The 113604-nt window shown below is 40.3% G+C and overlaps 1 protein-coding gene and 1 pseudogene across 1 annotated transcript; one reads left to right on the top strand and one right to left on the bottom strand.

Annotated features, from left to right (window-relative positions):
* Positions 1-10762: 10762 nt before the first annotated feature.
* On the bottom strand, positions 10763-96725 carry ACER3 (alkaline ceramidase 3). Its single transcript, XM_006109640.3, is given in 12 exon segments — positions 10763-14162; positions 14670-14715; positions 19381-19485; positions 20902-21003; positions 24335-24393; positions 30794-30829; positions 33389-33470; positions 36591-36643; positions 40021-40073; positions 52331-52441; positions 96581-96643; positions 96646-96725. Coding segments are annotated over 12 exon segments (801 nt in total). The 5' UTR covers positions 96683-96725; the 3' UTR covers positions 10763-14108.
* A 9165-nt stretch (positions 96726-105890) lies between these two features.
* On the top strand, positions 105891-107354 carry LOC102431161 (annotated as a pseudogene).
* The last annotated feature ends 6250 nt before the right edge of the window (positions 107355-113604 follow it).

Here is a 113604-nt window from a genome sequence, read left to right as displayed (position 1 = left end):
GACATCGTCAAGTCCCCTAAAAACTCACCTGTTCTCCTTAGCAGAGAGGCTTTTGAGAGTTTTAGGGATGAACTGAAGTGGGAAGAAAGTTAATGGGATAAGTTTATTGGAGTAAAACGAACAGATGTTAGGACAGACAGCTATGACCTCTCTAGGAAGGTTCTGGAATGGCCAGGGAGGAACTTAGTGAGATGAATGTAGTGGGGGTGTGGCAGGGTGGCGTTAGAAAGGTATGAAGCGCTGAGGGACCCAGGCAAGTGAGTCTAACTCCTTTTCACCTCACAGGAAGGTCCTCTTCGGAACACCCATTCTAAGGAGATTCACGCTGTGCCAGGTGCTCACCCCGAACACAAGCCTACATTTTGCTGATGTAGAATTCAACATTTACAGCGAAGTGACTTGGCCACTATCCCAGTGTTTCAGTGGAGAACCAGCACCCTACGCCAGGTCTGTAGACACCAACAAGGACTTAAGGAAGGCAGCACCGGTTAGGACTCTCGCCAATGGGCTCCAGCGAGGAGCCTGCTGCCTCAGTGCAGTGTTGGGTCAGGTGACTGCCCTCCACTCCCCAGGCCACCTGAAGGGCCCTGCCAACAGCCACAGCCTGTCCAGCCCATCGCTGGCTTCCACTGGCTCCACAGGCCTAGTGCTTCTCCTTGGTGGGAGGTGCCCTTGCCCTTCAACATTCCTCTACTTAACTAGGACTCAGTCAGAGACCCTCTTATTCCCTCTCACGCACTCCCATGGCTTCCACTATTATGTTTACTTTGATTCTCAAATTTGTATCTTCAGCCCGATCTCTCAGCTGAGCTCCAGATCCAGAGTTTTATTATCCTTAAGCTCTCCGCCAGGACACAGCAAGTCCTCACTGAACAAAGGGTTCTTAGAAACTGCAAACTTATGTGAAGCAATGTATAATGAAACCAATGTCGCCACAGGCTGGTTGATAGAAACAAGAGTTAAGTTCCTACGGCCTATTTCTGGTCACAAAAACATCACCAAGCTTCTAAGTAAAGGCCCCAAACACTTCTAATATGAAAGTTGAAATAAATGTGAGCTATACATACATTTAAGAAAGATGAATAAAAATAAGAAAGATCATTCTTTCCCGACCAGCTTATTCCAGTTCAGGGTTATGGTGCCTGGAGCCTCTCCTTCCATCACAAGGCCACCCCTCCCACCCCCACCCCCACCTCCACCCCCACTCAGACCCGCACAACACAGACACGCTAGTTCATCTCCCGAGCTCGTCTTTGGGATGTGGGTGTGCACAGGTGTAGATGGGAACAAAACCAACTCTACCTCTGTGTCCTGGATTTCAATTCATTTCTGTTTCATGCTGTGACCTTTGACCAACCTCACTGTCCTTAGAAAGCACATCAAAGCCTTCCAGTCGATGATCTGTGTTCCTTAAATATTTTTGTTAGTAACTAATGCCTGAATGGCATGAAACCAAGATACATATCAACCTGGTGATAGTATTAATTGTAAGCAGTCGGCTCTCACAAGACCACCAGGAGGCATGACCCGAGTTACACTATAAAAAGTGTTATAGCTGGGCCCTGGGGCGGAGAATAATCCGGCAGAACTGCTGGGTGTGCGTCCTCTCTGACCCTACATTCCGTAAGGAAATCGCCTTAGAGCACATCTGCTGTAGTCTGTGGAATTGCTCTTCCTTTGCTGGTCTGCAGACACCTCGTCACTGTGGCCACTACCCCTTTGCCTCGCCGTCAGAAGGGAGGAGAGCAGAGACGGGAGGATGCCCACACAGACGTGCTGAGAGGTGTATTCCACACAGTGGCCCAGACTGGCAATCATGTTTTTCTCTCTCATCAAACTTACAACAAAACAACATTGAACAAAATGATGTTATTTGAGGACCTTCTGTATATAACTCAGACTTCAAACTCAACAAATTCCAAAATTAATAACTCACCCCAAATCTGCTTCTTCCATATAAGTCATATATTTCTCAGTGTCATGCTCCACCATGACCTCTCCTTGGACCACTGCATTCTCCTTCCAGCTGGTATCCCTCCAGCCACACTAGCTCCCTTTAACCCACTCTCCACCCTTTCAACAGCTTTCCAAATCCAAGTTCTCACAGCGGCTTTCAAAGCCCTGTGGGAGCTACTCCCGCCCATGTCTCCAGACACGCGCCTCCTGCTCCCTCTGCTGCAATCAGCCTTTTTCCTTTCCCCAACTCGTCTCATTCTCCAGGTCTTCGAGTCATGTTCACCTTAAGGGAAGTCTTCCCTCCTCCAGTTCCCAGAGCGCATGATACCCTTCCTCCGTGACACTCATCCCAAATGTGAGACCTGGACTGTGAGTGTCACCGGGGAGGGTGTCTCTCCCATTTGCCACTATACTCGGGGCACCTAACCTGACACCGCATCTAACGTTTGTTGAATGGGTGGCATGGTGCCAGATAGTCCCCACATAGTAGGGCTCAAGAAATGAACCCTTCCTCTTTTTATGCTTTCTCCACATTTTCCTTTGAGAATCAAGTCCTGTTTGGGGACTTGGCCACCCTACTGAGAGAGGTCCTTTTCTCTCTCTCCCCTAGGTAGAACCAGTCTACATTCCAGTCCAGGGCAGAAGCAAGAGGAAAAGGTGAAAACAAACAAACAAAAAAACCTCAGAGCCACGCCCAGAGTGAAGAACAAAAAAACCTCAGAGCCACGCCCAGAGTGAAGAACAATAAAATTCACTGCACCCAATAATGCCCGCCTGTGTAGGGAGTGTGTGGGAGAACGCTTTTACAAAGGCGTGTCCGGTTCACAGGTGGAAGTAAAGCAATCCTAACTCCTCTGCGGTCATCCCATTTACAAAGCACAATTCCAAATGCTTTGCAAATTCACTTGTGTTCTCTGTCAGGCAAGGGTTGATCCAGGCAAGGCTGCCCCTCTCTGAATCACCAAGGAGGGACTAGTTGAAGAATCTACCATATGGTCAGCAGTGATGGAGACTACCCATTCCAGCAGGCTTGGCTAGAACTCATATTTAAAAGCTGTGGTTTGGGCCTGGCCAGTGTGACTCAGTGTTTGAGCATTGACCTATGAACCAGGAGGTCAGTTTGGGTTGCGGGTTGATCCCCAGTGTGGGGCATGCAGGAGGCAGCCAATCAATGATTCTTATTATCAATGTTTCTATCACTCTCAAACCAATAAAAATGTATTTTAAAAAAATAAATAAAAGCTGTGGTTTGGGTAAAGAGGGGATGCTCCACCCAGAAAGATGGCATCTGTGGTGTGACTCAGCACAGGGGTCCTGGCGGCTGTCCCTTCAGCTCTCTCCCCACAGCCACAAACTCCAGTCTCTCCTCACATGACTCTAGTCTGCTCCGCCCACACCGCCCTCCCTCCCTCCCTGGGAGCTCAAGGTGCACATGGGTGCACATGGTGAGGCTAAATCGCCTTCCTTTTCTTAATCACAGATCAACATCTAGAGGACCTGTGGATAAACACCCAGTGGAGACAAATGTATCTGTTCAGTTTTGCTGGGCTGATCAGAGAAGAGAATAAAAGGACAATCAGTTCTCTATAAGAAGCTGCCATGGCACAACCATACACAAGGCTACAGAGGCTCAGAGGAGAGTGACTGGATGACCATCTCCCAGGAAATTGGCCAAGTTGCCAGCAGCCGCTGGCTCCATCCAAAGCAGCCAGAAGCACAGACCAAGGGACAGGTCTTAAGGTTGCCGCTCCAAGAACCCTGGGCCACAGCTTGAAAGATACAGCTTTGCACTGGCAAATAATCATTCTCTCGGCTCTTGCAAAGTGAAAATTCTCTAGACGTACATTGATTTGCTCAGTGACATCTTTCCTCCCATCCCAAGACTACAGTCCTTTCACAGCAGCACTGCAGTAACCCTCTCTAACTGGGACAACTCCTCCGGACTTTAGATACTCTGAACTGGAGATCTTTTTATTCTTGTCTGATTTTATCTCTTGCCTTCTATCCCAGATTGTCTCTTGCCAATAGACTCAATGAACCACCTGTCCTTTTGTTTTAATTTGGCTTCTCCGCAGGAACCTGCCCAAGCTCCCTCTTGGACCTACAGATTTCACATTGAGGGCAAACAGTGAATGGAAGCTTCTATTGCACACACAGTGCCTTTCTCCTGGGACAATGCGTCAGACAAGAACCACCAGCAGTTTCTCACCTGGACTTCTGACTGCTCCAGACCTGGGAATGAACCACACCCATGCCTCCGGTGCCGCTGGAGGAAAGCCGCCACCACATTTCCACTATGAAGCTTGTGTGCTGAAGGTCTAAAGAAGGGAGGCAAACTCCCAGGACCAGAGAGTGAACCTCTGAGGCTTTGCAGGTCATATCCATCTCTTGCACATTCTTCTTCTTCTTTCTGTTAACCTTGTAAATTTCCCAGGCATGGGGTCCACAGGTACCCCTGTATAGTTTAAGAAGAATGACAAAAAATCCTAGCATAATGGCTAAACATCCTTTCCCATGCACAGGACCACTGCAGGCCTGTATGGCTCCCTTCCCTTGGAAATTGGAATAAGGTGTGTCCTGTGATATAACCCTACCAAGGCGCTTACCTTGACCAGCTGAGCAGAGGCTAGATTTCAGCCTCCATGACCTCCCGCCCCCAACAGAGCGCCTTTGTGCAGTACACAAACTGTGCAACTAACCATGGTGGCCCTGCCTTTGTAGAAATGTATAGATATATTACATATAAACCAGGGGTAAAACATTACCAGAAGTTTTATTCAAAACAGTATCACTTATACTGTCACCCATAGAAGGGTAATTTAATGCCGAAATATAGCCTAGATTATAGCAGATTAGATAAATATACATAATTCCACTATCTTCTAGAAAAATTATTGTGGATTGGCAAATCAAATGGAAAAAGTGAATAAGCAGATCCAAGATCACCTGAAAATGGTTAGTTTCTTATAGAGATTCAGTACAACCTATGTTTATTAAATAATTGCTAGCAGACTACACCAAAATGAAACTAGGAAACCATATATTAACTTGAATAGTTTATCAGTTGGTCACATTGATAAATGACTTATATTAAAAGTATGGTAATGCTTGACAGTAAACAATGCCCAATCAGTACATTAAACAGAAATTGATGATAATATCTATTTCTTAAAATAGTCTCATGTATTAATTGGTGTTAAACAATTTAGCACTACAAAGAAGAACCAAAAAGAAACAAGGACTAATTGTGGAAAGGACTTTGAACTTTTCCTTTTGAAAAAAAAAAAGTGTACATGACTACGATATAGCTTATTAGTTCCTTTCTCATTTTATATCGCATGAGAAAAAAGATGATCTAAAGATCTCAACTTTCTGGAAGTCAACTCAAAAGATGAATGAAACTAGTATTTTTGGACTTTATAGTATGGAACAGAACTCCCTTTATAATAAAAACAAAATCATAATTTTTTCAAAGGTTCAGGCACTTTGCAGCAAACTGCTGCCATTCTAGAAAAACTGATATGAAGAAATAATTTTATAGTGTAAATATTTAAACACAAATCTTATAATTACACTCAACAAAGAAGTGAGAGGTGTCTTACATGTATAAAATATTTCATTCTGACAAACGCACACTGAATCACCTTGCAGAGAAGGCAGTCAGAAGGGCTGCGGGGCTTCCACGACGGGGCTCATTGGTTGGTCTCCCAGAGCCAGAGCGGGAAACTTGGAGGCTTCGCAGGTCTTTTCTCTTTGCACTGTTACCATGTAAAAGCCATTCTTACTTTGCAGCCCATACAACCTGGCTTTGGCTTTGGGCTGTAGTGTTTATTTTTGTTTGGTTTTTTGTTTGTTTGTTTTTAAATATATTTTTAATGATTTCAGAGAGGGAAGGAGAGATACAAACATCAATGATGAGGGAGAACCATTTATCAGCTGCCTCCTGCACGCCCCCCTTTTGGGGATTGAGCCCACAACCCAGTCATGTGCCCTTGACTGGAATCGAACTGAGGACCTTTCAGTCTGCAGGCTGACGCTCAATCCACTGAGCCAAACCAACTAGGGCAGAGCTGTAGTTTTGCCTACCCCTGATCTACAGCCATTTGATATCATACAACATTTTGTAAATCATTTTCTTTTAGGTGCAGATGATCTCAGAATGAGTATCTGTAGGGACTCATATATGTGCTTAAAGACTTCTGTAATAAACGTGCCCTGCCACAACCTTAGAGTTACCTCTGCAAACTCCGTTTAAAAGTGATGACCTGCAGATCTGACACGACAGAAGTTTGAGAAGCTTTATGACAACTCCGTGACTATTTGAATTACCAATGACTGAATCTAGATTATTGTGCTCTTTAAAGCAATGAAGAGGTCTTGTTAATGAGGGTTGAAAGGAACCATGAGCAGAGCAAACTGTGATCTGTGGGTGGTATTGGAATATTGCTAGCTGCTGAGCTAACCAGAGTGGGGCGATTGTAGGTCACTCACATGCCTGTAATTGAATTTCTTGAGTCAGATTTTAGGGTTTTTCTAGTAGGAGATATTCCTGTGATAATTTTTCACACCAGTTACCAATCAAAACAGGTAGTACTTTGAAGGTCTTGTGAAAAAATACTAGGTATTTGAAGTGTATTAGAATGGAAGTCAGTATTGCTTCTCCAAATGGCTGTGTGCACCAACAGCAGAAATTCTGTTTAAATTCTTTAGTGATCTGCCTTCTCCTTAGCTGCTCCGACTGCCTACGAGATAAAAGCTGATGTTTGATGAAACCTGTTACCCCTTATGTTATCCACTTTCCCGCAATGATGTCAAGGTTTCATTCCCCAAAGTGAAAGTTTATGGTCCAAAGCAGATGAAAGCCCTCAGGACAGAGGACCCAGTGCATGCTCTTTCTCTCTCCTGAGCGCGCCCTGGCCTTCCCCACCCCGTTCTTTCCCCAGGGGGCTCCCTCTCTCTGGAGCAGCAGTCGCCAACCTTTCGGACCTCATGGACCACTGGTGGTCCGCTGCTCTGGTGCACACCCTAGCCTTTCTCTCTCTTTTTCCTCCAGGCATATTTTCTCTGCCTTTCTTTTTCTCAAGCTCCAACGGCCCTTCTTTTGCTTCTATAACTTGTTTCCTGAACCATGCAGGGCAGATGGCTCACTTCTTCTACCTCTGTGACTTTCTAAATAAACTTTTGCTTATATTTGAGTCTTGGCCCTGAGCTTTTTCTTAGCCAGAAATGAAGTTTGGCCACTAATGCTATAAAGAAACTGAGGTGCTGTATTAATAAATGTACTGGTCTACTCAGAGTGCTGATCTGTGCCAGTTTACAATTATCTACCTCTTCATTTTTGCTGGAAATTAAGGTTACTAAGGGTTAAGAATTCTACTCAATGTAAGTAAATTAAAATACTAGAAACAATAAAGAGGGGCAGCAATCTTGAAAGGTCTGAAAGGAATGAAAGACATGCTTTTGTTAAAGAAAAAAGGAGAGTGATTTTGTCCCAAAGTAGCTGCTTAGAGGCTGTTTAAAGGTCGCTCCAGATGAGAAAGGGGACATTGAAGACAAAAACTTGGATGGCTACACAAAGTGGTAAAGGGTCTGTAAGGTGGGGAAGGGGGCCGAAGGGGTGGAGAGAGGGGAGAATATCTTATTCATGTGGTCAGGCTGGCTAAGATTGAATGCATTTACATATTTTTTATTTATTTAAATGAGCTCAATAGTGTATGGATGCAAAACTAGAAGTTGAAATTCTCGATTAAAAGAACAAAGTTGCTTTTGGTCTGTTGGTCTGTTCTTAATAAGAAACTATAATTATTGTCATTTTGGTTACATGGGTAAAAAAGCATTGTTTCACAGTGACCTGTGACCTTATTTAATTAAGAGTTCAAATCTTTTGACAACTTCCCCAAATCAAATTATAAATGAGTCATTTTTGACTTCTGACTGAGATTTCCCAGAGTCCCTGAAAAATCTCCAAAAATCTGTTCTTTTATGTGTAAAAAGAGCAATGCTAAAATAATTAGGTTTATTTGATATGTTAAATTACATAGCAAGGACTGTCAAGTGATGCTTAACCTTCCTTAGCCTATATTTGTATGGGTATATATTATTAATATAAGTTGTTCAGAAATTGTATGAAATTTCTAGAACCTTTTCATTGTCATAGCCCCAGTTATCTTAAAATGCTGAATGTCAGGGAAACAACCAAATTTCTTGGTCAAGCCAGGCCAGCTGGCTCAACCAAATTTCTTGGTCAAGCCAGGCCAGCTGGCTCACTGGTTGAGCAACGACCCATGAACCAAGAGGTCAAAGTTCAGTCCCCAGTAGGGGGCATGCAGGAATCAGCCAATCAATGATTCTCTCTCATCATTGATGTTTCTAACTCTCTCTCCCTTCCTCTCTCTGAAATCAATAAATTAAATTAAAAAAAAACCTTTTCTTGTCAATTATGTTATAATGAACTCTCATCAGATCTATAACTATGGTCATTTTAAACCTTTTGTCATTCACAGATATTATTTTACTCAGATATTTTTCTGAAAACTTACAATCAGCTATAGGCTTCATCTTCAACAAAAAAAGTTCAGACTATAGCAGGTATGCTGGGGTACAGGCTTCTGATGTCATTGCTCGTGTAACTTTGAGATCACACCGCTAGCCTGAATAATGATTTCTAGAACTAATGGAGAAGCTCATGGGTTCATAAATCTGCTAACCCCAAATTAAGAAAGACCTGGATTTATCACATGAGACTGAGTAGACTGATAAAGAATACTTATGATTTCTTCTATGACTTTTGCTGGGAGTGCTGCTGGTTCTTTAATGTCCTATTTTCCAGATTTAAAGAACCCCTTTACTCTTAAGCTACCTTAGCTTACAGAATTTAGATATCTTTGTAAACAAAAATGAAACATTTATTTTTTCTCCTTGTCTGATTCCCTCCAAAATTTGGAAACTTTTATTGAATATTCTTATTTTTATGGCAATATAGTTATTTGAATATGTTCAGTAAGAATTGATTCTCCTTGTAACAGGACACAATCGGAAACACTGGTGATATTGCCAAGGCTTTGACTAGAATATCATATTTGAGAAGATGTGCAGAGAAGAGGCTATAACTAGTTTTAAGGAACTAAGGTTGCTTTCAAAGCTCTCCTCGAAAACTGGTCTGGCACCCTTACAGGGCTCCCACCCTTACAAGTGAGTAAGGAAGGCCACTTCATGTCCGGCCCAGGAAGCTCAGAATATTTTGGGGACCCTGAGAAAGAGGAATTAATCTAAATCTGCAGGTACTTGCATGTGAAGTGTGATGGTGAGTTCTTGGCTTGGCTTCCTAGTCTTGAGGCTTTAAAAATTCCAATCTGAGATTCCCAATAAAAATTCCAGCAAAACAAACTTTAAAAGGCTTATTTCATCAATTATTATTCTTGTTGCACTTAAATAAACAATCAGGCCAAGTTTGGTGAGACTAGACTTGTTTTGCAAACAAAAACAGTCTTACCCTGATTATCTCTGATAAAAATGAGGGTGATCATAGAGAGAAACTGTGTTTCAGTGGGACGCTAGATTCTAGCCCTGTTCATTCTCTTTGAGTTGTTTCCACCGGTCTGTGAGCTGGATCTTACCATCTTGCGCATTTTGTCAGTAATTAACATTTCTAATTTTCTTCTTGACTTGGCATTACTAACAACTAAAATTGCCTTTTTCCTGAAGCCCTGCAAGCTGAAGCTGGACGACTTGCTATAACTTTAAAGGATTTATGACTGCAAAGGTCCACACCACTCAGGACGTTCACCAGGACGTGGTTCTGTGAGCTCCAGGAAATGACCATGTGAGACGGCCACTACCATGTTACCCCACCATCTAAAGACACTTCAAGACCAACATCTAGAAATCCTTTGGACTGCCCCTCTGGACTCAAAAACTGAGTTTATAATCTGCTCCAACTACTAATTTTTGTTTTTCCTTTTGTTTCTCTATAAATCTATGTCTTTTCCTTTGCAGATCTCTAACCTCCCAACCTCTAACACAGATCGCTCCACAGCCACCAACTCAGCTTCTGGTCTGTTAAACTTCTTGGGAGGTTTTAGACGGGAAGAGAAGGGGTGCAGACTACACCACTGTGGCATAGGAATTATTTTGAGCTGAAGGCATTTGGGAATCAGTAGATGTAGGAAGAAGTCCTTTTTTCGGATGTTCCTTCATCAAACTATAACCAGAACCTTCTAAAAGAACTCAACTGTCATAAATCCTCTCATTTCGTACCACGCCTGAACAGACATTGCCACAAAACTATCTTGACTCCATCTATTCTCCTAAGGGCCCATTATCTTTCCTAAAAGTTATTTGTTTTCCTGTAAGTGCCGTTTCTCCCCCTCCCCTTTCCTTATTAAGTCCCAAATTCTGCCTGGAGTCACATTTTTCTCTTAACTCCTGTAGGTATGTGAACAAGAGCCTGCCTTTCCCCTCTCCAGCAGGAGGAACTGAGACCAGTGGCCTGCTCACATAACTTCAGCACTACTGGCAACTTATTCCCATCCAGCAACCACAGTTAAACATTAAAATTAACGTTTCCTTCTTGAAGAAAGTGTAACAATTTAAAAAGCAGCATTGAATTTTTCCAGTTAGATAGTTCATAACCATTCTTTTTTTCTTTCTTCTTTCTTTTTCTTCTCCATTTTATAACTCCTCCCCTTCCCCCACCCCATGGGCTTAACTACTTTTAGCCAAATTGTGGTCATTATTTCCAAATGTTTACAGCATAGTGAACAAGCTGTAATTTTAGACACTCAAAACAAAAACAAAAAAACCAAGACAAAGTGATCAAACTAATTATATTATGGCACTGATATGATGTAAGATGTAAGACAGAGGTAGATCTGCAAATCGCCATATAGCTGCAAATTCCAATATAACTGGTTCTCCTCGAAACTTCAGTTTTACACAAATGTTTATCCAGTGGCACATCATAATCCATGGGTTAAAGGAGTTTCTTCAGTCATGTAAATGTGGAATTGAGAGCTAAATCTGCACACTTAGCAACCAGTAATTTTTTTTCAAGAGCAAAGTAATATGGAACCCATAAAACTCATAAGAAAACCTTAAAGTAAATTATTAGACACTTTTAGGGGCACTGGCTAAATTCAGAAGGTGTTTGCATTAAAATAGAACTTCGTTTCTGCAGGCATTTAAAGACTTTCATGTATGTACTATATACCTGAAATTTGGGTCTTTTGATTTTCATTGACTCACACCTCTTCTTCTTAGTATTACTAAGAAAAACCTTTTAGTGTAGGGAAAGGCCAGATTAACAGTCCTGGAAATTTTGCAGGAAGGTTTTTTTTATAGAATTCTGCTAAACCAAATACCACTGTTTGGGGTCCTCATTTGTAGATTATTCACACAAGTGTTTTTCCAGTTAATGATCAATTTATATAATATCACAAAGATTAAAGAGATCACTTCAGGTGGTGGCAATGTTTCATGAAAGTACCAAGGTGGGGAGGAGTAGGCAGAATGACCAATCTGATGAACACAACCACCTTTCACCTAGTTTTCCCTTAAAAAAAAAAAGTCTAATTGCTTTCAATTTTCTGAAGTGAAAATGGCAGCATAAGAAAAATATTAAAATGTGCAAGCAAACTGCCTCTTTCACATCCTCATAAAATATTGTTTTCTAAAATATAATGTGCTGTAGGGCTCACAGATGAGCACCTTTCGCATCAGGTGATATGCAAACAAACCATTATTTGCTCAGTAGGAAACAGGTTTGTTTTTGTTGCTTTTTGTACACTCTAGTTAACAGGAAGTCTTCTAAGAAAATAAAGGGAAGGGAGCAGGGTAGTAAGCCAACCCTGTAATGCCCACCCAGAATCCTAGAAGGAAAAAAGCCATTGACATAAAGACGATTTAGCAAATATCCTGAAGGTCAGCAGTATTTCCAAATACTATCTGTGGCACAGATACAATGCCTTGGGTGTGCTAATAGTTAGGCTGCTAAAAAGAGAGCCATGTGGGGCAAAAACTAACTTGGAAAATGAAAGAGACTGGATTTAGTCCCCTTTTGCTAAACACATGTGAAATATTTCACAGCTATCTTCACAACAGAAACAAAGGTCTTTGAAAAATTGGCCATAATGTCACAAGTCGCCCACTGATGTGCTTCTCCAATGAGGTGCTAGACAACTTTAGTCAACAACTGATGGTTGAAATGCTCATTCAACAAACTGCTCTGAAGGGCCCCTCTCAGGGTGTGCTCCCGATAATCTTAATCTGACTTTAATACTGCAGCACCTCCATCTCCCAGTGTTTAGCAGCATCATCATTAAGAATGTGCCTCTGTTTCTATATAGATTCTGTATGCAGAAGTATATCTTGAAGGAAAAGTACAAAAGGCAATGGTGTGGAACAAATGGAAGTCATTAAAAAATGTAAGATGGCTGACAGCCTAGGTAGCTGCACATGAAATGTAGCCAGAAGTCAGAATCTTGTGGGAAAAGAAATAACAGTCTATGGGCTGTGTGTTGGAACTGTTGAGTTTCATGTTTTCCTAAGGCACGACCACAGTTGTGTTACATTTATGTTTTGGCAAGTGTTTTTCTAGCTAGAGGGTCATAAAAGTAGGTGGAATCATCTGCCTAATGGCATGATAAGGATGATAGCATTTGGACTAAAACTAAGGCCAGTAGGTGAAGAAAAAGGATAAAATTTGCATTGGTTTTAAATTTGTACTAAGGCTACTTACTGAATACTGGAAAAATGACAGAAGTGTTTAATACCTTTGCATAAGAAAATGTTTCCTTTTGAAGCTGTAGCTCAGGATTTCATCTGGGATAATGAAACCATGTGGTAAAAAACACTCTGGAATTTATAATAATGAATAAGCAAGAAGAAGTCATAAAAATGCTAAATGGTGTAGACTACAAATATGGTGATATATGAATAAAGGGGATCAAATAGAATTTTAAAATCCAGACAGGTGTTATGTTTGTGAAAAGTGATACAATTTGTTATAATTCAAATCTAAATTAGAACTGGCTGCTTTACAATGAGATTTCACTGCTGTTTTTCAGCAATTTAACTTTAGGGAGTTCTGTTACAAGTTCAAGTAAGTTAGAGCTGTTCTCAAACCTGAAATGAAGGAGCAGGTATTCTAATAAGCTTTATGTAAATAGGATCCTGGTCGTTTGGCTCTAGGTAACCCAACACATTTCTCTGGGCGTAACCATGACCTCTCTGAAAACTGGAAAATATTGCATAATCTAAAAAGTCAGAGTATAATGACATTCACTGGTAACTTCACATAAATTATGCTAGGAGGATGGAATACGGGTAGACCAGACCACCAATCATGTTTGCCTAGCCATAAAAACAGTAACAAACTTAAAGATCTGCAAAGATCAAAGGAAACTGAACAACCACCTTTAACTGTCTGGGGATACAACATTGTATAGGTGTCCTCAGAGCCTTCATAAAGGTTGCAAGATGACCCTCCTACTCTGACTGACTGTGGCTAAACACAGACAAGCCAGAGCTGGGATGTGATAACCCAATGGCAGGTCTGAGCTTGCTCATGACACACTCTGAGTAGCACAGAGGCAGCAGTGAAAAACTACCAGAATCCCACTGATAGCTCTTTTTCTTCCTTTTTTTAACCTTGGAAAACCATCCATGAGGCTACTTTGACAAAAATATAAATCAAGGCTGACACAGCTAAGGGCTGGCTTATAGCTGGCCATCTGGACATGGGGTTTGCCAGTCTAGCTGCTTTCATTATTTAACCAAATATTATGAAAAGTATAGTTCACATGCAACCCTTGTCAAAAAAGAGGAAATGGTAAATTTCCTGTTATAAGCACAAACTGTTAACCTGTTATGAAAATCCCAATTTTTCTGGCATTCAAGTATATATAGATATATCGTGTATGTTTCTTTTTAAACATCTTAGGGTGAGGAGGAGGACGAATGAGATAATGACATAAGCTAAACATCCAACAAGCCCCATTCCTCATTCTCTGTGTGGCTGACAGTGTTAGTCAGAAAGCCACTTATTTGCCGTGATAGTCCTGATATATTTGAACATGTAGATCTTTAAGGATTTCCTTATTCATTTGGCTGGGCCTATGGTAGGTGCTTTTTTGTTTTCTTGGTGGAATAATTCATCAGTGCTTTCTGAGAGGCTCAAACAGGATCACTGGCCAGATTCCGAAGAGAAACTGTTTGGAAACAAGTTGGAACAAAATGAAAGAAGATAAAAGTGTTCCATATATATCATCCCTGAAAAATGAGAAAGAACCCGTGGGCTGTGACTGCAGTGCTTGGTAGGTTTGCTCGTTATTGTCCTGGTAGTAGTACCTAAGCACAGCATACATTTTCCAGGCTTGCAACAGATCTCAGAAACTATGTTCTTTTAATGTATTTAAATGTATTAAACATCTACTTTGTCAAGCATGGAGCTGGGCATTAAAATCATCTCAGATCCTTAAAACAACTTGGCAATGTAGCTATTAACAGGTCCATTTTATTGTTGAAGAACTAAGTCTTTTAAAGGGAAGAATCTTGCCCAAGGTCACAGAGCAGTAAGTGGGAGAGTTAAAATTTAAGAGCATCTGGTTCCAAAACCTGTACTCACTCCATGACCTCTCCATCCCACCCACTTCCTCCATCCCATCTTCTCAATATCCCCCCTCTCCCAACACACTCACGCTATGAAGTAGACTTACCTTCACTTTTGGCCTATATCTCAGGTAAAGTGTTCTTGTATATATACTGAAAGAAAAGGGGAGGGAGAAAGCTCTTCAGACTGATTTTTAATCCATGCAAACTGGCATACTGACAAATTTAACCATAGTGCCTATGTATATATAAAGAACAAGCAACATTGGTATATTTTTTTGTTCTCTTAGCAACCATTTTTTTGAGCACCTACTCTGTGCAGAGCACTTGGCAAGATGCTAGGAGGGGAAACAGAGAAATGATCAGCTCTCAGACTGTGACTGTAGAATGTTTGCAGTTTAATAGGGAGCATTTCATTCATGCTTTATAGGATTCATATCACAATTGCCAGTGTCATCTTTGAAGATATATGGTAGTAAGTGTTAAAGTAGAGTATTCTTTTTTTGTTGTTTTGTTCATTCTTACCTGAGGATATTTTTTCCATTGATTTTTAGAGAGAGTGGAAGGGATGGAAGGAGGGGGAGAGAGAGAGAGAGAGAGAGAAACATTGATGTAAGGGAGACACATTGATTGGTTGCCTCCTGCACCCACCCCAACCAGGGCCAGGGATTGAACCTGCAACCCAGGTACATGCCCTTGACTGGGAATCGAACCCTAGACCCTTTGGTGGGCAGGTCGACATGCTAACCACTGAGCAAACTGGCCAGGGCTAACGTAGAGTATTCTTATAATATTTTGAAAATGGTTATATCCGCTCTACAGGTTTCCAATACAGGTATAAAATAAACAGGAAGGCAATGGAGCCCTTTTCATAGTATCCTTTAAAATGAGTCACCTCTGAAGATATCAGAGTCTAAAATCAGTAAATACAGCAAAGGTAAAGTTAAATTTACCCCTAAAAATTTCATTGAACTTTCCATAACATACAGCATACATAGTTTTTTGTATAGTACACTATTTAAATGTATTTCAATAGTAATATACAGACTATTATGTGTGCATATGCAAGCCATAATTTTATAGTATGAAAAATTTTATCTTTTAAACAAGGGAAAAGGTAAAAGAGCATGTATAGTTGAATTTGTGTAATTTAATGTGGCTATAGTGTCACTGTACCCCAAGCTAGAACTGTAAAGAGGAACATCAAATATTATGAAGAATACTCTACTGTCTTAAAATATAAAACCTCGGACAGTTTTTCGGATGTTAATCTCTAAAAGAAAGCTGCCACCTTTTCCCTTTTCTTTAGGAAAGAGTCCTGGACTGAGGCAGAGAAGCCCTGAATTCCAACCCTTGCTCTTACCTCACCACTGCCAACTTTTAAGTAGCTACACTAGTGGGGCAAGCACTGGACCCAGAGCTTTCTACACATTTCATCTTTAAACAACCTACTAGGTGGGCATTATTATTCCTGTTTTGCATATGAGAAATGATCTCAGAAAGGTCAAATATTCCTTTCAATGTGCCACAGCTAGTAAATGCTAGAAATGGGACTTGAATTCAGGTTCTGTCTAACCATTAGCCAATATATTATATTCTAACTGGCCAGTGACCTTGACCTTGAGCAAATGACCTTGCTGCCTCAGTATGCTTCACCATCAAATGAAGAAGTTAAATTAGATGCTTTCCAAGGTTTCCTAGGTTGTTTTGTGGAGACAAAAACTCTGGGCTCAAATCCAGGCAATGACACTAAGATCATGTGTGAAGTACTTGACTTTTCTGAGCTTGTCTTTCCTCAAGTATAAAATAATACGTGTCTTATAGCACTGTCATAAGGATTAAAGGAAGTAATATACACCAAGTGCCTAGCCCAGATGAGGTTCTGAGCTTAAAATTCAAACTTTTTATTATGGAAAATTTAAACCATAAACAAAAGTACCTATTACATTAAGTTGTTAAAAAATCTTATCTTCTCATATTTGCAGCATCTGTAATGATGTTTCCTTTTATACTCCTGATACTGGTTATTTATGGTTTTCCTCTTTTCTTCTTGTTGAATCTTACCAGCTATATCACTTATTAAGTTATTATACCTCAGCTCCAAATCCACCCTTCTATATTCTGTTTGTGATTCAGGAGCTGAGACTACAAACCGTACTTCTGCATTGACAACTGTTCCCTCATAGGCTCTGCTAAAAGAGGGCATTCAAGAGAGATTGCAAAGCCGGAGGAGAAAGAAGGGACTTCTTCCATCCTGTTTTATTTTGATGAGGGGCTGTTGACTTGTGGTTCCTGTGAACAGCATCCCAACAACACTTCCTCACTGTGGCAGCAGGACTTTGTAGCAGCAGTCCCTTCTTCAGAGGCCTGGGGTCCAGCCTGGGGTCTCTCCTCTGAGCTCAGAAACCAGCACCAGCTGAGAAGTGTCTCCTCTTCAGACTTGAGTTTGGAGACCCGAAATTGTTCAATACTCCTCCCCTCAAGAGATAGGATCTATGTCCCTCCTATTTAAATCTGTGACTTTGACCAGCAGAGTAGGGTGGAAATGAGACCATATGAACTCTGAGACTAGGTTATGAAAGGCCCTGCTACTTTTGTCTGATTCTCTTGAGATGTTCCCTCTGGGAGAAGTCTTCTGCCAGGTATGAAGGCTGATTACACTGAGGATGAAGTCGCCTGCCCATGAGGGCAGCTCTAGTTTATAGCCACAGCTCCAAGGTAACAGCCAATATCAAATGACACCCCAATATAAGTGAGCCCTCTTGTACTTCTATTCCAGCGGGAGCCTTCAGATGTCTGCAGCCTGAACTGACATCTGACACCAACCCTATGAGAGACTCCACGTGAGGACTGCCTAGCTGAGCCCTTCCAAGTTCAAGACCCAAATTCAAGACAATTGTGAGCAAAATACACTGGTTTATTTTAAACTGGTAAGTTTGGGGTTGTTGTGTAACATTAGTAACTGAAATATGCTGCTCCCCCTCCCTACTTTTTTTTTCTGGAACTCCAATTAAACATATGTTAGACCCTCTCACTTCATCTTCCATTTCTCTTAACCTCAATTCCATATTTTTTGTCTCTGCTGGATTTAAGTAATTTTTTCCTGATCTGTTTTCCATTTTACTAATTCTTTCTTCAATTGAGTTTAATCTGTTATTAGTTCTGTACAGTGAGTTTAGCATTTTGGTTAGTATAGTTTTCATTTCTAGAGATTCTATTTGGTTCTTTAAAAATTTGTTTGAAAAAGTTTCTTTTTCCTTGAACTTATTTTTAAGTTTGATTTATTTCTTCAAGCATAGAAATTGCATTATTTTTATAATCATTGATAATTCTAATTTGTGATATTTTTACTGGTCTCTTAAAAATTTTTTTTAAATCTTTACCCAAGGATATGTTTATTGATTTTGAGAGAGAGAGAGAGAGAGAGAGAGAGAGAGAGAGAGAGAGAGATATGAAGAGAATGCAACCTAGGAAGGTACCCTGGTTTGGAATTAAACCCACAACCTTTTGGTGCATGGGACAATGCCCAACCAAATGAGCCACCTTGGGATTTCTTGTGCAGTGTTAAGGTGCTAGTTTTTCAATTATTGGGTTCACTTTATAGTTATTCTTGTTTTTCCTTTTCTATCACGTCAATTTCCCCAAGCATTTTCTTCCATATCCCTTCCCTTTTAAATTAGATAGTTCCCATGTGCTATGGACTAAGAATCCAAATAACCAATGCAGTAAGAAGTTGCAAAAAGTAAAATAAACATACTTGGAGACAGAGTTTAAAGAGCTCTTCCATGATTAAGCTCTTCACAGCATGAATTCAACGTTCCTATTTAGCTACTCAGAAGTCTTTTTTTAAAATATATAATTCTCAGGTAGTTAAATTTTAGATAATTCAGGTTATCTAAACAAGCTGACCTCCAGATAGGTGAAATGCAAATGTTATTTTGAAGAGATATTCTAAAAGTTTCACTTAAGTAAATTTTCACATTGGTTTAAAGAAAAAATTTCTTCCCCTGCCTACAAATATTTCAGCTCTCTCAATTCTTGAGAAGAATTTGAAATTAAACATAGCCTGATCCACTGGTAAAGAGACCAATATATACATAATCATTAATTAAAGCAATTAACAATATATACTATGTGACAGGCATCATTCTATCCATTTAGGAGAGTTGCAGTGAATAAGATAAAGTTCCAGCTGCTCTCAAATAATTAACAGTCTAGTTGGGGGAGGTAAACAACTAAATAAACATATAACTGGTTATAAATACTTTAAAGGTTATAAACACAACCCGATAAGGGGACAGAGAGTGATATGGAAGTATTATTTGGATAGGGTGATCAGAGAGAATTCTGATGCCATTGTTGTTGTTAATGGCTGACCTCCGATAGACTCTTTATTAGGGGAGCAGGGAAAGCAAAGTGGCAACCAATTTATTTAAGCAGGGGACTTCAGGTACTCACTTTTCCAGTCCCCTACTCAAGGGATCTGAGTGCTTTTCTTTCAAAGTTTATTTTTTAATGCTGATCAGTAAGAAATTGAAATATTTATACACTACTAGTACTAAAAAAAGTTTATATCCTACTTGCATTAAAATGTAAATCATGCATCTGAGGTTAGTTAATACAACTGTCTTACTTTAAGGATGAGAAAACTGAGCTTTAGAAGGGAAGGGACTTGCTTAAGGTCACCCACCCAGTGGGAGAGGCAAAGCTGGAACAAAAGTTCCTGATTCTGTCTCCAACATTTTATATATACACCATCATATTTAAAGAATACAGAAAAAACACTCCAAAACTAGGTTTTAAAAGTCTATTTCCTACCTGAAAAGGATGTGAAGATAAGAACCAAGGCCAGTTAAAATATGCCACCATGCATGAAACTGTGTGGTAACACCTACGATAGGTGGTACCTTCTTTCGAAAGTTCCTGTGAGGAGAGGGGGGGAAAATCACCATGTTAATTTTTTAAAATATTTAGCAACTAATGCTGACAGTTTTAGAGCATTTTGAAATGCCATTCTCAAAAATGGCAGTTACTTAATTTCCTCAAGTCTGCTGCAGTCTGCCATACTATTTTGCAAAGTGTATTTTCAGGAATAGTATTCCTTGCAAAAGTTCTGAAGAAATGACTCTGTGGTCAAAACAAAAGTGGGAAATAGTACATAGTTTATTGTTCTGTTAGAGATCTATGATGCATATTAACAGATTAAAAACTTTGAAAAGTCCTACCCTAACTTATAGAGTTCACCTTCATTTTTTTTTTCAGGTAACCTACTTACCCCTGGAACCCTTTATTTAGGTATTATCTTATTAATACCTTATAGGACAAATGTTTCTCGGAGCATACTTTGGGAAACACAGGTCTACCTAGCATGCACTTAAGGAACTAGATACATGCTTTTCCTATGTCCTGCATACAACCATCACCTTAGAAGTGTACCACACAGTCTATAAAGTCCTTTGGTATCTATTATTTCACTTCATAGTAAGTCTCTGAGGTAGCTATTATTAGCTTTGCTTTACAGATTAGGAAACTAAAATTCAAAGAGATTTCTTCCCTTTTTTATTGAATTTATTGGGGTGACATTGGTTAATAAAATTACATAGGTTTCCGGTATACAATTCTATCATATATCATCTATACTGTATTATGTGTTCACACCCCAAGTCAAGTCTCCTTCCATCAGAGATATTAATTGAATTGCCCAAGTCACTCTGCTAGTGAGTGGCATAGCCAAGTCTAAAATTCTAGATTTAAAAAAATATATATATATCTTTTTATTGATTTCAAAGAGGAAAGGAGAGGGAGAGAGAGAGAAAAAAACATCAATGATGAGAGAAAATCATTGATTGGCTGCCTCCTGCATGCCCCCTACACCCCACCCCCCTCCCCACAACCGGGGCATGTGCCCTGACCGAGAATCGAACGGAATCAAACTGTGACCTTCTGGTTCATAGGTCTATGTTCAACCACTGAGCCTCGCTGGTCGGGCTAAAATTCTAGATCTTTTGATTAGATATATTAATATTCTCATTTATTAGAGGGAAAAAATAAACATGAAACATCAAATTATTTTTCTAGATATCCTATGAATTTTTGAGACAATTACCATCTAATTTTGAGACAATTACCAGCTCTAATTGGGTTTCTGATGGGTATTACTGACTCAGAACTACTCAATTAGATCTTAGTTTTCAAAGCAAGGTGTATTACTTGTTTGCTTCTGTACATTAAAGTCTACATTTACTTATTTAACTTTTTATTATGAGGAATTTCAAATGTGCAAAAATAGGCAAAATAATAATGTACCCATTGACCTCAGAGACTGAAAATGTATCTTACCTCAGTGAATCACAAAAGATGTTATCTACATTCCATAATAAAAATCCCAATAAAAATACACCCAAAGATGTATAACCCAGTCCTCTAAGCCATGGATAAACCCTGTGGAAAAATTAAAAAGCACAATGAAATTTTGCTGCGTCATGTCATGATCAGAGCTTGAAGTAATCACTTTCATGAGAAGGAAAGGTTTTTGTTAGTATTAAAAGCAAACCTATCTATTAAATTATCTAATACATTTGCCTATTACATTTAGTCATTAAAAGGTACTGAGAGAGAATGTGCTTCTAAGACTTGGCTAGGTATGGTGTATCAAGAAGATAATGTAAAAGCCCCCAGTAACTTTATCAGTCCCATGGAAGTGCAAGGGGAGTGGTGGAACATAATTAACATTTAGTCACCTGCTCTGTGTCAGGCACTATACTAAATTAGATACACACTACACACACACACACACAAATTAAATCTTCAAATAAACCCCATGAAGCAGGCATTATTCTTTTTACTTCACCAATAAAAAAACTGAAGCTTGGTGATTTACTCAAAATAGCAGCTTATATGTATACTAGAGGTCCAGTGCACAAAAATTTGTGCACTCGGGGGGGATGGGGGGGTCCCTCAGCCCGGCCTGTGCCCTCTCGCAGTCTGGGACCCCTCAGGGGATGACCACCTGCTGGCTTAGGCCCGTTCCCCAGGGGGATTGGGCCTAAGATGGCAATCAGACATCCCTCTGGCAGCCCGGCAGCCATCGGGGGATGTCCACTTGCCAGCGGGGAGCAGGCCTAAACTGCATTCGGACATCCTTAGCGCTGCTGAGGAGGCAGGAGAGGCTCCCACCACCACCACTGTACTAGCAGCCATCAGCCTGGCTTGTGGCTGAGCAGAGCTCCTCCCATGTGAGAGTGCACTGACCACCAGAGGACAGCTCCTGCATTGAGCGTCTGCCCCCTGGTGGGCAGTGTGTGTCATAGTGACCAGTGATTCCCAGTCGTTCTGCTATTAGGGTCAGTTTGCATATTACCCTGTTACTATATAGGATAGAGACCTGGTGCATGGGTGGGGGCCGGCTGGTTTGCCCTGAAGGGTGTCCCGGATCAGAGTGGGGGTCCCGCTTTGGTGCCTGGCCAGCCTGGATGAGGGGCTGATGGCTGTTTGCAGCTGGTCACACCCCCTTCAGGGTGGGGGTCCCCACTGGGGTGCCTGGCCAGTCTGGGTGAGGGGCTGAGGGCCGTTTTCAGGTTGGCGGGTGACTGAAGCTCCCAAACTCTCCTTTTTTTCTTTTTAATTCTGGGATTTATTTACCTTCTATGGCTGTCACTGGAGCTGAGAGCTGGCTTTAGCTCTGAGGCTCGGCTCCAGCTCTGAGACCTCAGTTGCTGAAAGCAGGTATCTGGGCTTTGTTTAGCTTCTATAATTGAAACACTGTTGCAACTCCAGCTCTGAGGCCCGGCTGACTGAAAGCAGATTTCTGGGGATTGTTTAGCTTCTATAATTGCAACATAGTTGCTTAGAGTGCAGCTCAGAGGCCGGCAGTGGCAGGCGGGGAACCTTGGCTTCCTCCATCACTGGAGCAAGCAAGCCTCCTGTTCACTTCAGCTGCCTGGCTGCCGGCTGCCATCTTGGTTGGCAGTTAATTTGCATATCGCCCTGATTAGCCAATGGGAAGCGTGTCGGAGGTATGGTTAATTACCATGTTTGTCTATTATTAGATAGGATTTTGTAGCTGCAATGAGGTTTCATTGACGTACATTAAAATGAATATATTTAAAGTGTACATTTGATGAATATGTTTATATGTATCCATGAAACCAACAACACACAAAATAATAAATATATCCATCACCTCTAAAAGCTGAGTCTGCATTTTTTATAATGTTGTATAAATGGAATAATACAGCATATCTGCTGTATTGTATGTGCTTTTTCCACTTGGCATAACTATTTTGAAATTCTTCCATGTAGTTATGTGTATCAATACTTCAGTTACTTTTATTCCTAAGTAGTATTCCACTATATAGATATACCACATTTTGTTTATCAGTCCAAATATTGGTGGCTATTTGTGTTTTCAGTTTTCTTTGCCATAACAAAGCAGCTACTACCATTCATAAGTAAGTCTTTTTATGGACATATGCTTTCATTTCTCTTGGGTAAAAAGTAAGGAGAGGAATGGCAGGTGAATGCTAAACTTTCTAAGACTCCACTAAACTGCTTTCCTAAGTGATTGTCTGTTTTCCCAAGTGATTTTACATTCCCATCAGCAGTGTATGAGTGTTTTTTGTTCTATATCCTCACCAACACTTGATATGACATCAGTCTTTTTAGTTGTTCTAGTAGGTGTACTAGTATAGTGGTATCTCATGGTGGTTTTAATTTGCATTTCTTTAATGGCTAATGTCATTGAGCATCCTTTCACATGTGTATCTGCCATCCATCTAACTTCTTTGATAGTTTGTTGAATCTTTGCCCATTTAAAAAATTGTTGTTTGCTTTATTATTGCATTGTAAGAGTTCTTTATATATCCTAAATGTAAATCTTTTGTTGGATATATATTTTGCATATACTTTCTCCAACTCTGACTTGCCCTTAATTTTCTTAAGTGTCTTTTGAAGAACAAAAGTTTGTTATTTTGATGAAGCTAAATTTATCAATATTTTCATTATAGTTTACACTTTTTGTGTCCTATTTAATAACTCTTTGCTTAAGCAAGCCTGAAAAAACTTCTGCTCTATTTTCTTCTAGAAGTGTTTTAATTTTAACTTTTACATTTAGGAATTTGATTTACTTCTAGTAAATTTTTGTAATGGTGTGAGTTTAAGTTAATTTTTAAAATAAGACTATCAAACTGTTGAGCACAATTTGAAAAGATTACCTTTTCCTCACAGAATTACTGTAGATGCTTATTCAAAATCAGGGCAGTATGGATTCGTAGGTCTATTTCAGAATGGGTCTATTTTTGGATGTTCCATTGATTTATATTTCATTCTTACCAGTAATACCACAATGTCTTAGTGTGGCACAGAGCAAAACAAGTAGTATAAGTCCTCTAATTTTACTGTTCTTTTCAAAAATGTTTTGGCTATTCTAGATCCTTTGCCTTCCTATGTAAATTTCAGAATCAGTTTCTCATTTTTTACTCTAGAATTTTTAAAAGGCTTTAATATACTTGTACATTATAAACAAAAGGTGGTCATCATATATAGCTTTCCTCAAATTTCTTTAATTTTGAAACTCTTGTCTTCACATGGTGCCTATTAACAACTTGCTTAACGAACTAGTATTCCTTGTAATTATACCATAATGAATGTTGGGTTATATAGTTTTCAATCAATAAGCCTGTTGGAATTGGGTTTTATGTATTATTTCAATTTAGGCTATAGATTTATTGCCTGAATGTACTCTAATCATAGTGTGATGATACAAACTACTTACCATGTAACAATATAAATTGATCGAAGTACTAATGTGAAGACCAACATTCCATACATGACCTAAATAAGAAAGGAAAAAATGTTACTAAAATCATTATTCTTTGGCGAAGAAAGTATATTTTGCCTACAAAAGTAGCCCTCCCAATTAAATGTAAACATTTATTATCTTTGATTACATTTTAAAGAACAGAATTTTTAAGAATATGTAATTATATTTTTAAGAGTCATGCTAAGCTTTGAGGAAAACTTATGAGCCTGTTTGTGAATAACCAGCATCAGAAGTTCTGTGTCCATTTTAATTCTTATGTTATGTGAAATATTAAATATCTGCCGAAACCTGAACAGATACTATAATTTTGCCTCACACTCCCTAGATCCTTCCCTTCTCTTTAGCTTCACTTTCAGCAACTGATTCTATTTCCCAGGTTGCAGGCTGAATCTCCAGTAGGAGGCACACAGGAGGCAGTCGATTGACGTTTCTCTCACATCAGTTTTTCTCTCTCTCCCCCTCGCATTCTCTCTCTCTAAAATCAATAAAAACATATTAAAAAAATTGGTCAGATTATGTAAACTTTCTAACTCTGCTATCTCGCCTACAAAATGAAGATGATAATGTCTATACAGTTTGTTGTTATTTTTATGATAATAGGTAAGTCAGTCCATATAAACTACAAAAGATACACAATACTTAGTACATAAGAGATATTAAAAAATGTCAGCTTCTTTTGCTTCTTTTCTAAGTGTGCTTACACAGTAGTTTCTTCACATCTCTAATCTGTAATTAAGTGGCATAAGTAGAATATAATAAAATTTAAATAAATCTGCCTAAGTTCCTGTCTAGAACCAATCCATGGGAGACATCCACTTTGGCAAGAAGAGTTTAGGTAATAGTACTCTCTGAGACATTAGATGAGATCTCACTGTGATACTCAAGTACTGATTTGTTAATTAGCTGCTTAAAGAGGGTTAACTAACTTCTTAAATGTTCTCTTAATCTATTCTCATAGACATTTTTTACTTATTTCCTTATATAAGATATATTGATGTATATACTGAATGTGGTGGCTATGTAATTTGTGTATTTTACACTTTGCAAGGCTATCAAATTAAATAAAAGCATTTGGCTCTCTTTTGGAGATGTTTGGATCACCTTACATTTAATACAGTAAAGTAGAACTGGTATCAGGATTTCTCTCTGGGAAGCTAATCTGATTAGCAAGACAATCATCCTGGTTATGGTAGATCCTTTTAAAATGTTTATTAGCTCCTTCTCTCTAATAGTATGTCACTATTTATCTCTCTAGGCCCAACTCAAACATCTCCTTTCAGAAGCTTTCTGTGATTATTACAGGCAAAATTTTATGCATGTCATCTTATATCTCAACTAGAAGCCCGTTGCACGAAGATTCGAGCAATAGGCCTTCCTTCCCCTGGCTGCTGGCACCAGTTTTCCTCTGGCACCCAGGACCCAGGCCTTTGGTCCAGCTGCAGCGAAGCTTGGCTTCTCCGCTGCGGCCGCAGCGAGGCGTGGAGAAGCCAAGCCTCTTCAGTCTTCAGTCCAGCTGGGGCCTTCAGTCTTTGCTCCATGCCTTTGTATGCAAATTAACCGCCATCTTTGTTGCGTTAATTTGCATAGTCACTGATTGGCTGGTGGGCGTAGCAGTGACACCAATTTGCATGTTTCTCTTTTATTAGTGTAGATATGTACTTTTAGTATCACACTGTATTGTTTATTGCCTTATGCTTTTTAACTTATATTAATTATTTTATTTTTAAATATATTTTATTGATTTTTTACAGAGAGGAAGGGAGAGGGATAGAGAGTTAGAAACACTGAGAGAGAAACATCGATCAGCTGCCTCCTGCACACCCCCCACTGGGGATATGCCCGCAACCAAGGTACATGCCCTGACCGGAATCGAACCTGGGACCCTTCAGTCCGCAGGCCGACGCTCTATCCACTGAGCCAAACCGGTTCGGGCAATATATTAATTATTTTATATTATCCTTGTGAAGTAATACTTCTTTTTCTGAACATTTTACAGATAAAAAAATTGAAGAATAGGCACATCAGAAATTTGTCCATGGATAATAAAGTGGCAAGAAATCAAAGTGGTAAGAAATCAAGATTCCAAACTCTCAAGCCAAAGCTCCTTTAAATTGGACAACGTTGCTTTTCCCTCCTTTTCTATTATATTTAAGATCTTGAAAGTTACTGTAAATCTTGTCACAAACTCCAAAACAATTTTCTACTTAAAAATTCCAAAACAACCCAGCCAGCATGACTCAGTGGTTGAGGGTCAACCTATGAACCAGGAGGTCTCAGTTTGATTCCCAGTCAGGGCACATTCACTGGGATGCGGGCTCGATCCCTAGTAAGGGGTGTGAAGGAGGCAGCCGATCAATGATTCTCTCTTGTCATTGATGTTTCCATCTCTCTTCCTCTTCCTTCCCCTATCCTATCTAATAAAAGAGTAATATGTAAATTAACCATCACTCTGTGACAAAGATGGCTGCGCCAATAGTGGCCAGGGAGGGATGCTGGCGGCGTCACCCTGGCAATGCGAGCCCAGCGTCTGTGCCCTGGCCACGTGGAGGGAGGGCTCGAGAGGGAGGGGAGGGGCCTCTGGCCAGAGGCCAGGGCGAGGGATGCTGGTGTTGTTGCAGGCCGGACTAAGGGACCCCTCCCCCCCGTGCATGAAATTGAAATCAATAAAAAAAATAATGCGGCCTCTGAGTTGGGAGCAGTGAGAGAGACACAGAAGCCACATGAATTATTTGTAAATGTTGTTTTAATAAAAGCAGAGCTTTATCTTAAAAAAACAACAACACAAAAAACCAAACACATCAACAGTTATATGAAAGAATAAAAACAATACTCCAAACTCAAATCTTAGAAAAGTTTTCTTTTACTAATGATACCCAGAAAATAAATAGGGATAAATGTTTTTAGGCCATAATTACAGATAGTTTTGATTATAATTACTTAACAGATCAGCACAGGATATTCTAGATTAGATATTTGAGGCAGAGGCCACTTTAAAAAAGCTTTACAACAGCAATAGTGGGTCATTTTCCCTAACCTGTTTTTTAATACTGGAGTAAGTAATAATTTAGCTACATGCAGTAGAAGCACTTTTGTTTGTTTGTTAATCCTCACCAAGGATATTTCTTTCCATTGATTTTCAGAGAGAGTGGAAGGAAGGGAGGGTAAGAGAGAACGACACATCAACTGGAAAGGGAATCCTGCAACCCAGGTACATGCCTTTATAAGACATATATGTTACAAATATTTTTTTACAAGTCTATTTTCCTGACCAGACAGTGAGCACCTTGAGACCAGCAGCCATATCTTATTTGCCTTGGTATAATAATATTACTTAATGCTTACTGAGTGCTTACTATGTGCTAAGGGTTTTTTATAGGCATTATCTCATTTAATCCTCAGACAACTTTAGGAGATTATTATACCAATTTTAGGAGGCATAATAAACTCCTTAAGAGCAGGGACCTCTTTATTTCATTTATTAATATATCTCTTGTGACTAGTACAGCACCTGGCACTTAAAAAGCACAAAGAAGTTAAGTAACTTGTCCAAGGTATACAGCTAGTAAGTGGAGAGACTAGATTTTTAATCTCTAAGCCTAGGATATAAGCCATAGCTATAAGCTTTCATTCTGTCTCCCTTCCGATCAGCAAACATTACCACTCTACACAGAGAAGAAAATATTTATTACTGGAAAAACATGTGGAAATTACAGCATGAGATATTATATGAATACTAGAGGCCTGGTGCACAACATTCGTGCACTGGGGGTGGTGGTGGGGGTGGGTGGGTCCCTCAGCCCGGCCTGCGTCCTTTTGCAGTCTGGGTGAGCCTCAGGGGATGTCCTACTGATGGCTAGTGGGCCTAAGCTGTAGTTGGACATCCTTAGTCAGCCCGGCTTGTGGCTGAGTGGATCTCCCCTGTGGGAGCGCAATGACCACCAGGGGGCATCTCCTGCTTTAAGTGTCTGCCCCCTGGTGGTCAGTGCGCATCATAGCAACCAGTTGTTCCACTGTTTGATCGATTTGCATATTACCCTTTTATTATATAGGACTAGTGCCCTGGTGCACGGATTCATGCACATTGAAAGGAAATTAATTAGAAGGTGGCTGATGGGGTGGGACTGGGTGAGATGGGCTGGACACGCTTGTGAGTCAACCTCCCATGGTCCCTCCCTGGCCGGTTGCACCTGGGGCGGCACCGTGGCTCAAAGTAAGCGGGGTCCCTCTGGGAGGTGGGGTCCCTCGGCCTGGCCTGTGGGGATCAGGCCGAAACTGACTGACTTCCCCTGAGGGGTCCCAGATTGTGAAAGGGTGGTTCTCGGGTTACGCACCCCGGAATCGAGCTCCCTCCTCTTTAGTTCTGGGGTACATCATCCAAGAACTGTAGCTGCTAAGTCACCACAGCTCCGCAGCTCCTGCATTGAGCATCTGCCCCCTGGTGGTCAGTGCATGTCATAGCTACCAGTTGGAGCGTCTGTCCCTTGGTGGTCATTGCACGTCATAGCTACTGGCTAGACTGTCAGACGGTGGCTTAGCCTTTTATATAGATAGTTACTTTTTAAAAAATATATGTTTTATTGATTTTTTACAGAGAGGAAGAGAGAGGGATAGAGAGTTAGAAACATCAATGAGAGAGAAACATCGATCAGCTGCCTCCTGCACACTCCCCACTGGGGATGTGCCCGCAACCAAGGTACATGCCCTTGACCGGAATCGAACCCGGGACTCTTGAGTCCGCAGGCTGACGCTCTATCTGCTGAGCCAAACCAGTTAGGGCAGATTTTGTTACTTTTATTACATAAACATAATGTCAAATAGATCTAAAATATAAAATGGAAAACTGGTCATAAACTTACAAAAATTAACCTCAAATTTCCAAATTTTGTTTTTTTGTGGTTGATTTTTCTTTCTTGTAAAGGCAAACAAAAATGTTATAAAAATGGAACTATTTTTAATATAAATTTTCTACAGTGTCAATAAATCTTTCTAAACAATGACATCACTTTAAGCTATAATAAACAGGGAAGTGAGTTGAGGGTGTCCTCTCCTGTAACATCTACTATGTCTATTTTCAGCTGGTCTGTAGAAAAGCAAGGCAGAATAATGTGGTTTTGGAATTTATTTAAAAAACAGATTTTGGCCCTGGCCTGGCAGCCTCAGTTGGTTGGAGTGTCGTCTCAATACTCCAGTTGCAGGTTTGATCCCTGGTCAGGGTACATTTAAAAATCAACCAATGCATAAATAAGTGGAACAACAAATTGATCTCTTCCATCCCTCCCTCCTTCTCTGTTTACACATAAATAAATAAATGTATATAATCCAATATCTCTGTTTAAATAAATAAATAAAGCCGAAACCAGTTTGGCTCAGTGGATAGAGCGTTGGCCTGCAGACTGAAAGGTCCCGGGTTCGATTCTGGTCAAGGGCATGTACCTGGGTTGCGGGCACATCCCCAGTAGGAGATGTGCAGGAGGCAGCTGATCGATGTTTCTCTCTCATCGATGTTTCTAACTCTCTATCTCTCTTTCTTCCTCTCTGTAAAAATCAATAAAATATATTTTTAAAAAAATAAAAAATAAATAACAATAAATAAAAAACAGATTTCAGTTAGATAATTATTGTCTAGCTCCAGTTTAAAATGTTATAGGTATATTTACTTATTATATAAGCACAAAATAATCTAAAACTACAAAGCTTCTGACACTCCTGAAATATGTGCTTATTGATTTATTTTTATTTGTTAGTTTGTTAAAAGAATGGTGACAGGAGTCAAACAAATCTAGATTACAATCCTGGCTCTGCCTCTTAATAACTATGTAACCCGGGGGCAAATTACTTAATATTTGTGAGCTCATTTTCCTTCTAATGTGGATAATAAGCCCTAATTTGTAGGACTGCTGGGGAGATTAGTCTGTGTATCAATGAGCATAGTGCCAGGCACATGGTGGCACTCAATAAACAATAGCTCTCTTTAGTTAGGGTCTGCTACTTTATTTCATTCTGGTTTCATTATAAATCATTATTTCGTCCAGCAGTTTCCTGTGTTTGCTTCCCTCAATTTAAATAACTTTCTACCTCAAAAAACTTACAATATATTTTAGGAGGAAAATATTCAAGGACTTTTCACTCTACCTTTTCTAGAAAATAATGTCATAAAAAGATTTTATATATGTATGTGCAGAAGGCTTCCTTTTTTTTTCTCCTTATATGAGCAATGTTGCACCTGCATTACTGACTACCAACAGCCAGGTGGACCTGGGCATTGACTGTTCCAGGTAGATTCCTGTTACCTACAGCTGGCTCCTGTAGGCACTTGAGTTTGCAACCTCTGTATCTGCATATTATTTATCAGAAAAGGAAAACACAAAGCAGGCAAGTATTGTCAAATGTGTAATAATTTTTAAGAATTACCTGATGGAATACAGGCTCCTTTACCTTAAGGTAAACCTGCAAAATATTGAAACACATGTGAATGAAATGCATGATGAAGGGGAAAAGAAAACTTATTATAACAATTCTGAAAATTCCAAACCTCTCCTGCTTCCCTAGTCCTGCTACTCAGATCTGACTCCAGCCACATAAAACCAATCAGATTAAGTGGCAATGCCATAGGAGGGCTCATCCCTACAGGTGGGTCTTTCCCAGTGCTAGCTTTACCATGGTCAACTACATGTTTCAAAATTGTTGTGGATGCCTCTGGTCTCTTGGCCTCTGCATCAGCATCAAGGAGGGGCAAAGATGCATGGATACTTATGACAGCTGAAGAGGCTATGCCTACAACCCTGTAGCAGACATGTTCTACAGTATAGAGAGGTAGAGACACAAATTGAATTTCAGACTCTGCCACTTACTTGCTGCAGGCTTTGAGTAAGTGGCATCACAACCAAAAGACTAATTTTTCCTTATCTTGATAATGGGAATAATATTGGTGACAAATAAGCTAAAATACATGAAAGGGCCCTGGCCGGTGTGGCATCATCCCATGCACCAAAGGGTTGCTGGTTCAATCCCTCATAGGGGGCATGCAAGGGCAGCCTATCAATATCCTGCTCTCACATTGAAGTTTCTCTTTCCCTCTCTAAGAACCAATAAAATATCTTTTTAAAAGGGCATAAAAGTGTCTAGCATAGTAGGTGCTCAAAAAGTGAAAACATGAAAAAAAAAATCTCTGCCCCAGCCAGTTTTGCTCAGTGGATAGAGCATCAGCCCATGGACTGAAGGGTCCTGGGTTTGATTCTGAACAAGGGCATATACTTTGGTTGCAGGCTTGATCCCCAATCCTGGTAAGGATGCATGCGGGAGGCAACCAATCCATGTGTCTCTCTCACTTCGATGTTTCTCTCTGTCCCCCCCTCCCCCGCCCCCTTTCTTCTACTTTATAAAAATTAATGGAAAAATATCCTTGGGTGAGGATTAATAAAACAAATTTCTTGTGTTTCTGCTTCCCAAAACTTCTAAGTCACTTGCCCAGATGTCTTCCCAGTTACACAAACTCTAGTTTTAGGCTCCACTGTCATATGGGTGGTTAAATTCAATGCCTATTCAAGATTTAGCTTGCACTTGCTGTATTATAGGAGCACTCCTTTAAAATGACATGGTAGAGAGAATCAAAATTTAAATAGTAACCTTGAAATGACTTCCATCACTTACAAGATAATCAATGAGAGAGAAACATTTGGATACATTTGGATACATGATGAAGGGGAAAAGAAAACTTATTATAACAATTCTGAAAATTCCAAACCTCTCCTGCTTCCCTAGTCCTGCTACTCAGATCTGACTCCAGCCACATAAAACCAATCAGATTAAGTGGCAATGCCCAGATGTCTTCCCAGTTACACAAACTCTAGTTTTAGGCTCCATTGTCATATGGGTAGTTAAATTCAATGCCTATTCAAGATTTAGCTTGCACTTGCTGTATTATATTCAAAGCCTTCCATGATCTCACCCCTGACTTTCTGATTGGCTTCAGTGCTTTCCTCTTGTCTCTTTTTTATTCTAGGCTCCAGAAAGTACAGTGTTTCCCCAAATATGCTGGTTTCTTGCTTCTGTATCTTTAAACATGGCTGCTCTTCACTTTGTTCAGAAATCCTCCCCTGCTGGCAAACACTCATCAGTTCAAACTATACCTCTTTCTTGAAGCCTTTTCTGATCCTTTCTCTGTTCAGCAACCACTCACCTTCCTCTGTACCCTCACAGTCCATGTACACATGGTTCTATGCCTATGGACAGTGTAATAGTCTATTAGAAATGCTTCACCACACTCTTGCCCAAAAGCCTGGTGAACTCCTACTCATCAGTTAAAACTCAGCCTAAATGCCTTTTCTATGGCGCTTTCCTTGACCCACTCTAGAAATCTTCATCTTCATTGATACTCCTTCATCTCATCCTTATATGACTAGTTTTTACCTCTGTTATTGCAATTATTATCTTTTGAAGCAATTCTTCATTTACACGTTTGACTTCTGTATTAGAATGTACTCCTCAAGCAAAGCAACTGCTCGCAGTCATCTTTATATTTTCTACTGCCTGATATGATAGGTTTGCAATAAAAGTTTGTTGAAATTAGTATCTAAATTCAATTCACTTGAGGAAAAAAGACACTTAGGTAGGCTCAGAAGTGACCAGCTATCTCAACTTATTAGGAAAAGGTTTAAAAATAGTCATATTAGACTCAACAGAGCAGAGCAAATCTCTCTCTCTCTTTTTTTTAACAAAAAGGAGACAATATATCCATCCATAAAAAGAAGTTCGCTTCCCCCATTTCTACTAAATATTAACCTTTTGATTTTTCCCCATTTTTTAAAACCAGAGTTTTAAAAAGTTGTTTCAACTTTTTGTTGAGAAATAACACCTAAATGGGAAACAAAGAAGCAGTAACTGTGAGTTTTCTCTAGAAACATTTCAATTTGAACAGCATGAACCAAACACTGGAAGCAAAATGTGCCAAACTCCATAAAAGGTTAGTTCACATGCTTAATCTGTTAGAAACAAAATATGACTTACGGTGGTTACTATTAAACTGAATAGAACTAAGATAAAAAGCAGATGGTAGTTTACTGAGTTCTTGGTCTTGAAACATTCAAACCTTAAAAACAGAGAGAAAAAGAAAATTGCTTTAGAGTATATAACTAGAAAAAGAAATAGAATGCTGTTGGACCACTTACACACAATCTCTGGGTCTAGTGATGCCCATCATTTCTTCCCATCCATACTCTCATCTCAGAGAACTTGGACTGTCTACAGCCTCCAAGAGGTTGGGGGAACAGGAGTAGGCACCTTATTTAAACTGGACCAATGAGAGGCTCACCCCTGAAAATTTGGTGTTTAGAAGCTGGAGACCGAATCAGTCAAGTGTGGAGAGTCAAAGTATAAAGCCATAGGGATTCCAAGTCTGATGTAGACAACAGGGCAGCCAAACTGAATGAACAAGCAGACGATGAGCAGAGAAGTGGTCTGCAGGGAGGGGGAAATAAAGCAGACATAAAGACTTGAAGCCATGTGGAGAGGAAGGAATGGAGAAAAGAGGGAGGGAGAGAGAGAAGCTGTCCTTCCAGTTTAATGAGGCTCTACCTCCTGATGTTGGGTCCCACATAATTTCCTCATGTCCTTACAATAAATAAATCCCTCTTAACTCAAACTAGCTTGAGTATATCTTTCAACTAATGATCCAGGAACAACATAGTATTATAGAAAATATCACTATATTATAATCATCTTTTTACTTATCTGTCTCCCAACCAGACTGTGAATTCCTTGAGTGCTGGGATAAAACCTTTTTTCCATATATCTAGTCACTAGGATAGTATCTGACAGAGGAAATATTCAGTAAGTAAGGAAATATAAACAAATATACGGCCATCAGTTAAGTATCCAACCTTTGAACCCATGTTTTAATACAAACAGCAGGAGACTTCTCTCAGTTCACTAATCAATTGGCTGTGGGAATTGGACTCAACTCCTATTTCCTTCTCTGCAAAGAAAGGTGGTGGCCCAGATGACTTATAAGATCTCTTTTGTCTTTAAATTCTGGAACTTGATGACTTAGTAAAAAGAGCTCATCTGAAAGTATTTTTCTAGATCAGGGCAATTTCTCAGCCTAAGCCTGTTTGTTTTTTTTTGTTGTTGTTTTTTGTAAATAAAATTTTACTGGAACATAATCACATCCATTTGTTTACATATCTTCCATGCTGCAACAGCAAAGTTGAAGGGGTGCAACAGACTACAGGCACACAAAGCCAAAAATAGTTACTGTCTAGCCCTTTACAGAAAAAAATTTCAGAACTTTTAAAATAATATGTTTTTAAATTGTTCTGAATTTTGCATACCTTTAGAAGATATTCTTAAGCTAGCAATGATGACCATATTGAGAAGAATCAGCCAACCATCACATAAAGGGCTCAGGGGCTCAGAGACATGTTAAGTATTAGTGCTGGGGAACAGAACATATATTTAGAAGGTAAGGTTGAAACAGGCTATAAAGCCAGGATGAGTGGAATAGGAAACTGAGATAGTTAAACAGCAGTTTGCAGCCATTTAGAAAATCTACATGCCAAGCAGTTTGTAGCCACCTAGTAAATCCCATATTCCCTAAATCAAGGACATTTAAAAGCAAATGGTTTGAACTTCTCCTTCCCAACCAGAGAGTAAATAGCTTAAATCAGCAGTTGCCAACCTTTCGGACCTCACGGACCACCAGTGGTTGGCGACCGCTGGCTTAAATCACCCTACTCAGGGAGACAGCAGAATTCCAATTAGTGCCATTTGCTAACCACACCCAAGGACAGATGAAATTAAGAAAATAAATCTCATTTTGGTACATCAGCATAAAGCTGATGACTATCCTACTGAGATCCCCCCATTCACCCAGCCTTTAAAATCCCTCAAAACCAAGGTCCCAGCACATGCTCTTCCTCCCAGGAACATGCCCATGCCTCCCCCATCCCTTCTTTCCCCACAAGCATGCATCTCCTAAGTTGTAAGGGAACCCACAAGGCTTGCAACCAGGGCAACACTGGGCAGTGGCAGTTCATCCTGGGCAAATCCCTTGAACACGACACCCAGGCCCCCTTTTTCTGACTTCTTAGTGAGCCAAAGCAGACCAGCCTTGGCTCATTTCACCAGCCCTTTCTTGTCTCACTGTCCCGTTTTAGTAAATGTCCTCTAAAATTCACCTGGACTCGTGTTGTGAAATTTTTCCTGCACGAAGTCAAGAACCCACACACTACTGGTGAGCCCTAGGCAGACCTGCTCAGGGACAGGTCCCCTTTCCAGTAACAAGGTTACTAAACTTGTAGTTCAATTTCTAACTCTGACACTTACTAACTACATGACCTTAGGTAAGTCACCTAAGCATAAATTCTGCTTTCTATCTGTGGACTAACAGGGGGCTCTATGGAAAGTACCTTCCCAGATGATTTGATCATAAACTCCTAAGTGGTCAGGTCATGGTGGATAGTAACGCCCCAGGCATATAACTTTTTAGTAAAGGTTTTTTCTTTGCCTTAAGCCCTGTCCATTGTTTCTGTGCATCTAGGTTAACACACCTTTGAAATAAGCCTAACCACTTTTAAGAAAGCACATCATCTTAACTATCCAATTCCTGCCTTGCTTTCTCCCACTTTCCTGTAATCTTCTTTAGTTCCCTCCTTAATTCCAAATGCATAAAAGAAACTGCAAAACTATCATTCTCTATAGCATTTGAGATCTTGCTTCCCAGCAACTGTCCTCAGTTTTGGCTCAAACTCTTATAAAAACTTTCTACAGACTTGGACAAACATAGGGACAATACGCATTTATCTTGCACAACTGTGATAATTAGAGATGACTGATGATCTGGTATCTCTAGAACAATTACAAATACAAAATAGATAAAAATTATTTTTATGGCACAATATATAAAATCTTTACCTAAACATGTATACATTTATAACTCAAGGAAAGGCAAATTATGTAAGTTATGTCAAATTTAAGTAATAGTCTACCTAAATTGGCTATAGGGTATTGATATCACAAAAATTAATAAACAACATTATTTTAACTTCCCAGAGATTATACTCTACATCAAGATCACAAATATTATAATCTTTTACACTATTATAACCTCTCAGTAATATTAACTGAGTTAGTTGTATAACTCAATTCACTATAAGGCCAATGAAAATTTTAAAATATATCAAATAACTAAATTTTAAACTTAAATACTTACATGCAGTACACAAATATACAACTGCTGTAAATCATTGGGAGTTCATCCAATAGCTATAAGAAACAAAGACAGATAACAGGATGTCAATACTGTAGAGTTGCAATTATTATGCAAATAAAGTAAAATTTCATGATTAAAATGGTCACCTCATTATCTAATATCTTTTATTAATTCTTTTATATATTTATCATTATCTAATCTATCCTGAGTGTGTTTATTTTATTGTTTTTGAATAATCAAGCGTATCCATTCACCTATCTGTCCTAATGTACATAGCTAAGTAGAATGCAGGATGCACTGGGCAGCTCAGATCATTTGGCAATAACAAACTATAGTATCACATTTCCAAGAAAGTATGATGCTCACCATCTAGAGGTCTATGGGTCCTATCAGTATTCTTTTGCATTTCTGCCCTTTTCTATATCACCTAAGATGGATAAAATGTCCACTAATATACATAAGAAGAGGTATTAATGGTCGGGAAAGTCATTTAGTTAATCTAAGTAACCTATGCCTCTGAAAGATAATGTTATTAGCAATAATAATAATAATGATGATTATAGCTATTATGTATTATATTACAAGTGAGACACTAAGCTGAGTGTTAGGTTATTGCTAATACTTAAACCTGTCCTAAAACCAATTCTGTATGGAGAATGTTCTGAAGAAAGAAAGCGTAGACATGGGAGGTCTAGCCAAGAGGTTACAGCGGTCCAGGCTAAGGAAAATTGCTACTTGAATTAAGGTAGCAGAATTGGGAATAGATGTAAGTGAACAGGCTTGAGATCTAGTGATATTGTAGCCAAAGTAATGTCTTAGTGCATACATTACTCACGTTTGTGATGATGTTGATGTAAACAAACCTACTGCACTGCCAGATGTATAAAAGTATAGCACATACAATTTCAGTAGTAGACAATACCATCTAGGTTTGTATACTAGTAAGTGCACTCTATGATGCTTGCACTCCAATGAAATTGTTTAATGACACATTTCTGACCATATTCCTATGTTAATCAGCACATGATTGTATTCCCAGTTCCTTCCCCTCAGGTTTTTAGTTCTTTCACCATTCTGGTGCCTTTCATTTGAACAGATGCTAGGTTAGTCCTCAGAATTGAATGCAATATTCTTGTCACAATATGATCAACACATAGTAGGGGAGCCTATCCTTCCCCTCACTCAGATGCTTTGTCTTGCCTGACATTTTATCTCAGCACATTCATCTAGTTGTTTCTCCATATATATACATATACATATACATATACATATACATATACATATACATACATATACAATAAATAAATAGGTAAAATGGGCTTCAGCAAAACTGAAAACCTTTTTGCTTCAAAGAGTGCTCTTAAGAAAATGAAAAAACACCCAACAGAATGGAAGAAAATGTTTGCAAACCATATATTTGATAAGGGTCTAGTATCCAGAACAGATAAAGAACTCTTACAATTCAATGAAAATAAGCAAATAACCCTATTTAGAAATGAGTAAAGGATCTGAATAGATATTTCTCTTAAGAAGATATATGGATAATCAATAAGCACATGAAAAGATGCTCAACATCATTAGTCATTAGGGAAATGCAAACCAAAACCACAGTGAGATACCACTTCACACCCATGAATGGATATAATCAAAAGGACGAGCAATAGCAAGGATCTGAAGGAATGGCTGGTGGGTATGTAAAATGGTACGGCCACTTTGAAAAACAACCTGGCAGCTCCTCAAAAGGTTAAGCATAGGGTTACCAGTGACCCAGCAATTCTACTGCTAAGTATATACGCAGGAGAATTAAAAACATATATCCACAAAAACCTGTACATGAATGTTCATAGCAACATTATGCATGAAAGCCCAAAAATGGAAATAACACAAATACCCATTAATTGATAAATAGATAAGCAAAATGTGGTATATCCAGACAATGGAATATTATTTGGCCTATCTAAAAGAAGACAGACACAAAAGGTTACCTATTATATAATTCATTGCAATGAAATATTCATAATAGGCAAATCCATGGTTGTCAGGGGCTAGGTGGCGGGAGTAGTATAGAGTGACTGCTAATGGGTTTCTCTTTGGGGTGATGAAAATGTCCTCAAATTAGATAGTTTGAATGTCTTTAATTTTTATAGATCCTTTTCAAGCTATATCATCTTACCATAAATAATTTATACTTTATTAAAAATAGTTTTAATATTATATCATGTTTTCTGAGCTAGAAAGTGTTAAGAAATGTTTTCTATGCTTGATTAGGTCAGACCAGTGTCTCATAATCTGTATATTCTCCAACTCAAGCATGGCATATATAGCACACATAACACTTTCTTATAAATATGTGTTATACATTTAATGCAGTTATAATTTATAGACTGTTGCATATACAGATCTTCTAGAATTAACACTCTCCAATACAGTAGCCACTAGCTTTATTTTATGTGGCTACTGAGCACTTAAAAGAAACCTAATCTAACTGCAAGCATGAAATATATATCTGATTTCAAGATGTGAAGCATTTTAATATTAATTACAGGTTGAAGTAATACTTTGGAGATATTGGGTAAAATAAAATATATTAAAACTAATTTCACTTATTTTTATTTTTTTAAATATATTTTATTGATTTTTTACAGAGAGGAAGGGAGAGGGATAGAGAGCCAGAAACATCGATGAGAGAGAAACACCAATCAGCCGCCTCCTGCACAGCCCCCAATGGGGATGCGCCCGCAACCAAGGCACATGCCCCTGACCGGAATCGAACCTGGGACCCTCCAGTCCGCAGGCCGACACTCTATCCACTGAGCCAAACCAGTTAGGGCTAATTTCACTTATTTTTAAATGTGGTTTTTATTAATGTGCCCCCTCAAAAATTTTAAATTACATATGTAGCTCACATTATATTTCTACTGGACAGTGCTGTTCTAGACTATCTGGGTTAGTGATGGAGAAAAAAGAGGTCAAAAGATTGAGGACTAGATATATGGCCTCCTTAGAGCAAAGGCAGTAAATAAAAATCCTTGCATAGCTCTAAAACCTTGCTAGTGAGAGGAACCAGATCATTCAAATGAACTCTGTAAGAGAGAGACAGAAGGGAATGCAGGCATCTAAGAACTGATGATGTCTTTTTTAGATGTCTCCCTGGGACTCTGCTCTAAAATTGTACCCACCTACACAGAGGTGGTTAAACAGTTATAATCCTCACTTGTCATGGACAACTTGTTCGCTTGCCTCTTTACTTCACTTAGTGCATCTGGATACTTTGGCCTTAAGTAAAAACTCCAGAGATTACTAATCTCAACTCCCACCCCTTCCCAAGTCTCTTGTTTCAACTATCTTCTAGTAACATGCTCTTTCCTCAAATTTGAAGTGTTTCTGGATTAGAAGAAACAAGCATTTAGTCAATTTTGTCATTACTGACCTGCATTTCATATTTCAGAGTCATGTGGAAGCACCAGGATCCCATTCCTACCACTGAAATTAAAACAAACAAACAAAGCCATTAGCATTACATTCTTTGGAAGTGGCCAGAGTGACTTAAGAAGGCAATAAGACATTTCAAAGCACTGAGTGTATGTTTTAACAAATATATTTTTATTGATTTCAGAGAGGAAGGGAGAGGGAGAGAGAGATAGAAACGTCAATGATGAGAGAGAATCATTGATCAACTGCCTCCCGCACACCCGCTACTGGGGATCAAGGCCACAACCTAGGCATGGCCCTGACCAGGAATCAGAATGGAATCGTGACCTCCTGGTTCATAGGTCAATGCTCAACCACTTAGCCACACTAACTGGGCTCAAGGCACTGAGTTTTAAGAAGAGCAAAGTTTATGAAATCTTGTGACAGGACATAGCAGACTCTGCATAAGCTCTATAATTAATAAAATTTTGGTATAGAAAAAAATACAGTAAATTCCCTCCAGTACACGATTTACAAATATAATCAACATTCTCTGTTCTACCTGTAAAATATATTACCTGATGCTCAGGGTAAGCTTTAATGGCATAGCTGTTTAGTTACTTTAGTACTTCCTTGCACATCTGATCCAAATAGCTGAAATGTATGCTTACTAAGAGCCAGTCAGTTATGTTTATTCCCAAACTTGTTAATGCCACTGTATTTAGTTATCAAAACTATGACTGCCAAAAAAGAGCTGCTGTTTCTACAAAAACTATTTTAAATGCTTAAAATAAAATTGAGTTGCTAATAAAAATTGCTGTTGAATTAGGTGTGGGTAAGGTATCTGTTACACATTAGGAAAAATAATAAAAATCTAAAGATTCTGTATTCATTTCTCAAAGTTCTTTCCAAGTGCCTCTATTTTAAATAAACTGCTTTCATTTTAGAGTTTTAAAATTTGTTGTTTTTAATCCAAGAAAGGCTAAGTAGAACTATAATTAGAATCCCATATTCAAAGGTGATACCCTATATAAAATAATTGTCAAAGATTATGCAACTATGCTTTAATTAAAATAAACATTTTAGGAGATATATATATATATATATATACTTTTTAAGTAATTATATGATTTGACTTTTTTTTTTTATTTGACTTTTTAAAAATCAACCAAACAAATATCAGCTCCTATCACATCTGATAATTGGGCTTTAGTGTGATTCATTACATTCAGTTCAACAAGCATTTACTGAGCACTTCCTATTTGCCAAAAGTCAGTTACAGATGTTGAGGTAGAATGATAAAATCCAGACCTTGGCCTTAATAAGGCATATAGTCTAATAGAGGGCACAAGCTGATAAACAGAAGGTGCCAGTACACGGAGCTATGATAAGGAGATAGCATAGAGTACCATGGGAACACAGAAGAGGGGCACTTATGAAGGAAGTCAGAGAATGCAAGAATGATGCCAGAGGAGTTCGCCTTAAGGATGTATAGGAGTTAGCCCAACAGACATGGTAAATGGGGGTGTCACCATATAATTTGCACAAAGCCACTTGAGAAAAATTTCAAACTTTTTGTTACTCTTGCTTTTTAAAAACAACAACACACTATATACATGATTACATTATTTTTTACTGCTTAAAATGAGATGAGAAAAGTAAAAAAGTTATTGCACTTGTTTTACTAAAGAAATGAGGAAGTAGGAAGGTTGGTGTCTTTTCAAAAGGAGAAATTAGAAGATGCAAAGATAGATAAGTTAATATAAGTGGGAAAAATAAACTCTGTGTGTTATTTAAAGTCACACAATATACTCATGAAGTAAAAAAATAAAAATGAAGTGGGATGACCATTCATCCTAAAAGGGAGACTGGCCACTTAATCATGCTTCACTCAAGGAACATTTATATCCAAACCCTTTCAAATGTTCTCTTGGTACTGTTTATACATAGAACACTAAAAATCTGATTTGTAAAGATCCCTTTATGATTTATCTTTTCAACAACCTATGTAGAATGCAAAGAAATGTAATAGAACAGCAGCCCTGCCTCCACACAATCTATATACATAAAAGCCTAATATGCAAATTGTCCCCTTGAGAGTTCTACTAGGAGTTTGATCCCTCACTATGACGTGCACTGACCACCAGGGGGTGGCACGGAACGAAGGAAGGTTCCGGCCAGCAGCCAACAGCTGGGGAAGGGAGGCCCCAGCCCACAGCCGGAAGACCCTGATTGGCCCTGATCGCCCACCAGGCCTAGGGACCCTACCCATGCACGAATTTCATGCACTGGGCCTTTAGTATTTTATATTTTGCCACTTTAAAGCAAAGCAGCTGTCACATCTTTTTTTAAAATGGATTTTTAGAGAGAGAGAAAAAAATCATGAATTTGTTGTTCCATTTACTTATGCATTCATTGGTTGATTCTTGTATGTGCCGACTGGGGAGCAAACCCACAACCTTGGCATATGGGGATGATGCTCTAACCAACTGAACTATCCAACCAGGGCAATGCAAACCAACAATATTTGTTTATCAGCTTGACAGAGATATAATTCACACACTACAAAATTAATTTATTTAAAGTGCACAGTTATATTGTTATTAATATGTTTATATAGTTGTGCAACCACGGTCATTACCTAATTTTAGAATATTTTCATCACCCCAAACAGAAACCTAATATCTATTAGTAGCCACTATTTATTTCTCCTGAAATCTTCCAACTCCTTAAGCCCCAGACAACCATTAATTTATTTTCTCTCTCTACAGATTTGCCTGTTCTGTACTTTTTATATAAATGGAAGGAATCACATAATTTATAGTCTTTTCTGTTTGCTTTCTTTCAATTAGCATATTTCCAAGGTTCACTCATGTTATAGCATGTATCATTAACTCATTCCTTTTATGAGTGAACTAGAGGCCCAGTGCACGGATTCGTGCACCAGTGGGGTCCCTCAGCATGGCCTGCGGGGATCAGGTGGACGCCGGCAGTCCAATGCCGCCTGCCTCTCCTGCTCATCCCACCCTGCTACGCCTGCCACGGGCTCGCACCCAGTCAGTCCCAATTGGGAGAGGCTTGCGCCGCCATAGCGGTGCTCATAAGCCGTGAGCCCTGCATCTGGCGCCTGTTGATCAGCTGAGCGGTGCTCCCGCTGTGGGAGCGCACTGACCACCAGGGGCAGCTCCTTCATTGAGCGTCTGCCCCCTGGTGGTCAGTGCGTGTCATAGTGACCAGTCAGCTGGTGGTTTGGTCATTCGGTCACTTAGGCTTTCATATATATATATAGATAGTAGTCCATTGTATAGACATACTACATTGTATTTATCCATTTGTCAGTTTATTGACATTGTTATAAATTGCATGCCTGTATCCCCCCAAATTCATTTGTTGAAGCCCTAACCCCCAACATGATAGTGTTTGGGGCTGAATCCTTTGGGAGGTAAGTAGGTTTAGATGAGGTCATGAGGGTGGGTCCCCATGATAGAATTAATATCCTTATAAGAAGAGGAAGAGACAGGACCTTGCTCTCTCTCCACCTGGATGCAACAAAAATAGGCCATGTTAAAAAAATATATAGGCTATGTGGAGATACAGGGAGAAGGTATTCATCTGCAAGCTAAGAAGAGGGCTCTCAATAGGAACTGAACAGACCAGCACCTTAATCTTGGAATTTCCAGCCTCCAGAACTGTGAGAAATAAATGTCTGTTATTCAAGCCACCTAGTCTATGGTATTTTGTTATGATAGCCTGAGCGGCTTAAGACAGACATTTAGGACTTTTCCACATTTTGGCTATTATGAATAATGCTGTTGTGAATATTCATGTACAGACAGACCTCGCTTTCTTGTATTTCACTTTATTGCCCTCCACAGACACTGCTTTTTCTTTTTACAAATTGAAGGTTAACACCCTCTACCAGCAAAGATTACAACTCACTGAAGGTTCAGATGATGGTTAGCATTTATTTTAGCAATGAAGTATTTTTAAATTAATGTACATTGTTTTTCCTTAGACATAATGCTATTGCACACTTAATACATACAGTGCAGTATAAACATAACTTTTATATAACGCACTGAGAAACCAACAAATTCATGTGACTTTCTTTTTTTATAATACTTGCTTTATTGCGGTGGTCTGGAACCAAACCCATAGTATCTTTGAGGTCTGTCTATAATTTAGAGATGATTTAAAGTATACAGGAGGAGCCTGGCTAGTGTGGCTCAGTGGTTGAGCATCGACCCATGAACCAAGAGGTCTCCGGTTTGATTCCCCATCAGGGCACATTCCCCAGTTGCAGGCTTGATTCCCAGTAGGGTGTGTGCAGGAGGCAGCCAATCGATGTTTCTCTCTCTCTCTCTCTCTCTCTCTCTCTCTCTCCCTCTCCCTTCCTCTCTCTCTAAAAATCAATAAAAACATTTTTTTTAAAAAGTAAGTATAAAGGAAGACTAGAGTAAAGACACTCTATTCAATAATTGGTGCTCAGAAAATTGGACAGATACATGCAAGAAAACGAATCTAGATCACCTTCTTACACCATATGCAAAAATAAACTTCAAAATGGGTTAAAGACTTAAATGTAATACTCAAAACCATAAAACTCCTAGAAGAAAACATAGGCAGTAAAATATCTAACATTATTTTTAGCAATATATTTCTGCTATAACTCCTTGGGTAAGGGAAATAAAAGAAAAAATAAACAAATGGGACTACATCAAACTAAAAAGTTTTTGCACAGTCCTGGCTGGTGTAGCTGTTGGTTAGAGTGTTTTCCTGAGCACCGATGGGTCACTGGTTCAATCTCCCATCAGGGCGGGTATGGAAGACAACTGATTGATATTTTTCTCTCACATCGATGCTATTTCTCTCTCCCTCTCCTTTTCTCTCTCTCTAGAATCAGTAAAAAAAAATACCCTCAGGTGAAGATTTAAAAAAAGATTTTGTGCAGCAAAGGCAACCATCAACAAAATGAAAAGACAACTTATTGAAAGGAAGAAGATATTCACCAATGATACATCTGATAAGGGGTTAATATCCAAAATTTATAAAGAACTCATACTACTCAATACCTAACAAGAAATCCAATTAAAAAAATGGACAGAGGACCTGAATAGACACTTCCCCAAAGAGGCATGCAGATGGCCAATAAACATATGAAAAGATGCTCAAAGCACTAATTGTTGCCCTGACCAGTTTGGCTCAGTGGATAAAGCGTCCGCCTACGGATGGAAGGGTCCCGGGTTCGACTCTGGTCAGGGGCATGTGCCTTGGTTGTGGGCACATCCCCAGTGGGGGGTGTGCAGGAGGCAGATCAATCAGCTGCCTCCTGCACACCCCCTACTGAGGATGTGCCCGCAACCAAGGTACATGCCCTTGACCGGAATCGAACCTGGGACCCTTCAGTCCACAGGCTGACGCTCTATCCACTGAGCCAAATCAGTTAGGGCCACTGCAGCATTATTTACAACTAGAAGTCCAGCACGCGAAATCGCGTGGCCCTGCCCACCCGCGTGGCCTCGCTGTGCTTGCAGCCCCGCCCACGTGCACAGGTCTTTGGTCATTATGGCGTTAGGGCCACTGGGTTTTTATAATATAGACAGATAGCCAAGATATGGAATCAACCTAAGTATCCATCAATAGATGAGTGGATAAAAAAGCTGTGGTACATACAGTATATAAAATGGAATATTACTTGGCCATAAAAAATGAAAATTTTATCATTTGTGACAGCATGGATGGACCTACAGGGCATTATGTTCAATAAAATAAGTCAGTCAAAGACAAATACCATATGATTTCACTTATATATGGTATCTAAAGAACAAAATAAGCGAACAAACAAAATTGAAATGAACTCAGAGACACAGAGAGTGGACTGGTAGATGCCAGAGGGCAGAGGGTTTGGGGCACTGGGTGAAAGAGGTGAAGGAATTAAGAAATACAAATTGGTAGTTACAAAATAGTCACAGAGATGTGGGGTACAGTATGGGGAGTATAGTCAATACTGTTGCCATCATTCTGTGAAGGGTGCTGAAGATATAGGGGGGAACATTTTGTGAGGTATGTGATTGACCACTGTGCTGTACACCTGAAATCAATACAAAATAATGTTAAAGGTAAACTGTAATCGGGGGAAAAATGTATACAGGAGGATGTGCGTAGGTCACATGCAAATATTAATGCCATTTTATATTAGAGGCTTAAGCATCCTCAGATTTTGGTATCTGAGGGGGTCCTGGAACCAAACCCCCATGGATACTGAAGGATACATAATGAATTTTGCATTTTAAATTATACCACTCTGGTTACAAGGCAGAGTAATGTCTATAGGAGTAGTCTCCCAACTTTGATAGCAAAAAAATATTTTAACAACTCCATAAATGTATATAAATTTATAAATTGTATACATATAATTTATTTATAAATTGTATACATACAGGGCCCATAGTAAGGCCCTGTATGATATGGTCCCTTCCTAAATCTCTTCAACCTCATATTCTGCCACTTTCCCCCTTAACTGCTAAAGAATATTAGGGGAAAGTCAGAAAGTAAACAAATAATTAGAATATGTGCAGCAATAGAGATACAATAGGTCCTCGGGTTACATCAGAGATCCGTTCCTATGCGCGATGTAATGCGATTTTCTCCATAAGTCAGAACCCACCTACATAAGCACCTATGTCACTCACATGGAGCACATACACAGCAGTAATGAAGTCAAACAGTAAAAAAAATTTAAAAGAAAGATAACAATTCCTGACCTTTACTTGTGGTAAATAGATACTAAAAAACATAAAGCACATATGTACATACGTCAAAATGACAGAACTCTCTTTTTAATAAATACTGTAAATGGGAGATGGCGACGTAACCACAAAACGACGTAGGTTGAGTCCGGCGTAACCAGAGGACTGCCTGTATACGTATTGACCGGGAATACAGAAAAGGGTCATCTCATTCTATCAGGGAGTTGAAGAAGGTTTAAAGGAAGGCTTACTAGAGGAAATAACACTTAAACTGAGTCCTGAATGACAGGCATGGTGAACTTACTAGACAAAAGAGGCTAAAGGCAGAGATGTAAACATATGTATGACACTAAAAACGGCAAATAGTTTGACATAGCTAAAGTATAATGTACATGGGGGAGAGTTGTTGAAGATGAGGCTAAGGCAGAGAATCCAGATGAGGACTAACCTGCCAATAAATATAGATTTCCAAATAGGTTATTTCATTTAAAAAATGGTTGAATTGAAAGAGGCATGCCTGGCTGGAGAATATTGGTAAAAACCAATTTTCACCACTGACAGGCTACAATTTATCAACAGGTGCATATTTTCTGAAATGTTATCCAAATTGGCACAAATTTAAAAAATTCAGAAATAGGGAAGTTGAGTTATTTAAGCCAAAGGAACAAATGTAAAATATGTGAAAGCAAAACAACATTCATTGATCCTTAAATTACACAAATTAGAAATTCTGGAGATACTTAAAAAAAGAATCTAAGTATTTTTCTCTTCTTCCTCTTGCATGCAAACTGACTAATTCAGTCACATAGAGAATAAAACGTTTCATTAGTATAAGGGTGACTGTTAGCTAACATTTCACCATGATGTTTCCCTTAAAAATATGGAGGCACCAAAGTTAAAATAAAATTCACATTTGTAGGAATTGTACAGCACTTTCCAAAAAACAAGTAACAGGAGCAGGTGGCCATGGCTGAAGTGAAAACTGAGGCAGTCAAAATAATAATGGAATTGGAACAGAGAGGTCAATGTCCCATCTGCATCTTCTAATTAAATATTCATATTCATAGCACTTGATTGCAGTTGTAAGAGTCTCTCAAGCATATAATAGAATTTCACTGAGCTGGAACCTATTGATTCAAATATTTTGGCATGCTAACAGTCAAACTTTTCAAGGTTATAATAAAACAAAGATATGTTCTGATACACATTTATTTTGACCCACTTGACTAACCACACTGTGGAGAGTGTACAAAGGTTTTAGAATGAGACCTTAAATAATCTATCATTTATTACTTATCAACTTGAGCAAGTTGCTTAAATCTCTGAGACTCAGTCACCTCAGCTGTAAAATACGGATAACAATGTTTATCATGAAAGGTTGCTTGAGGATTACCTAGCATGTACCTGGTATACAATAGATTTCAACAAATTTTATTTTCTAGTCCCTAACTCAAGCTATGAAAAAATTCATATACATGGAGAATGGAATCATTAGATTTTGAAAGTAGGTTAGCTTATTTGAAGTATACTCATTTTCCCCTTGACAAGAGGCATAATGTTCTTAAAATCATTTCAGGTGACTTTTAGTCTGGCAGTGACAGACTATAGGTATGATCACACTAAACTTAAGGAATGTCCAAGCAAATGACTTTGGGGGAATGACTTTCTGTCTCTGACATTTCTACTTCAGTAACTTTCTATTTCAGCATTGGACTTAGATAATAAAGATCTTTAAAAAGTTTTTTAATGGATTTTAAAGAGAAAGAGAGAGGGAGAGATAGAAAACATTGATAAGAGAGAAACATCAACATTGATTGGCTGCCTCCTGTATGCCCCTCACTGGGGATTGAGCCCACAACTTAGACGTGTGCCCTGACTGGGAATGACTGGGAATCGAACTGGTGACCTCATGGTGCATGGATTGATGCTCAACCACTAAGCCACACAGCCGCACAATAAAAATCTTTAATAGACTTTTTCTTGCTCTATGTGGTTTTTTTACTATTTTATAACTCATTTTATTTTTCTTGTTGCCAATATCTACTCATTTAATTGCACAACACATACATTTATACAACTACCAATATGTTTTATTGTTTATTTGAAGTTCATTTGTCTTCAATGTAACATAAGCTCTCTGGGGACAAGAACTTTGTCATTTTTGTTTTCACACACACTGTTTCTTCACTTGTAAAGAATAAGTGAACATATTTCTATGTTAAAGGAATAAGATAAATCACAATTTGTGATTTTGAAAGTAAAGAGAAAAATTAAATCTCATGGAAAAAGTTTCTTTTGGCTTGCTTCTACTTTATGTAATGCGGTTTTAAATTACTGGCTTAAATCACAATGATTTCAGTCATGTGCCACTTAATAATGGGGATATGTTCTGAGAAATGTGTCATTAGGCAATTCTGTCTTTGTACGAATACCATAGAATGCCTTTACACAAACGTAGGTGGTATAGCCTACTACACACCTAGGCTAGATGGTACAGCTTATTGCTCCTAGGCTACAAACTTATACGGCAGGTTACTGTACTGAATACTGTAGCCAATTTTAACACAATGGTAAGTATTTGTGTAACTAAACAAAAGATACAATAAACTAGAAAAGATACAATAAAATACAGTATATCTTTATTTCTTCAATATAAATTAACCTGGGCTTCCTATACCTTTTTTACTTTATAAACTTTTTAATATTTTTAAAATTTCAACTCTTTTGTAGTAACATTTGGCTTAAAGCACAATTGTACAAACATTTTCTTTCTTTACATCTTTATTCTATAAGTTTTTTCTATTTAAAAAACTTTTTATTTTTACTTTTTAACTTTTTGTTCAAAACTAAGACACAAATGTACACATTAGCCTAGACCAGGGGTTCTCAACCTGTGGGTCGCGACCCTTTGGGAGTCAAACGACCCTTTCACAGGGGTCGCCTAAATACATCCTGCATATCAGATATTTACATTACAATTCATAACAGTAGCAAAATTACAGTTATGAAGTAGCAACGAAAATAATTTTATGGTTGGGGGTCACCACAACATGAGGAACTGTATTAAAGGGTTGCGGCATTAGGAAGGTTGAGAACCACTGGCCTAGACCTACGCAGTATCAGTGTCATCAATACCACTGTCATCCACCTCCACCTCCACATCTTGTCCCACTGGAAGGTCTTCGGGGCAATAAAGTGCATGGAGCTGTCATGTCCTATGATAAGAATGCCTTCTGGAATACCTACTAAAGGACCTGCCTGAGGTGCTTCTTGAGGAAATAGGTCCATGGTCGTTTGCTTGGTTTGTTTCTTTTTTTCATCATAGATTTGCTTGTAAGCAGATAATGCACCATGATACCTTTCCTAAACTGCCACCATAGGATTCACATACTTTCGAGTCCTTTACCGTTAGCCAGTACTGTGACCTATGGTATTTTCGTAAATACAAAATTGCTTTCAGAAATTTTGTATTTACTAGTATTGTGAAGCTTTCTCTTTCTATTGGTGTTTTTGTCTGATTTAGGCCCCCAACTTCTCTCCCTCTTTTCCATATAGTTTTTCAAACCTCCCCAAGTCTAAAACATCAGATATAGTTCTGTTGGAATGTGGTGTTTATTTAGTATTAAAAAACAAGTTGAAATTCACAGTATTCTTTTTCTCCTAAGGCTGGAAGTGTGGGTTAAGTATGGCTTTATTTACATTATTTTTTTAAAATTTACATTATTTCTTAACCTGTTTGGTTTTCTGGGGAAATGAGTGGACATATTCTAACATAAGAGGCCACCATTATTCTAAAGCAACCTAGAAATCCCTCAGATATTTTTATTCCTATTGTTATTACTGATTATAATTATTGTATTTTATAAACATTCTTAACACACCCCAGGAAATAATGCAAAGTGCTAAGTTTGTGGACAAGTCTTTCTTTTGAAGAAAAATCAAGTAACTTTCTTAAAACATCATGATAGACAAACAGATTCAGAAATCAAAGTCTCTCTAACTAATCTAATTATGGTAGAATATGGCATGATACACTATAGCTTACAGTTTTGTCGTAATTAGAAGTATTTATGCTCATATATAAATAATACCTATCTTGTGCTAAAACAAAACAAAATTGTTTTTAGCTTAGAAAGTTATATAAAAGAAACAAACTAGAATAGAATTCACGTTCTTTGCTATTTTTGTCTTTATGATGATAATGCAATAACATGACAGTGATTTTCCCATCTTGAGTTATAGTAAAGTTCATTCATGCATCTATGCAACATTTATTGAGGACCACTAAATTGCCAAATAATAGGGATACAACTAAGACACAGTCCCTGCCTCACAGAAAGCAGAGGAATATGAGGGTTGCAGATGGTTAGATACATACAATGCAGTGTCCTTTACAAAAAGTCTAAAAATATGCAAACCATCTATATATAAAAAATCCTAATATACAGACCAAACAGCAGAACAACTGAACATACAGTCATTATGACATGCGCTGACCACCAGGGGGTGCGCACGGAACGTGGCGGGCGTTGGCCATGGCAGGATGGTGGAGCAGGTGAAAGGGGGTTGCCAGACCAAGGTGGGGTGTCAGTCGCTGTCATCAGGGAGAGCTTCTGGTTGTTACTGAAAATTCTTTGCTCCCTTGCGCCGCGGTCCCACCCGGCGCTTGCACTTGATGCCCGTGCCGGCCTCACTCACACCCGCTGCCAGCGCCTGATGCTGGTCCCATTGCTCGGTGCCATCAGTGGGTGCAAGTGGCAGCTGTCGGCCCCGCTCTTCCCTGAGGGCTTCTCCACCTCCCTCTGCTCCTGAGGGGCAATAGGGGCAGCAGCCGCCGCTCACACCACTGACGGCACCGGCCCTGCTTGCACCCACTGCTGGTACCAGCCCCAATAGCTCCATGCCATCAGCGGGTGCGAGCAGGGCCAGTGCCATCAGCACGTGGGAGCAGCGGGAGCAGGGCTACGGGCAGACAGGGGACTGGGGGCTGCAGTAGGAGGGGCCGGGCGGGGGCATGGAGATGGGCCAAGATCCGCCTCTGTGCCCACTGCAGCCTCACAGACCACAGTTCCTTTCAAGGTGCACGATTTCGTGCACTCGACCCCTAGTACTATACCACTATATACTTTTAACAATAGACATAAGTGTAGTATAAATATAAAAGCATGGAAAAATGATAATCAAATTAGTATAGTGGTTAACTCTGGTAGGTGAGCTGGGAGAATGAGGGGAATAAAATCAGGTAGGAAAACAAAGGAAGCTTCAATTTTATCTATAGTTTGTAGTTTATTTCTTTTAAAAAGAAAAAGTAAGATCTGAAACAAATATTGCAAAGTGCTAAGATCTGACAAAGCTCCATAATAAGAGACATGGATATATTTGTTATATTTTCCCTATTCTTCTGTATGCTTGAAATATTTTATGATTTTAAAAAAATGCATTCAATTCACTGGCAAGATTTATGGAGTTTTAATTCATAACAACAATTTAATAACACAAAATTGAGAACCAATATTAGGAATGAATGAGAAAAACAGCCTGAACACTGTATATTATTTTTAGATTAAGTGTTATACATACCTGTAAGTGCTAAATAAGCAGCAATGTACCGCTTTTCCAGTCCATCTCTAACACTCTGAATTGCACCAAAAATTGGAGGTATAATCATAATCAGGTTACTCACTGTATTCCCTATAGAAGAAAAGCACGAGAAGATAATTAAGTTAACCAATACTACTTTAAATAAAGATATATTCACTTGGCCATTAATAAACATTAAAGAGATAACTTCTCAGAAAGATGGTGGAATGATATTTACAAGGTGCTAAAAGAAAATTTTCTACTCAACAAAAATTTCTTATAAGAACCTTAGTAGGCCCTGGCTGGTTTGGCTCAGTGGATTGAGCGTCGACCTATGGACCAAAGGGTCACAGGTTCAATTCCAGTCAAGGGCACATACCTTCACTGCAGTCTCCTTCCCGGCCTGGGCCCTGGTGGGGAACCAATGTTGTGCAGGAGGCAACCAATCGATATGGTTCTCTCACATCAACATTTCTCTCTGTCTTTCCCTCTCTCTCTCTAAAAGATCAAGAAAAAAAATATTCAAAGGTGAGGATTAACAAAAAAACAACAACAACAAAAAAAACCCAAGTAAAATAAAGATACCTTCAGACAAATGAAACTAAGAATTGTCAACCTGAATATCTACTAAAGAAAATCGTAAATTCTAAGGTAAAATAAAAAAGTGTCTCAGGCCGAAACCGGTTTGGCTCAGTGGATAGAGCGTCGGCCTGCGGACTGAAGGGTCCCAGGTTCGATTCCGGTCAAGGGCATGTACCTGGGTTGCGGGCACATCCCCAGTAGGAGATGTGCAGGAGGCAGCTGATCGATGTTTCTCTCTCATCGATGTTTCTAACTCTCTATCTCTCTCTCTTCCTCTCTGTAAAAAATCAATAAAATATATTTTTAAAAAAAAAGTGTCTCAGAAAAAAACCTCAAAGATACAGCAAAAAATGGGTTGGAGAAGGCAGCCTACACCAATGCCATGGAAAGGGTGGTCCATGGATATAGTATGACAAGATGAAATACAGGGTTGAGTTAATTTTGTCTGCTGAATCAAATACTAACAAATAATGATTTGCATTTTGCACTTCTTTTTAAAATTTCATTTTTGTAGTAATGTTTTTAGTTTCTAGTAAAACATGAAAGGCAACGAATCTTAATCTGATCTCTGTTTTTGTTTTTTTAATATGTTTTTTTTAATTGATTTTAGAGAGAGAAAGGAAGGGAGAGAGGAGAGAAACATCGATGAACAGCTGCTTCCCGTATGTACCGTGCCAGGTAATAAACCTGAAACCTGGCATATGCCATGCCAGGAATGGAACTCATGACAATGCTCACCCAATTGAGTCACACCAGCCAGGGCATGTGCCCGGACTGGGAATCGAATCATGACCTCCCAGTTCATAGGTCAATGCTTAATCACTGAGCCTACACTGGCCAGGGCTGTTCCTTTTTCTTTACAAAACCAAACTCAAACCATTAGCAAAGAAACCAACAAAAAACCCCAACAGCAGCCGTAGCCGGTTTGGCTCCAGTGGATAGAGCGCCGGCCTGCGGACTGAAAGGTCCCAGGTTCGATTCCCGGTCAAGGGCATATACCGTGGTTGCGGGCACATCCCCAGTAGGGGTGTGCAGGAGGCAGCTGATCGATGTTTCTCTCTCATCGATGTTTCTAACTTTCTATCCCTCTCCCTTCCTCTCTGTAAAAAAATCAATAAAATATATATTTAAAAAAAAAACCCAAGAGCAGAAATAAATAGTAAAATGGAGAAATAAATAGCTAAACTATTTTATAAATTTATTCCGGGTAAAATAAAATGGCACAATACATTCAAAATTTCAAATAAATGAATTTCAACATTGAAGCTGATATTACGTAAGACATATATCAGTTAATGGACATATACAGAACACTCTACCCTACAACAACAGCGTATAAGTTCTTCTCAAGTGCACATGGAACATTTTCCAGGGTAGATCATATATTAGGCCATAAATTAAGTCTCAAGAGGCTTAAAAAGATAGATACCATATAAAGTATCTCCTCCAACCACAATAAAATGAAGTTAGAAATAAATAACAGAAGAAAAACTGGAAATTTTCACAAACTTATGGAAATTAAACAACAACCAATAGATCAAAGAAGAAATCTCAAGGGAAATTAGAAAATACTTAGAGATTAATTAAAATGAACACACAACATAACATTAATGAAATGCAACAAAAGCAGTGCTAAAGGGAAAATTTATAGCTATAAACACTCAGATAAAAAACAAGGATCTTTAAGCTGATCTGAAAGAATGTTACTTACTAACATGAAAATATACAACACACTGGTAAAGGTAAATATATAGCCAAATTCAGAACTGTAATATGATGGTGTATACTAGCAGTCACTCTAGCAATAAAGGTAAAAGGAAAAAAATATTAAAAATAACTAAAGTTACAATAATTTGTGAATGAACACACAATAAAAACAGGTAAATTGTATTATCAAAAACCTAAAAGGGGAGAATAAAAGGTAGAGTTTTAGTATTGGGAACTATCAGCGTGAAAGAGACTGTTATATGTAAGCCTCATGGCAACCACAACGCAAAAACCTATAGGAGATACCCAAAAAATTAAGAGAAGGGAAGCAAAGCCTACCACTACAGAAAATCATCAATTCACAAAGGAACACAGCAGGAGAGAAAGGAACAAGAGAACTACAAAACAGCCAGAAAGGCATTAGTAATCCACAGTAGGCTATTCATAAATACTCTAGCCCTGGCTGGTTTGGCTCAGTGGATAGAGCGTCAGCCTGTGGATTGAAGAGTCCCAGGTTTGATTCTGGTCAAGGGTATATGCCTAGGCTGTGGGCTTGATCCCCAGTAGGGGATGTGCAGGAGGCAGCCAATCAATGATTCTCTCTCATCACTGATGTTTCTCTCTCTCTTTCCCTCTCCCTTCTTCTCTGAAATCAATACAGATATATTTTTAAAAAATAATTACTCTAAATGTAAATGGTTAAGTCTCCAAGAGATTCACTTCAGCTTCAAGGACACACATAGGCTCAAAGAGAAGTGATGAAAAAAGATATTCCGCGCAAGTGAAAAAAAATCAAAAGAGAGCAAGGATAGTTACTCTTTTTATCAGACTTTAAGCCAAGAGGCAAAGATCATTATGTAATAACGAAGGGTCAATTCATCAAGAGAATATAGCGATTGTAAATATACATGCACCCAACATCAAATGTTGGCAAGGGTATCTGTAGAGAAAGTGAAATCATTGTGCATTGTTGATGGGAATGTAAAGAGGTACAGTCACTATGGAAAACAGTATGGAGGTTCCTAAAAAAATTAAAAATGGAACTACAATCTAATCAAGCAATTCCACCTCTTGGTATATATCCAAAGGAAGTGAAAATAGGATCTCCTTAGTTAAGTTTATTCCTAGGTATCTTAATTTTTTTGATGCAATGGCAAATGGGATTGCTTTTTTAGTCTCTCTTTCAGTAACTTCACTATTGGTGTATAGAAATGCCATAGATTTCTTGGCATTCATTTTGTATCCTGCTACATTGCCAAATTCATTTATTAAGTCTAATAATTTTTTGATGGAGTCTTTAGGGTTTTTTATGTACAGTATAGATTTCTTGGCATTAATTTTGTATCCTGCTACATTGCCGAATTCATTTATTAAATCTAATAATTTTTTGATGGAGTCTTTAGGGTTTTCTATGTACAGTATCATGTCATTTGCAAATAAGGACATTTTACTTCTTCTTTTCCAATTTGGATGCCTTTTATTTCTTCTTCTTGTTTGATCACAATGGCTAGTACTTCCAGTACTATGTCGAACAGGAGTGGTGAGAGTGGGCATCCCTGTCTTGTTCCTGTTCTTAGGGGAAAGGGTTTTAGTTTTTGCCCATTGAGTATGATGTTGGCTGTGGGTTTGTTATATATGGCTTTTATTATGTTGAGGTATGATCCGTCTATTCCCACCTTGCTGAGAGTTTTTATCAAGAAAGGGTGCTGGATTTTGTCAAATGCTTTTTCTGCATCAATTGATATGACTATGTGATTTTTATCTCTCAATTTGTTTATGTAATGCTGGATCCGATTTGCTAGAATTTTGTTGAGGATTTTGGCATCTGTGTTCATGAGGGATATTGGCCTATAATTCTCTTGCATTGTGTTGTCTTTATCTGGTTTTGGTATTAGGGTAATGTTGGCTTCATAGAATGAACTTGGAAGTGTTCCTTCCTCTTGAATTTTTTGGAATAGTCTGAGGAGGATAGGTTTTAGTTCTTCCTTGAATGTTTGGTAAAACTTCCCTGTGAAGCCGTCTGGCCCTGGGCTTTTGTTTGCTGGAAGCTATTTGATTACTGCTTCAATTTCTTCCATAGTTATTGGCCTATTGAGATTTTTAGATTTTTTCTGATTGAGTTTTGGAAGGTTGTATTTTTCTAGGAATATGTCCATTTCCTCCAGGTTGTCTAGTTTGTTGGAATAGAGTTGTTCATAGTACTTTTTAACAATCCTTTGTATTTCTGTGGGATCTGTTGTTATTTCGCCTCTTTGATTTCTGATTTTGTTTATTTGGGTCCTTTCTCTTTGCTTCTTGGTGAGCCTGGATAGAGGTTCATCAATCTTATTTATCCTTTCAAAGAACCAGCTCTTGGTTTCATTGATCTTTTGTATTGTGTTTTTTTTTTTGGTCTCCCATTTACCATCACACCAAAAAAACTAAGATACCTAGGAATAAACTTAACTAAGGAGGTAAAAGACCTGTACACGGAAAACTACAGAACACTGAAAAAAGAGATAGAGGAAGATATAAACAGATGGAAGAACATACCATGTTTATGGATTAGTAGAATCAACATCATTAAAATGTCCATACTACTCAAAGCAATCTATAAATTCAATGCACTCCCCATTAAAATACCAATGGCATATTTCACAGACCTAGAACGAACTCTCCAAAAATTCATCTGGAATAAAAAAAGACCCCGAATAGCTGCAGCAATCCTGAGAAAGAAGAACAAAGTAGGAGGGATCTCAATATCAGATATCAAGCTGTATTACAAAGCCATTGTTCTCAAAACAGGCACAAGAACAGACATATAGATCAATGGAATCGAATAGAGAACCCAGAAATCGACCCAAACCACTATGCTCAATTAATATTTGACAAAGGAGGCAAGAGCATACAATGGAGTCAAGACAGTCTCTTCAATAAATGGTGTTGGGAAAATTGGACAGATACATGCAAAAAAAAATGAAACTAGACCACCAACTTACACCATACACAAAAATAAACTCAAAATGGATAAAGGACTTAAACATAAGACGGGAAACCATAAAAATACTAAAGGAAACCACAGGCAGCAAAATCTCAGACATATGCCAAAGCAATTTCTTCACCGATACCGCTCCTAGGGCATTGGAAACGAAAGAGAAAATAAACAAATGGGACTACATCAAAATAAAAAGCTTTTGCCCAGCAAAAGAAACCATCAACAAAACAATAAGAAAGCCCACTGCATGGGAGAACATATTTGCCAATGTTATCTCCGATAAGGGTTTAATCTCCAATATTTACAGGGAACTCATACAATTTAACAAAAGGAAGATAAACAACCCAATTAAAAAATGGGCAACAGACCTAAATAGATACTTTTCAAAAGAAGACATAAGGAAGGCCAAGAGACATATGAAAACATGCTCAAAGTCACTAATCATCTAAGAGATGCAAATCAAAACGACAATGCGGTACCATCTCACACCTGTCAGAATGGCTATCATCAACAAATCAACAAACGACAAGTGCTGGCGAGGATGCAGAGAAAAAGGAACCCTTGTGCACTGCTGGTGGGAATGCGGACTGGTACAGCCACTGTGGAGAACAGTATGGAGTTTCCTCAAAAAACTAAAAATGGCCCTAGCTGGTTTGGCTCAGTGGATAGAGCGTCGGCCTGCGGACTGAAGGGTCCCAGGTTTGATTCCGGTCAAGGGCATGTACCTGGGTTGCGGGCACATCCCCAGTAGGAGATGTGCGGGAGGCAGCTGATCGATGTTTTTCTCTCATCGATGTTTCTAACTCTCTATCTCTCTCCCTTCCTCTCTGTAAAAAATCAATAAAATATATTTTAAATAAATAAATAAATAAATTCCAGATATGCTGTGGATCTAAAGTAAAAGGTAAAACAATATAACTGTTAGAAGAAAACATGGGAGAACATCTTCATGATCTTGGAGTGGCAACAGGTTTTAAATAGGCCATGAAAAGAATTAACCACAAAGGCAAAAAACCTAAAAAGTCAAGAAGACTACAGAGTTAAACTAAAACTATAAAGTCAAGAAGAAAAAGACGAACTGTTTTATAAAAAGCTGATTTATAGAATAATAGATATGAAATTGCTTTATAAATAAGGTTATATATGAGTGTTAACTAATTTAACTTTACTCAACATGCACAGAAAATGATCACAGAATGAAAAATTTTGGTTAAAAAGTATTGGTCAGGGTCCAATCATCCTATCTCATAAAAGACAAAGATTGAAATTAACCGTACCTCCGCTACGCTTCCCATTGGTTAATCAGAGCAATATGCAAATTAACTGCCAACAAAGATGGCAGCCGGCAGCCATGCAGCTGAAGCGAACATGAGGCTTGCTTGCTCCAGTGATGGAGGAAGCCAAGGTTCCCCGACTGCTGCGGCCCGGCTCTGAGTTCTGGAAGCAACAATGTTTCAATTATAGAGGCTAAACAAACCCCAGATACCTGCTTTCAGCCAGCCGTGGCCTCAGAGCTGGAGCTGGCTCTCAGCTCCAGTGACAGCTATAGAAGGTAAATAAATCCCAGAATAAAAAAAGAAGAAAAGAAAAAAAGGAGAGGCTGGGAGCTTCAGTCACAGACCAGCCTGAAAACGGCCCTCAGCCCCTTATCCAGGCTGGCCAGGCACCCCAGTGGGGACCCCCACCCTGAAGGGGGTGTGACCAGCTGCAAACAGCCATCAGCCCCTCATCCAGGCTGGCCAGGCACCCAAGTGGGACCCCCACCCTGATCCGGGACACCCTTCAGGGCAAACCAGCCGGCCCCCACCCGTGCACCAGGCCTCTATCCTATATAGTAAAAGGGTAATATGCAAACTGACCCTAACAGCAGAAAGACTGGGAATGACTGGTCACTATGACACACACTGACCACCAGGGGGTAGACGCTCAATGCAGGAGCTGCCCTCTGGTGGTCAGTGCACTCTCACATGGAGCTCTGCTCAGCCACAAGCCAGGCTGATGGCTGCCAGTACAGTGGTGGTGGTGGGAGCCTCTCCTGCCTCCTCAGCAGCACTAAGGATGTCTGACTGCAGCTTAGGTCTGCTCTCCGCTGGCAAGTGGACATCCCCCGAGGGCTGCTGGGCTGCCAGAGGGATGTCTGATTGCCATCTTAGGCCCAATCCCCCAGGGAGCAGGCCTAAGCCAGCAGGTGGTCATCCCCTGAGGGGTCCCAGACTGCGAGAGGACACAGGCCAGGCTGAGGGGAACCCCCCCCCCCAGTGCACAAATTTTTGTGCACCGGGCCTCTAGTCCTATATAATAAAAGGCTAATATGCAAATTGTCCCCTCAACCAGGAGTTCGACCAGGGCATGGGGCTGGCCAGCCAACTGCCTGTGGCCCCTCTCCCTGGCCAGCCCGGCCCGATCAGCCACAATCGGGGCAGGCCTGCTGGACCCCACCAGTGCACAAATTCGTGCACCAGGCCTCTAGTGAGAGATAAATGACAGAGTAATTTGAACAGGAAAAGTTTACTATAAAGAATCATCTATATTATAAAAACCCAGTGGCCCTAACGCTGACCAAAGACCGGTCACCAGGAGGCTGTGTGTGTGGTGAGGCACGCGTGGGTGGGCAGGGACTTGACTCTGGGTCCTGCAGAGCAGCAGGACTTTGACTCTGGGTCTCAAGAGCAGCAGGACTCGGGGGAGTCCTACGGCGGGGTCTGGGGTCCTGGGTCTCGTGCAATTTCCTGCAGGTCTGGGCCTGGCACGATTTTGAGCACTGGGTCACTAGTTAAGTATAAGAGAGAATTGGAGTAATGAGGGATTAGCTAGTAAGAAGTAAAGAGAACTCTATAGAAAATATACAAATAGCAGATGTATAGAAGAGCCACTACCTCAAAGATGGAGATAGAACACTAAAAGAGGTCTCAGCTAGGGCTGAGACCCAGATCTTGTTTGACAGTGCATGACCATAGCTCACCAAAAAGCAGAGAAGTTGCTGGGGCACTACACCTACCTACACCTACACCTTTATTGAAAATCCACTCTTTGGAATTTATTCTTTACTTTTTTTTTATAATTTTTTTTTTGTCTAAAGTTTTATATATGTCTCCTTTTCCCCCAATTGACTGCTCCCCGCAGCCATTCCCACCCCAGGTTCGGAATTTATTCTTAATCTACTTTTCCCTGGGTGCCAGGGAAAGCTGATGACACAGAGGGAGGGTACTACTGCCCACCAGGTGCTACTGATTGCAGTACTCTGCCAGGAGCTGACCTGGAGAAGCTGACCCAGCTTCAGGATCTGGGCATTGGGAGAAGCCTCAAGCATTGTATGAGACTGATGCTGGATAAGTCACTTGCACACTGCAGACCCAGGCACTGGTAAAGCCAGAACACCATAACCAGGAAGAAAAACCCCTTCCTCTCTTGTGTCCTCCACTGACAAAGTTTAATATCCTGCCAGCTTGTCAAAGGAAACATTTAAAGGGCCCAGGTCCATTTTCTCAGAGCATGCAATAGTGAATTTGAAGCTGAGGTGTAAAAAATTTGATAATTAGCACAATTACAAAACTATGTTTTCACCAATCATGGCTGGGTAAAACTATGGTTGGTGAGGGTTCCCCAAACACCAAAATGACAAGAATGGAAATTTAAGATGGAGAAATAATGGATTTTTTAATGTTCTTTTTTCCCATATTTCCTATATATAATGTGGTTATATTGTTTTATGATTTTAAATGAAAATATTAATAATATAAATGGCCTTGGCTGAGTGGCTTAGTTGGTTGGAGTGTTGCCCTGTACACCAAAAGGTTTCGGGTTCGACTCCTGGTCAGGGTACATACCTAGGTTGTGGGTGGGTTCCATCCCCAGTTAGCATGTATGGGAGGCAATTGATCAATGTTTCTCTCTCACCTCTCTCTCTCTCTCTCTCTTTCTCTCTCTCTCTCTCTCTCTCTCTCTCTCCCCGAAGCCCCCCTACCCCCACCTTTCTCTTTCTAGTATATCCTAGGGTGAGGATTAAAAAGAAATAATAATAATAATAATAATGAATGGTAGAAAAATAAAAGTTAAATTACTTCTACTAAGAGTTTGAGGTACTCCCAGAAAATTCAATTAAAACAGTTTTTGTTTTTTTTCTGGAAATAAAAACTAGAGGTTCATTCATATATCACACAATAGTGTACTAAAACATTAATGTTAAGAGATCTTTTTTTCCCAAGAGAGAAATCCTACTTGTACAATGACTTAGGGATTTCCAAAAATCTGAAAACTATGATTTTTATACACCAAATACAAATTATTGGTAAGAAGGCTGACAGCAGTTCAGTAACTTCAAGATTTGTTAATATGTAAAGTCACCTCTTGCAAACAAAAAGAAAACTCTAGTATCAAAAGTATAGGAGACCTGGAAGTGAATAGAGTTGAACATCAGACACACTCAGGATTGACCTCACCTGAGAAAGGCCTAGACGAAGAGGAAAAAAGAGTCAAAAATGACTCTTTACCAGGAGTGTGGCCATCGAATCCTCTCAGGAGGAGTGGGAATGCCTGGACCCTGTTCAGAGAACTGTCCAGGAACATGATATTGAAGAACTACAGGAATCTTCTCTCCCCGGGTGAGGGTAACTTCCCTCCAGAAATTGAAATGACATTCTTCAGTTAACACTTTATGGGTGCTTTGCATCTCATCTTTTAAACTGGATTCCATAAAAACTTCACACGGTTGACCCACATCCCAGTGCTCTTATTCTCTGGCTATAGTCAACAGTTTATGTTGCTGACCACACCTCTGCCCATCACCCTTCTCCATGGCAGGGCCAAAAGTTGTTTCTACAACCACCTGTTGCTAACACTGCCTTTCAGTAGAATCCATTCCCTGTTTTGTGTCATTACGTTATTTTGCCCTTGAGGTGGCCTTTGTTCTGATGATCGTTATGAGGTCAAAATTTATTAATTTTGGATAAGTACATACTAATTTCCACTGATTCGTAATATTATTATATATCCACTATTCTATAGAGTAAGAACATCCCTCACCTCATGTCTCTTTATGCAAGCGATTGTGTTGAGAGATCCAGATACATGATTTCAGATAATTAGAGGAGGCCAGAAAAAGCAACACTATTATTTTATACTAGAAGCCCGGTGCATGAAATTCATGCATGGGGGTGGTGGTGTCCCTCAGCCGGGCCTGTGCCCTCTTGCAATCCAGGACCCCTCAGGTAGGGTCCCTAGGCCTGGCCAGCGATCAGAGCCTATCGGGGCTTTTCTTTCCCTGGCTGCCAGCAGCTGGCCCCGTCCCCACTGCTGCCACTGCTTGCCATCTGTGGGGTGCTGCCCCTCCTTCCCCGCCACCAGTCACCTCCCTCTGCAGGCAACAGGAGTGGGGTGCAATCGCTTGGCTGGCCTGGGCCTCCCTCTGAGGAGCGATTGCTGGCTGGCCTGGCACACCCACCACAGCATCACTGGCCAGTGGCCTGGGCCTCCCTCTGTGGGGCAATTGATTGTGGGGCCCCCAGATCAATCGCCCTGCAGAGGGAGGCCCCGCCTACCTGCCCGGGGCTCCGTGATGGATTGCCACGTAGAGGGTAGCCTGGGCCTCCCTCTGCAGGGTGATCAATTGTGGAGCACCCCCATCAATTGCCCCGCAGAGGGTGGCCTGGGCCTCCCTCTGCGGGGCAATTGTGGGGCAATGGCAGGGCCACCCAACCAATTGCACTGCACCCGCCTTGGCTGGCCTGGCGCCAGTGCGTGTCATAGCATGGTCGTCTGGAAGGTTGTCCGGACAGTCGTTCTGCTGTTTGGTCGTTCGGTCCATTTGCATATTACACTTTTATTATTATAGGTAACAAACAAGTACATTTAGCCTCAAAAAGGTTAACATGCCAAAAGTGATGAATTTCTATTTTTAAAATATATTGTGTAATTGATAATTCAGTTGGTATGTTATTTCCTTTTAATTACAGGCAGTCCTCGGATTACATCGGACTTGACATAGGTCGTTTCATGGTTATGTCACCATCTCCCATTTACAGTATTTATAAAAAAAACTATTGCATCATTTCAACGTATGTACATATGTGCTTTATGTTTACTATTTACCACAGGTCAGGAATTGTTATCTTTCTTTTGAATTTTTTTTACTGTTTCACTTCAATACTGCTGTGTATATGCTCCATGTGAGTGACATAGGTGCTTATGTAGGTGCGTTCCGACTTATGGCGAAAATCACATTATGCCATGCCGTAGGAACGGATCTCTGACGTAACCCAAGGACCTACTATATTATAATCACATCTCCCCCAAAGTTTAGACATTGACAAAGGCCTGCTGCTAGCAAACTCCCTCCAACAAACGCTTTGTCCTCCCCAACAGGGATTCATCATCTTGGACTCATGGTAAGCAGCCTCCACTGCTGTTCTTGACAGCTTCATTGTATCTGCACGTATATGGACAGAGTGAATTCATCCATTCTCCTCGTCATGTCCATTTCCAAAATTATGCTTTTTATACTTCTTAACATTTCTATACATGTTTCATGGAATACGTATATAAAACTCTCTTGAGTATATGCCTATAAATAGAAACTTAAGAGTATTGAATTTGATACATTTGGGGGCAAATATTACAATAGAGTTAAACCTATGTTCCTTCCACCGTTATCACACTGACTCTTTTAAAATCTCTTCCATTTCCCCCCACACCCATGTTATAGTTCTCTCAGAATGGATCACCATTGTACCACATTCTAAATCAGTTTATCTTTTTTCTAAGAGAAGGACTTTTTTGTCCTAGCACACTTATATTTTTATAAATGTGGAAGCACAAGCTTTGTTCTTCCACCTTTCCTCAGATTCTTTATCAATCTGGATGCAGCACACTGTTACTTTTTTAACATATTAATTTTTAGCTCCTGGACATCCAAGTTTTCTGAGTCCCCTACTCTCACCCCTTCCCTCACACTGTGTCAAGACCTCTACTCTTCCAAGGACAGCTTGCTCAAGACAGCATCGTGGTCCAGTCACTGTAAATCAACACATTCAAGGAGTGATCATTCAGATGCCATTATACAGTAACTCTGTTAGTAACACAGCACCACTCTTGTAATTTTCTGGAAGCATTTCTCTGTATATGCTGGTTTTTGCTGTGATCTTTGTACTCACTTCTTGAGTGGGCAGTGGTGTTTAGTGCTTAAGAACATGTAAGCTGAGCCTATAGGCCCAGGTTCAAATCTTGGCTCTCAAATTTATTTTCTGTTTGAACTAGCGTTATATACAAACCACTGAGCCTATTGTTTTTATCTGAAAAATTGTGATAATTTACCTCAATAATATTTCAATATATTACTGGTGTTAGAGGGCTTAGAACATTGTATGGCATATAGTAAGGACTGAAAAGTTACCTTTGTTTAATAAGATTTTAAACTTTCTCTTATGTTTAATATGTGATTGACCTTTGCCTGCATTATATTTTATCTGTATTCATTTTGTAATTTGTCCTACATCAATGTTGGCTCAGACCTCAGTTAATAAATGTTCAAAGCACATACTCTGTAGTACATGTACTTTGTGACTGCAGAATTGCATAATTAAAGGTTGCTCCATAGTTAGGAAATTGTGCTCTTTATGGCTATTACTTTAACTGTAGGCTTGAAATAATAATTTGAATTTTTGATTGCCTTCCCCAATTCTTAATCTTTACTGTATTATGTGTTTATCTGAATTAGATATTTCAAATGTCAATAATTTTTAACATACATTCTAATTCTCATATTATGTACTCCTTCTGGAATAAAGGTTCTTTCATTTGTTCTGAAGGAAGAAGTCTTTAAAATTCCATGGATTATATAAACAGTTATATACTGTTATATAAGGTAAATAGTCCGTATTTACCTTCTGGATTTTTTATGGGTTTCTAACATGTTTGATTTATTTTTATTGTGATTTACTGACAATGGTTTTTTAATATCTATTATATGTTATGACTCTCATGCATCAATAGTTAATGTTGCAAAATGCCTATTCTACATGAGTTTAGTTTTATGATAGGAATTCAGAATATTTTGTTATTTTTACAATGGTGTTTTTTCAAATTCTTATTTTCTCAGTGCAGTTTTTATTTTGTAATTGTGTACTGACATTTATTTATCATTCTATATAATAAAAGCCTAATATGCAAATTGTCCCCTCAACTGGGAGTTCGACCGCTCACTATGACTTGTGCTGACCACCAGGGGGTGGCGTGGAACATGATGGGCATCAGTGATGTGGCACTGGCAGCAGGTGGCAGTGGAGGTGCTGCCAGCCCAATGGGCCCCGATGAGAGCAGGACCACGGTGGGATGGTGGAGGGGTGGCTCCAGGCCAAGGAGGGTGTGAGCAGGGGCCTGATTGCCCCACAGACAGTGACCAGTGGCGGCAGAGGGGGGCGGGGCTCCCTCAGGTGCTGAGGGAGCTGGGTAGGGGGGCCTGGCCCCAATCGATCCCCCCACAGATGGTGACCAACAGTCAGCAGGCCCTGATGGCCCAATCAGGGCTGGGCCCCAGCCTGTGACGGGGGACTGGGGGTAGGTGGAGGCAACCAACCTCCCGTGGTGCCTGGGGCAGGGAGCTGTGACCTCTCACCGGCTACCTGGGGGGGGGATGACAGGGATGGAGGTGCGGTGAGAATGTGGGGTGTCTGTCCAAGCTCGCTCTCACTCCCCCTGCTACCCTGCCCTAGGATGCCAGGACTTGTGTGCCAGAGAAGCCCCGCGCTTAGGTACTGGACACCAGTGAGGAGCCCACCCACACCTGTGTGGCTTCTTTTAGTGAGCCGGGCTTCAGCAGCTGGGAGCCACCAGGACCACTGGGGCCAGTCGGGCTCCCCATTGGTTCACGCAGGAGCCGGTCTAGAGGCCAACTGGGAGAGAGCACACTGCCTTCCCAGCTTCCGTGCAGCACTGCTGGGCAGCCCAGAAGCCCATGCTGCACCCTGGCCCATGGCATTTGGTCACACTCACCGCATCTCTGCATGGGGACTTGGGCGCAGGTACTCAGGTGGGGGCTGGGGGGGCACATGGGGGCCCGGGTGTTTCCCAGGGCCAAGAGGTCAGCTGGGACCTACCCTTCCACTCCAGATGCTTGCACGTCTATCACCAGCCAGGCCTAGGGACTGCATCCATGCACAAATTTCGTGCACTGAGCCTCTAGTATTAGATAAATTTGTAGAGATTATTTTCCACATAATATTTAGCACTGTGCTTTAATATTTATGTGGGTATAATAATTATACAGTAAATATGCATTAATAAAATATTGATTTTCCTTTTTTAAAAAGTATAGGAAAGAAAGGGGGAAATGACAATGTGCAAAAGGGTAAATTTCAAACAACTATGAATGAAGATACAATGGCAAGATGTTTGCCTCAGCCTGACAGTAGGTGGAGCCAGTGTGTTCAAGAGTCTTAGTTCTCTCAACCTTGGCAGAATATACAGAGCCCATGGGCAACTGGGTAGACAATTTAGAGCTCAGTTGTATTTACAATTGTATAACCACCTCCCACAGCTAAGAATTAAAAAATAGAAGCATTAAAACCTGGGGAAGCTAAAAAAAAAAAAAAAAAAGTGATCTATATAGTGTTTCATGAGGAGCCCTCCTGCACACAGCGAGCCAATGAGCCAAATGAAAATAGTGACTGGTTTGAGTCTTAAAGAAACTCAGCACTTCCCCACAGCATTTTTCAAATATTTTACTACGTAGGCAAATGTTCAAATACTGTTAAAGACCCCAGAACTTCAGAAGAAGACAGGGAAATCATCTAACTTAATATCCTCAATTTATAGTAGGCAATATTTTATGCATACCTACTACCACTTCCTAGCTGTATGAACTTGGCAACTTTATGCTTAAGCCTTAGTTTCCTGACCTGTAAAGTGGGGAAAGAAACCCAATAATATTTAAAATATTTAAATAATATGGTGAAAGCAATAAATATGACCAAATAATACACATACAGATCATTCGGATATGAGAAAGATCAATTGAACATTATACAGGAACTTCCATAATCTAGCAACGTTAAGAATTAAGTGCTACCTGGAAAGTGCTGCCTGGGAAAAGTTCTTGTGCCTGGACTAACTCAAGAACAGTTGTCAGAAGGGAGAAAGTTTGCCTTCCACTCCAGACAATAACAAAGTCTTGGGGTACTCTGGTTCATCCAAAGTTTTTTTAAAATAACATAAATGTGTGTTATAGTACTAGGTACTCTACTCCTTAGTAGATTTTAAAAAATATATATCTTTATTGATTTCAGAGAGGAAGGGAGAGAGATAGAAACATCAATGATGAGAGAGAATCATCGATTGGCTGCCTCCTGCACGTCCCCTAATGGGGATCAAGCCCGCAACCCAGGCACATGCCCTTGACCGGAATCGAACCTGGAACCCTTCAGTCCACAGGCCGACGCTCTATCCACTGAGCCAAACCAGCCAGGGCTCCTTAGTAGCTTTTAAGTAGGGCTGATATCAAAATAAAAACAGGAAACCAATACAGGTACAGTAAGTTAGTTCTCAACATCATTGATGGGTTCATGGAAAGTGTGATTTTAAGTAATACAACATATAAATGAACCAATTTTAGCACAGGCTAGTTTCTATAAGCAAGAGTTAAGTTCCCATGGCATATTTCTGGTAACAAAAACAACACCAAACTTCTAGGTAAAGACCCAAAACACTTCTAACATTAAAATTGAAATAAATGTTAGCTATACATACATTTAAGAAAGGTAAATAAAACCAAGTAAGATAATTCTTTCCCAAACCAATTATACCAGTTCAGAGTTATGGGTGACTAGAGCCTATTCTGGCAGGTTAGAGTGCAAGGTAGTAACCAACCCTTCCATCACAGGGCCACTCACACCCACACCCACACTCACTCAGACCAGGACAATGTAGACACACACTAGTTAACCTAACGTGCACATCTCTGGGATGTGGGAGGAGACCAGAATACCCTGAGAAACACGCAAACATGGGGAGAATGTGCAAACTCAACACAGACAGTGGCCCTGGCTTGGAATCGATTTTTTTTTTCTTCATCAACATTATAATGAAACAATGTTGAATGAAGCAACATTATTCCAGGAGCTACTGTCTTACTTTAAAAAGTGATAAACACAAATTCAGTTCAATTTGACAAACATTAGTATTTTCTATGGGCAAAGCACTGAGGTGGGAAATGGGAAGAAAGGTTAGTAAGTAAATAACACTGATTTCTGTCCTAAGAAAGAATATATACAATTTCGTAGGAAAAAAAGATAAACAACTAGCAAGGGAGAATGGCAGGACAAAACAGCATAAACAACAGTTAGGGGGAGAGAGGGAACCCAAGAGCGTGTTTAGTAAGGAGGCAACACTATGCCGTAAGATAAGAAGGATTTCTATCACTGCTAATCTAGGAGTCATTCTGTTTTCTTTGGCATACATATATTGGCTTCAAAAAATATTTAATTTATGAAAACATTTTTACATTCTTTTAAAAAACATACATTACAACTTTCACTTTATTGCATGTAAGTTGTAACAAAAATATTTTAAAACTACACATTATAAAAATGGAAGTGTTCATATTAAATTCAAAATGATGTATAATTTTAGGTTTGGGGTGAAAGGTCAAGTACATAGTGGTAAAGAGATAAAAGGTCCTGGTAACTCCATTATCAGTTATGGTCCCGGTAAACTCTAGCCCAGTGGTTCTCAACCTTCCTAATGCCGCGACCCTTTAATACAGTTCCTCATGTTGTGGTGACCCCCAATTTCATTGTTACAAATTGAACATAATTAAAGCATAGTGATTAATCACAAAAACAATATGTAATTAGAGAAACCAAGATGGTGGCATAGATAAAGACCTGAAATTGCTGCCTCGCACAACCACTTCAAAAATACAACTAAAAGACAAAATGGACATCATCCAGAACCACAGGAAGGCTGGCTGAGTGGAAATTCTACAACTAGAAGGAAAGAGAAAAGCACACTGAGACCAGAGGAGGTGCAGAAGTAAAGTACAGAGGTACGGGGGCGCACGTGGAAAGGGCTGGAAACTGAGGATGCGGTTGTCTTTTTCAATCGGGAGGGAGTCACAAGCTCCCGACAGCTCTGAACTCCAGTTCCGGGCGAGTCTCTGGGGACCCAGACTCATACGAGGAGAAACTGGACTGTCTGGCATCGGGCAGAACTCGAGGGCAGCTTTCTCTCAGAGGTGCTGGCAGCAATTACCGAGGGACACTGAGACCCGGGCCTCTTAGGGCAGGGCTGAGGATCAGCCATAGCTGTTTTCTCCGCCCTGTTGATTCCCTGAGACCCCGCCCCACCCAAGCTGTGCGCAGAGGCTTTTGCATATCAATGGCCTGGCCCTTTGCAATCTAAAATTACCTAACAAACTGCAGCTGGGTCAAAGAGACCCAGAACATCCAAAAGAAAGCCCAAGGCCCCACAGCAGCTTGCACTGCTTCACAGTTTGGCCTCATCTGGGCACCTCCAAACACCAAACAAAGAAGAGGAATCTTCAGATCTCTCCATAGCTCCTGCTGGGTAGCCTCAGGCAGAAGCTAAATTAGCACGTCCTTAGAGATCCAAGAGCCAGTGTACCCAGTGGTCAGAGTGGGACCATCCAGATTACAACTCCTCAGATCCATAAGGGACACACTCAGGGAGCAGACTCAGTGAGCACCAAAGCCTCACTGAAGCAAGTCTTGCCCCAGAAGGGTGCCTCCAGCACAGAAGTTCTCCCACCATAGACACAGCTGATTCTCACAGCCAATTGGCCTGGAGGTCAATTCCTCCCAGTGATACCTACAACAATCATGGCTTAACTACAACAAGACTGTGCACAAAGCCCACAAAGGGGTGCACCAAGAGTGTCTACCTCAGATAATTGGGGAGGCTGAGCCACTGGGCCCTATAGGACATCTAGCACAGAAAGCCACTCTACCAACACAGGGAAGCAGCCAAAATGAGGAGACAAAGAAACAGGTCACAAATGACAAAAATGGAGGAAAGCAAACTACTGGATATAGAGTTCAAAACCACGGTTATAAGGTTACTCAAGAATCTTCTAGAAACCGCCGATAAATTTAATGAGACCCTTGATAAATCTAGTGAGACCCTCAAGGATATGAAAAAGGACCAACTAGAAATTAAGCATACACTGACTGAAATAAACAATATTATACAGAGATCCAACAGCAGACTAGAGGATCCCAAGAATCAAGTCAAAGATTTGAAATACGAAGAAGCAAAAAACACCCAACCGGAAAAGCAAAAAGAAAAAAGAATCCAAAAATATGAAGATAGTGTAAGGAGCCTCTGGGACAACTTCAAGCGTACCAACATCCGAATTATGGGGGTGCCAGAAGAAAAGAGAGAGCAAGATATTGAAAACCTATCTGAAGAAATAATGACAGAAAACTTCCCCTACCTGGTGAAAGAAATAGACTTACAAGTCCAGGAAGCACAGAGAACCCCAAACAAAAGGAATCCAAAGAGGACCACACCAAGACACATCATAATTAAAATGCCAAGAGCAAAAGACAAAGAGAGAATCTTAAAAGCAGCAAGAGAAAAACAGTTAGTTACCTACAAGGGAGTACCCATAAGATTGTCAGCTGATTTCTCAACAGAAACTATGCAGGCCAGAAGGGAGTGGCAAGAAATATTCAAAGTGATGAATACCAAGAACCTACAACCTAGATTACTTTACCCAGCAAAGCTATCATTCAGAATTGAAGGTCAGATAAAGAGCTTCACAGATAAGAAAAAGCTAAAGGAATTCATCACCACCAAACCAGTATTATATGAAATGCTGAAAGGTATCCTTTAAGAAGAGGAAAAAGAAGAAAAAGGTAAAGATAACAATTATGAACAACAAATACATATCAACAAGTGAATCTAAAAATCAAGCAAATAAATAATCCGATGAACTGAATAAACTGGTGAATATAATAGAATCAGGGGCATAGAAAGGGAGTGGAGTGACAATTCTCAGGGGGAAAAGGGGTGGGGGTGTGGGAAGAGACTGGACAAAAATCGTACACCTATGGATGAGGACTGGGGTGGGGGTAAAGGCAGAGGGTGGGGTGGGAACCGGGTGGAGGGAAAAAAGAGGAACACCTGTAATAATCTGAACAATAAAGATTTAATTAAGAAAAAAACTATATATATATAATGTATATGTGTGTGTGTGTGTGTGTGTGTGTGTGTGTGTGTGTGTTTTCCGGTGGTCTTCGGCGACCCCTGTGAAAGGGTTGTTCAACCCCCAAAGAGGTCTCGACCCACAGGTTGAGAACCGCTGCTCTAGCCTAACAAGATGGAAATTATAGGGGAGGAGAAAGACTCATAGACAAAAGAGCATTATGTGAATATAATGCTGCTTTGAAAAAGGTTCAAGATGAAAGTTGAACAGTGAGATTAACAGTTAATAGATAAGCATGATGGAGAAGACTCAGAAGAGCAAGGGAAGTAAGATGGTCTTAAACTCCCTGGAGAAGTATTATGAAGATTTTAGATTTATCCAGAGGTGAAAAGGGGGAAGTTTCCAAACTATGCACAGGATGAAGAGGCATTATGGAAATAACAAAATCTGGAAATGATTACTCTGATAATTCCTACCTCCTTTCCCTTTTTATTGAAACTTTTTCAGGACCCAACTCAATTAGTAAGTTTTGCCTAATCACCCTACTACAAATGATCACTCCCTCTTCTTTAAAAAAAAAAAAAAAATATTTTTATTTATTTTAGAGAGAGGAAGGGAGAAAGACAGAGAGATAGAAACATCGATGAGAGAAACATTGATAGGCTGCCTCCTGCACATCCCACACTGGGATCAAGCCTGCAACCAGGGCATGTGCCCTGACTGTGACCTCCTGGTTCATGGATCGATGCTCAACCACTGAGCAACCGCCAGGCTCCCTCTTCTGACAGCACTTAATGTTCTAACCTCTCATATGGCACTTAGCACAGATTGCCTTGAACAGATAGTACTTTTTTCACTAAATCAGAATATAGATAAATGCCTTATCTACTTAAGCTAAACAATATAAAAGAGGCAACCACAAAAACAGATATAATCAGACTAATAGCATGTGTACTAGGAACAAATTAGCTAAATAACAAAGGATTCACAATAAATTCATTTTAATTCACTTGAAATAGTGTCTAGTGAGTTATAATCTACGGAAGACTTGCAAGTACAGAAGTAAAAATCAAATAGCAACACAAAAGTTGCTAGACAGGGATCATTGGTATTTCTCATAAAAACTGGTCTCTGGGATCACTGGTATTTCTTGTAAGGACTGGTTTCTGGCCCAATCTATCATAAAGAATGTTTGTTTCTTGAATATGTACTTCAGAATATATTATCATTTAGAGGGGTCTTTAAAATTGCTGGAGAAGCTTTAAATAACTAGGATATTAAACTGGGTGTGTAATATGTTATTGATCCACTCTTCCTGTAGGAATGGGTGAAGAAAATGGGAAGAACTGAAATTCATTAAATATCTATTTTGTACCAGAGGCTATACAACATGACTGTTGTTTGAACAATGTAACAAACATCCACCCCTCAGAGTTGATCACTGTTTACATTTTATGCCTATGTCAAGCCTTTTATTTTAATAAATGTTATTACAGATAAAGTCAAGGTCACCCATCTCTCCAGTCCAATTCCCCCTCATACATTTTCAGAGGTAATGGTTAGTGTTAATTTGTATGCATCATTGTAATTCATTAAAAAATTATTTTACACATACGTGTCCATAAACAAAGTTTTGCTTTGCTGTATTTTTGGTTGTGTTTTTTTAAAAAAAATCTAAATAGTATAACTCTGTAAATATCACTTTTCAAATAGTTTGGGGTTTTTTAATCCTCACTTGAAGATATGTTTATTGATTTTAGGGAGTGGGAAAGGGAAAGAGAGAGAGAAACATTGAAGTGAGAGAGAAATACCAATTGGTTGCCTTTTGTATATACCCCGACCAGGGATGGAACCCACAGTCTAAGTATGTGCCCTGACCAGAAATTGAACCCACAACCTTTTAGGTGTACAGGACAATACTCCAACCAACTGAGCCACCTGGCTGGGGCATCTTCAAATAGTTTTTTATCAATAAAAATTATAATTGAGAGAGCCATCAAATAGATAGTCTAGTTCATTCCTTTCAACTGCTCTCATAGGTATATACCAAATTATATTTATTTATTCCCATACTAATGGACAGTCTAGGTTGTTTCCTATTTTTTCTATTAAACAATATTTCAGTGTACATCCTTCTTTATGTACATTTATACAAGTGTATTGCTTTATGCCTTATATGCATACAGAAGAATCTTCCCAGTTGGGGGAGAAGAAAAATAGGAGGATAGTAATGGAAAGGGGTCCTGAACTATCCCAGGAGAAGGTCAATGGATAAGGGATGGGAATGCTCATCAGAGCAGAGTTCCCTTACATTCATTCTCACTATCACTGCCATGTTGCAGACTATCTTACCTTGACTTGTACGATAAAAAGTAAAGTGAGAAGTAAAAGAATAATGCATGCTAAATGTATCATTTTACACAAGGGATATCAATAAATATTGCTTTACTCCTGATAAATATAGGATAAATGTTTTATATCTATCTATCTATCTATCTATCTATATTTAAAAATAAGCTCTTACACAGAATTTTTTAAAGAAACCTTCTAAATCACTTTTTAAAGACATGGAAATGTTCATTATATTCATTAAGAAAATCAGAAAATATTGCATAATGAATAATATTTTATTTAAAAATATATATGTATAGCCTGGCTGGTATGGCTCAGTGGTTGAGCATCGACCTATGAACCAGGAGGTCACGGTTCGATTCCCAGTCAAGGCACATGCGTGGGTTGTGGGCTTGATCCCCAGTATGGAGGCAGCCAATCAATGATTTTCTCTCATCATTGATGTTTCCATCTCTCTCCTTCTCCTTTCCTCTCTGAAAACAATAAAAATATAATATAATACATAATATGATATATATGTATAAATATAGAAAGAGAATAGTGAGAGGATATATTGTAAATAATTAATTGATCATAAGAAATTTTCCACAAGGCTGCAGGTATGGGTTGAGGGCGAAGTGGTGATACAGTAAAAGCTGGTACCATGGAATCTAAGCCACCTATTTGTGCCATTTAATTGTGCTTCATGGACCTGTTTGGGCTGGATCCCATTTTTACAAATTTCATTTTATAACATAACTAGAGGCCAATGCACAAAATTCGTGCAAGGGGCTCAGCCCGCACCACCACCTCGGCCGGGGCCTCTGCCTCGACCCCTTCATCCAGAAGGACATCATCTAATTAGCATATTACGCGTTTATTGTTATCAATAGATGCTGGAGAGAATGGTTACTGGTACTTTTCATTTCTGCTTCTTTGTATTTTCTATATTTTTCCCTCATAAAATTTTGAAGAGTTGAATTATTTGTTTAAGTACTTCCCCAAGTCTAAACTATGAGCTCCATGAAGATTTTACCACTCTTTATCCCAGGCTTAGTATTATGCCTGGCATACTGAAAGTAATGTCAATATCTGCTGAATGATTCAAAATGTTCTACAATATGAAAGTAATTACTTTCTAATAAGAAAAATGAGAAAAGTTGTGTTTATAAGGGAAACCTATATAAACATAACATTAATTTTTTAAAAACACACAACTTACCATAATAGAGAATGACAGAAAAGGGTATCAACTAATTAACCCTTGGCTTAGTATAATTGATGAAAATTTCACAGAAGAGAAAATATTTGAGTGTGCCTTAAATGTGACTAGAACTTAGTGCAGAGAACAGTATTCAGGGCACAAATAATACAGACACCTGCAAAAGCAAAAAAAAACATAGTGTGTCTAGGAAAGCATGGGAAGTAACTTATATTATGTCTAGGGAGCAAGTTGTCTCAGGAGATAAAGCTACTAAGATAAAATGAAACTAAGATAAACATAAATAATATGTCTGTGATCTCCCTACCAAACTGTAAAAAGTTTTAATTCCATCCCAGGAAGCAAATGGAGAGCAAATGAGGCAGAGGAATGATAAAAACACAAGTAACTTTGCCCTGGCCAGTGTGGCTTAGTTGATTGGAGCATCTTCCACGTACCATAGCGTCTCCAGTTTGATTCTTGGTCAGGGCACATGCCCAGATTTCCGGTTTGATCCCCATTTTGTGTGCATACACAAGGCAGCCAATCGATGTTTCTCCCTCCCTCCCTCCCTTCTTCTCTCTCTGAAATCAATGGAAGCCTATCCTTGGATGAGGATTAATTTTTTTAAAATGACAAGTAACTTTATGATAAGCCTGATGACTGGATATGGTAGAAGGGCGAAAATAATTTGACTAATTTAAGAGACTTTTCTATGATGAATTCTCAATTGGTTATGCAAAAGGCAACCAAAAGTATGCAAATATGTAATTACTATTCATCTGAAAACAAATAAAATATCAGAGTGTTAAGAAAGTTACCTGTTTTCTCTCCATAGAACAGTGATTCTCAACCTTCTGGCCCTTTAAATACAGTTCCTCATGTTGTGACCCAACCATAAAATTATTTTCGTTGCTACTTCATAACTGTAATGTCGCTACTGTTATGAATCATAATGTAAATATCTGATATGCAGGATGGTCTTAGGCGACCCCTGTGAAAGGGTTGTTCGACCGCCAAAGAGGTCACGACCCACAGGTTGAGAACCGCTGCCATAGAAGAAGGGAATAACTTTAAATATGCAGTGCCATCATCATAAATATTCCCTACACAGAATTTTCATTATAATTAAATAGGTGCTTAGCATGGTGGCTGGCACATAGTAAGTACAGTACCAATAAATATTAACTGTTATATTAATACTGTTGTTTTAAATGTTATCTAAAAGGCCACAAAATGAACTAATTTCCCCTTGGAAATCCGTATATTCTTTAACAAACAGTCAGTGGTTCTTCCTTGAAATCTTGGCATGAGCTCTCAGAATTTAAATCTTCCTGGCTGCACAGAGCATAAGGAATTTCATCAGATCTAACTGCTGAAAGAGTTGTTAAATAGAAGAGAAAGCACATAAAACTTTTTAGCAGTGATAGGGAGGTCACCAATGAGGATTTTAAACACGTCTGTGCCCCCCACAGAGTAGGGCCCATTTTATGAACTAACTAATAAATTATATTTTCTTATTTCCTGCTAAAATATACTCCATTAAAACCTCTGTAAAAAGTAGCAGGCTCCAAAAAGCTGTATGTTAAATACTGTGTGCAATGAACAAATCTTTTTTAGTAGGTTAGAGCAACAGTTCTCAAATTGTGGTCTGTGGACCCTTTCCGGGGTCCTTGAGTTCAACACTATTTTTGTAATACTGAGAGTTATTTACCTTATTCACTGCATTGACATTTGCACTGATGGCACAAAAGCCAATGGTGGGTACAATTGCTGGCACCTTTGCAAGAATCAGGGCAATAACAACCAAACTACAGTATAGTCATTGTATTCTTTCCCACCACCATACATTCAGAGTTGTGTGTTTTTTAAGCCAACTAACAATGCCTTTGATGAAGTATTTTATTTTGAAGTTTTTTAACAATGCCTTTTATTTTGATGAAAATAAAAATGACTAATTGTATTAAATCTCAACTCTTGACTGTATATCTTTTAATATTCTTTGTAATGAAATGGGAATTTTCACAAAGAACTTCTATATACTGAAGTATGATAGTTATCTCAAGGAAAAGCATTTGTGTTACTGTTTTGAGTTGTGATCTCAACTAGCTGTTTTTTCCATTAAATGTCATTTTTACTTAAAAGAACTGATTATTCATTTTGGGCATTTGGAAGATGTTTCCAGAGTAAAGTGAGACTGCCACTTTAAGAAAACTAACTGACAGTATTTTTACCAATAATAAAATCCAAGCTTCGAAGCGAAATTCAGAATTTTTAAAAACCTGCATCTACCTGTGAGTTTGACAGCTTCTCAATACTTAAAGATTTTTCTGGTGAAATCAGAGGTACTGTATTAATAAATGTAATCTCTTGATATTACACAAATATGTCAACATCTAGAAGACTGCTTCAATGCCGGAAGCCGGTCCACCCTTGCTGCTTGACACAGTTGCTGCAGGGAAGAAACATCTGCACAGCTTATGTTTCAAGGGACCTGGCATACTGTTCTTAATATGTTTGCTCCCCTTCTTAGCGCTATGTGTTCTAGCCAAGGCCACCTCCCCGAGAAAGGACTTATGAAGAACTTGGACTAAGACTGTTGGCAATAAATTTGGGACTTGTTGGGCCTACATCCCCAGGGGTCTGCCCACCAGGGAAAGCACCAAAGCCTATACCCCTGGAGATCCACAGGGCAGTCCCAGGGAAGGCAAGCAGGGACGCTGGGAGGACATAACCTTTACTGGGTAGGATAATCTCCTTCAGTCACTTCCTTGTAGCCTATCAGTAGAGCAGTGACCTTGGAATAGCCCTTGTAATGAAACACAGAGATTAACCTAGACAACATTAAAATCAACAGAACTAGATAGAGACAGGATTTTTGGCAAAGGTCAGATAAGAAACAAGGAACTGTAGAACCTTACCCAAAACATACCATGATGTGATTATAGAGGCATGCTTATAGGATCAAATAGTATAAATATAGATGTAATCCTATCTAATAAAAGAGAAACATGGTAATTAGCCATACGGCCGCTACCCTTCCCATTGGCTAATCACAGAGATATGCAAATTAACTGCCAACCAAGATGGCGGCAGGCAGCCAGGCAGCTGACGCGAACAGGGAGGCTTGCTTGCTCCAGTGACAGAGGAAGCCAGGTTCCCCGCCTGCCTTGCCGGCCTCTCAGCTGCTCTCTAAGAAACATTGTAACAAATATAGACGCTAAACAAAACCCCGGAAACCTCCTTTCAGTCAGCCAGGCTTCAGCCAGCAGGACCGCAACATTGTTTCAAATACAGAAGGTAAACAAAGGCCAGAAACCTTCTTTCAGCAGCGGAGGCCTCAGAGCTGGAGCCAAGCCTCAGAGCTAAAGCTGGCCCAGAATTTAAAAAAAGAAGAAAAAAAGGAGCAGTTGGGAGCTTCAGTCACCTGCCAGCCTGAAAACAGCCCTCAGCCCCTCACCCAGACTGGCCAGGCACCCCAGTGGGGACCCCCACCCTGAAGGGGGTGTGACCAGCTGCAAACAGCCATCATCCCCTCATCCAGGCTGGCCAGGCATCCCAGTGGGGACCCTCACCCTGATCCAGGACACCCTTCAGGGCAAACCAGCCGGCCCCCACCCGTGCACCAGGCCTCTATCCTATATAGTAAAAGGGTAATGTGCCTCCCAGCACCGGAATCAGCGGACCCGTGAGGCCTCCCGGCACCAGGATCAGCGTGACAGGGGGCAGCACCCAAACCCCCTGATCGCCCTGTGGCTCTGTGTGTGACAGGGGGCAGGGCCACAACCTCCCTATCCGCCCTGGTCTGTTCGTGACAGGGGAAGGTGCCCCAACCCCCTGATCAGCCCTGCTCTGTGCCTGATAGGGGGGAGCTCCCCAACCCCCTGATCGCCCTGCGGCTCTGTGTGTGACAGGGTGCGGTGCCCCAAGCCCCTGATCAGCCCTGCTCTGTGTGTGACAGGGTGCGGCGCCCCAAGCCCCTGATCAGCCCTGCTCTGTGTATGACAGGGTGTGGCGCCCCAACCATCTGATCCGCCCTGCTGTGTGTGTGACGGGGGCGGTGCCCCAACCCCCCAATCGGCCCTACCCTGAGCATGACTAGGGGTGGCATCGCAACCTCCCGATCCGCCCTGCTCTGTGCATGACAGGGGGTGGCACCCCTACTCCCCAATCGGCCCTTCTCTGAGCCCGACCAGGGGCTGCACCTAGGAATTGGGCCTGCCCTCTGCCACCCGGGAGCGGGCCTAAGCCAGCAGGTCGTTATCTCCCAAGGGGTCCCAGACTGCGAGAGGGCACAGGCCGGGCTGAGCGACCCCCTTCTCCCCCCCGAGTGCACAAATTTTTGTGCACTGGGCCTCTAGTAGGAGAATAAAGAGAAAACCTGGCTATGATGATCGACTGAACGCTGCCTCCGTGTTCTTCCTTCTTTGCCGACTCCGTCCACACCTATGGGAACCCCTGGACCTGCTGGGGTTGGACCCCAACACTTCAACAGTGAGCCAATATTTTCTATATGATTGATGCATGATACTATAAAATCATGCATGGATAAAAATCTATTGGAAGTGCAAGACAGACCAATAAATTTTAATATAACATAGTACAAAAAGTTCACTGATAATAGTCTCAGGTTCCACATTTCAATGAATTCTAAGACTGCCACTTGTAAATTTTTGATATACTATCAAAAAAGAACATCAACAATTTTCTGAAAAGGCGATTATTAAAATAATTCTTCCTTCTCCAACTACCTGACTAAAAGCCTGATTTCCTTCCCTCCCTCCCTCCCTCCCTCCCTCCCTCCCTTCCTTCCTTCCTTCCTTCCTTCCTTCCTCTCTCCCTCCCTTCCTCTCTCTCTCTTTTTATTTTTTTTGAGAAAGTGAAAGGGAGGGAGAGAGACAGACAGAGAGAGAGAGAGAATCATCAATGCGAGAGACATCAATTGGTTGCCTCCTGCACGTGCCTCGACCAGGGCCAGGGATGGAACCTGAAACCTAGGTACCTGCCCTTGACCAGAATTGAACCTAGAACCCTTCAGTCTACGGGCTAACGCTCTATCCACTGAGCCAAACTGGCTAGGGCAAACCTGATTATCTTTATACATTTCAATCAAACCAACATATTACAACAGATTAAATGCAGAAGCAGATGTGAGCATCCAGATGATTCCTATCAAGCCAGACATTAAAGAGACCTCCAAAATGTAAACAATGCCACTGATATCATTAAATTTTGTTTGTTTTGGTTACTTTCCATAAAATTTTGTTTGTTCTGGTTATTTTCCATAAAATTATATTATTTATGTTAACATGTAATAGATTATTTTAAATGAGTTAAAACAAATATTTAAAATATTTTTTTCTCAGCTTTAATTTCTCATATGATAAATACCAATAGATAAAACACATAAAAGCTCTTTGTGGGCTTCTCAATTTTTATCATTAAATTTTGTTTGTTTTGGTTACTTTCCATAAAATTTTGTTTGTTCTGGTTATTTTCCATAAAATTATATTATTTATGTTAACATGTAATAGATTATTTTAAATGAGTTAAAACAAATATTTAAAATATTTTTTTCTCAGCTTTAATTTCTCATATGGTAAATACCAATAGATAAAACACATAAAAGCTCTTTGGGGGCTTCTCAATTTTTAAGAGTAGAAAGGGGTCCGGAAGACAAAATGTTTTTGAACAGGAGAGTATAGCAGTCTACCACAGGGTCAAGCCAGCCTTCTATTCAGAAAAAGCCAGAATTAGTGTGTGTGTGTGCGGAGGGGGGGGGGGGGGGGGGGGAGTCTCCTTTAGCAAAGTGACCATAACTCACCGCTTCCTCAAAGATTTGTTACACTTAATGGGACAGTAGTGAGAAAGCCTGAAGGGGGTTCCATGAGTCTTTTTATGCCCATTAACCATGGTATGGGGGGACAAATAGGAAGGATAACACTTCATGAAAACCCAGATGTAGCTCCAAAATCTTAACTTTAGTCCAATAGTAGGATCCAATGGACAGTACATGTGTAAAAGATGTTTCAAGAATTCAAACATTTAAAAGCAAACTACTGGCTTTCAAACCAGTAGAGAGAAGAAAGAAATGAAAGAAAACCTATTAATGCCAAGAGAAGGTAAGAAATATAGGGAAGAAAATTTCTTATAAATGTAGGATAAATAAAAAGCATTAAAAAGGGTGGAAATAATAAAAATGTATCAGTAATCACAATTAATGTAGTTGAAAGACAGAGAAAGAGACTGAATTTTAAAAGTAACAAGAACAACTATCTGCTATTTACAAGATAAACACCTAAAACATAAGGGCACATTATAGCTGAAGCTTAAAGCCTGGGGAAAAATATGCCAGGCAAAAAACCCAATAGATTTTAATCCTCACCTAAGGATATGTTTTTATTGATTTGAGAGAGAGAGAGAGAGAGGAAGAAAGAGAGAGAGAAAGAGAAGAGAACATGGAAGAATATCTTCAGAACGTGAGAATAGACAGGTTTTTAGACAGGATAAGGAAGCCAATTTCCATAAAAGAAAAAGCTGACAAATTAGACTCCATCAAAATTTAGAATGTCTCCTCATTAAAAGACACCTATAAGAAAATGAACTGGAAAACCACAGACATGAAGAAAACAGTCACAAAACATCCATCTAAAAAAAGGACTTATGTCCAGAATATTTAAGGAGCCCCTACAACTAAGTAATAAAAAAACATTAAAACAAAATTTTTAAAATTTATTTCAGAGAGGAAAGGAGACAGAGAGAGAGAAACATCAATGATGAGACAGAATCATTGATCGGCAGCCTCCTGCACACTCCGTACTGGGGATAGAGGCCAAAACCCAGGCTTGTGCCCTTATCAGGAATCAATCCGTGACCTTCTGGTTCATTGGTTGACGCTCAACCACTGACCCACAATGGCCCGGGCAAAACAACCATTTTTTTTAAATGGGCAAAGAATTGAAAAAACACATCACCAAAAAAAGACATTCAAATGGCCAACAAGCATATGAAAATGTGCTCAACATCTTTAGTCTCTAGGCAAATGCCAATTAAAACTACAATGAGTCCAGAATGAATAAAATTAAAAAGAATGACAATACCAAATGTTGCTGAGGATGTGGAATACCCAAAGCTTCCATGATGAGAATGAAAAATGGTACATCACTTTGGGAAAGTCTTGCAGTCCCTTATAAAACTAAATATAAACTAACCCTATGACCTGGCAATTCCACTCCTAGGAATTTACCTAAGAAAGATGAAAACATATGTTTACAAAAAGACTTGCATAAGAATGTTCATAGCAGCTTTATTCATAACTAGAGGTCCACTCATCAAGCACTAGTGGGGTCCCTTGGCCTGGCCTGCGGAATGGGGCCGAAACTGGCTCTCTGACATCCCCTGAGGGGTCCCAGATTGCAAGAGGGCACAGGCCAAGCCAAGGGACCCCACTGATGCATGATCGGGGCCAGGGAAGGACGCCAGAGGTTGGCCAGCCGGATAGGGACCGCAGGATAGCTCCAGGGCGTGTCCTGCCCATCTTGCTCAGTGATCGGGGACCCAGCAGCAAGCTCACTTACCGGTCGGAGCATCTTCCCCCTGGTGGTCAGTGCACGTCATAGCGAATGGTCAACTGGTTGACTGTCTGCCCCCTGGTGATCAGTGCATGCCACAGTGACTGGTTGACCAGTCGACTGTCTGTCCCCTGGTGGTCAGTGCACGTCATAGCGAGCGGTTAAGCAGTCTTAGCATATCATTACCATATTACGCTTTGATTGGTTGAATGGCTGACCAGATGACTGGACACTTCACATATTAGGCTTTTATTATATTCATAGTAGTCAAAACTGAAAACAGCCCAGATGTCCATCAATAGGAAAATGGATAAACAATCTATGATAATATTCATACAATGAAATACTACACAACAATTAAAAGGAACAAACTGCTGACACAACAGCATGGATAAATCTCTTTTCTTACAAACAGGAATCTTAAATGGATTAGTAAAGATTTAAAATGTTTTTAATTTTAACTTCTAATACAGTAAATACCAACATATTTAATCATAGAGTTCTTCAGGATCCTCAATACTTTTTAAATGTGTAAAAAGGTCATGAGTCCAAAAAGCTACCTCTGATCTAGTAAAAAAAGTTGAATATGGGCATGACCTATAATCTAACAATCATACTCCTAAGTATGTACTGAAATTCTTAAACATATGTGTGTACCACAAGATGTACAAGAATGTTCATAGCATTATCTGTTATAGCAAAAACCTGGAAATAATACATCCAATGATTGAAGAATGGCTAAATCAATATATTCCTACAAGTGGAATTCTAAACAACATAAAAATAAATATCCATACCAAACAACATAGACAATTCTCAGGAACATGCATGATATTAAGGACCACAATTTGAGTGAAAAAGCAAGCTGCAGAAAATGATATATAAGGAACAATTTTACTTAAAATATAAAACAAGCAAATCTAAACAGTATATTTTTAAGAATGCATAAGTGGTGGCCCTGGCCAGGTAGCTCAGTTGATTAGTGTTGTCCCCAGTATGCCAAGGTGGTGAATTCAATCCCTGGTCAGGGCACATACAAGAATCAACCAATGAATGCATAAATAAGTAGAACAACAAATAGATGTTACACTCTCTCTCTCTAAAAATTAATAAATATATTTTTAAAAAGAATGCATAAGTGGTAAAAATCTAGGAAATGATAAACACTAAATTAAGGATAGTAGTTATCTCTGTAGAAAAAGGAAAAAGATGGGATCAGGGAAGGGTACACAGGGGACTAAATGTTTATTTAATGACTGCTCTTAACCAAAGAATAGTCTTTCTTTATCAAGGTCATAATTCTCTTCAATTGCCAGGCTTCAGGTCTGACATTTCTAGAGTAGTGAAAGAACAAAGAACATACATCTGATTAGCAAGACTAATTGAATCTACTCCAGTGATCAAAGGGATCAGACAACGAAGTAGACATGCCCTCTTGTCTGCTTTAAAAAAGAGAGAGAGCCATGGCCGGTTTGGCTCAGTGGATAGAGCGTCGGCCTGCGGACTGAAGGGTCCCAGGTTTGATTCCGGTCAAGGGCATGTACCTTGGTTGCAGGCACATCCCCAGTGGGGGGTGTGCAGGGGGCAGCCAATCGATGTTTCTCTCTCATCGATGTTTCTAACTCTCTATCCCTCTCCCTTCCTCTCTGTAAAAAAAAAAAAAAATCAATAAAATATATTTTTAAATAAAAATAAAAAAGAGAGAGAAAAAACAGTGAGGGTGGAGGTATAACTGCTACCTGGAAGGTAATATTTCATTTTGGGAACACTATCTTATCTAGAATCTCTATCATTTTGTGTGAATGAATAAATAAGTGAATGTCAGCCATAAAAACAGTTCTTAAGAGTGGTACCTAGATTTTGACATGCATAATTTTGGAGTTCTGTTTTGTTTTCTGGCTCTATCCAGTCTATCCACTAGCTGTTAAAAGCGCCTTGCTCTGAAAAGTTAAAGAACTTTAAGAGCAAGAGTACACACCTATAATGAGTCAAAGATTTTTCTAGCTCTGCAACTGAAATATTTCAACCTTGAAGTACTTATTTTCATTGAGTCTCATGAGGACATAATAGGGATAAGTGAAATTATGCTCATAAAATTCTTTGAAATATTCACATAGGAGAAACATAACCTTATTATTATGTTTAAAGTCTTATCTTCTAAGAATAATAATGTATGGTGTAATTTGGTATATTCTTGAGATTAAATCACAGGAAATCAAAATTGCTCAAAACTCAACTTCAGACACTGGTTCAGTTATCTTTTGCTGAATAACACCACCCCAAAACTGCATGGCTTTAAAATACAATTTATTACTAGTAGTATACAGTTAATACTATACTCGTTAATACTTATATAAGTATTTACATAAATAACCTGTATTGGCAGGAATCCAGTATAAGTAGTGAAGTTAGGGAGTACAATGAAAAGAAGGAAGAAAGACTGAAGAGTTTAGAATAAATTGGATACATAATGAGCTACAACTACACATCCACCAGAAAGGAGAAAATTAAAAAGACTGACACCAAATGTTGGCCAGAATGTGGCTCAAATGCTGTGAATGTAAAATAGTACAACCACTCTGGGAAAAGATCTGGCAGTTTTCTATTCTGTGCCCCCCTTATTCCAATCCTAGGTACTTACCCTATGAAAAATGAAAACAAATGTTCACAACAGCATTATTTATAATTGCCAAAACCTGAAAACAGCCAGGTATCCATCAACAGCAAAATAAACAAACTGTGCTATATTCATACAATGGAACACTATTCAGCAATAAAAAGGAATCACTAATACATGCAATGACATAGATGAATCTCAAAAACATTATGCTGAGGAAAGAAGACTTACACCGAATAGTTAATACTATATGACTCCACTTACATGCAGTTCTAGAACAGGCAAATCTAACCTATGATGGTGGGAAAAAATCAGAACATCTTTGCCCCTGGGGACAAGGGGGAAAGTGGAGATGGGGATTAACAGGGAGGGGGCATGAGGAACTTTCCTTTTTGATGGTGAAGTTCCATATCTTGATAGGGATTTTGGTTACAGATGTATGCATTTCTCAGAATTCAGCAAATATACACTTAAGCTTTGTCTATTACATAAAATATAAATTTTACATCAAATGGGAAAAACAAATAATTGAACTTTAGTGATATGCTGCAGTACTTAGAGGAAAGTATACAAATGTCTGAGATTTACTTTAAAATGTATAAAAATAGCCAAAGCCGGTTTGGCTCAGTGGATAGAGCGTCGGCCTGTGGACTGAAAGGTCCCAGGTTCGATTCCAGTAAAGGGCATGTACCTTGGTTGCAGGCACATCCCCAGTAGGAGATGTGCAGGAGGTGGCTGATTGATGTTTCTCTCTCATCGATGTTTCTAACTCTCTATCTCTCTCCCTTCCTCTCTGTAAAAAATCAATAAAATATATTTTAAAAAATCAACAAAATAAAATGTATAAAAATAAATAAAGTGAAGTGCTAGATGGAGAGAGGAATAGATAAATGGATAGAAAAGTGATAAAACAGATATAGTAAAATGTTAATGGTAGAATCCAGGTAGTAAGTAAACAGATATTGATTGCAAAATTCTTCCAACTTTGGTTTATGTGTGAAAATATTCATTTTTTTAAAAAGGGATTTTCATGCCATTTTTAGAATTTGGCCTTTATCCCTCAGTCAATAGAAAGTCTTCAAAGGAAAACAGAAGAAGAACCTAATTCTGTAATGAGTTATCAGTCAAGATTTAAAGAGGTATCCATTGATTGAGAGAATGTAGGTAGCTACAAATGACAAAGGGAACAGTGCAAAAGCAATTAGGTGAAGGTTATGTGGCACACTAGACACTCCAAATGACCTTCCCACTGAAAACACCTAAAAATGCTGGTATATTCACAATATATTCAAACATATGAAAGAGAAGGAAGAAAGGAGAAGGAAAGGAAGATCTACTAAGGTGAGGAGTCAAGTAAGAGACGTCCCCAAATGAAGGTTTAATCTCCCCACCCTACCCACTCTGAAGCTCAGTGTTTGGTCTTAAGGCCTTCCAACTGACTGAATGAAGTCCAGCCACATTTTTTAGAGTAATCTTTATTTAAAATCAACTGATTGTAGATCTTAACCATTTACAAAACACCTTCACAAAACACCTAGATTAGTATTTGATTAAATGACTAGATACTACAGCCTACCCAACTTCACACATTAACACTTGGAGTGCGGGTGAATTTCCCGCCAAAATATAAGATGGCTCTGTCTTTTGGTTTTGTTCCATCCACCAAAAGGGTGGATTACAAACAAATATTTGGTAATACGCAGTTACAATCGCCCCGAGTTTACACGTTTCCCGCACTCCACCGCAAATCTATATGAACCGAGTTTTAAGACGGCTCCCGCGGAGTACGCGCAATTCACGCGAGCCGACTTAACTCGTTTCCCGCACTCCAAGAAGATAAGGAGGCCACAACTATAACACAGCATGATTTATTTTTTAAAAACTTATTTTGATTCTAAATTAACTAATATTTATTGAGCACCTAGTATTTGTTAGGCACTGCACCATGTGCTTTCACATATATCATGCCATTTAGTTCTCATGACCCTACCAAATATCATTATTCTAATTTTTGAGTAAATAAACTGATACAAAGAATGATTAAGTGATTTGCCCAAAGTCACAAGATTCAATGGAATAAAGTTCAGATAGAATCCTTGATTCTGACTCCAAGGCATTAATTATACCATGTACTTTCCCCACAGTAAAAGATGTAGGACTTCCTTGTCATCATAAACTACTTTTGCTGTCTCCTTTGGGGACCATTTTTCAGGGTCCTAGTATGTTTCTTCAATAACTTTACTTCTTTTAAAATGCTCGTTTGTACTAAGTCTCCAGGTGAGGTTTTTTCCACTGACTGGGAAACAGTTGATAAAAAGACAAGGGTAGAACCCAAAATTGAAGGAACAACTTATAAGTTTAACCTCAAATAATAATGCACTGGGTAAGACTTTCATAAATGTTTATTATTCTATGTATTCCAGCTCAGTAAAGTTTCCCAAATTACCATGAGGTATTTGTTTCCTTATTTACCCACCCGTTAATTACTGTTCTATTTTTTAAAAGTCAATAATTTCTTCCAATATGTGGTACCAAATGACATTCTTTCTAGTTAATATCTTGGATGACCTGGGTAAATGCTAAGTCACGAATAGACTTCAAAATGTACTTAGCCTTCAAGTATTACTAAACTCTAACTAGTAAACTATAGACTTCAGTCTAAAAGATAAGTGAAAACTTTCTGAAATGAAAAAGTAGTTAGTTTATCCTGGCAGTGTAGCTCAGTTGGTTATAATGTTTTCCCAATACACCACTGTCGTGGGTTCTATCCCTGGGCACATATAAGAATCAACCAATGAACGCATAAATAAGTGGAACAACAAATCGATTTCTTTCTCTCTCTCTCTCTCTCTCTCAAATCAATGAATAATTTTTTAAAAGTAGTTCAATTTTAAGTTCTAATTTTGCTCATTACCCAGGATAATCATTTTCAAGCCTTCCTTCACATGCAGTGTTTTCAGCCTGTTGCTGGGTGTGAGGTAGGGAATGAACACCTAACTTGGTTTTCAAAGTTAGAAGCCTAGGTTCTAGTACCATCCCTGTGAGTCTGAACAAGTCATTATCCTTTTGAATTTGGTTTCCTTACCTGCAAACAGGGATAATATCTACACCTTACAAGAAAAAAGAGTTAAAAGTGCTTTTTGAACTGTAAAGCCTTGCTTCTCCAAGTATAGTCTCCAGACCAGCAGCACTGGAATCACCTGATAGCTTTTAAGAAATGCAGAATCTAAAGCCACATTCCAGACCTACTGAATCAGAATGCACCTTTTAACAAGATCTCTAGATAAATCACAAGCACAGTAAAGTCTGAGAACCACTGCTGCAAAGCATTCTATATATGTTAGAGATCTTCACCATAAAAAAAAAAAAAATAGTTCATTGGAAGCTCTTTTGGTTCTTGAGCAAATCATTTCAATTCTCAAGGTCTTTCTCCTTATAAGTAAAATGAGATTAAACCACTATCCCAACCTGAGGCCCCTGCACCCACTAGGTTCTGAAAAAGTGGTAATGGAGGAAGAGAAGGTAGTATGGTAGTCAAGAGCATAACTTTGGGATCAAATGGCCTGGGTCACTCACGCTCTGCCACTTAATAGTGTGTAACCTAGGGGAAGTTCCTTAACCTTCCTAAATTTCAATGTCTTCAACAGCAAAATTAGAATTAGTACCTACCTCAGAGATCAAGCAGTATACCATATGTTCACAAATGACTGCTCTGCTAGGTAACTTTTTCAGGGTGATAGAAACAGTCTACATCTTTACTGGGATGATTGCACAGATGTATACACCTGTCAAAACTTTTCCAGCTATACACTTAAAAAGGATGCATTTTATCCTAAGTAAATTATACCTAACAACACTAATGTGAAAAGTAAAACAGAGAGACAAAAGAGAATGCACTCCAGAGTCAGATTGTGTGAATTCAAATCCTCACTTTGCCTCTTGCTAAGTGGAAAACTGCACAAATTATTTAACCCCTCTGTGCCCTAAATTTCCACATCTACAAAATAGGACTACTAACAAAATTTAACTTAAAAGGGCTGTTTTAAGGATTATAAAGGTTCTTAAGAGATAATACACACATAGAGTTTTACACATTAAGTACCCCCCAATGTTGGCTATAATTATTTCCATTGGCTATTTTCAATATTTCCAAAGTCATGTTTATCCACAATAAGAATGCAATGAAGATATTATGTGGTTCTGCTTTGGATTTATATCAATTATATCAATACATTAAAGTAATCAGTGACTGCATCTCATATAGATCAATATAGGGTGATAACTGTAACTAGATCTCCTCTGACAATTACACATGCCTTTGATTAATTAAAATGAATATATTTAATTAATTAAAATATATTAATAATTATAATGTATATAAAAATAATAAATTACAATTTATATAAGAATAATAAATTCATGTGTTCTAAGAAAGAAAGTAGTAAAAGGCTTCTTTCTAATGAAAAGGTTAAATAGCTGCTATGTTACCATATGATCCAGTAATTTCAATTTGGGGTCTCATAGCGATATCTGTACACCCCTATCATGGCAGCCCTATTCACAATAGCCAAGAGATAGAAGCAACCCATGTATCCACCAACAGAGGGATGGATAAGCAAAATGTGGTATGTGTGTGTATATACATACATATATACATACAATGGAAAATTGTATGTATAAATTTTAAAAAGAAGGAAATCCTAGCATATGCTACAACATGAATGAACCACAAGAACATTATGCTAAGTGAAATAAGCCAGTCACAAAAAGACAAATACTGTATAATTCCATTATATGAGGTACCCTAGATAGTCAGAGACAGAAAGTTGAAGAGTGGTTGCCAGAGTCTGAGGGCGATAAGGGAATGGGGAGTTGTTTAACGGATGTAGAGTTTCAGTTCTGCAAGATAAAAAGAGTTCTAGAGGCTGGCTGCACAACAATGTGAATGTACTTAACCATTTTTAAGACTTAAAAATGGTTAAGATGGTAAATTCTGTGTATATTTTTCCACAATAAATCAATAAATAGCTGGTATGGCAATTCTTCCACCACTACCACTGTAAAGCCTTTATGCTTTAAGCTTTTAATAAGCACCTTTTCCTTGCATTCTAAAGAACCACAAACAGACGTCCATCACTGCACTTGAAACTGACAGTCTTTGACTTGTAAACGTTAAATTTAAACCCTTTTGTATGCTGAATTTGGCCCTTCATTTGGCCTTCATTCTTCAGTTGACTTATGATGCTTTTGAGCTATAAGTCAGAGGCAGTATTGCTTGCCTGTCAATAACCTCGGGGAAAAAGACTGCCTTCCTTAAGGTGACAGGATGTCTCCTCTGCCAGCCCATGGGACCCAGGACCAAAAGAAGCCTGAACTATGCTCACTTACTTGAGGCTACAGAGAAGACAGTGGAACGGGGCCTGAAAAGAAGGAAAGAAAAGGAAAGGCAGCAATGAACTCCAAGAAGCTAAATGCCTTGAATGGCATATGTGTATGGCAGAGGCAACTGGCTAAAGTATCTCTTGTCTGGCACTACAGTGGCAAGGAAAGAAAGACCCCTTTACCCTAAATCTAAATAAATCCCATAACAAAGTTCTAAAGAGTAAGGGTTGCCCTACTTTTCTTCTGCCCAATTCCTGTGAATAGGATGGGAAGAGGGGCAGCAAATCTGTGAGAAGGGACAGCACCTACCTAGCTTTTATAACCCCTATAAACCCATAATTAGAAATTAAAAAAATAAAGTTTACCCCTAGCCAGTTTTGCTCAGTGGATAGAGCAGTGATGGCGAACCTTTTGAGCTCGGCGTGTCAGCATTTTGAAAAACCCTAACTTAACTCTGGTGCCGTGTCACATATAGAAATTTTTTGATATTTGCAACCATAGTAAAACAAAGATTTATATTTTTGATATTTATGTTATATATTTAAATGCCATTTAACAAAGAAAAATCAACCAAAAAAATGAGTTCACGTCACCTCTGACATGCGTGTCATAGGTTCGCCGTTACTGGGATAGAGCGTTGGCCCACAGACTGATCAATGTGTCTCTGACACATCGATATTTCTCTCTCTGTCTCTCTCCCTCCCTTCTACTCTCTCTAAAAATCAATGGAAAAATATCCTCGGGTGAGGATTAACAAAAATTTTTTTTTTAATTTTAGCTTTATGATAAATAAACCCTCCTTCATAATATGTCAATTCTTGGACATTCTTCTTTCAAATATATTTTTAGTAATGCATTTCCCTTGAAAATAGGAAATGCCTATTTGAACTTACCTGTTCATACACCTACTGGCTTGTTAGCTACCTTGAATACAGAGACAGTTTTCACATAGTTTTGTATTCTGAGTCAGTGACAAAAAAAGGTGCTCAACAAGTACTTGCTGAATAAACAAAACATTCATAAAATTTTTTCACTAGGTAATTCTCCTGGAAGGCCATAATTAAAGCATAGAATTCACTTCCATTTCCCTTTAGGTAATATTTCTTCCATGAAACCAATACCATCTGAAATTCCACTTCCTGTAGACTGTATGTCTTGGTAGAAAGAGCTATCAGACCTATATTTGAATATAATTTCTGCCATTTATAGCCGTACGATGCTGAGCAGGTTACTCAACTTCTCTAAAACTTGGTGTCCTCATCTAAAAAATGGGAATAACACCACCTACTTATTACTTACTAGGAATGTTCTAAGGATTAGAAATGCACAAGCAGTCTTCACTTTACAAGGTTCTAAAATGCACAAATTTCAGTTACCACAGTATATTAACAGTGAGTAATTAAATACAGTACTACAAACATTGCTACCAGCTCTTCAGTCCACAAATCACTATGTAAATAATAGAAGCACATCACCATCAGTGATTAACCAAGTCACTTCTTTCGAATTCTGTTGGTGAATTTGACAAAATAAACTATAAAGGAACAACAATTAGGCTATTGGAAGACTTCTCATCAGCAACAATAAAAGCCAGCACATATTGGAATAATATTTTCAAAGTTCTGAGAGAAAATACTATAACAATTCACCAAGGCAAAGAAAAACATACTCATTCCATATCACGAGTTATAATATCAAGAGGGCAGGCACTGTTCAAACTCCTCTTGATAAGTTCTTTTACAAAAAAAAACAACAACACAAACATTTTAATTCTCAATATTTTAAACTATAGTATACTAAATAAATATTAATTTTACTTTTTACTTCTCTATATATTTATAATCAATAAAAAAGGTGTACAGTATTTGACATCTTTATTTATTTTATTGAGAGTATTACTGATGTCCCCCATTTTCACCCTTTTGCCCCCTTCCACCTGGCTCCCACCCCACCCCAGTCCTTCCTCTGTCTACTGTCTGTGTCCATGGACTATGCATATATGCATATTAAGTTCTTTGATTAATCTTTTCTCACCCTCTCTTCCTCCCTCCCTCTGAGATTTGTTACGACAATCTGTTCCATGCTTCCATGTCTATAGTCTTATTTTGTTTGTCAGTTTATTTTGTTGTTTAACAACGTCTTTAAAGGTCACAGAACAATCATAAATTTTCCCATTAGTTTTGCCAGTTTTAACTTGCATGGTCATTTATGTTGCCCCGCACTACATTGCAAAGTGAGGACTGCCTGTACCTATAACTGTCGGCACATCAAGGTGCTTATTATTTCACAACTAAAGAGAAACCCTCTACCTTTCCCCTGGTCCTTACAATCTGCTCAAACAGAAAAGAAACTTGAATTGAACTTGGCTGATGTTAATGAAGATAGCTTTTGAGAACTGTGTTCATACCTGAACATGCAATTCCCCCAACTCATCTTTATGTTATCCAAAATACACACCCCCCAATCCTGAAAGATAGGCTCCTTAAACAGTTATTCAGTCTGTCCCTTGTGATAGTATATTATTTTATGCTTGTCCTCATCCCTTGCATGTGGGGACAAAACAATGAATGTGATAGAAGTAATATGGCATAGTAGCTCTAGAGTCAGACCTCAACTTGAATACTACTTCTACACCACTTTGCAAACTTAGATAAGTTACTTCTTAGAGCTTCAATTTCTTAATCTGTGAAATGAGGATAATAATACCTTCTTTTTGGAACTGTGGCAAAGATCAAAAGAGATAACATATATGAAGTGCTTAGGAAAGTGTAGTATATAGGAGGCACTTAGATATAGCTATTATCACCATTATTATCCTTAACTAGAGGCCCGGTGCACAAATATTTATGCACTCGGGGGGAGGGGTCCCTCAGCCCAGCCTGTGCCCTCTCGCAGTTTGGGACCCCTCGGGGGATGACCACCTGCTGGCTTAGGCCTGCTCCCCGGGGGGATTGGGCCTAAGCTAGCAGTCAGACATCCCTCTGTCAGCCCGGGAACCCTCAGGGGATATCCACTTGCCAGCGGGGAGCAGGCCTAAACTGCAGTCGGACATCCTTAGTGCTGCTGAGGAGGCGGGAGAGGCTCCCACCACTACCGCTGTACTGGCAGCCATCAGCCTGGCTTGTGGCTGAGCAGAGCTCCCCCAGTGGGAGCGCACTGACCACCAGGGGGCAGCTCCTGCATTGAGCATCTGCCCCCTGGTGGTCAGTGTGTGTCATAGTGACCAGTCATTCCCAGTCGTTCTGCTGTTAGGGTCAATTTGCATATTACCCTTTTATTATATAGGATATTTCTATCATTAATGTAAATATTAGAATAATGATAAAGTTGCATTTCTTTTAAAAACATCATTATTAATCAGCATATTTTTCAAATATCAAATTCTCTTACTCCAACATATGATACATACCCACCACTTGACCTCAACTTCCTCAAGATCATTTTTTCTCCCAAGGCACATGTGCAAAGGGTGGCCAACATTCACTCATTTTCTTCTTGCAACCCTTGATTCCTATGTCAAAACCCCCTCTGCAGTCTTCTCAGAGTTTCCTCTTCTGAAGACATGAAGAACTAAGGCCATTTCCCATTTCCCAGAGCTATCTGCCAGAACCGTAGTATCTTGCTCTCTCATAGCTCACATGACTTAACTGTCAGTTTTCTCTTTTGATTCTAACCCTTGGTTCTAAACGGAGAGTCATTATTACCTATATTTACCCATAAAGAACCTAAAGGCCAACTAAAGCCAACCCCTTTTCTCTACTAAACAATTAATTCCGCCTAAAATATTCACATGAGTTAGTGGAGCAATGTCTGTTTTAAACACTTTCAGTGACAGAAAGCTGTCTGCCTTACAAGGCAACCCATTCCAAAATCCTATCTTTAGATAAAAAGTTGCCTTAGGTTGAAGCAAAATCTCTCCCCTCACAGTTAGCTTCCACGCACAGGTGCTAATTCCACATTACAGGGAAATATGGAGAGTTTAATGCGCGATATGACAGCTCATCCAACGTCTGAAGACCCTGAGTTTCTCTTCCATTTCCAGTTCAGACAGCACGGTTTTATGTCCCTTCCCTCGTGGGCCTCCTCTGGACCAGGTGTGGGCTGGCCAGCATTATCCAACAACAAATCGGTAAAGCCCTTCCCTTGCCAACATGTAGACCGCCAAGCACTTACACTGCAGATTGAGCCCTTTGCCCATATTCTTTCACTATTAAGTAAAAAATATTCATTTAAGCCAGCAGTTCAGGAAAATTCTCAGCCTAAATCGTGGTATAAAGGGAATGGTACTAAGTCCTGAAAACTGCAGCAAGAGTTGTCTTTTTTCCTTTCCTCTCTTTCTTTCTTTTCTCTCTCTCTCTCTCTCTCTCTCTCTCTCTCTCTCTCTCTCTCTCTCTCTCTCTAACTTAGCCAATTACTGGGAACAGAATTAAGTAGCACGAGCTGGCATGAAATCCTTGCCTCTCTTCTACAAGCCAAGCACACATGCCTGGGAGAAGGACCCAACGATGGGAAGGTGTAGCTAAAAAGACTTTGCTTCATGTCCTGAGAAAGGGAATCAAATGAAAAGAAGGAAGTGATAGCCAAAATATACTCCCTGTACCTAGCCGGCAGCAGGTGACTGAAGAAGTATCAAACGCTGTGCTCTCAAAACATGACCAAAGTAAACAACAGAAAAACCGGTGGCAGATTTTTCCGGTGCTCTCCTAGCCTGGCAGGGATAACTATCCAGGGAAACACACACACACACACACGCCACTGTCACACATATACACGCACACACACACACACACACACACAGGCCAGCCACGGTCAGGGGCAGCGGCTGAAGGAATATGCAACCAGTGGAAAGTGTCCCCAGATGACCCCTACCCCCTAGGCCAATGGTTCTCAACCTTCTGGCCCTTTAAATACAGTTCCTCATGTTGTGACCCCCAACCATAAAATTATTTTCGTTGCTACTTCCTAACTGTACTGTTGCTACTGTTATGAATCATAATGTAAATATCTGATATGCAGAATGGTCTTAGGCGACCCCTGTGAAAGGGTCGTTCGACCGCCGAAGGGGTCGCGACCCACAGGTTGAGAACCGCTGCCCTAGGCAGTGGGACAGGAGGCGAGTGGGAGCGACGCGCCCCCCGTGCTCGCTGGAGCCTGGCGCCACAGGAAGGTGCGGGCTAACGGGGCGCTCTGCCCCCCACTCCTGGCGCGGGGAGAGGGCGGCACAGCGGTCCTCGGAGGGCAGAGGCTCTCTGGGCTTGAAGATTTCCCAGGCGGCGGGGGACGGGGTCGGGGAAGACCTGGCCCTGGAAAACCGTTCGCTGGAGGTGACCCGAGAGGTCTAACCCTAACCGAGAACGAGGAAAGCAAAGACCTCAGGGTGCCCACGTGTGGGGGAGGGGAGGGCGCGGGAAGACCGGCTCCCCGCTCCCCGGCCCCGACGGCGGCGGCAGCCACCGTGGGAGCAGGTGTTGCCCCCACCCCGCAGCCCGTCCAGACCCTAGCACGCCTCGGCGACGCACCGGCTCCCGGTCCTGTCTCTTCAGCCGCAGCTTTTTCGTTCCCCGCCCCGGCCCGGGCTCCCACGCCACCCCCCGGGGTCGGGCCTGCTGCCTCCCCGGCGGCCAGGTCCGCCCTCACCCTTCCTCAAACGGCGTCTCCCCCTCAGCCCCGCGCCCGCCCGCCCGCCCGCCCGCCCGCGTCCGGCCGGGGACGGGGAGGCACCGCACTCACAGAACTCGGCCATGTACCAGGTCACCGCGTAGTTCTCCTCGCACCAGTCGAGCGTGGAGGTCGTGGGCCCCAGTAGGCCTGACGGTCCGCGACCGGAGCCATCTCGCGCGCCGCGCCGCCCAGGCGCTCCGATGGCTGCGCTCGACTCCCCGGACTCCCAGGCCTGCTCCCGCCCCGCTCGCGCGCGCCCCGAGCCCCGCCCTCCTTCCCGAGGGGCGGGGCCCGGCGCCGTCACTCACACAGCCCAGCAGGGAGGCCCCGCCCCCTGGCGCCGGGAAGTCGACCCGCCCGCCCCGCCCGCCCGCGCCAGAACCCCCGGCGGAGGGCGCCAGGGTTCTCCTGCCACCTCGGCCCCCGGGGAAGGGTGTGATCGCGAAAGGCAGGTGGCGGTGCCGCGGCCGGCCTGCCCCGCCCCGCCCCGACACGCCCTTGGCTGTAGGTTCGGGGTTCCTCAGATCCTGCGGGCGGTTTTCTGTCAGGATGTGTCTGAACCTCCATCTGTGTGTGTGGTTTGATGTAATTGGGACGGAGGTGGGAAGAAGCCTTCAACCAAGCCCTGGCTTGATAAAACCTGTGCAGAAATGCACCTCAGTTTCTTCCTGTGGCCGCAGGCCTCCCAGGAGCCCAGAAACAGAGCACTCCTAGCCCCCGAGGTTCCGCGGAAATACAGGGATTTTCCGTTGAAAGTTATAGAAGTAAGTGTCTCTAGGAAAACAAAAAGGGAAAGGGCAACAACCACCCTGGGCTGGAAAAAAAAATTAAAATGGGCTTTGAGATCTTAAGAGTGAATGCGGCCCAAAGCATGAAGAATTTACCTGCTTCAGTTTGGAGATTCCAAGCCAGAGGTTTCTATCCTCTAATTGTAAGTGTGCCATACTCTCCAGGCAACCAACAGCCTCCACTACCTCCAGCTGCAAGACTCAATACCTTACAGAGCTGCTGGAGCAGTGGTTCTCAACCTTCCTAATGCCGCGACCCTTTAATACAGTTCTTCATGTTGTGGTGACCCCTAATTTCATTGTTACAAATTGTTGTTGTTTTTTTTAAAATATATTTTATTGATTTTTTACAGAGAGGAAGGGAGAGGGATAGAGAGCTAGAAACATCGATGAGCGAGAAACATCGATCAGCTGCCTCCCGCACACTCCCTACTGGGGATGTGCCTGCAGCCAAGGTACATGCCCTTGACTGGAATCGAACCTGGGACCCTTGAGTCCGCAGGCCGACGCTCTGTCCACTGAGCCAAACTGGTTAGGGCCATTGTTACAAATTGAACATAATTAAAGCATAGTGATTAATCACAAAAACAATATGTAATTATATATGTGTTTTCCGATGGTCTTAGGCAACCCCTGTGAAAGGGTCGTTCAACCCCCAAAGGGGTCGCGACCCACAGGTTGAGAACCGCTGTGCTGAACCGATATATTTTATTGATTTTTTACAGAGTGGAGGGGAGAAGGATAGAGAGCTAGAAACATCGATCAGCTGCCTCCTGCACGCTCCCCACTGGGGATGTGCCTGCAACCAAGATACATGCCCTTGACCAGAATCAAACCTGGGACCCTTCAGTCGGCAGGCCGACGCTCTATCCACTGAGCCAAACCAGTCAGGGCTGGAGGGATCTCTTAAAAATACAAATGCAGCCAAAACCGGTTTGGCTCGGTGGATGGAGCGTCGGCCTGCGGACTGAGGGGTCCCGGGTTCGGTTCCGGTCGGGGCATGTGCCTTGGTTGCGAGCACATCCCTGAGGGGGGGGGGCGGTGCGGGAGGTGGCTGGTCAATGTTTCTCTCTCATCGATGTTTCTGACTCTCTGTCCCTCTCCCTTCCTCTCTGTAAAAAAATCAATAAAATATATTTAAAAACAAAACAAAACACACAAATGCAACTGCCCCTGCCCTTTGGCTTCAGCTACCCCAAACTCGTCCCTAGCTTGGAAGGTGCTAGGTACACCCATCCTCCTGCCTTTGCTCCTGCGGTTCAGCTGGACTGCCTTCCTCTCTTCTCCATTTGGCTAATGAGATTGAAATGAAAATACTGTAGAGACCATAACAATAGAGTGTGGTAATACTTTGCTAGGAGCAAACCCAAAATTAGGGTTTTGTGGGAGCCCATTTGTGGAAAGAACCCCTGACCCGGCCAAGTGATTCAAAACAGGAAATGAGACTTTGACTAAATCAATACCCTGTACATTGTCGAATGGTGAAAAAAAAATCTACTATGACCAGGACAAAATTTATTAGAGAAAAAATTCCCCTGCCCCAAAGAAAACGGGGGCTGCATAGTACCACTCAGAAAACACAAAGTGAACTTCACAGTTCCTTCAGCAAAATCTATCTTCCTTTTTCTCTTTTTCTCTTTTCTAAAAAAAACACTTTTCCCTTCTGGGTATATAAGCAAAACTTGGAAACGTAGGGACCCAAAATAGCCAAAACTATATTGTAAAGGAAGAACAAAGTTGAAGAACTCACACTTCCAGATTTTAACACTTACTACAAACACTACACTAATCAAGACAGCGTGTAGTACTGGCATGAGAGTAAACATGTAGGCCAATGGAGTAGAATTGAGACTCCAGAAATATTTCCAGTCAATTGATTTTCAACAACGATGCCAAGACCATTCAAGAGGGAAAGAATTGTCTTTTCAACAAATGGTGCTGCTCTGACAACTGGAGATCCACATGCAAAAGAATGAAATTAGACTCCTCCCTGCCACAACAAAATTTAACCCAAAATGGATCATAGATTTACATGTAAGAGCTAAAACTATAAAACTCTTAGAAGTTTACATGAAAGTAAATCTTTGCTTATATACAATGCCAAAAGCACCCTTAATAACAACAAATATAGATAAATTGAACTTCATCAAAATTAAAATTTTTAAAATTATAGTTGGTATCATCAAGAAAGTAAAAGGACAACCCAAAAATGGGAGAAAATTCTTGCAAATCATATTTCTGATAAGAAGACTTGTATTTAGAATATATAAAGAACTCTTACAATTCAATAAAAACACAACACAATTAAAAAGTGGGCAAAACATCTGAATAGACCAGTGATGGCGAACCTAATGTTGTAATGTACCCTGCAAATCACAGAAGGACGCCTCAAGAAGTCGAATTAAAGAGTCACATTTATTGCAATCCGGGACTATGAGGGGGCATCTTGCTCTCCCAACTCTCATAGTAATAAGATGGTCGCAAAACCAGACTTATATAGGCAAAGATCACAAAGGTATTGATTACATCCCAAGGTTTGGAATGAGGAACCTGATTTGCAAAAAGCAGTTTACAGAAGCAGAAGCAGCATGTTATCTAAATTATAGTTTTGGGTCTCTTGGAATTGACAGAAACACATTATCTAGAGCCCTTAGGTCTGACACATTAACTGGAGATAATTTATATAATTCAGAAAATCAAAATAACTTTTCCGTTATTTTAGCAAACAAATAAGTACAGAAACCAAACAGCAGGGTAAAGTTAAACTATAGTTTCTACCTGAGATGATTGCTACCATACTTCACTATGACACGTGTGTCAGAGGTGACACGCGAACTCATTTTTTGGTTGATTTTTCTTTGTTAAATGGCATTTAAATATATAAAATAAATATTAAAAATATAAGTCTTTGTTTTACTATGGTTGCAAATATCAAAAAATTTCTGTATGTGACACGGCACCAGAGTTAAGTTAGGGTTTTTCAAAATGCTGTCACGCCTCTCTCAAAAGGTTTGCCATCACTGGAATAGACATTTCTCCAAGGAAGATACACAAATGGCCAAAAACCACATGAAAGGAGATTCATGTTTGTCATTAGAGAAATACAAATCAAAACCACAATGAGATTGTACTTCTCACACACTAGGATGGCTATAATCAAAGAGAAATAACAGCAAGTGTTGACAAAGATGTGGAGAAATTGGAACCCTCGTGCATTGCTAGAATGTAAAATGCTGCAGCCACTTTGGGAAATCGTTTGGCAGTTCCTCAGAATGCTAAGCAAAGTTACCATATGACCTACCAATTCTGTTCCTAGGTATTTACCCAGAGAATTGAAAACATATGTCCACAAAAAAATTGTACAAGGACGCTCACAGCAGCATTATTCATAATTGCCAAAGAGTGGAAACAAACCAAATCCCATCAACTGATGAATTAATTCATAAAATGTGGAATAGTCAAAATGGAGTATTATTTGGCAATAAAAAGAAATGAAATACTGATACTTGATACAATGTGGATGAACCTTGAAGCAGTATCCTGCACCAAAGAAGCCAATGACTCCAGTTACATAGAACATCCAGAATAGGCAAATTTATAGAGATAGAAAGTAAATTAGTGATTGGTTGAGAGAGGGAGTAGGAATGACTGTTAATGGTGACATGGTTTCTTTTGGGATGGTGAAAGTGTCCTGAAATTAGACTGTGGTTAATGGTTGCACAACTCTGTGAATATACAAAAAAAAACCCAAACACACACACACACACACACACACACACACACACACACACACAAAACAACCCCATTGAATTGTGTAGCTTAAATTGAACACAAACTGTTCTCACTGGTATGTGAATTATATCTTAATAAAGCTGTTATTTTTAAAAAGCAACAATACATTTTTATGTTGGAAAATTTAGACAACACCCCAAAAAAGGTAAGAAAAAAAAAAAAAGAAAAGGAAATCACTCATAATCCCATGAACTAGCAATAACCATTGTCAACATTTAAGTGTATTTTCTTCCAGCATTTTATCTATATATTTTTTTACATGATAATGCTCATATTACCTTTATACTTCATGTTCTTTCATAAGCATTTCACAGGCCATTAAAAAATCCTTGTAAATATATAAATAGTAATATCATATTCAATTTTATAGATATGCTAAAATTTAATTATTATATACTCATGTTACTATTCCTTTACTACTGGGTATATAGGTTATTTCCAATGCCTATGTTTATTTATTTATTTATTTATTTAATATATTTTATTGATTTTTTACAGAGAGGAAGGGAGAGGGATAGAGAGTTAGAAACATCGATGAGAGAGAAACATCGATCAGCTGCCTCCTGCACTCCTCCCACCGGGGATGTGCCCGCAACCAAGGTACATGCCCTTGACCAGAATCGAACCCGGGACCCTTGGGTCCGCAGCTGATGCTCTATCCACTGAGCCAAACCGGTCAGGGCCTATGTTTATTTTTTAATTAACAAATGAGAACCCAAATTTTGAAAGCTTTCAATCAGGTTCCTATTGAAAACCCTTTTTACTAGTTGTGGGAAGACACCTATTGTCTTCATTAGCAGAGAGGTGTGGACAAGGAACCTGGAAGGCTGGTGACCCTTGAAGCCCTGGCAAAGGTCAGGGCTGTGCACACACTGTTAGTCCAGACAATGGTAGCTGAAGCAAATTCTCCATTTATTATTATGTAAGTCTTTGCTGATGGGCTAGTCTGCCTATTACTGGAAATTGCCTGCCTAAGGGCTATGGCAATAATAAATAGGAGACATTATCAAAGAGTAAAAATGAAAAAACTATAGTTTTTACACTATAGTTTTATGGCAAACCAATAAAAGGTTGGTGAGGCCTGAGCACCAGTGGAAGTCCTTCCCTTTGAGTTGGACTTGCCCACCTGGCCCCCCAATATTTCCAAATTATCTCTTGTCTCTTCTCTTTCATTTGTGTGCGGCTCCTCTTCCAGATCCTGAACCCTGAACCGCGCAGGACGTGGGGGGAAAATTTTACACAACTAGTTCCCACAATAAAAGAAATCCAAGCTTTAATCCACTTCTCCCACATGTAATATGTTGTAGTATTTCATATCTGCAAAAAAAAATTTGAAACCATAAAAACCAAATATGTAGACTCACCTCCTATTAAGTGATCTTATCATCAACCAGTTACCTTCTGGCCTCTCTTACAATCAGCACATTCATGGCAGCCTATCAACACTTCCTAACCCCTATGTGTGGGGGCAATTAGAGTGTTCCCCAAGTGCAACAGGCCACAACCTGGGTGACACCACACCAAGCCTCTCTGGGAAGAGCCCCCAGCCCCTAGGCTGTGTTTGGGCCCCTCCAAGCTCCTGTAGCCCCCGGATTTCCCTCCACCAAAGCTCCTCTCACATTTCATAACAGTCTGTTTAGAAGTTGGTCTTCCAGACCCTGTCTCATTGTATCTCTGTATCGCATGTCCCTCACTTGGACTTGACACGGAATTTGTGCTCAGGGAATACTTATAGAGCAATAATAATAATAATAATAGGTAACATTTATTGAACATTTACCATGGCCAGGCCCTGTTCTGGGTTCTTTATATTTGTTAACTCAGTTAAATTTTACAACATTCTTATGAGGTAGATACTATTCTTTCTCCCATTTCATGGCAAGGGACATTAAAGTACAAAGAGGGAAAGTTACTCACCTGAATGTATATAAGTAGTTAGTAGGAGAGCCACGATTTGAATTCAGGCAATCTACTTTCAGAGCACAGCTGCTCAACATCTACATCAAGAAAAATTGCTAATGAATTCATAAGATACCGACAATGAAGCCTAACTGAACATTTTACAGGAATAGAGGGAGCAACCATGAGGGCAAGCTCCGTGAGTACAGGAACCATGTGACACTACTGTACTCCCAACATACAGCTTGGCTGGGACAGATAAAGCCCTCAATGAATATATGAATGAATGATATAAAAAGGCAGAGTGAGAAAAAGTACAAGAGGAGAACAATTTTTAAAATGTTATTACATTTGTTACTTACTTTCTCAGTTTAATATAAGAAGCAATACATATTCATATGGAAAATTAAAAAATATAGTTTTATTATGAAATATATAATATATAAATATATAATATATAAAAATAATATATATCTAAAATATCAAGAATAATAATGAAATGAATCCTGTTATAGCCACCACCCAGCTTAATCGAACTTGACCGATACCTTAAGCACCCTTCCCTCCCTCCAGAAGCAGTCACCTTCCTGAATTTTGTTTTTATCATTTCTTTACCTTTCTATATGCTTTTATCACGTGAATGTATTCCTGAACATAGATTTTGCATGATTTTTGCATTTATATAAGTGGACTCATATAGTAAGTATTCTTCTGAGTCTTGCTTTTTTTTAGCTCAACATTATACTTTTAAGATTCAATCCATGTTGCTTCATAAAACTATAGTTTCCTCATTTTTACTCTTTGATAATGTCTCCTATTGTATGACAATACCACAACGTATTAATCCATTTCCCTGAAGTGGATATAGTTTTGAATTGTTGCTATTATAACCAATGCTACCCGGAACATTCATTTTTACCAATCTGTTAAGCATGTACATATTACTTACTAATGGAAGAATCTGCATATTTTCAAATGTATGAGATAATGCAAAATAGTTTTCTAAAGTGTTTTTACCAATTTACATTTGCACAATAAAATTATGCTTCACAATATAAAATGTAAAGACCGTCCTGCATATCAGATATTTATATTACGATTCATAACAGTAGCAACATTACAGTTATGAAGTAGCAACGAAAATAATTTTATGGTTGGGTCACAACATGAGGAACTGTGTTGAGAACCACTGACATACACAAAGAATCACCTGAAATATTATCTCTCAGAGGTAGCCACTAATAATATTTTTATATATAACTGTCCAAACATTTTTCTCTGTCTGTATTTTATTAAAATAGAATTAAACAGAGTTTAAAATGCTGATTACTTTGTATTTCCCTGTTTTTACTTACTATACATGATAAGCATTAAAGAATAAATGTTTTATGCACCTGCTGATGCTTACAGAAACATTATAGGGTAATCATCACTCCCAACCCCAGACTTTGAGATTCAGCTGCCACCTCTGTAGCCGGGCCCCAAGCACACTCTTCAGGCAGTTAGTGCTTCTGTCTCCTTGCTCCCTAGCACCTTGTGCATTTCCCACATTCTGCCCCCTCTCTACTGACCGAGTGTACCCACAAGGCAACTATGACTTCCTGGAGAAAAAGAATCACCCATATTCATCTCTACATTCCCAGTGCCCGCACTGGGCCTTGCATATAGGCAAATCCATAGACATTTCTCTGAAAAGTAACAAATCCACTTTATGAAGCAATCTGGCATAGCAGTTAAGGGTATCAGCTCTGATAGCTATTGGGCAAGAAAACCTCATAATAAGCTGGGATTTGGGTGTTAACCTCTCTCAGCCTCAATTTTCCCATCTCTAAAATGGGGAAGCAGTAGTACCCACTTCTGTATGGATTAAATGAAAACATTAGTTGCAAAATACAGTACCTGGGAAATGGAATAAGATCAATACTGCTCATGGTATCATGGTATTATTGTCTTAGAATAGAGGAAAAAGACTCCTTGATGAAGCAGAAGAAATCATGGTGTCCACCATGCTCAGGGGAGATGGTGGAGAATATTTGAACCTGATTTTCCCATCAGTTATGTTTTCTAAACTAAAATGAAACTTGGATTACAGAAAACAAAAGGACAATTTCACACTTCCTGGGATAGATAGCTTCCTTGGTCCCTAGTCTCCCAGCATTTCCCTCAAGCCCTCCCCTGCTCCTCATACTCTAGCCACAAGCATCTGCTGCCTTGTCTTCTGAATTAATCTAGACAAAAGAAGAGGACAAAACAGACACATTTCAGGGATCAAAATGAAATGTAACAGTCACTTATAACAGCTAACACACAATATTTATGCTATTTCTGACACTGTTCTGAGTACTCTTCAGTATTACCTTTTACAATCTAACAGCCCTGTGCATGAGGGCTACCTAAGTTGAAACTGACATGATGAGATTAAATATTTCACCCAAGGGCACCCCGCTAATAAGCAGTTGAGCAGAGGCTAGAATCCAGGAAATCTGGTACCAGAAGCCACATTCTTAACTATTGTCCTAAGCTGTCCCTGCATGAGCTCAGAAGAAGGGGCTGTGCAGGACAGAGAGGGCTATGGGTCAACACTGGGTTTGATTTCTCTCTACACCTGAAGTATCTATATATATAAAAGGCTAATATGCAAAGTGTCTCCTCAGGAGTTTGAGCTGGAGACCGGGAGTTTGATTGCTCACTGTGACGCGTGCTGACCACTGGGGGCGGCACGGAATGAAGGAAGGCCCTGGCCAGCAGCCAAAAGGCCCGATCATCCCTGATCGCTGGCCAGGCCTAGGGACCCTACCTGTGCATGAATTTCGTGCACCGGGCCTCTAGTAGGAAATAAGGCTTAAGAGATCTGCAAGGACAATACCATTAGGGACCTCAGAGACATTAAGGAGATCAACATGGGTACATTTGCAGAGGGGAAGATAGATTGATTGAATTAAGAAGGACTGAAGCCACGAGGCTCCTGAAGAAACTTGCAGTGATATTGTTAGTAAAAGTAGTAGTGGAAAGGAGGAGAAAAAGTTACAGACGTTTAGAGGGTAGAATCAATAGGATTTGGAAAGAGATTGGGGAAGGAATTAATGGTAAAGAGGAGGTGGACCAGGTTTCCAGCCATTCCCAGCTGCTGGAAGACCGGAAAATTAATCTGGCTATAGTGGGTGGACAGAAATAGGCAGTCAGAGCAGGAGGCAGAGAAAGCATTATTGAGCAAGAAAACAGCTTGGAGGAGCTTGAAAGGGAAGAGAAATGTGGGCAGAATGAGGCATTTGGAGTGGCTGACTGTGTGTGGAGAGAAGGGGGAGAGGCAAGGACAATTATCAGGGACCTAGGATGGGAAGATCAGGAACTAATATGTTATGACAAGTGTTTGGGCTTTTTCTTAGAGAAAATAAAAGTGTTCACAAAAGGAATGACATGTTTCCATGCATTAAGGAAAATAGATTTTGGCTTTTTTTTTTTTTTTTTTTTTTTTTTATGGAGAGGAGAGAGGAATCAGGAAAATTGCCAGGCATATACTCTTGGCAAAAGATAGGACAGTTACAGGGATATAAAACATAGCACAGGGAATATAGTCAATAATATTGTAATAACTATATATAATGTCAAATGGGTACTAAACTTATCTGGGTAATCACTTTGTAAGTTATATAAATAGTCACTATGTTGTATACCTGCAACAAATATAATATTGTATGCCCGTTATAATTAACAAATTTTAAAAATCAGATATAAAAAGTAATTTAGAGTGTTATGGTCTCTCCCTAAAGCTTTCCTGGGGGTCTGCTGCTTAGGTCCTGTGGCTTGGCCTGCCCCGTGTGGCAGCGACACGGAGGAATTTGACTCCAAAGACTTCTCCACCTCCAAGGGAAGAGAAAGCAAGGCGGCCTCTCCTTAGAAGAAGAGGAAGAGGAGGAATTCAGCGGGGAATCTGGAGGAAGCAGCAGTGAGGAGGAAGACAGGGCCGCAGAGGAGGAAGAAGGCACTGGGTCGGAGGATGCAAGGAAGAGGAAGGAGGACGAACTGTGGACGAACTTCCTCAATGACGTGGGACCAAAATCAAAAGTGCCCCCAAGTCCACACAGTAGAAAACGAGAGGAGACTAAAGAGACGAGTTCAAATAAACTGTTGGTCAGAGCAGAAGAACTAGAGAAACCGAAAAAGTTAAAATCACCGAGGTGTTTGATTTTGCTGGTGAAGACGTTAGGGTGACTAAGGCAGTGGATGCTACATCTGAAGAGGCCAAATCCTTCTTCAGGCAGAATGAGAAAGAAAAACCACAGGCTAATGTCCCTTCAACTTTGCCATCACTCCTTGCCCGGTCAGGGTGGCAGAAGTTATGTAGTAGCTACATAGAAGCCTAAGAAGGGAAAGGATTGAGTGCCGCTACCACAGTGGAAATGATAGAAACACCGACGAACACAGCTGTGGAAGGACCAGAGGACTGTGAACAGAGCTCTCCAGGCCTGGCCTGAACTTTTTAAGCTGTGGTTTGCAATCATCATTTCATAGAATAAAAGTTATTGTAGTGCATTAAAAAAGAATTTAAAGGAAAATTTTTAAAAGAATATAATATTTTAAAAAAATAGGACAGACAGGTCCAATTGCAGCTCAGGTCCAGCGAGGTCCTTGCACTGGTATTCCTGGGAGGGACTCCAGGGGCACTTGGCTCATGGGAAACAGAGCTGAGGTTTACCAAGTCAGCTCCTGAGCCCCAAACACACTACCGCCTGGGAGGTTAAGTCACCACACACATGACCAGAGTCATCAGCCCTTGGTTAAGCACCTGGAAAGTTGTAACAAAATAAATTTCATGAGGTTGAGTATTAATTGAATAGCCCTAAATTGGTTGTTTGTACTGGATGTTGCTATGGAAACATCAACAATAAAAAAGTAACCTAAAGACACTTGCCCTGTGAACAGGAATTCCTCTTTTCAGCATTGCCTACAAACCAAGCCTGCCCTGTCCTTTTGCTCTCAAGAACTGTTTACCTGTGCTTGTATCCACTCAAATGCTTTCAGGTACCATCTAGATTCTAGATGCTGACCCAGATCTCTATCCCTAACCCAGATCTGTCTCCAGAGCTTTAAGCCCTTGAATCAATTAGGATCATGTTCTGCTGCAGGTGACAGAAAACCAATCCCAGTGGCTTAACTAAATTAGGATTTATTTTTCTCGGATGGTAGACAGCCCTGGGCCATACAACAGCTCTACCACGCCAGAATCCTTCTGTCTTTCTGCTCTGCACTCCGTAGCATAGGGCCAATATTCTCATGGTCACAAAATGGCTGCATCTTATCTAAGCATCACAACACTGTTTATGCCGGAAAAAGATTAAAAAGGGTAAGGGTAAAAGTCAAACGCCACCTGGGCCTGTCCATTGTTATCAGGAAAATAACAACTTCTCTGGAAACTCCACCCAGTGATGTCCACTTATTGCTTATTGGTCAGAACCGGGTCACATGACCAACCATAGAGAGTCAGGGAAGACTGGCAAGAGAGCTTACGATATTTTCCCTGGGCACATCACTGTCCCAAAGTTGGCTTCTGTTAGGAAGGAAGGAAGAGAGGATATTGAGTGAGCAACTAGCAGACTATTCCATGGACCTGCATTTCCAACTATCTTCTGGACAGGGATATATCATAAAAATCACAAATTCAGTCTGTCCTAAAATGATCTCATCATTTTCCCTCCACACTGGTTTCTCTTCCAGATTTTTTTTTTTTAATTTTAACTACAGTGAAATTCACAACCATTGACCTGATTTGCTAAAGAAAGAAGCCTTGACTCTTTCCTGTCCCCATCCAGCCCTATCTAATCAGTATCAGTCTGCAGATTCTTCTCTGTGCATTTCCTTCCTTCTCTCACTGCCATTGTCTCAGTCTAGGTCATCATTGCCTGTGTACAACCTCATACCTCTAAGGAAATTTTGCCCTGTTTCAATCCACAACCTATTCTTTACACATGGCTGCCAGAGGGCTTTTTCTTTTTGTCTGTTTTTGTTTGTTTTGCTTTGTTTTGTTGTTTTTGTTGTTAATCCTCACTTGAGGATATTTTTCCATTGATTTTTAGAGAGAATGGAAAGGGCCATGGGGGTGGAGGGGTGGGGAGGGGGAGACAGAGAGAGAAAGAAACATCGATATGAGAGAGACACATTGATTGACTGTCTCCCACACCAGTCCTGACCAGGGATCAAGCCTGCAACCAAGGTACGTGCCCTTGACTGGAATCAAACCCTGAACCCTTCAATCCATCTGTGGGCCAACGCTCTATCCACTGAGCCAAACCAGCTAGGGCACAGGGCTCTTTCTTAAATTCAAAACTATCTAATGGTCTCCAGGAAGTATAAACAAATTTCAGGGGATTTTTCCACTTTCTATAGGATAATGTTCAAACTCCCTGACGGGGACCGATAAACCTCTTTGTGACCTGGCCCCTGCCTACTTTTTAGGTCTCTTTGCTGAATTCCACACTCTCATCACTATACTCTTTCCTGAAAGAGCCACTTCTCTCACTGCTGGGCTTTTGTGAATATTTTCCCTTCAACTGGGATCTCCTCTTCCCTTCCTGCTTCCTTGGCTGACTTTTTCTTATCTTTCAGGTCTCAGGTCAGTCCAGGCTTTCTCTAGAAACTCTTCCCGGACCTGCCATCGTAACTCACATTCTGCATTGTAGCCATCTGTTTATTTGGCTTCCTCACCCACAAGATCAGTAGCTCTCAAACTTATGAGAATGTCAGAAACACTGCTTCTGATGTTCAGCCAGAAACCTACTGGATCAGACTTTCTGGTGGTCCAGGACCCTGCATGCCGAACAAGCAGCCTGGATCATTGTGAGGCAGATGGTCCAGGGGCCAGATCTTGAGAAACACCTAACCGGACGGGCATAGTGGGGCCAGGTAAGGGATTGACACTTATTGAGCCCTGATTGCATGTAAGGCAGTTTATATACACTTTTTTTTTTCTAATTAAAGCCTCATACTTTTGTGTGGCAGATGAAACCCTCAGTGTTAATCAAGTGATCAATTTGATTAAGTCACACAGTTACTAAGTGATGGAGCTCAAATTCAAATGACTCAAAGGCTGACTTACCCCAAACTGATATTCTTCCCCATTATGCCATGCTGCCTTGTCAATTTCCATTGCCTTGATGGAGGCTGCTTGGGGGAGACGGCTTGATGTAGCAGAAAGGCAAGAGCTCTTGAGTTTGAAAAGTTGGATTCAATTTTGGAGACTTTCTGCGTGAACCAGGGCCAATCACTTGATAGCTCTGGACCTTGATTTCCTTACTTAGAAAATGGGGATCATGACACCCATAGCACTGTGGACGGACAGATCACATGGGACCCACAGTCTGCTTAAGCTTGAAAGAGCTATGTGAGTGCTGGTGCTTGTTAGGGGGTACGATTTTAGGGTGTCTCTGAAGAAGCCTGCCCAGGTGCAGAGTAGGCCCTCTGCTTGGGCCCGGAGAGGTGACATGGGGAGAGCGGCTTAGCTTGCCCAGAGCAGGAGGGTTTTGCACAATATTTGGTACTTTAAAGCAGATCAGTAAACATGAACTGAAATTAATCCAAGCACAGCATGGGAAGTGGTTTGGGGGAAAATCGATCTTTTCATTAAATATTTGTTCCTCACTTAGCGCAAGTTGGGCCCTGAGTTGGGCCCTGGGGAGATAAAAGAGAATAAAAGAGGTCCTTTATAACATGAGATAGAAGGTGCTAAATACCACTAGAGAAGTTCTGGAACTGCTGTGGAAATAGACACGATTGACCCTGACCTTTGCTCAAAGAGCTCCTGTCTGGGAGAGTGATGTGCTGCAGCCTGGGCAGAGTAACCAGGGTCATCAGAGGAGGGCAGAGCTGTGGGTGCTCGGGGTGGGGGGTGGGGCAGAGGTGCCTGCCTGAGTGCAAGAGACTGAGAGACAGGGAAGATGGGAAGCAGCATGGGTGGGAGATGAAGTTGGCTCTTGGTTCTAACTCAGCGGATGGTTAGCCTCAGCTTGAAGCTTGGACAATGGCGGGTTTTAGGGATGGAGAGGAAGTGGATAGAGATGAATGATGTTGGGAGAGGGAAACTGGTGGGACGCTGTGAAGAGCAGGATAGTGGGGGGAGGGGAGGCTGGATAGGGGTAGCAGGAGTCCCAAGAGGAGCTCTTTGCTTAGGGAATGGGTCAGAGGGTGAGTTTCCCTTCTGAGAGACCATCTCACCACAGCCTGGTGTTAGGTAAGATCAGGGCCATTAGGAGGAAGGAAGGCGTGGGCAAGCCTGGAGGAGGGGAGGTTTATTGGTGCCCTGGGCTGAGTCCTGAAGAGTGAGTACGAGCTGAGCAGTTCTGCCAACTCTCCCCCTGAATAGCTCTCCGATAAGCCCACTTCTCTCCACCCCCAGAGCCACCCATCAAGTCCAAGCTCCTGACATCTCGCCCCAGACCTCTACTCTGGAGGCCTGTTAATGGCTCTCCCGTCATCCACTCCCACCCCCATCAGTGCTCCACACAGGAGCCAGAAGAGGGATTCTCATAGGTAAGTCTGATCTCTTTTCCCTGCGTGACACCATTTAACGACTTCCCATGGCTCATAGGATAGTAATCACAATTATTAACCTCGTCGGTTATTGGAGTGAAACCATATAAAACATCTAGAAGAGTGCCTGGCACAGTGTGAGTGCCACACAGATGCTCGCTGTTACTGTAGTTACAAGGCTGTGCCCCACCCTCTACCTCCACCTTGCCAGACCTCTTCCGGTTCACCCTGGGATCCTTTCCCTGATGTCCAGGTGCTCCCCACCCGTCTTATTTTCACTCCTGGAATGCGTCGTGCTCCTTCATCCTTCTGGGACGTGCTCTTTGGAACTTAGCCACGTGGTGACTTACTCGTTGAGGGAAGTGTCTTGGAGCACGTGGCCTGCTTCCCCAGACAAGGCGCCTTTCTAGGGCAGGAGCAGTCCAAGTTCTCTCTCTGTCCTCAGTGCCAAGCAGCCCTGTTAAAGAGAAGAACGGACACATTTGAGGGTCTGAAGCGTTGTCGCTAAGACCAGCATTTACTTCTTCGCTGCCATCCTGAAGGTAACAAAGACACATTTCGCACTGTGCTGGGCTCTCGGCAGCCTGTATAACCTGTTCACTGACCCAGTGTTTTTCGGGTTAAAGGGAATGTTCTGAGGCCATTGCCACTGACCATCACTCACGAGAAGCCTGAGCAGGAGCCCCAGGGCAGTCAAAGCTGAAGCATCGTTTTGCTTTTGATGAGCAGGATCTGGACTCTAAAATAAGATGCAAGAGACGTCACAGTTGTCCTGCCGTATTCCCCACTTGACTTCCACCCCTCCGCTCTCCAGCACACAATGCAGCTCATTTAATGGTCACCCACATATGCTGGTACTGTGAGTGCTCAGTGACCAGAGGCGTTCAGTGACGAGAGCCAGGAGCAGCCCAGACCTCAGGGCTCCAGGGAAATGAGGCAGGTGGGAGCATAGTTCACCCTTCAGAACAGGGTGAGGACTGCAATCACAAGAATCTGGCGAGTACAGCAGCTGCCTGGAGGGCGTGCCTAGTGCACAGTGAGTGCCCTGTATTTGTGGGGTGGATGGTTAGTCAGAGGGTGGGCATGCATGCGCTCCACCATCTCCTCCACAGAGGAAGCTTTCGTCAGAACTGGGTATCAGTTATGGGCAGCTGTTCATCAGGTGATGGGGGACGGGGAGCGGAAGTGAAGTGTCACTTGAAGAAGAGGGAACAGTATATGCCAAAACGCAGAGGCCTGAAACAACACAGAGTTGTCATGATAATACAAGTAGCTCTGGAGGAGTGCAAGGGGGTATGTGTGGGGTAGGGGACGTGGGGGAGCAGAAGATGAGGCTGAAGAGGAACGCAGCCGAGGCGTTATCCCGTGGCAATGGGGAGCTATTGGAAGATTTTCAGCAGAGGAAAGGTTTTCAGTAGTGACCTTTTGTTGTAGAAAGGTCACTGTGGTAGCCTATGTGGGGCTCAGAAGGAAAAAAGAGAGACTGCTAGGAGGCTGTTGTAACAGTCTAAGTGAGAGGATGAGGTCTGACTTAGAGGAGCTGAGGAACAAGGGACTGATGCAAGACCCCTTTGCACACTAGAGTGGACAAGGCTAGATGACGCATCTAGTAAATATGTATTATGCTCCCACTGTGTTCAAGAAAAAAATGTACCTGTGTGAGAAGAGAGGTACAGAGATGAAAGCGATACAGCCTTACCCTGACAGTGGGACGCTAACACACATATGTTCATCACATGGACTGAGTGCCCACTCGGCTTATGTACACAGATACAATGCAATCCCCCAGTGGCAAGTGTGCAAGGAGCAGTGCCCTGAAGCCCTGTGGGAACTTAGGTGCAGGAGGGACACTCCTACCTTGTGGAACTGGCTGAGGCCAGGCGGAGAGGGACCTTGGGGTATGGGTGTGTGATGCTCTGGGAGGCCACTCCAGACACTGGGAACAGTGTGAGCAAGAGTGCAGCAATGTTAAGGTCCAAGGAACTGTGATTCAGTCCGGTGTTCCTGTGCATGTGTGTGTGTGTGTGTGTGTGTGTGTGTGTTAGTGTGTGTGTGTGTGTGTGTGTGTTAGAGGGGGAAAGAGAGGACACG

The sequence above is a fragment of the Myotis lucifugus genome, unplaced genomic scaffold (assembly GCF_000147115.1).
Source record: "Myotis lucifugus unplaced genomic scaffold, Myoluc2.0 scaffold_86, whole genome shotgun sequence".
Classification (NCBI taxonomy): domain Eukaryota; kingdom Metazoa; phylum Chordata; class Mammalia; order Chiroptera; family Vespertilionidae; genus Myotis; species Myotis lucifugus.
Note: the sequence above shows the minus strand (reverse complement) of the source record. Positions and strands in the feature narration are given on the sequence as shown.